The 144,179-nt window shown below is 32.3% G+C and overlaps 5 protein-coding genes and 3 long non-coding RNA genes across 8 annotated transcripts; 3 read left to right on the top strand and 5 right to left on the bottom strand.

The window, feature by feature from the left end:
- Nucleotides 1-19,875: 19,875 nt before the first annotated feature.
- On the bottom strand, nt 19,876-44,105 carry LOC131182265 (uncharacterized). The gene is made up of 6 exons (XM_058151206.1): nt 43,940-44,105; nt 38,577-39,699; nt 22,292-22,824; nt 21,896-22,124; nt 21,055-21,614; nt 19,876-20,825 (listed from the first exon to the last, which is right to left on the bottom strand). Exons 1-6 carry the CDS (start codon nt 43,940-43,942, stop codon nt 20,028-20,030), a joined length of 3,246 nt encoding a protein of 1,081 aa, XP_058007189.1. The 5' UTR covers nt 43,943-44,105; the 3' UTR covers nt 19,876-20,027.
- A 6,332-nt stretch (nt 44,106-50,437) lies between these two features.
- On the bottom strand, nt 50,438-52,870 carry LOC131182267 (mitogen-activated protein kinase kinase kinase 1-like). The gene is made up of 4 exons (XM_058151209.1): nt 52,807-52,870; nt 52,411-52,639; nt 51,570-52,129; nt 50,438-51,340 (listed from the first exon to the last, which is right to left on the bottom strand). Exons 1-4 carry the CDS (start codon nt 52,822-52,824, stop codon nt 50,543-50,545), a joined length of 1,605 nt encoding a protein of 534 aa, XP_058007192.1. The 5' UTR covers nt 52,825-52,870; the 3' UTR covers nt 50,438-50,542.
- LOC131182018 (E3 ubiquitin-protein ligase UPL5-like) lies at nt 52,838-55,004 on the bottom strand. The gene is made up of 3 exons (XM_058150634.1): nt 53,648-55,004; nt 52,929-53,336; nt 52,838-52,848 (listed from the first exon to the last, which is right to left on the bottom strand). The coding sequence occupies exons 1-3, from the start codon at nt 55,002-55,004 to the stop codon at nt 52,838-52,840; spliced, it is 1,776 nt and encodes a 591-aa protein (XP_058006617.1).
- A 2,565-nt stretch (nt 55,005-57,569) lies between these two features.
- LOC131182269 (uncharacterized) lies at nt 57,570-72,838 on the top strand. Its single transcript, XR_009150548.1, has 3 exons — nt 57,570-57,647; nt 72,012-72,068; nt 72,641-72,838. It is a non-coding gene; the product is annotated as an uncharacterized LOC131182269 (long non-coding RNA).
- Nucleotides 58,000-59,213, top strand: LOC131182270 (uncharacterized). Its single transcript, XR_009150549.1, has 2 exons — nt 58,000-58,435; nt 59,012-59,213. It is a non-coding gene; the product is annotated as an uncharacterized LOC131182270 (long non-coding RNA).
- A 16,435-nt stretch (nt 72,839-89,273) lies between the features above and the next one.
- On the bottom strand, nt 89,274-93,421 carry LOC131169204 (E3 ubiquitin-protein ligase UPL5-like). Its single transcript, XM_058151207.1, has 3 exons — nt 91,861-93,421; nt 90,709-91,157; nt 89,274-90,364 (listed from the first exon to the last, which is right to left on the bottom strand). Exons 1-3 carry the CDS (start codon nt 93,338-93,340, stop codon nt 89,510-89,512), a joined length of 2,784 nt encoding a protein of 927 aa, XP_058007190.1. The 5' UTR covers nt 93,341-93,421; the 3' UTR covers nt 89,274-89,509.
- A 15,298-nt stretch (nt 93,422-108,719) lies between these two features.
- Nucleotides 108,720-112,380, bottom strand: LOC131182266 (E3 ubiquitin-protein ligase UPL5-like). Its single transcript, XM_058151208.1, has 3 exons — nt 110,906-112,380; nt 109,902-110,347; nt 108,720-109,551 (listed from the first exon to the last, which is right to left on the bottom strand). Exons 1-3 carry the CDS (start codon nt 112,344-112,346, stop codon nt 108,736-108,738), a joined length of 2,703 nt encoding a protein of 900 aa, XP_058007191.1. The 5' UTR covers nt 112,347-112,380; the 3' UTR covers nt 108,720-108,735.
- A 16,884-nt stretch (nt 112,381-129,264) lies between these two features.
- LOC131182268 (uncharacterized) lies at nt 129,265-130,620 on the top strand. Its single transcript, XR_009150547.1, has 3 exons — nt 129,265-129,286; nt 129,728-129,786; nt 130,357-130,620. It is a non-coding gene; the product is annotated as an uncharacterized LOC131182268 (long non-coding RNA).
- Nucleotides 130,621-144,179: the final 13,559 nt, after the last annotated feature.

The following is a 144,179-nucleotide window of genomic DNA, read 5'->3' on the forward strand; positions in this document are numbered from 1 at the left end:
ATGGTTAAGCAGCAGAAGCTGAACACCAGCCATATAAAATAAACCAATACATATATGAATAATTTTTGCCCACAATTTTCAAACATAAAAAAATTGTCATCCTCATAAGCCCAACTACAAAAAAATTTATCTTATCATAAATTACAATTGTGAAGCATAGACATACGGAAGCTCCAGTTAGACAAGTAGAGCACATTAGGTTAGAGGATAGAAAGAAAAAAAGGAGTAGACCTAAATTGACTTGAAGGAGAATAGTACAACATGACCTAGAAGCATTACATATTTCTAAGGATTTAACCCAAAATCTTTTAGAGTAGAGAAAACGAATCCATATAGCCGACTCCAAATTTTTTGCGATAAAAACTTAGTTGAGTTGAGTTGTATCATAAATTACAATTACAAAAAACTAGTTCAAGAAGTTTCAAGATAATGAAAGCAAGGATATTCAATCAATTCACGTTCTGTAGAGTTAATTTTGAAGACACTCCTCTTGTTTTTGTTCTTGCAACTTGAGCTATCTTTTACTTCTTTGCTAGGTTTTATTCACTTAGCATGTGATGCATAAATTGAGTGAATGGGGAAATCTATTAGCTGGGTCTTAATTTGTGTTGCATGCCAAGTTTCTCCTGATTTCTCATTTTAATTTAATAAGATTGTCTAGCTTATGAAAATTACAAATAAAAAAAGGCTTTATGATTTTCTCCTTCTTCTTTTTCATGGAAAACTCATATTCTCTTAAGAATTCTTTGCTTTAGTACTTTTGGGAAATAGGTAAAGCCAAGTGGTATTGAGTTGTCTTATAAAATCAAATTGCTTGCAAGTTCCAGATTTTATTTTTGAATCATAATCCAAATTTATATACAAAGCATTACGACAGATTAGCGAATTGATTTTGTCAAGATTAAGAAGAAAGAAAGAAACAGTAACAAAAAAATGTCAGTTAAGCAATCAAAAGCAGTGCAAGCGTACCATGATTAGGATAAAACCTATTAGGATCATTTGGGCACGCTAGGAAAAGGGGGGTTTTGTGGATTGGATATAGCTCCACATAACTTGCATAACCAATGCTGCAGTACTCCAGGATCTATAACTTGCTGATTTTTTAATCGCATACACAGATTCTTGTTCAGATATTTAGACCAATCAATGAGCATCTCATACAATTTTGCATCATGCACATTAGGAAATTTCCATTCCTGCATTTAATTAGGAAAGTGAATTAGTAATCATGCTTTAAAACCGATGAGCTCTGATTCAGTGCTATTAAATCATCTTTACGACTATAAAGTTTTAAGCTCAAGCTCCAATCCAAGTCAAATTAAAAATCATGATTAAAAAATTATACACTTCATATTCCAAGTACCTTTGGGAACCAAGACATCAGAGGATTACTTTTATTGTCGAGCTGTAAAGTTGTAGTAATTACATATCTGCACAACAACTCATTAAGGTCTTCAAGCTCCAATCCTTTAACAGACAACAACTCGCCTGTCGCAAGGGTTTTGAGGTCGCCGGACGAATTCTCACCGAAATGGGAAAAATGAGGAGTCGCCACTTTAATTTTGAGGGAAATTAAAGCAAACTATTTTTTTAAAAATTAAAATCCACTTTGAAAACAAAGATTCTAGATTCGGGGTCCGTATACGGGTGGGGAAGGTGTTAGGCACCCCACCTTGTCCCTCAACGAGGGTAAGCATATTTAATGTTGTGCTTTTTATAAATTGATAATTTAGGGGGTAGAATGATGATGTTAATCCTTTGTGCGGATAAAAGGAATATTTGATATTTCACTATTTAGGGCTGCCCAAGAACACGAGTACATGAGATGACCTTTCAGTGAATAGGTGTTGTGTAATGGATTTTTGTTGGGGGTTAATTCGAATATTGTAGTTGTGATATTTTAGTTTGGATTTAAGCTAAGGGAATTCGGGTAAGAACTCTCTCCCGATCTCTTAATATATTCTGTTAAAATTTAAGCGAAAGATTTCGGGTAAGAATTCTCCTCTGATCTCCACATATTTTATTAAGATTTTGACCGAGAATTCGGGTAAGAACTCTCCCCCGATCTCTTAGTGTATTTAAGAATTTAAGTCGAGAACTCGGGTAAGAACTCTCCCCTGATCTCTTAGTATTAAGAATTTAAGTTGAGAACTCGGGTAAGAACTCTCCCCCGATCTCTTAGTGTTAAGAATTTAAGTTAAGAACTCGGGTAAGAACTCAACTCTCCCCCGATCTCTTAGTGTATTAAGAACTTAAATTGAGAACTCGGGTAAGAACTCTCCCCCAATCTCTTAGTATTAAGAATTTAAATTGAGAACTCGGGTAAGAACTCTCCCCCGATCTCTTAGTGTTAAGAATTAAAGTTGAGAACTCGGGTAAGAACTCTTCCCCGATCTCTTAGTGCATTCCGTTAAAGATTAGACTGAGTTCGGGTAAGAACTCTCCCCCGATCTCTTAATGTGTTGCGTTAAAAAAAATTAGACTGAGTTCAGGTAAGAACTTTCCCCCGATCTCTTAATGTGCTGCATTAAAAAAAATTAGACTGAGTTCGGGTAAGAACTCTCCCCCGATCTCTTAATGTGTTGCTTTAAAAATTAAACTGAGTTCGAGTAAGAACTCTCCCCCGATCTCTTAATGTGTTTATTAGAATGGCGTTTTATAAGAACTTTAAACTAAGGATTCTGGTAAAGGGTCCTTCTTGACCCATTTTATATGGGAATGAAGTACCGAAGGCGCAAGAAACCGTGTAAAGCTTTTCCTAGCCTACATGACCTTATAACTAGATAGTGGACGAAAGACCGAACTCCTTGCCGATCTTCCACATGATTGCTTTATCAGAACTCTTTGATTTGCGACATCCGATCTCTTTTTAGTCGCTCGCCCGGGATCCGAACTTACCTTAATTCCTGATCTATTGTCTTATCGACTCGGTTCATTCCAAGGTTCGATCTCATAACTTATTTATTTGACCTAATCTTATTTCCAACCTATCCGACCTTTGCTACCCCTATCTTCCTTTATCATTTTTCATTTATTTAGACCAAAAACTCTCATGTTAAAGTACCCCTGCCTATATTCTTTAGAGTATTTACAAGTCGCCTATGACTTAAAGGTTTACTTTCGAAGGGAATGAAAACTAAGTGACGATAGATGGAATTTGCGAATGAATAGAAAAAGAAGGCACATGAAATAACTTCGGGCCTAGATAACCTATTCTGAGACTTAATGTGACTGGGTATAAAAGAAACTTTAAAAGGAAACTGGAGAGAACAAACCAAGGGTATTCAACAAAATAACAGTTTAGACGCTTACCTGTGGAAAGTTGAGGAGACATTTGAGCTGACTCTGGTATCCACAAATCTTGCAGAAGTGAAAGCTGACGGCCGAAGAACTTGAGCTTACTTGAGGTAATGAGAACAGATCGGGACGAAGTTGAGCTCGGAAAGTAATGCACAGATACTAGGGCGGTGGGAATGGGGCGGAGTGAAGATGGTTTCACAGGGTGATGCATAGGAACTGAAAATGAAAATCTCAGGCTCCTTTGGATGAAATACTTCAGAAAATTGGTTTCTAAAGTTTCTCAACACTTTGAAAGCTCCGAATGACAAGCAGGAAGACTGAATCAAAGTCCAGAGTCTTTCCACGATAATACCACCTTCTTTTTTTCTCCCTTTCTATAGCGTTGCATGTAGGTATTTATAGGGAACGAGTGTCCAAAATGAAGGGTCAGGATCTTATTAGGGGGAGACGGAGGGCTCAGATTCAAAAGGACATAATCTGATGTCTGAGAATTAAAGAGAATCAAAATGGAGGGTCGGGATTCCGTTCAGAATATTTGTTCTTTCTCCCCTTAATCCAACGGTCGAGGGTCTCTCCTTACTAAATGGATCCAAAAGCTAGGAAAAAAAAGCGCCGAATCTGTCATTTGCTTTTTGATCCGAGGGCTCTGGATCCATTCTTACGATTACGATCAACGGTGGAGATCGGGATGTACAGAGCTGCTTTAACTGTTTTGGCGTTTGGCGGCTAGGAGGGCGTCCTTGCAAATGAGATGTGTGGTGAGGATTTGATCATGCCTGCAATGCTTTAATTAACTCGGATCTGACGATGAAGAGAGTTAATTGAAAGTTCTGACCGAAAGTTATTTAAACCCTTGAGTTCTCCGATCTCACGGGTCGTTCCTGGCTTTTTCGATCTTCCCATTGTTACCATTCCCTTTTTAGGGTTATTATTCCGATCTCTACCTCTTGCATCAGGTCCCCTCTCATTTCTCGATCTCTCTCATTCGCCCAACTGATGTAATAAGATCTTTTGAGATCGCCCAAATGATGTGATATGATCTTTTGGAAATGAAATGAATTTTTTACTTGAATGTTTTTGCATCACTGATAGCAAAATAGTATCAACCCTGATGGAGCTCAATTGCAAGCTTACACCTCTTGATGGCACTCCTCTTGATGATCCTACTTTATATTGATAGCTTGTCGGGAGTCTTGTTTATCTCACAGTTACTCGACCTGATATTTCATATGCTGTTCATCTGGTCAGCCAGTTTATGTCTGCTCCTCGCTCAACTCATTTCTCTGCAGTACTTCGAATCCTTCGTTATATCAAAGGCACTCTTTTTCATGGTTTGCACTTTTCTTTTACCTTCTCCCTAGTATTATCTGGCTACTCTGATGCTGATTGGGCTGATGATCTAACAGACAGTCGCTCTACAACTGGTTATTGTTTCTTCTTGGGTGATTCTTGTTGACCCCATGAGCTCAAAGGAGCATAGATTTTGATGATAACAAAACTCAACTAGAATCAAACTAACCTTGTTTTAAGTGTTGTGCTTCTTAAAGAACAAAGACTCAAGGAATTCATGATGGATTTGTGCTTTTAAAGAAAAAATGACATTTTAAGATAACACAGGATGAATCAAAGGAGATAAAGAAAGAAAAGGTTACCTTCCAAAGCTGCATTGAAGATCAAATTTGAAGGTACATGTAGTATAGAAGTTAGTTTTAACTTTTATGATTGCTTGTGAAAAGAATTAATGAGTAGAAGCCAATGATACTTATTTTTAATCCCTCAATTATTTTCTTTTAAATATCATCAATGGCCTAAAAGTATTTGATTATGATTTGGTGTAAAGTTTTAAAGTTTTCAAATTTTCAAATTTATGCAGAAAAGTTTTCCCGATATACTAACTGGTTTGCTACTTGTTTTGGTATGCTAACTGGTTTGCTACTTTTTCTGGTATGCTAACTGTCTCAACTCTTCACAACATCGCAGAAAAAGACAAAATAATAGCTATTTTCTTGAAATTTGAAATTGTAACGTTCAAATGAGTTCTCAAACGGTCAGAAATGATCCAAAGCTATAAATACACTTACTATTGGCCATTTTGCACTGAATGAAAGTCTCTCTACTATTCCTAACCTTTTAAGTTCATTAAAGCTTTCATTCAAAGTGTTCAAATTATTTTTATTGCTCATCATTGGCTTACCTACTCATCTCTTCTTTATAGATTCTATTGTATTGAGTGAGATTGAGTTTTAAACACTTTCTTAGCATTTATGAGAGGTCATTCAAGCACCTATTGAAGCTTGATTGTGAAAAATGTTTGGGATAACACTTGGTAGAAGTGTGAAGCTACTTGTAAAAGCTTTGGTGAGAAGATTTGTAAAGGGTTTTTGTCTCTTGCCTTTAAAAGAGAAGATTAGTGGAGTGAAGACTCAAAGTGGGATCTTTGAGAGAGTGGATGTAGGCTAGTTGAGCCGAACCACTATAAAAATTCAGTGTTCAATTTTCTCAACCCTTACTCTTTACATTTATGCATTCTAATTTTCTGATTGAAGTGTTTTTGCTGAGATGAAAATTGATACTGTTTACTGTTAACTCTGCTGCAAACTGAGATAATTTGTTTACTGTTGAATCTGCTGATATCTGATATAATTTGCTTACTGCTATATCTGCTGTCAACTAATATATTCTGTTTACTGCTCTGTTTGCTGTGTTGTGATTTTATTCAGATTACTGAAATTCTTACTGAATGCCAACATATCCTGTTAGATCAGTATACTGAATGCTTATGAGCCAACTTTGTATCAACTTATCAATTGAGCAGTATTGCACATATTTCACAGTATAAAATTAGGTTGAACCAAGCTATAATTTTTCAAAGGTTTTGAGCAAGAATCGAAAAATTATTTTTAAAGTCCAATTCACCCCCCTTTTGGACATATTTTGGGACATCAATTCTCTTATCTTTTGGCGTAGCAAAAAGCAAACTATTATTGCACGTTCTAGCATAGAAACTGAATATCGTGCTCTTGTTGATGCTACATTTGAATTACTTTGGTTACGATGGTTATTAACTGATTTGGGTGTCATTCATTCTTCTGCCAAGATGCTTCATTGCGATAATAGAAGTGCCATACAGATTTCTCATAATGATGTATTTCATGAGTGTACCAAACACATTGAAATTGATTATTATTTTGTACGTCATTATGTTGCTCATGGCACTATATGTTTGATACCTGTCTCCTCTGTCAGCCAAACCGTTGATATATTCACCAAAACGCATCCTCCCACTCACTTTCAGGATCTCTTAAGCAAACTCAAGTTGGCACCCGTGCTACCACCTTGAGTTTGAGGGGGGGGGGAGGTGTTAGCATAATTATAGGAAAATCTGTCTTTACATGATTATAGGAGATTTGTTTAGTATAATTACAGCAATTAGCATGATTATAGGAGATTAGTTTAGTATAATTATAGTAATTATTATTCTTGTCAAAATTAGCTCATATTCTCATGTATAAATAGATGTAGTATCTCTGTAAATAAGACAGCATACATATACACAATCTTTTCCATCGTCACTTGTATTCTTTCTGCTAATACACCTTTATGTCACTTGTTACAATGGCCACATTTTCTTGGGGTAGAACTTCTCATTGTTAGCCCCGATGTGTTCAATATTGGTGTCAGAGCACGGTTTAGGCATTCCTAGGCATCGATAGATAGAATAAGATTGTGTGCATAACATGCATTGCATTCATAAGAGTCGAGGTGACACTAATACAAATCTATTTTCTCTGGTTATTTTAGGTTAAGGTATGGACCCTGAGTCACAAAAAGCAGTAGAAGAAGAAGTAGAAAATCATCCCCCGACCGAGAGTGATGTTGGAGACAGGAGAGGTCCTACTGTGCCAGTGTTAGAGGGGCTTGCACAACCCCAACAAGTTTGATGGGAGCAGATGACTGAGTACTTTAAACAGATTACTGAGGTAGTTCCGCAACCCCAACCACAACAGAAATCACCTTTGGGAAAAATTAGAAAGTATGGGGCTATAGATTTCAAAGGCAGAAAGGAAGATGATTCTACAGCTGCGAAGTATTGGATAGAAAGGACTGAAATACAACAGCTCCTTTGTACCCTAGAACAGAGTTTGGAGTGTATAGTTTCATTGCTACAAGAAGCTGCATATCGTTAGTGGGATATTGTAACCAAGGTAGTACCGCCAACTAAGGTGACTTGGGATTTCTTTCTGATAGAGTTCAGAAAGAAATATATTACTTGTGTCTATGAAGAGGAACAGAATAGGAGTGGCAATCAACAGAAAAGAGATTTTGCTCAGTCTAGTAATAAGAGGCCTAGAGAACAGTTAAGTAAGACTTTTGATCAAAGTAGGAGACCTAGGCCCAGACCTATATCCAGAAGAGACCAACCAGAGACACGCCAAACGGTAACAAATTAGGGAAAACTTTGTTAGTTTCTCTTATGAATTTAATTTATTTTAAAATATAACGAATTCAAAATTTTTAAAGGGATAAAGTAAGATAAGATAGGGTGCTCCGGCACCGAGTGTGACATGCCTTGCTCGGTTACACTGCAGACGAGTGAAGGGTGTCATATTATAGAGTTCCAGCATATTGTGGTGCAATTTATTTTTTAATAATAGTTGATGATTGTTCTCGTGCTATTTGAATGTACTTGCCGAATGAGAAAGATAAGGTTGCTTATGTTCTTAGAAAATTTATTATGATGATTCAAAGACAATTTGAAAAAAATGTAAAAATTCTTAGAAGTGACAATGGAAGTGAATTTGTCTATTTGAAGAACTATTTTGAGGAACATGGTATATTGCATCAAACAACATGCGTCAATACACCACAACAAAATGGGCGAGTTGAAAGAAAACATCTCCATATTCTTAATGTGGCAAGAACTTTGCGATTCCAAGTAAATTTTCCTATTGAATTTTGGGGTGAGTGTGTGCTTACAGCTAGTTACTTAATTAACCAAACTCCCTCTATGGTATTGGATGGTAAAACACCATATGAAATTCTTTTTGGAGAGCCTCCTTCTTATAAGCATATTAGCACCTTTCGGTCCCTTTGCTATGCGCATAATTTGAATCGAAATAACGATAAGTTTGCAAGTAGAAGCAGGAAGTGTGTTTTCGTAGGATACCCTTTTGAGAAGAAATGATGGAGATTGTATGATTTGGAGAAAAGTGACTATTTTGTTTCTAGGGATGTGGTTTTTGTTGAAATCGAATTTCCTTATGCTGAAAAGAATATTGTAGATATGGAGCTAACTGAAAATAGAAATATAAATTTGGGTTCTGATGTTATTAAGGATCAAGAGGAGCGAAGTGAGGAAGAGGAAGTAATTGCTGTCAGTGAAGAAAATAGAGATAGTGATGGTGATGGCATAGAAGGGGTTGATGGTGTAGAGGAGCACCTTGGTAGGGGACATAGGACAAGGCAGCCTTCGGTTTGTTTGAAGGATTATGTAACTCATATTGTTCAAGTAAGCCCCTCAACGAGTTCGTCGTTCCAATCAAACTCCTCAGGTATTTCTTATCCTATAGCACTTTTTGTGAATTATGATAAATTCTCCTTGCAACATCATTCATTTTTGGCTGGTATCACTGCAAGACATGAGCCTAATACTTATGCAGAGGCAATAAAGAAGGAATGTTGGAGAGAAGCAATGAGAAAAGAGATACAAGCTCTAGAAGGCAATGGTACATGGACGGTAGAAGACTTGCCTCCTGGAAAGAAAACAATTGGAAGCAAGTGGGTCTATAAAATTAAGTATCACTCCGATGGGAGTATAGAACGTTGTAAAGCACGTTTAGTGATACTTCGCAATAAGCAAGTTGAAGGAATCGATTATCATGAAACGTTTGCTTCCACAGCAAAGATGACTACGGTCTGCACTTTTCTTGCTGTTGCAGTCGCAAAAAATTAGGAACTTAATCAGATGGATGTGCAAAATGCATTTTTGCACGGTGACTTAGATGAGGAGGTGTATATGAAAATGCCTCCTGGTTTCATTTCTCAAACTCCAGGAAATGTGGGTAGCCTTTGAATTATTTGAATTATTTAAACTATCAAACTATAATTATTTGAATTATTTAAACTATCAAAAATTGACTAAATAAATAAAAGAGGAATAAAAAGTAAAGCAATTGCAAGGACTAATTAAAACTAATATAATATAGACAATTAATTAAAATACGATTCTAGAATTTTAGTTTTCACGCTTCAATTAATTAGGTTTTATCCAATTTATCTAATAAATGGGTATCTATGACTTTAAAAGAGATTAATCTAAAATTCCTTAGATTCTTTTTCGGGTTTATCAATGGTGTATTTTAATTAAATTAATTTTTACTTTCGTGGCTTTTGATTTAATTAAAATCCATTAGATTCTTTAATTAATTTATAAAAATCCTCTCATAATCTTACTCTATCTTTAGATCTAAAGTTATAAATTTAGTGGGTACCAATACTATGCAAGTATTATAATACCCAACTTTAAAAATAGGAAATTTACTCACTAATGTTCATCCTTACAAAAGTAACTATGAAGAAAATGAAATAAAAATATCAATAAGCAAAGGAGTAAAAGAATCCAGAAGAAAATTTTAGTGATAAATTAATAATATTATTCACTAAAATTAAGATTTTAATAAATGTAAAAGAAAAATTACATTAATTAGAACAATATATATATATATAAACGTGTCACCCTTTCAAGTCATGAAAATTATTTATAAGTCAATTTATAATAATTTTTTTTTCAAAAAAAAAGAAGCCTCCCTCTGTATAAATGTATTAATGTTAAAATATAAATTAGTTAAAACTATCAATGTTAATGTTAATATGTTAGTTTAAAATTGATTAAATAATAAAAAAAAGCAAAATTCATGCTCTTTTCTTAGCCTTACATATTTGAAAAGTTGCCATTTTTTTTTATTATTATTGTTAAAATAATATTTTAATGACATTAATAAATAAAATAAATTAAAGTAATTTTATTATAATAAATTAAAATTAAATGATAGAAAATGAAACAATCCTCTGAAAAAGTCAATAAAAGAATCATTGTCCTTTTTTTTCTTTTTTTTTTTTTCTTTTTTTTCCGACAATGACTTGACTTGCCTACAAAATTCCAATATCAAAACGACTTTGATTGTGTAAAACGAAAATCTTGTGGGGCTCAATTCTCTCTTTTTAATTTCCTTTGTTTATTTATTTTTTCTCTACTCCAAAAAGCAAGTCTGCACAGCTTTTATTCAAAGTTCATCAAATTGCAACTTTATGACCTTTTCCACAAGCATTTTGCTATATCTGCATGATGATGAGTCTCACATGGCCTTTATTATAATTAGTTATTAAATACATTCATGATGTCCAAAACTTACAAGTGTACAGATCGTATAAATAATGTAGGAAGATATTATTTTTATAAGAATCATATTGATTATTAAATTATAATTATTTGAATTATTTAAACTATCAAAAATTGACTAAATAAATAAAAGAGGAATAAAAAGTAAAGCAATTAGAAGGACTAATTAAAACTAATATAATATAGACAATTAATTAAAATACGATTCTAGAATTTTAGTTTTCACACTTCAATTAATCAGGTTTTATCTAATTTATCCAACAAATGGGTATCTATGACTTTAAAAGAGATTAATCTAAAATTTCTTAGATTCTTTTTCGGGTTTATCAATGGTGTGTTTTAATTAAATTAATTTTTACTTTCATGACTTTTGATATAATTAAAATCCATTAGATTCTTTAATTAACCTATAAAAACCCTCTCATAATCTTACTCTATCTCTAGATCTAAAGTTATAAATTTAGTGGGTACCAATACTATGCAAGTATTATAATACCCAACTTTGAAAATAGGAAATTTACTCACTAATGTTCATCCTTACAAGTAACTATGAAGAAAATGAAATAAAAATATCAATAAGCAAAGGAGTAGAAGAACCCAGAAGATAACATTTCAATCTCTAAGAAGTTGATACTTATTCTCAATAAAAAAAAAGTCAATTTTTTACACTTATGGAACTTACAATTACCTAACTCACCTACCCCCAACCAAATAAGGTTTGTTTAGAAAATTAAGTATGATAGATAACTATTATATTTATTTCTAAATAATTATCTCTTAAATATTATTTTGTGGAGTGCTTACCAACTTGTTGCCTTACCCAAAACAAAAACAGATTAGAATCTTGAAATAAAAGGGATTTACAAACTAAAACAACATGATCAAATTTTGATCAATCTTGAGAATCAAATAACATGGTAATAATCTCTCTTTATTGCTCCGCTATCATATATATATATATAAAAGAACGTGTCACCCTTTCAAGTCATGAAAATTATTTATAAGTCAATATTTATAAATTAAAAAATTAATTAAAATAAATTAAAAATTATTAATAAGAGATCTCTTACTTATAATTTATTTACTTATTTCTTAATAATTTTTAAAAATATCAATACTAACTCATTTTAACAATCATAACATTCCGTTTTGAGTCATTTTGGTAAACTAAATTATTTTAAACACCTTTTAACAAAACATTTAAACTATTCAAAAGTAAATTTTAAATAATTTTATTAAATAATTAATTATTTATTTTTAAATTAATTTATAAATTAAAAAATATATTTTAAATTAAAAGTTAAATATAAGTAGCCAATCTAAGTAAAAATTTATAAATATTAATATAATAAATATCCAGTTATTTCAAATATTTATTCATCCGAATAAAACTTTCAAAGAAAGATTAAAATGAAGGGTCCATATTTAACAAAATGGAGTATGTTCAACCAAAGGATACAATCACCTAGTTTAGAGTTTGGAGTTTGGAGTCCGGACCTCAATGTGGTAAAACTCGAAATTATACAACTTAAAACCAACAATCTAACATAAATTTTTAGATTTCAAATCCCCTATCAAGTGCAAACCCAATAGTTACGTATTTGACATTTTTTTATACTTGCATCAAATTTCATTTCGAATCGTTGTTTGAGACGTGAAAGAGAAACTGGATTAGTACAACATTATCCACAAGAGGATTTGTGATTTTGGGTTTGGTTGCTTGTCATTTTGTGAATTAAGGTCATTCTTGTAACAAATATAAATTAAGCAATTGTTATAAATATAAATTAAATTGTTATAGATTACATTATTAGAAAATATGTGTACTTGAAAATACGCTTATGTCCATGATTTTCTATGAACAATCATGAACCAAAGCGAAAGGGAAAGGGTAGGTTCACAACTCTCAATATCCACAACATTCAAATTCGATCAGAATTCTATCTGATATTAAATGGGGTCATATATATATATATATATATATATATATATATATATATATATATATATATATATATATATATAGGATTGAGAGTTGGAGCTTCTTCCTTAATGGGCTTATGGACAGCCTGACCCATTACAAGCTTGCCCAATCACATGACCTAATTCATTTAGATATTGCTAATTACTAAACTTATTATTTGCTATCATTATTTAATCCTAACAATTAATTATTGTTAATCCATATCCAGCAAGTGTGAAGTTAGGAAGAAGCATGATGTTAGGACAAAAATAAATGTAGAAAAATAAAGAACATTTTTATTGAATAGGAAGAAACAATCTATATAACTCTATTAATTCAAAGACTATTAAATGTGCTATTTATATAGCAAAAGTCTAACTAAATAAAATAAATCCCACATAAATCTCAACACTTAGTCAAGATTAGATCATTATTTTAAAAATTGAAATGCAACAACCTTAAAACCTATTATCCCTAAAAATCTTGAAGGATATTATGAAGACTAAATCAATCCTGTTTGAATTAGGTTCTAACATTCTCTCCCTTAATTCAAACATGGACTTAAAACATTTATTTTTTTTTTGAATGGAGCACTTCTCTCCATCTGGCAATTTGAGTCTTAGAGCACTTTCTCCAGTCAACAAATTTGTGTGTTAGAGCACTTCTCTCCAATTGACAATTTTGGTGCACTTCTCACCAATTGTTGATGCACTTCTCACCAACCTTTACTTTTGATCTTCTTGGAGCACTTCTCTCCAAACTTCAAAAAAGAGATTCTTCCTCTTGTGCTAAATTTGCTTCTTTATTTTTAAACCTGCAATCTTTTAACAAATGCCCAAATTTTTTGCAATTAAAACATTGTGGTTTGCCTTTATGCCAACAATTCTTTTCCTCATGGTTAAACCTTTTGCAAATACCACATTGTGGAAATTTTTTCTTTGTGAATGACTTTACTGCTAGAAAGGCTCCCTCAATTGTTCCTCCTTGTCTGATTGCTCTTCTTTGCTCCACAGCCTGCAAAGTATCGATTAATTCTGTAACAGTTGTTTGAGAAAAATTTGCATGAACCTCAAGTGAAGAAATTTTTGGCTCAAACTTCTCAGGGAGGCTAACAAATATTTTTTCTACAATTCTTTTGTCAAGAAATTCTTCACCAAGCAGCAGTCTAATTTTATTGGCTAAGGACACGAGCCTAGTGCAATAGTCTTTGACATTTTCAGACTCTTTCATTTTTTGAATCTCAAATTCTCTTTTGAGATTTAAAATTTGCATGAACCTTGTTTGATCATTGCCTTCATACTCCTCCTTGAGCAAAATTAACAAGTAAAGGAATTTTCTTTTTTTTTTTAAGAAGAATATTAAAATTTAAAAAGAAAAGGGAAAATTTTGTATATGAAAATTCACCTATGATATCTGGAACACCCTTCTTTTCTATTACAGCTCTTGCCAGCTCTTCGACGCTACTATTAGACCTCTAACAATCGCCGGCCATTGAAATTAAACAATTAAAAACCAAAATAATGAAAGAAAGATTAAAAATTGATCAAGAAAATGTAGAATGGGGGGGAATACCACGTCGGCGATGAGGAGCAGGTGGTGGTTGTTATGGTCGGAGGAGAGTTCAGATTGGAGGGAATTGAGCTTATCCTGAGCACGAGAGCAACCGATGATGGTGTGACCTCTCTTGGCTAGTTCTAGAGCTAAGGCTCTGCCTAGTCCTTTGCTCACTCCGGTAATCATTACCGTCTTACCGCCAGAGCTCGCACCTGCAGCTCCAGCCGCGGCTCTGTTTGACCGCCCCAAACTACGCCGTTTTCATCTCATCTGCAGCAGAGGCAAACTGCTAAAGGGAAATGAAATGATTCAGATAGAAGGCTCTGTATTTGAAGTTTCAATGGCAAAGGCTTTTGCCGCTCTCCGGGCCGTTGCCACATTGTGGTTTACATATCCTATGGCAGATTCTAGATGCACCGCCTCGTTCCTTGATATGGCTCACCAGTTAGTCATATTTATTTAGATTAATATTCATTTTAATTTATAAATTAAAAAATTATTTAAAATAAATTAAAAATTAAAAGTAAAGTAAAACTATATATTTATTTTTAAAAAATTTATTAACCAAGTAAAAGGTTATATTATTCTAATAATTTTTAAAAAATATCAATAATATTTTTATTTTAATAATTATAAAACTCAATTATATGTCTTATTTTAGTTATATTTTGACAAATTAAATTTTTTAAGTGTCTTTTAATTAAATACTTAAATTATTTAAAGTTAATTTAAAATAATTTTATTAAATAATTATTTATTTATTTTTAAATTAAACTTATAAGTTGAAAGTAAATAATCAAGTCAAAAAAAATTTTGGCTTGATTTAGCTTATCTATAAATCAGTTAAACTTATTTAAGTAAAAAATCATATATATATTAGTATTTAATTTGACTTATAAGTCAAAAATTATAAGTAAAGTTATTTATAATTTAACGATTTATTTTAAAACTACTTTTAATCAAATGAAAGATTATATTATTTTAATAATTTTTAAAAATATCTATATTATCCTCATTTTAACTGCTACAATACTTAATTATATATATTTTTTGATAATTTTAACTAATTAAATTACTTGTAGTCATCTTCTAACTAAATACTTTAACTATTTAAAAGTTATTTTTAAATAATTTTACTAAATAATTAACTACTTATTTTAATTTGACTCAAAATTTAAAAAAAATATTTTAAATGAAGAATTAAAAGTAAGTAGCCAAACTAAAATACTCTTTAAATGCTAAGACACCAAGCATCTACATAATTTTCATGCTTTTATTTATAATAGTATATTTGAAGCACGTAACATTACATGTGCATCAAATAATTTATGATATATAATTATTTTATTTATATATAATAACTAAACATAGGATTCAATTATTTAAATAAAAATATTAAAATAATTAACATTAACATTTAATTGATGCATGTAATGTAATATATAAGTATTTAAATTTTTTTCATATCTATATTTTAGTATTATAAAATTTTTTCATAAGATAAAATTTCTTAAAATATGCTAATTTTATTATACTTGAAAACTATATTTTGTGTGAGTAATAACTCCAAATTTTCATATATATATATTAATGCAGTTATTGCCAAATGATTTAATTATATGTACCATTAGTAATGATACAGGTCTTTACAAAAGAAAGTCTATACCGGTAAATATTGTAGCTAATATTTTTGGTTCCCTAAAATATAAAAACTATGATAAAAAAATATAATTCAGAGTGAATGTCAAATTACGATAATTAATTTTAGTCTGATTTTGAATTTTAATGATATTATGGATATACTTACTTGAATTTTCTAGATGATCAGAAGCCATAAAAATATGTGGCTTTAATTTCGATTCAGTACTTAATTTTGATTTTAATTTGTTTTGTTTTTTATGCTTAAAATTTTGTTCAATTTGATTAGATTTCATTTTAGATTTCAATTATATAAATAATTTTATGAAATTATTATTATGATATTTATACATTATTATTTAAGTTCTAAATTCTAAAGTTAGTTGTTAATATATAACATATCATATAATATATTTTTTTAATTTTCTTCAATTATATAAATTTTAACTATTGTGGGATATATATATATATATATATATATATATATATATATATATATATATATATATATATATATATATATATATATATATATAATTAATAGAAATTTAAGCAATTAATTGTAAACACATTTAGAAAGGAAATGTTACACTAAAATTCTACATGTTAATATATCATATTTAAAATAAAAATATATTGAGACTTTATAAAATCAAATTAATTATATAAGAAATTACTGTAAAAAAAATAATGTATATTTTTTTAACAACCTCAATTAATTAAATTAAAAAGCTAAATAGAAAAATTAAAATAAACATATACGAATGTTATTTATTACATATATCCAGTTGAATTTTATTTTTTTTTAATTTATTTTCATAAATAAATGAGAAAATAATGGCACTAAATGTAGGATTTTTACTTCATCATAAGTAAATTATAACTAAAATTAAATTTAAATATTTATAATTTTAAACCTTTTGTAAATATATAAATTTAATAATGTATGTTTATTAGTCAAATTGTATATTTACTTAGTATTTATAATATTTATTATTATTATATTCATATTTTTTAAATTTTAATATTTTTTGATTTTGCATAAACTTCTACTTTTAGTAGTCTACCTTAGGTTTTGTTATAATTTAAATTGATAAATAATTAAATAGTAGTAATTTTATAATTATATGAGAGATATTTTTATCTATTAAAAATTTACCCTTTTATATATAAATTATTTTTTGTAAAATAAACGAAGCTTAAATAGAATAATTAAAAAAAATTGAATTTAATTAAACTTTCTAAGTTATTTTGATTTTGATTGCAATTAAAAAAATAACTGAAATTCAATTTAATTGAATTTTTTTTAATCTGAAATAAATCAAATCTTATTCATTCATCTACAAAATTCAAAGTCGTGAACAACAGCAGCAATCATTGAAATCCGAGAAGCAAGCAAATTGCATAAAAAAAAATCCTAAAAATAATTCCTTAATATTTTTGTAAAAAATTTCAGATCATAATATATGAAAATAGAGAATAAAAATAAGACAAACCAAAACGAGTTAAAGATCTAATAAAATATAATTATAATTTAATAGATTCAATATATTTATAATTTTAAATTATTAAAAAAAGTTAAAGAAATATATATATATATATATATAATATTAATTATTTATATTAAAATTGTATAATGTATATAAAAGATATTAATAAATTATATATATAATTGATTTTAATTTTGATTCTTTGAATAGAAGGGTGTTTGTAGAAGGCATGGGTTGGGTTCAAATCTTTCAGACCAAAATCGGGTTTGAGCCCAGAACTTTGGGCCTTTAATATTTTTTTAGTCAAACCGTGCTCATGTCCACCCTAATTTAACTGCATTTTACGTTTATATTATGATTAGAATTCTGCACTCGCATTGGCGTAATTATTATTAATATATTATTTAATTAAATAAAAATATAATTTTATAATTCTTTTGAATATATTTATATTTAATTTATTTAAAATATTTTAAGAACAACTTAATAAATTTGCAAATAGATATAAAAAATAAATGTAAATTAAAAATAAATAATAAGATTATATATAATTAAATTCTGATCAAGATTACCGTAGTGATATTTATTTATATTGTTTTTCATATTCTTTTAATGTCTTAATTACTAAAATATCATTTGACAAGTTTGAGAAAAAAAATCTTGATTAGACATTATATTTTCTATTGCATTAGAAGAAAGACTAATTTAATTTCTAATATGTAATTTTAATTTACATAATTTATAAATATGACTTTTAATTTTTTAATATTAATTAAATTATAACCATTGCTATAATTTTTTTATTAAAAAAAAATTAAATACATGATTATGCGGACAATAAAAAAGTACTTTTAATTTATATAATTTATAACTATGAATTTTAGTTTTCTTAATATTAATTATTTATAACTATTATAGTTTATTATTATTATTATTATTATTATTATTATTATTATTATTATTATTATTATTAGTTTTCCTATTATTAATAAAATTATAACCATTGTTATAAGTTTTTATTATTATTAAATGTCTTATATATAGATTTATCATCTAACAATATTTTAAAAATATTAGGAGAACAAGGGTAAAATGAAAAAAAAAAAAGAAAAAAAATTAATGGAGTGTAATTTGTCACTTTTTGGTGAAATTTATTTTGAGACTTAAAAATGCATAAATATTAATATAAATATTTAATTTAAAATTTATTAATTACGATTATTTTCATTCATATAAAATTTAATTTTTTTTCTCTATGTTCATATTTAATAAAAAGACTACAAAATATGTATTAAAATTATTTTTAAAAAATATATAAATATCCTACGCGTCATTATAAAGTAGATCCTTTTATTTTCCTTTTTCTTTTTGTCAAATTTCATCCTTATCAAATCCTGTCTAAAACGTGTTTATAGACGTGGAAGGGAAAAATTGTTGATAAATAATACTTCTTTTGACATTTTCAATTTCAAAGTATTCTTTAACTTTTCTTCATGTAAATTTACATAATCAATGGGTGCAATTACTTTTCTATTTTTTTATATTAATTTTTTTTTTCATGAAATTAATTTAAAAAATTTAAAAAAATTAAATTGAAAGAGCTCAAATTTAAATTTGAATTCCATTCATTTAAATTTTATTAAGTTTGAGCTTCGATTTAATTTGGCTTTTAATTTATTAGTTTATAAATTTAATTATGAGTTTGTTTTAAATATAATTTATTTTTTAAATTCATAAATTTGAAATTGACTCATTAAACTTAATTAATCAATTTAAAAAAAATATAATGTTATAGCTTCAATAAATCATAATTATTAAATTAATAATTATAAACATACTACTAATTAAATTATGATAACTATAAATTATGTATTTTAATTATATATTTGATTTTATAATAATATTATCACATTTAATTATTAGTTAAAATTATATATATATACATAAAATAAAAATTAACATATTAACATATAAATTAGTTGGCTTATTTTTCAAATTTTTTTCTTAAATAGTTTAGTCAAATTACATTAATTATATTACAAATTACAATTAATTAAAATTCATATATTTAAATAATGATATTTAAAATTAAATTTAACTAAAATAATTAAAAATTTTTAATTAAATTTAAATTAATTAAAATATTAAAATTATTAATAAATTTAAAATTAGGCAAAATTTTTATGAATATTCTATCCATCCATCGCTATGCCTAAAACGCGTTTAAATTAAGATTTATTTAAAAATTTATTTTTAAATAAGACTAGCTTTATTATATTATATTATATTATATTATTATATATACATAGATAGATTAGTTATAAAAATTAAATAAGCAAACTTATAATAATAAACAAAAAATTCTTCAATAACATGATTTGTTTAGTAAATTATGCATGTTGCTCCCTTTGGATTTATGATCCAGCACAAAATATGCAAGTTCGCAAAAGTTTGATAACAAGAGCTGATTTAGAAGAGTCTTGTCTTAATAGTTGAGTCTCAATTGAACAAATGAAACAGAAAAATAGAACTGACCTAGAAATCCAGGATTTCTATATTAATAAAAGAACTTGGAAAAAACAAAAATCCCTCGCAGCTGATCACGTTTCAGCTGCCACAATTTAAGCTGAAATTAATACAAATTTGTCAAGAACGAGAGTTGCTGCAGCTTGCAAGCATTCACCTATTTATTTACAAATGGATGTTCTAAAAGCTCAGCAGTAGTGGGACGATCCTTTGGATTAACTTTTAGGCATCGCTGGATAAAGTCTCGCGAATCATCTGACAGAGAATCAGGAAGAGAAGGTAGGTGGCCTTTTCCAATCCGATAAATTAATTGACCTTTTTCCAAACCCAAATCAGAGTATGGAGGTTTTCCGGTTAACATCTCCAATACAGTGCACCCAACGCTCCATATATCAGCTTGAAACCCATACCCTCCTGCTTTCTTGTTATTAAAAACCTCAGGAGCCATCCAGTATACAGTCCCTTTACAGGACTTAATGATTGCATTTGAGTTGGTTACTTTTGCTAATCCAAAATCTGCGATTTTCACACATCCATTTTCATCCACCAATACATTGGCACATTTGATGTCCCTGTGAACAACATTTCGCTCATGGAGATAATTCAAGCCTTTCAATATCTGTTTCGTGTACACAGACACATGGGAATCCTGCAGCGGAAATTCTTTATAAACCTTTTCAAGGGAGCCCTTACTTACAAGCTCGAGGAAAACATAGAGCTTCGATTCATCCTTACTTGTGCCAAAGTATTTAACTACATTTGGATGGGTGAGCTGACATAATAAATCAACCTCTTTCTCAAGTTGGTCAATAATCCCTCCATCTGGCAATAGAAGTTCCTTCACAGCAAAGAAGAATCCATCAACCGCAAATCCTTCATAGACTGATCCAAATGACCCGCTCCCCAGTCGCACACCCCTCCGCCAATTTGTAATATTGCGACCCTTTCTTCTTACCTGCCAAGTAAAATTGCTTCTATGAGTTAATTTTAGAAAATTCACAGCATGTATGCGTTTTACTAGGAAAGTGAATTAGTAATCATGGTTCAATGCCAATGAGCTTTAGCTTAATAGTTTTAGAGTAATCTCCACAATTGTGAAGTCTAAGTTCAATCACCGATTGAATTCAAATAAACTAAAAGGAAAAATCATGCTTCAGAAATTATGGACTTCCTATTCCACATACCTTTTGGAACCGATGCATCAGGGTATCACTTTTATTGCAGTCATTGTTCAAAAATTTTCTCTTGTTGAGTTGTGAAGTTCCACTAATTTTGCATCCGCATAGTGACTCATTAAAGTCTTTAAGACCCCGTCCGTTAAAAGAGAACAACTGGTCGATTGATGTACCAAAAACATTATCAAATCCTTTTCTGAAAAATAATAGCTGATTAGAAATAGATTTGACAAAGCGATGTTGAATTAGACGATCAACATAAGACTCCCTGCTACTTTTGCTATTCACGTGGCTTAGTTCTGTGCTCCATTGGCGCCCCAATTCAGCTTCAGCGAATTCTAGAACTTCAGAGTCAATGAGCTCAGCATCTATGACCTTCTTGCACCAACGATATAAGTAAGGATCTACCTCTATTACATCTTCCAGTGAAATTTCCTCTTTTCCAGCCAGTTGCAAAAGAAACAAATGGGCAAAGGTAACACCCACTTGTATTTCGTACATCAAAGCTAATGCAACCAACTTCCCAACAAATTCCAAGCAATCGAAGTGGAAGGGTTCGAGCTCAATTGCTGTGTATTTAAATAAAAAATAAATAAATACTACGTACATACGCTATTCTTGATGTCATGAACCGGGATACTAATATATATACATAGTGATCACAGCTCAAACCAACTTTTGAAATCAAATTGCTTGCAAGTTCCAGATTTAATGTTTGAATCATAATCCAAAATTATATAACAAAGCATTACAACAGATTAGTGAAATTGATTATGTCAAGATTGAGAAGGTAGAAACAAACAGTAACAAATAAATGTCAGTTAAGTAATCAAAGGCAGTGCAAGCGTACCATGATTAGGATAAAACCTATTAGGATCATTTGGGCACGCTAGGAAAAGGGGGTTTTTTTGTGGATTGAATATAGCTCCACATAACTTGCATAACCAATGCTGCAGTACTCCGGGATCTGTAACTTGCTGATTTTTGAATTGCATATACAGATTCTTGCTCAGATTTTTAGACCAAACAATGAGCATCTCATATAATTTTGCATCATGTATTTTAGGAAATTGCCATGCCTGCATTTAATTAGGAAAGTGAATTAGTAATCATGCTTCAAAACGGATGAGCTCTAATTCAGTGCTATTAAATCATCTTTACGACTATAAAGTTTTAAGTTCAAGCTCCAATCCTAGTCAAATTAAAAATCATGATTCAAAACTTATGCACTTCGTATTCCAAATACCTTTGGGAACCGAGACATCAGGGGATTACTTTTATTGTCGAGCTGTAAAGTTGTAGTAATTACGTATCCGCACAGCGACTCATTAAGGTCTTCAAGCTCCAGTCCTTTAACAGACAACAACTTGCCGATTGATGTACCAAAAACACTATCAAATCCTTGTATTAAAAATGATACTTGCTCAGAGATAGATGCGAAAAAACGGTGTTGAATTAGACGATCAACATAAGCCTCCCTGCTACTTTTGCTATTCACATAGCTCAGTTCTGTGCTCCATTGGCACCCCAACAAAGCTTCAGGGAATTCTAGAACTTCAGAGTCAATGACCTCACCATCTATGATCTCCTTGCACCAACTATGCAAGGAGGGATCTAGATCCCTTACATCTTCTAGTGAAATTTTCCTCCTTCCGGCCAGTTGCATAAGAAACACATGGGCAAAGGCAACACCAATTTGTATTTCAGACATTAAAGCTATCGCAACCAACTTCCCAACGAATTTAAAGCACTCGAGGTCTAAGGTTTTGGGCTCAATTGCTGCGCATGTAAAAAAAAAAAAAATAAATAAATACTACATACATTCCCAATTTATGGCTATTTAATATATACACACACACTTCTTGATGTTGTGAACCAAGATACTATGAATACACAATGATCATAGCACAAACCAACTTCTAAAATCAAATTGTTTGCAAGTTACAGAATTAATGTTTGAATCATATTCTGAAATTATATACAAAATATTGCAAGAGATTAGTAAATTTATTATGTAAAGACATTGACTTGTTAATGTCAATCAAATAATTTAGGCAGTGAAAGCTTACCAGGATTAGGATAGAATCTCTTAGGATCATTTGGGCACGCCAGAAAAAGGGACTTTTGAGGATTGAATATAGCTCCACATAACTGGCGTAACCAATACTATTGTACTTCACGATTTGTAATTTGCTGATTTTCAGACCAAACAAGCATCTCATATAACTCCACATCATGTATTCTTATCTCAGTCATCATCATCATGGCTAAATGCATCCTAGATTTACTATCCATCACATCCTTTCGCTCGAGTAGCCACAAGTGATCATTGGTTCTATCAGTGCTTTTAGCTATTAGTTCTAACGGTGAACGCCTTTTGTTTCTTAATACATTCCAAAAGCGTTCTTCACTACTCTTGCAAAGTTTAGATATCACATGCAATGCCTTCAGAAAGGTAAGATATTGAGAATATCCACAATAAGCAGATTCCATGTACGAGAAATTTTCAAAATGAGCAAGGTACGCTTCCGTCTTTAAAAGCAAGTCAGAAAATGTACGTTCAAAATGCCGAAAGTATTGTAAAGCGGAATCCACTGGCAAATGAATGGTATTACATAAAACGAGTGAAAATGCCTTAAAGTCACGAACATCAATGATGCCTGAGGATGGAGTGGCCCTGCGATCCAAATCTCTAGACAAGCTTTCTGCCAATTCTCTAAAAAAGAAAAGAATACTTGTTGTTGGGTCTTCAATATTCTCGAAAATGATTTTATAATTACCTTTTTCAAACAGCTCTGTTAGATGAGTGCGGCATAAGAGATACAGGTGGTTACCATCACCATGATACGACCGAAGATCGACGCATAATCGTGTAAGTATAGATGCACATTTATCAAGCCAACCTTTTGCTAACATCATCTTCAATAATGAATCCAAGAAAAATCTGATTACCGCATCACCAATCTCTTCGATATTTTCATAAAGCGTAACAAAAGACCGAGGGAGAGTAACTAGAAGAAACATCGTCCGCTGCCTCAAAATGGAGAAAAGGTCTCTTATTTTGTTGCTTATGCATCCATAATCAAAGGCGACCGATTTGCTCTGGCACATAGCATGTATCTGTGAAACCAAATTTAAACCAAATTCCGTTTCTTTCTTTTACAACTTAAAAATGCCAATACTTCATTTTTTCTTCTGAATGTCCATCTCTCTATGTTTTTTTTTTTTTTTTTAAATAATAAAAAGCAAGTCTACAAGCAACTTTAATTAAATTTTGATAAACATAATTAATATATTTTTATTAATTTTCTTCTGAAAATATATATTAAATTTAAGATAGTACGTAAATTTGGCATAACTATCAATATTAACGTTAATACGTTAGTTTAAAATTGTTAAATTAAAAAAAAATGCATAATTCATTTTTTTCCCTTAGATCTTCTATATTTGAAAATTTGTAATTTAAAAAAAAAAGTAAATGTAAAACAAAATTGATCGAATAATTATTATGTATTCTTAAAATATTTGTTTTTTTTTTTTTATATAAAATCATCAGTTCAATTCTTTATAAACATGAAAAAATAAAAATTGATCTCTATAAAAATATAAAACCATATTCATTAGTTTCAAATGTGCCATGTACGTTGATGCCAAGAATATTATTTAATAAATAAGAAATAGATAGACCGTGCCAATCATCTATTTCTTATTTATTAAATAAAATTCATTAGTATCAAATGTGGTCGTCTTCTACGCTGTGGTTTGAATCGACGATGGGATAAGTAGAAGAAATTGCTTAAAGTTATGTGGTTAAATATAAGATATTTAATTATAAAATTATTTTAAACAAAAATGATTAATAATTATTAAAGTAAAATCTTTTTTTTTTAAGTAAAATTTGACAATTTTAAATATAAGATATTTAATTATAAATTATTTTAAACTAAAATAATTAATAATTATTAAAGTAAAATCTTTTTTTTTTAAATAAAATTTTACAATTCATTAATCAAAATAATAAAATGAGCATAGTATAATACTCTTACAAGAGAAAAAAAAATACAAACATAAATAATTAAAATATTATATTTAGATAGAATATAATACTTCTGAATAGGAAATATCTTTTTTGATTTTGGATTATCAGAAAAATCTTTTATATTGCCCCTTTTGGGAACTTGTTATCTCTGTAACCTACAAAAGACATTAAACTATAAACGTCAGCGGAGTAATATGCTTCACTATCAATAGGGATGGCAACGGATAGGGTTGCCATGAAAATCATCCTACCCGAACCCGAATTCGATTAATATTATCAAAATCCGAACCCGTCCCCGACTCGATTGTTATTATTCGAAAAATACCTGAACCCGTTTAATTTTATATATTTAAGTAATAATTTTTATAAAATATTATTTGTATTAATAATTTATATTTTAAAAATTTAATAATTTCATAAAATTTTTAAATTTATTTTATATAAAATAAAATATATAAAAATTTATAAATATTACTAAAAAAACATATATTTTACATTTAGTTAAATATTTATATAAACAGGTTCGAGTAACGGATACCCAACATATAAAACACGAACCCGACCTGAACCCATCACGGGTATTAAATTTCAAATCCGAATCGGTCCCAAATCCGATTATATACTATCCAAACCTGTTCTATTAGAGTTCAGTTGGATCGAGTACCCACAAAAACTCAACCCGTTGCCATCCCTAATTATCAAGCTCCATTAATAAAAGATTATTATCCATACTTGAGTCTCCAACAAAAAAATAAAAAAATGAATGATTCACGTTGTATTTCAAATTGCCAAATAAAAAAAATCATGCCAAGGAAGGAAAACAAAACTCTAATAATAAGAAGAAAATAAGATCTTAATAATAAGGAGAAATACGACCTTAATATTAGAAAGAGAATATCAGATCTATTATTAAAGGATACAAATTTGAAGAGAGAAAATCAAAACTATAGTTTCTATTGTCATCAGTGTTAATAAAATAAATCATGTTATGAAAATTTAATAATATTCAATAAAATGAATACTTAATACTAATTATACTTCTAGTGTTAAAATATAATGCAAGTTTTTATTCCCTTTCTAATTTTAGGATGAAAACTTAATACTAATTAAAATTAATAATAATTACAAACTAGTATAAGGTAAAAAAAAAAATCTTAAAATTTATTACATTTTCTTATATACTTCGATCATTTCTTTTTAGTGATACTAAAATATATACAAATTTAATTTTAACTTTGATTTTTCAGTTCGATTTAAATTTTGATAAGAAATTAAAATTAAATTAAAATTTTATTTATTTCCTTAAAAATATTTTTTTATATTTTTTAATATTTTAAATATTTTAAAAAATATATTAACAAAAAATAATTCACAAGGGATTTTCAAGATGTTTAAATTGTCAATACCTACGCTATTCCGATGAGTATGACAAATTGAAAGTAGGGGTGAGCATTCGATTTAAATTGAATCGAACTGAATTAAATCACTCTATTTCAGTTCAATTTACTTTAAATTGATCGATTTTGAGTTTTATATATTTTTTAATTTAGACTTAATTTTTAAGTTATTTATTCTGATTTTGACATTAATTTAAACTTAATAGCAGATAATCAATAAAATTAATTAATTTATATATAAAAAATTACATATAATTTATAAATTCTTCAAAAAAATAAATCAATTCAAAAATTAATAAAACTATTTAATTTGGTTTGATTCAATTATTTTTTCTCTCCAAAACCGAACCTAACTTAAATAATTGAAATTCTTAAAATATAAAATCAGATTGAACTGAACTGAACTGAATTACCTTAAAAATTGAATTGAATTATTAAATTAAAACGATTCAATTTAATTTAAAAAGAATAGTGTTGACCTCTGCTCGAGAGGAGAAGACTATCTGGCATTTCACCCAGAAGGGGTTGTACTCAGTCAACTCTGAATATATTTCCCTTTGACTCGGTCATATTCAAACGGAAAAAAGAAAGCGGCGTTGTTTTCCAAGAGCATGTTCAAACGGAAAAATTTATTTGCCAAAAAAAAAAGGAAAAAATTTCTTTTCTAGTCATCTATTTAGACGGCATATTGGAAACTAATGAACATGACTTTATATATTTATGTTTTAAGTTAATAGTGATTCATTTTTGTCATCAATTTATATTTATATATGTGTGTTTTATTTAAAAAAAAAAATATTTATTCATCCAAATAAAACTTTCGAAAGAAAAATTTAAATAAAGTATGTTTGAGTTTGGACCTTAACTTACAAAATTAGTTATAATTAAAATTTATAAATACTTAAAATTTTAAACAGTTATATGTAACTTTTCAGTTAACACACAAACATTTTATATATATATATTAAATGAAGTTCATTAGTCTTATTAATATCACAAATTAATGTATGACTTTTTAGTTTTAATGCTTAATATAAAAATTAAATAAAATTAATATGTATGAATCAGAATTGCAAAAAATTGAATTATGATATAAAATAAGGTCACTGAATTATGATATAAAGATAAATAGGATAATAACAAGTAAAATAAAAAATAATTAATGAATATAATAAGGCATATAAAAAGACAGAGTCATGAGTATACATAATCATGAATGAGTACCAAGTAAAATAGCTATAAAAAAATATAATTCTATTAATTTTAATAGCCAAAAAAATTCTATAAAAATATAAAATCACTACAAACCTCTGTCATTATATCTAAGTTAAAAAAAAAAAAAAAAAGCACCTGGAGACGGTCAATAAGAGTTTCATAAATATTTGCAAGGTAAGATTTTTTTTTTCATATTTTTAATATTTTTTGAATTTAAATTGTAATACCTCTAATTTTTAAATTTATTATTTTTGGGTAAATATTGATTTTTTAATTTTATTTAAATTTTAAGAAATTATTTGAGATTTTTCGGATTTTAGAAATCGGGTTCGATTTTTCGAAAATATAAACTTTGATGATTTTTAAAAATTAATTTAAAGACCACGTGGCAAAACTAAAAATATATTTGGAGTCTAAAAACTTTTTTGAGTTTTCTAGAATTTTTTCGGAATTTTTGGGCTTCTTTTTCAGTCCCAAGGCAGAGTAAAAATTTAAAAAATTTGTATCCTGAATCGAACCGGCCGAATCGAACCGGACCGGATCGGACCGGTCGAATCGGGCCTGCTCCTTTTCTTCTTCTTCTCCTCTCCTGCGCACGTTCTCCTTCCTCTCTCTCTCTCTCTCCCATTTCCTCTCTCCTCCCACCTCCCCTTGCCGGCCAGCCGCCTCCCCAGCCCGCCGGCACGCCTCCCCGGCCACCCCAGCCCACCGGCCGCCGCTTGGAACACCGGCAAGCGTCGCACGAAGCGATGCGACGTGCAAGCACGCTGCTTCGTCTTCCCAGCCAAAATTCAGTCGATCCGGCCACCAATCGGGTCGGGTCTTGAGTCTAAACCCATCTACACCTCGAGAGCTTTCCATAGACACCAAGAACACCAAAATCCATCGAGCGGTTTGTCCAATTTTTGTCCGGAAAATTTTAGCCCATTTTGACTTTTGGGCTGGATTTCTCGCAAACCGTGAACCCCACGAGAAAACAGAGAGTACCAGAGCGCGCCACTCGTCGAGAGCTTCGCGGCAATATAAATTTCAAAATTTTTCAATACCGTTTTTCGGTGGGTCTTGCGGAACTTCGCAGTGTTTTTCCGAGTATTAAATGAGCTTAGAAAATTTCGTAAAAATTTTATACTAACCCTCGTGTTGTGGGCTTCGTGTAGGTATCTTCAATTCGCGGAAATTCGACAGTTATCCAGGTCTGTGAATTTCCGGCCAGACAGACCGGCCACCGAAAAGGTCTCCGAATTGTATCGAGATTTTGGCTATCCTATCATTGTCAGACGTCCCGAGCGCGTACCCGGAGTCGGAATCGGTATAGGTAAACCCAAACCTTACTTTTTCATAAATTTCTAGTGCTTAAATGAGATTAAAAATCCGTAAAATATTCATGATAGCTCAGAAAATTATGATTCTTTTTGCAATAGCCTAGTAATATTGCTAGGGACCGCGGGGCAAAGTTTTAGAATTTTTAAAGCTTATTTGGGCAGTTTTTGCAAAAATGATCAATTATAAGGACTAAACTGTAAATTTACATATTGTGATTGATGACTGTTTGGATGGGCCCAGGAGAGGCTGTGTGATGTGATTGAGTTGTGAGTGTATGATTTGTGAATATAGAAGTGCATTTTGAGCCCTTTTGCAGGTTGGGTAGGTCTTAGCTATAGGGGAGATTCTGCCGGATTTTCGACACGACTTAGGACGTATTTGGTCATTTTCTTAGTTTGTATTGAGTCAAACTTATTAAATGATTTAACAAAATTGTCAGGTGAGCCGGGACAGCCTTCTTCCTCCGCCCAGCAGCCACAGTGACCGCTGTCAAGTCTATGAGTAAAATATTAATTTTAATTGTAATTTCGATATTATTATATGTTTAAGCATACCCATGCATCACTTATATGTATGTATCTATGTAGTTAAACTCTAGGCACGTTTTATGTTGCATTCACAACTGTTAAAGTGCCATGGATGTTGTTGTGGTAATTTGGAGCAGTGTGCGTGCGTGTGATGTGGTGTTGACTATGGATAGAACGGGTAGACACGGCTTGAGATCTTCGTTGGGACCCGGTCCTTCGGGGTAGACACGGCTTGAGTTCTTCGCTGGGACCCCGATTTGGTTTATTAAGCGAAAGTCCGGCTTGAGTTCTTCGCTGACACAGGTTGGATTTAAGAGAGCTGTATAGGGGATCAGCTCCCATATATTATGATTGATATTACTGGGTGTGTGAGTGCTCCAAATTACCTTTTTGATGTTATGATGTGAAATTATTGCTGATGTTGCATTTCACTCTGCAGGGTGCACTAGCTTTAGATAGTTATAGAGATTATAGTTGAAATTGATATTTTACTCTCTGATTCGAACGGTCACTTCTGTTCAATATTTTTCCAGGCCACAGGAGGATATTTTTGAGGTTAACCTGCTTTTCTCCCTCGCAGGTTATTTACTAATGTTTGTATAAACCTGTTAACTCTTAGAATTTCCGCATGTGTTAGAAATATTTATTTGGATTGGGTCTGTAATATAAATTTTTATTTTGGACCTGTAAACTTATTATTTTATGCATGTTTGATGGATTGGATGAGGGAGCTGAGCTCCCATTTATTTTTATGACATTTGAGTATGTGGAGGGTGAGCTGAGCTCCCCAATTGATTATTTATTGTGTTTACAGGTCGGGTGAGTCAAAAACTCCCCGTTGAAAGGTCCACTTTATGGCCGGATTCTATCCGGTTGATTTCTTGAAATTGGGCCCAAATGGGCCTTAGAGTTGGGTTAAGGAATAGTTAGGTTTACTACGGGTCTCGGAGGCTTTAGGCTGGCCCAGGACCTAGTGCCGGTCCGGCCCATAGGTTGGGTCGTGACATAAATATTACATTTTTATTATTTATTCCATTAATAATTTTTAAAAAAATAAAAAATATCTACATCAACGCATGGGTAAGTGTTTAGTTTAAAAAATTCCCACAATTTTCCTTTTTCCTTTTAAAAAAAAAGAAAAAGTAAATGTAAGCAGAATTGGTCAAGGACTGCTTTAAAACTTTCTATCACCCCAAAAGAGTTCATCAAATTGCAACTTTACAACGTACCTACTCCCATAACATGATCTCCTTCCACTGGCATTCTTTGGTAACAAGTAAAGCATCCCCTTCTGTGCATTTTTTAATTTATTAGTTTTCTTTATTAAGAATCACTTCTCACTCTAGAAGAGATCGTGGAGTATTTTACACTGGGTTGCCCTTTACCATCTATTTAGATGGCATATTTGAAACTAAAGAATATGGTTTTATATTTGTGTTTTAAGTAAAAATTTATATTTTTTTAATGTAATATAAATTTATGGACACGGAAATAAACAGAGTAGATACATAAATGGGAGAGAAAACTCAAAAATATATATGCACCAACATACCTGCATATGTGATTCCAAGAAGCCAATCCACGCGCATAAGCTTATCAGCAGTGTTAAGTGTGTCATTATTTTTCAGTAATTTGCCTGATATCAATCACATAAAACACCTACCAACAGTAATATGGACATTACTGATGGTTAAGCAGCAGAAGCTGAACACCAGCCATATAAAATAAACCAATACATCTATGAATAATTTTTGCCCACAATTTTCAATCATAAAAAAATTGTCATCCTCATAAGCCCAACTACAAAAAAATTTATCATATCATAAATTACAATTGTGAAGCGTAGACATACGGAAGCTCCAGTTAGACAAATAGAGCACATTAGGTTAGAGGATAGAAAAAAAAAAAAAAGTAGACCTAAATTGACTTAGAGGAGAGTAGTACAACATGACCTAGAAGCATTACATATTTCTGAAGATTTAACCTAAAATCTTTTAGAGTGGAGAAAGCGAATCCATATAGCCGACCCCAAATTTTTTGAGATAAAGGCTTAGTTGAGTTGAGTTGTATCATAAATTACAATTACAAAAAACTAGTTCAAGAAGTTTCAAGATAATGAAAGCAAGGATATTCAATCAATTCACGTTCTGTAGAGTTAATTTTGAAGACACTCCTCTTGTTTTTGTTCTTGCAACTTGAGCTATCTTTTTACTTCTTTGCTAGGTTTTATTCACTTAGCATGTGATGCATAAATTGAGTGAATGGGGAAATCTGTTAGCTGGGTCTTAATTTGTGTTGCATGCCAAGTTTCTCCTGATTTCTCATTTTAATTTAATAAGATTGTCTAGCTTATGAAAATTAAAAATAAAAAAAGGCTTTATGATTTTCTCCTTTTTCTTTTTCATGGAAAACTCATATTCTCTTAAGAATTCTTCGCTTTAGTAGTTTTGGGAAATAGGTAAAGCTAAGTGGTATTGAGTTGTCTTATAAAATCAAATTGCTTGCAAGTTCCAGATTTTATTTTTGAATCATAATCCAAATTTATATACAAAGCATTACGACATATTAGCGAATTGATTTTGTCAAGATTAAGAAGAAAGAAAGAAACAGAATAAAAAATGTCGCTTAAGCAATCAGCAAAGCGTGCAAGCGTACAATGATTATGATAAAACATATTAGGATAAATTGGGCACTCTATTAAAAGGGGGTTTTGTGGATTGAATATAGCTCCACATAACTTGCATAACCAATGCTGCAGTACTCCGTGATCTCAGAATTTGCTGATTTTTGAATCGCATACACAGATTCTTGTTCAGATATTTAGACCAATCAATGAGCATCTCATACAATTTTGCATCATGCACTTTAGGAAATTTCCATTCCTGCATTTAATTAGGAAAGTGAATTAGTAATCATGCTTTAAAACTGATGAGCTCTGATTCAGTGCTATTAAATCATCTTTACGACTATAAAGTTTTAAGCTCAAGCTCCAATCCAAGTCATATTAAAAATCATGATTAAAAAATTATACACTTCATATTCCAAGTACCTTTGGGAACCGAGACATCAGAGGATTACTTTTATTGTCGAGCTGTAAAGTTGTAGTAATTACATATCTGCACAACGACTCATTAAGGTCTTCAAGCTCCAGTCCTTTAACAGACAACATGTAACGATTGGGCTCAAACCACTAGAGGAATTGTCCGCTTTGGCCATAAGCCTCACTGTTTTGTCCCATAGGTGGAATGGAGAACTTCCCAGGAGGTCACCCATCCTAGGATTTCTCTCAAGCGAGCACGTTTAACCCTGGAGTTCTTTCAACTCTCCAGGCCATTCCACCAAAAGGCACCTCTAGTGATTAGTTCCCCCATCTTATATATCATTACTTTTGAGCCCAAGACCATCTCCGTGCTTTGCCGATGTGGGATTTGCCTAAGGGACCTTTCTCCCCCCCTTTCGGGACTCAGCGTCCTCGCTGAGGTTTGCCCCACCATCGCTCAAGAGGACACGCGAGCGGCTCTGATACCACTAAATGTGACTCCCCTTACCCGTCTACCGTATAGCCGAGCAAGAAGTGCCACATTCGGTGCCAGAGCACCCTATCTTGTTTTATCATATCTATTGTAAACTTTTGATGTCATTTAAAACATGTATTCTATGTGTAGAATTTTTTTTTTTTTATATCTTATTTCTATGGAGACCCGGACAGAGCCTCCCTTATTTTATTAGCATCTGGCGGGTTCCACTAATCACCTGTTAACATGTCCATATTCATTTCACACATTTCCATATCATATTCTCATGTATCATATCATTTACAATTATTTATGAGATCTCAAAATGAAGTATTATCTATTGCATTCATATAGAAATTCATAGATAATAAATTACAAGTTTTCATTTCAATATCAAAGTTTAATTACAAGTCCAAAATGAAATACATCATAAACTAGTAATTACATCATGACTAAACATAATGAACCAAAATACTAGTCTATACATGGGCCCTACCAAAATACAACAGACCGGTGAGGTGACTCTGGACAATGGCGATCCGATCAAAGCTCACGATTGCACTACTGGTGTCACTGCTGTCATGCGGTGATCTCCGACCTACGCGATGGAAAACCAACGCGCTAAGCATAACGCTTAGTGGTGCATAATTTATAATAACAATAATTTAATAATTTGAAACAATATATGCAACTCATAATTTCTGGGTCTTTTATATTTTTATTACTCTTTGAAAATAATTAACATTATTGGGATCTTTTATGATTACTTATTGTATTTTAAGTCTTAATTAAATTTTTTTTATCAGTGCCCAAGAAAACCTATAACAAATTATAAAAGCTGGATGTACGGGTGTATATTGGTTAGACAGCCATATGTCTATCCAATATACGTCTGTCAGGCACGAGGCCAGCTGTCGGGCACGAGACCCGCTGTCAGGCTTGTAAAGCCAGAAATAAAGTAGGCATATAGCCTGTAGAACAATCATACCAGACATATATTGTCAGTTCATGATTTTCTCGGTAGGCAGTACTGCTATCTGTAGTCCCTAATTGATATACCAATTTATCCAACTAAATAAATAAGTCTAGGTATAATATGGGCAATTAAATATTTTTAATTAATTTAGCACTATTCACTATTACTATTTTCTAGTACTATTCATTGGTACCATAAATTTCATATTAATAGGACATTAGTCCTAATTTACATATTCATATCATTTTTAATAATAAATTTTCCTTATGAGTATTTTAATTATCCTATATAGTATTTTTCCTATGAACCTTTCTTTAGATTCATGTTGATGTGTTATATTTATCTAGGAATTTGACTAGGTTGGGATCTTTATTTAGTCACAATTCCTTCATAACAATTGCTCCTCTATGTTTAAATTTGAATTTCAGTTTTTGAATCACTGAGTTTGGGGTTATAGAACTCAAGTTATGGTCAAAATACCAAAGGAATAGTATTTTGGGACATTTTCTGGGTTGGCAGTTTCAATGACCCAACTTGTGCTAACAATTTGAATTGGTTAAAAGCAAAACTGGGTTAAGTGGTCTTCATGAAAAGTGTAGCCATATGTCTAAACTTTCTATGGGTAAAATTTTAGGTCATTTGGACCAGTATAGAGAGAGTTATGACCAAATGAACACGTTCTGTTCATTTGGTCATTTTCTGGGTTGGCAGTTTCAGTGACCCAACTTGTGCTAACAATTTGAATTTGTTAAAGGCAAAACTGGGTTGAGTGGTCTTCATAAAAAGTGTAGCCCTATGTCTAAACTTTCCATGGGTAAAATTTTAGGTCATTTGGACCAGTATAGAGAGAGTTATGACCAAATGAACACGTACTGTTCATTTGGTCATTTTCTGGGTTGGCAGTTTCAGTGACCCAACTTGTGCTAACAATTTGAATTTGTTAAAGGCAAAACTGGGTTGAGTGGTCTTCATGAAAAGTGTAGCCCTATGTCTAAACTTTCCATGGGTAAAATTTTAGGTCATTTGGACCAGTATAGAGAGAGTTATGACCAAATGAACACGTACTATTCATTTGGTCATTTTCTGGGTTGGGTTGCAGGGAAATCCGAATTTGGACAGTATTTGGCTCAAGTTTTGGACAGAATTTGGGCATGGTTTCTTCATGGAAAATGGGCTATTTTGGGTCTAGTTTTACCTCCAATTGGCCTCATACCAATTGGGGTCACACAATTTTATTTATGGCCTAAAATGTACACTGCCCTCAACAAACACAACCTGCAGAAAATTAACACTTCCAAAACTCAATCTCCTCCAACTTCCTTACTTCAATTTGCATGCAATACACTTCTATAAGCAACAATCTCATCCCAATAGGTCAATTTCAACATTTTACACAAAGTCCTCAACATTTACACAAACCTTAGTTTTCAAAGTTTCAAATTTACACAAACACTACACAATTAAACACCCAAACATTTCAACTAATTACACATTCTCATGGAACCATTTTTCATCACTTAAAAGCAATAAACTTCAAGTTCCATGGCTGCAAAAAATTCAAGGGTTCTTTTCTCTAGATTTTCTTTTTGTTTTAATGGTATTTATGCTTAGCTAAACATGCTTTTCATGTTTAATAAAGAGAAGAAGAGGGATTAGTGCACTAACCTCTTGTGACCCACTTCAAACTTTAATCTTTCTTCTTCTTACGGGTATCTAAAGCTTCCTTATGGTGTGGGCTAAATTTTTTGTGAAGTGGTCTATGGGTTTTGGTGAGTGAAAGCTTGGGAAATCAAGCTTTAAGCTTGATAACAATGGTGGGGAGGGAGAGACCAAGGGAGACGGCAAGGAGAGAGAAAGAAGAGGAAGAAGAAGATGGTTGGTGGGGGGGTTTTGTCTCTTGTGGTTATTTATATATATATATATATTTATGTGTACTTTATTGTTTTTAAATTTCATAAATCTATTTCCTTTCTTTTCTTTTCTTTTCTTTCCTTTTCTTTTCTTTTCTTTTCTTCTTCTTTCTCTTCTCATTTTTCAAATTTAAATTCATAAAATTAATTTATGTTAATTATTCTATTTCCAAATTTTAATTTGACATTTAAGTCAAAATTCACCTCTAGGGGTGAAATGACCAAAATACCTTTCATGGTGCTCATCGAATTATTTTTATTTTTTTCTACCAATTAATAAATTCTCTAAATTTTATTTTATTTCTCAAAATTTTTCCTATATATATATATATATTTTTTTATTTATTTCATTAATTTATACCTCCTCACTATAGTTTAGGTGTAGTTCCAGATATTTTGACTGTCCGAACAGATATGAGTCATCGGAACAGTAAATTGTACGGACTACCTATGGTGAGGGCGTTATAATTCTTCCCCTCTAATAGAAATTTCGTTCTCGAAATTTACCTAATGTGAAGAGCTGAGAGAACTGCTGCCTCATCGTCTCCTCGCTCTCCCATGTCGCTTCTTCCGTGTTGTGGTGTCTCCACAAGACTTTCACTAGTGGGATCCTCTTGTTTCTGAGTTCTTTCACTTCCCGTGCCAAGATTCTGACTGGTTCTTCTTCATATGTCAAATCAGGTTGCACAATTATCTTCTCTGCTGAAATGACATGTGAAGGATCTGATCTGTATCTCCTGAGCATCGACACATGGAATACACTATGGATCTTGTCCAGCTCAGGTGGTAAAGCTAGCCTGTAGGCTACTGGACCCACACGCTCAATGACATCGTATGGACCAATAAACCTAGGGCTCAACTTACCCTTTTTACCAAATCTTAGCACTTTCTTCCAAGGTGATACCTTTAGAAACACCTTCTCGCCAACCTCATACTCTATATCCTTTCTCCTCAGGTCGGCATATGACTTCTGTCTGTCCGAGGCGACTTTCAAATTGTCTCTGATGAGTTTCACTTTTTCCTCTGTCTGTCTCACTAAATCTGGGCCCACTACTTTCTCCTCACCCATTTCTGTCCAGCATAAGGGAGTTCTACATCTCCTCCCATACAATGCTTCATATGGAGCCATTTTTATACTGGCTTGGTAGCTGTTGTTGTAAGCAAACTCTACCAAAGGAAGATACTTCTCCCAACTTCCTTCAAAATCAATGATGCAGCTTCTCAACATATCCTCCAATACCTATTATGTGATTCATGTCATTTTTAGTAGTCTTTTAACATTTATAATAATTTACTAGGTTCTAAGGGTTACCTGAATCACCCGCTCGATCGCCCATCCGTCGTGGATGAAAACCGCATCGAAGTGTAGTCGAGTGCCTAAAGACTCCTGTAGCCTCTTCCAAAACCTCGAAGTAAATCTCGGGTCTTGGTCAGATATGATCGATGTTGGCACTCCATGTAGCCGGACTATCTCATCTATGTAAATTTCTGCAAATCTCTCTAATGAGTAGCTGGTTCTAACTGGTAGGAAATGAGCTGACTTGGTCAATCTATCCACAATCACCCATATAGTATCATGCTTCCTCTGTGTCAATGGTAGCCCAGTCACAAAATCCATGGTAATGCGGTCCCATTTCCATTCTGGTATGGATATAGGTTGCAACAACCCTGATGGAGCCTGATGCTCAGCCTTAACCTGCTGGCATGTCAAACATCTAGTCACAAAATCACCAATCTCTTTGAGTTGGAAGAACTCCAGGGTTAAACGTGCTCGCTTGAGAGAAATCCTAGGATGGGTGACCTCCTGGGAAGTTCTCCATTCCACCTATGGGACAAAACCGTGAGGCTTATGGCCAAAGCGGACAATTCCTCTAGTGGTGGGAACCCGATCGTTACACAATAACTCGCCGATTGATGTACCAAAAACACTATCAAGTCCTCGTTTGAAAAATGATACTTGCTTAGAGATAGATTCAACAAAACGATGTTCAATTAGACGATCAACATAAGCCTCCCTGCTACTTTTGCTATTCACATAGCTCAGTTCTGTGCTCCATTGGCACCCCAACAAAGCTTCAGGGAATTCTAGAACTTCAGAGTCAATGAACTCACCATCTATGATCTCCTTGCACCAACTATGTAAGGAAGGATCCACATCCTTTACATCTTCTAGTGAAATTTTCGTTCCCGCCAGTCGCATAAGAAACACATGGGCAAAGGCAACACCAATTTGTACTTCAGACATTAAAGCTAAAGCAACCAACTTCCCAAGGAATTTAAAGTACTCGAGGTCTAAGGGTTTGGGCTCAATTGCTGCATATGTAAAAAATAAATAAATAAATACTACATACATTCACAATTTATGGCTATTTAATATATATATATATATAAATACAATTCTTGATGTTCTGAACCAAGATACTATATATATACACAATGAACATAGCACACACCAACTTTTAAAATCAAATTGTTTGCAAGTTACAGAATTAATGTTTGAACCATATTCTGAAATTATATACAAAGCACTGCAAGAGATTAGTAAATTTATTATGTCAAGACTTGAAAGGGAAGCAACAAACATTGACTTGTAAATGTCAGTCGAATAATTTAGGCAGTGAAAGCTTACCAGGATTAGGATAGAACCTCTTAGGATCATTTGGGCACACCAGAAAATGGGACTTTTGAGGATTGAATATAGCTCCACATAACTGGCGTAACCAAGACTGTTGTACTCCACGATTTGTAATTTGCTGATTTTTGAATGCCATATAAAGATTAGCGTCCAGTTTTTCAGACCAAACGAGCATCTCATGTAACTCCACATCATGTATTCTTATCTCAGTCATCATCATCATGGCTAAATGCATCCTAGATTTACCATCCGTCACATCCTTGCGCTCGAGTAGCCACAAGTGATCATTGCTTCTATCAGTGCCTTCAGCTATTAGTTTTGCCAGTGAACGCCTTTTGTTTCTTAATACATTCAAAAAGCGCTCTTCAGCACTCTTGTGAAATTTAGACATGCCATGTAATGCCTTCAGAATGGTAAGATATTGAGAATATCCACAATAAACAGATTCCATATACAAGAAATCTTCAAAATTAGCAAGGTACGCTTCCATCTTTGAAAGCAAGTCAGAAAATATATGTTTAAAAAACAGATCATCATCATACCACCGAAAATGGTCGCATAATCGTAGAAGTATAGATGCACATTTATCAAGCCAACCTTTTGCTAACACCATCTTCAATAATGAATCCAAGAAAAATCTGATTACAGCATCACCAATCTCTTCGTTATTTTTATAAAGCGTAACAAAAGACCAAGGAAGAGTATCTAGAAGAAACACCGTCTGCTGCCTCAAAATGGAGAAAAGGTCTCTTATTTTGTTGCTTATGCATCCATGATCAAAGGCGACCGATTTCCTTTGGCACATAGCATGTATTTGTGAAACCAAATTTAAAGCCACAAAAGAATTCTGGCGAGTTACACCATCCTTTCGGAGCACTAGCTGGAGATGACCATTGTTTTTAATTGAGCACTCCTTAAGCGTCTGGTGCCACTCTAGCCTCTTCCCAAAGTAATATAGTTTCTGTAGGGTAAGCAGAATTCCAAAAACCTCTCGAATTTGGCAATGGACAGATTTTGTGGTATCATTAGAATTTGCTAGAATCCATCTGCATAGATGACCGTCCATCTTCTTTTCGACGAAGAATTGGATGGAATTGGAATCAGCTTCTGCCATCCGCTGTGGATCGAAGGAATGGAAGATGGAATAACCAAGCAACATAATTTTACATATTTTTGTTTTAAGTTAAGGGGTGTTTTATCTTTAAAGAAAAAAAAATATTTGTTCATCCAAATAAAAATTTCAAAAGAAAGATTTAAATAAAGTATGTTCAACCAAAGGATATTAAAGCTTAATAAATGTATGACATTAATTTATAAAAACTAGCTATAATTAAAGCTTATAAATACTTAAACTTTTGAGCAATTTTTCAGTTCACACACACACATATATATATATATGAAGTTCATTAGACTTATTAATATCACGAATAAATGTATGACAATTTAGTTTTAAATGCTTCATATAAAAATTAATATATATGAATCATAATTGCAAACAATTGAATTACGATGTAAAATAAAGTCACAACATAAAACTGAATTATAATATAAAGATAAATAGGATAATAACAAGTAAAATAAAAAATAATTAATAAATATAATAGGGGCATATAAAAAGCCACAATCATAAGTATATAACCATGAATGAGTACCAAGTAAAATAGCTATAGAAAATATAATTTTATTAATTTTAATAGCAAAAAAAAATCATATAAAAATTTAAAACCATTATAAACCTCTATCATTAGATCTAAGTTATAAAAAAAAAAGCATGTGGAGATGGTCAAGAAGAGTTTCATAAATATTTGCAAGGTAAGATTTTTTTTTAATATTTTTTGAATTTAAATACCATATTTTTATTATTTATTCTATTAATAATTTTTTTTTAAAAAAATCTGCATTAACGCATGGGTAAGTGTTTAGTTTAAAAAATTCCCACAATTATTTTTTTTTAAAAAAAAAAGAAAAGGCAAATGCAAAAATAGAATTGCCCAAGGACTGCTTTAAAACTTTCTTAACACCCCAAAAAAGTTTATCAAATTGCAACTTTACAACATACCTACTCCCATAACATGACCTTTTTCCACTAGCATTCTTTGATAACAAGTAAAGCATCCCCTCCTTTGCATTTTTCATTTTATTAGTTACCTTTATTAAGAATCATTTCATACTCTAGAAGAGATAGTGGAGCATCTTCTATTTTACACTGGATTACCCTTTACAATCTATTTAGATGGCATAAATGGGAGAGAAAACTCAATAATATATATGCACCAACACATCTGCATATCTGATTCAGGAAGTTAATCCACGCATATAAGCCTATCAGCAGTGTTAAGTGTGTCATTATTTTTCAGTACTTTGGCTTATGTCAATCATACAAAACACATACCAACAGCAATATGGACATGACTGATGGTTAAGCAGCAGAAGCTGAACACCAGCCATATAAAATAAACCAAAACATCTATGAATAATTTTTGCCCACAATTTCCAATCATAAAAAATTGTCATCCCCACAAGTCCAACTTCAAAAAATTTATCTTATCACAAATTACAATCACAAAAATCTAGTTCAAGAAGTTTCAAGATGATGAAAGCAGAGATATTCAATCAATTCACGTTCTGCAGAGTTAATTTTGAAGACACTCTTGTTGTTTTTGTTCTTGCAACTTGAGCTATCTTTTACTTCTTTGCCAGGTTTTTTTCCACTTACCATGTGATGCATAAACTGAGTGTATGGGGAAATCTATTAGCTAGGTCTTGATTTGTGTTGCATCCTAAGTTTTTCCAGATTTCTCATTTTAATTTAATAAAGTTGTCTAATTTATAAAAAAAAAAAAAGGCTTTGTGATTTTCTCTTTTTTCTTTTTCATGGAAAACTCAGATTCTCTTAAGAATTCTTTGCTTTAGTAGCTTAGGAAATAGGTAGAACTAAGTAGTATTGACTTAGTCCTATTTTAAGACAAAAATTTAAATTGAAAACTATTTTGACATTCTAATTAAACAGTCATAGTAATAATAAAGGAAACAATAATAATAGTAATATAAATTTATTTTAATTGCTCGAGCAATTCTACAAAATATTGTTATAAAAAATTCAAATCCTAATATATGGAAATAGAATAAAAAAAAACCAAAAATTGAAATAACTTATAATAAAAGATCATTTTAATTTAATTGATTTACTACATTTATGATGACAGATCATTAAGAAAAATTAAAGAGAATAAGAAATAAATTATACATAAATATATGTATAAATTATGTATAATTAATTAATTAATTATATTGAAATTATATAATATATGTAAAAGATATTGAAAAATATATCCGTAAAACTAGTTTTAGTTGTGATTTTTCAATTCAGTACAGATTAAATGTGGTTCTTGATTCAAATATTGATTACGAATGAAAATAGCAAAATAGGTGTGGTTATAGTTTACTGCCTACAGAGTCGATTATATTTTAATTTTGATTATTTTCAATTCAGTTCAGAAAATAGAAACCATACACACTCTTAATTTCAACTTACTAATTGAAAATTCAACTAAATAGATGATAGTTGAAAGTTTTATTTTACAAACAATAAAGAGGTTAAAGATTTAAATTCTAATAATTTTTTATTTAATAAAATGAAAATTGAAGCAAAATATTCAATTAGAACAAAATTAAAGTAGAACATGCAATTAGGACAAAAATTGAAGCAAAACATTCAAAGTATATTGGACAAAGAATAATAATACCAAATCTTTGATCGACTCTTAGAGGAGCACAGAGTCTGCACAGCTTTTCTTCAAAAAGCAAGTCTGCACAGCTTTTCTTCAAAGTTCATCATATTGCAACTATATGATTTTTTTTTTTTTCCAAGCAACTTTATGACCTTTTCCACAAGCATTTTGGCATATGACCTTTATTGTAATTAATCATCAAAATATATTCATTTGTATCAATAATCATTGCATCGGATTGATCTTCTTGGCTTACTAAGTACTAATGAGTAATGACTAGGGCGATGGAAAATCTATTAATTGCAACTTAGCTACATTTCATATGGTGACATAATTGCTCTACCTCTGAGGAGTTTCTGGTTCACGACGAAGAATCTTCAATAAAAGTAACATAATTATATGCACAGACTGTTAAATTCGGAGAGAGTGTTAGTCAAATTATAATTAATTCATTTTAATTTGAGCTTATATAAGTGATTAGATTGCTTTACACATCAAAATGACTAGTCAAGTCAAGGTTGCAATCTAACCACTTATATTTACACTTTCATGTTTATATTTTTTCGATGAGGGATTTATAATCCCAACACTCCCCCCTCAAGTGTAACCATATGGTTGTCACTTGACAATTAGTATATATTTTTAACCCAATACGGACCCAATTATACAGTCTTATGAGCGGCTGAAACCCACAACCCTATCCGGGCTCTGATACCAAGTGAAAACGTAAGAGAAAATAGAAATTGTGAGAAAATGCGGATTAAGATCATTAGTTGCTACATGATGCACCTCCTTTTGCTTCTCAATACTCAAAATCATTGAATATGCCTTATTCACATTAGGAAGGGGATCCATAATCAGTATTTGATTTAAACTATGATTATATCCCTCATTTAACCCCCATTAAAAATTGCATCAGTTTATCTGCCTCATCAATGTCACTCATATTTTTTGTAGTACCACAATTACAAGAGGGTAAAGCTTTCAAACAGTTCAACTCATCCCATAATTTCTTAAGCTTTGTAAAATATGCCACAATAGATAAGTTTGATTGGGTTAGGGTACTTATCTCTCTCTTGAGCTGGTAGAGTAATGGACCATTACTTTCCCCAAACCGCTGCTTGATTTCATCCCACAACTCTTTAGCAGATTTCACATACAAGAAAGCTGCAACAAACTCTTTTGATAATGAATTCAGTAACTAGGACATCACCATGCTATCCACCCTTTGCCATTTTTCAAAATTGGTATATTCAAAATCTGGCATCTCATACTTGCCATTGATAAATCCAAGTTTGTCTTTGGCCCTCAAAGCAATAACCATGGATCTACTCCATGTTAGGTAGTTGGATCCAGTAAATGGCGTACTAACTAACACCATCCCTAGATGATTAGAGTTTTGCAAGCTGAACATTCCTTCTGCCTTATTACTTGCATTGAGAACAGAATCATAAGCAATTTCTTCAGCCATTATAGCGACTTTTGCTAAGAGGCAATCAGGATTAGAGAGGAACTGAGCTAATAGATCTCAGATCTGAACAAAGAAAAAAGCAATTATGGTAACAATTTTTAAAAAAAAATATATAAGAAGCGCATAGACAATCTAATTAAAGGAAAACTAATTACCATGCATCAGGTGCCTGGCAAATTGAAGTTGAAGTGCCAAAGCATGACTGGAGCATTTCAGTGTGTATCACTGCCGGATTAAGTGCAATAACTGCCATCCCGTCAGGCAACTCCTTTGCAACTGATCTGGTCAAACCCACAACAGCCCATTTAGATGCACAAGGAGCAACCTGTTAAAATATAATCAGATGAAAATCCAGAAAGTGAACTTGAAAGGAAGAACCAATATAAAGCAGAGAATAAACTCAACTCAACGAAGCCTTTATCCCAAAAATTTAGGGTCGGTTATATGGATTCGCTTTCTCCACTCTGAACGATTTTGGGTTAAATCCTCAGAAATGTGTAATGCTTCTAGATCATGTTGTACTACTCTCCTCTAAGTTAATTTAGGTCTACCCCTTTTTTTCTTTCTATCCTCTAACCTAATGTGCTCTACTTGTCTAACTGGAGCCTCCGTATGTCTACGCTTCACATGATCAAACCACCTCAATCTCCCTTCTCTCAACTTATCTTCAATTGGCACCACTCCTACCTTTTCTCTAATACTCTCATTATGGACTTTATCTAGTCTAGTATGGCCACTCATCCACCTTAACATTCTCATCTCTGCAACTCTTATCTTAGATGCATACGACTCTTTCAGTGCTCAACACTCACTACCATATAACATAGCCGGTCGTATGGCTGTACGGTAAAATTTTCCTTTCAATTTATTGGGAATCTTACGATCACAAAAAACTCCCGTGGCACGTCTCCACTTCAACCATCCAGCTTTAATCCTATGACTAACATCCTCCTCACATCCCCCATCTACTTGAAGGACTAAGCCTAGATATTTAAAGTGATTACTTTGGGGCAGTATCACTCCATTCAAACTAACTCCTTCCCTATCACCAGTTTGGCCTTCACTGAACTTGCAATGCATGTATTATGTCTTCGTTCTACTTAACTTAAAACCCTTTGACTCTAGAGTACTTATCCAAAGTTCTAGCTTTCTATTGACTCTTTCTCGTGTCTCATCTATCAGAACAATATCATCCGCAAACATCATGCACTAAGGAATACTCTCTTGTATGTGTTTCGTCAGTTCATCTAAAACTAATGTAAAAAGGTAAGGGCTTATGGCTGATCCTTGGTGTAATCCAATTGAGATCGGAAAATCTCTTGTGTCCCCTCCCACTGTGCGCACAATAGTAGTTGCTCCTTCATACATATCTTTCAATACTTGTATGTACCTAATAGATACCCTCTTTTGTTCTAACACATTCCATAAGACCTCTCTTGGAACACTATCATAAGCCTTCTCCAAATCAATAAAAACCATGTGTAGATCTTTTTCACATCTCTATATTTCTCCATCAAGCTTCTAATGAGAAAGATCGCTTCCATAGTTGAACGACCGGGCATGAAACCAAATTGATTGAGAGAGATAGAAGTATCATGACGTAGTCGATGCTCCACAACTCTCTCCCACAACTTCATAGTATGGTTCATGAGTTTAATTCTCCTATAGTTTGAGCAACTCTGTATGTCTTCCTTATTTTTAAAAATAGGTACTAAAATACTCTTTCTCCATTCATCAAGCATTTTCTTTGAGTTTAGAATCTTATTAAATAATTTAGTTAACCATGCCACTCCCATATCTCCCAAATACTTCCACACTTCAATTGGTATTTCATCGGATCCACAGGCTTTACCCACTTCCATTCTCTTAAGTGCTTCCTTTACTTCTAAAGATCTAATCCTTCTAGTATAATTCACATTCTTTTCTATTGTTCTATAATCTATATTCACGCTATTACCATTTTGACTATTATTAAAGAGATCATTAAAATAATTTCTCCATCTTTCTTTAATGTCCTCATTTTTCACCAACACTTTTCCTTCTTTATCCTTAATGCACCTAACTTGATTGAGATCTTGACATTTCCTTTCTCTCCTCTTTGCTAATCTATAAATATCTTTCTCCCCTTCTTTAGTTCCAAGTTTCTCAAATAACTTTTCAAAGGCCTGTGCTCTTGCTTGACTAACTGTCTTTTTTGCCTCTTTCTTTGCTATCTTGTACTGTTTATATGCCTCATTATTATCACATTTAGGTAATTTCTTATACCATTCCCTTTTTCTCTTCACTGCCTTTTGTACTTCCTCATTCCACCACCATCTCTCTTTTGAGGGTGGTCCATGTCCTTTAGACTCTCCAAGTACTTTTCTAGCTACTTCTCTAATCTTTGATGCCATCTGTATCCACATATCATTGGCCTCCATATCCAGCTTCCATACTTCGGACTCGAGAAGCTCATTTTTGAACTTCACTTGCTTTACTTCTTTGAACTCCCACCACTTTGTTCGAGTTACACTATTTCTTCTGACCTTACTTGAATTGTTCCTAAACTTGACATCCAAGACCACCAACTGATGTTGACTTGTTAAAGCCTCTCCTGGAATGACCTTGCAATCCTTGCATAGAGCTCTATTTGTCTTCTTAGTTAAGAGGAAGTCGATTTGGCTTCTATGTTGCCCACTTTTGAAAGTCACTAAATGTGACTCTCTTTTTATAAAGTAGGTATTTGCTAGTATTAGGTCGTATGACATAGCAAAATCCAGGATGCTTTTTCCCTCCTCATTTCGACTGCCAAAACCAAAACCTCCATGAACATTCTCAAAACCTTGTCTACCACTTCCTACATGCCCATTCAAAATCTCCACCAATGAAAACATTCTCTATATTATTTTAATAATTTTTAAAAATATCTATATTATCCTCATTTTAGCCGCTACAACACTTAATTATATATATTTTTTTATAATTTTAACTAATTAAATTACTTGTAGTCATCTTCTAACTAAATACTTAAATTATTTAAAAATTATTTTTAAATAATCTTACTAAATAATTAACTACTTATTTTAATTTGACTCAAAATTAAAAAAAAAATATTTTAAGTAAAGAATTAAAAGTAAAATACTATTTAAATGCTAACACACCAAGCATCTACGTAATTTTCATGCTTTTATTTATACTAGTATATTTGAAGCACGTAACATTACATGTGCATCAAATAATTTATGATATATAATTATTTTATTTATATATAATAACTAAATATAGAATTCAATTATTTAAATAAAAATATTAAAATTTTAAAATAATCAATATTAACATTTAATTAATGCATGTAATATAATTTATAAGAGTTTAAATTTTTTTCATATCTATATTTTACTGTTATAAATTTTTTTCATAAGATAAATTTTCTTGAAATATGCTAATTTCATTATACTTGAAAACTATATTTTGTGTGAGTAATAACTCCAAATTTTCATATATATTAATGTAGTTAGTGCTAAATGATTTAATTATATGTACCATTAGTAACGATATTGGTTCCCTAAAATATAAAAACTATGATAAAAAAATATAATTAAGAGTGAATGTCAAATTAAGACAATTAATTTTAGTCTGATTTTAAATTTTAATAATATTATGTACATGCTTAGTTGAATTTTCTAGGTGATCATAAGCCATAAAAGATTTGTGGCTTTAATTTCGATTTCGTACTTAATAATGGAACCACAATCATATTTTAGTTTGATTCTTTAATATTTAAATTTTAATTTATTCTTTTTTTTTAGGCATAAATTCTTGTTCAATTTAAGTAGTTATTTTCTGTGAAACAAACGAAACTTAAATAGAATAATTGAAAAAAAATTAAATTTAATTCAAACTTTCTAAGTTATTTTGATTTTGATTGCAATTAAAAAAATAACTGAAATTCAATTTAATTGAAATTCAATTTAATTTAATTTTTTTTAATCTGAAATAAATCAAATCTTATTCATTCATCTACAAAATTCAAAGTCGTGAACAACAGCAGCAATCATTGAAATCCGAGAAGCAAGCAAATTGCATAAAAGAAAATCCTAAAAATAATTCCTTAATATTTTTGTAAAAAATTTCAGATCATAATATATGAAAATAGAGGATAAAAATAAGACAAACCGAAACGAGTTAAAGATCTAATAAAATATAATTATAATTTAATAGATTCAATATATTTATAATTTTAAATTATTAAAAAAAGTTAAAGGAAATAATATATATATATATATATATATATATATATATATATATATATATATATATATATATATATATATATATATATATATAATTGATTTTAATTTTGATTCTTTGAATATAAGGGTATTTATAGAAGGCATGGGTTGGGTTCAAATCTTTCAGACCAAAATCGAACTTTGGGCCTTTATTTATTTTTATTTTTATTTTTTTTTTAACAAGCTTGTCAAACCGTGGTCATGTTCACCTAATTTAGCGGCATTTTGCGTTTATATTATGATCAGAATTTTGCCCTCGCATGGGCGTAATTATTATTAATTGAATAAAAATATAATTATATAGTTCTTTTGAAAATATTTATATTTAATTTATTTGAAATATTTTAAGAACAATTTAATAAATTTAAAAATAGATATAAAAAATAAATATAAATTAAAAATAAATAATAAGATTATATATAAATAAATTCTGATCAAGATTACCTTAGTGATATTTGTTTATATTGTTTTTCATCTTCTTTTAATGTCTTAATTACTAAAATACGATTTGACAAGTTTGAGAAAAAAAATCTCGATTAGACATTATATGAAGAAGACTAATTTAATTTTTAATATGTAATTTTAATTTATATAATTTATAAATATGACTTTTAATTTTTTAGTATTAATTAAATTATAATCATTGTTATAATTTTTTTATTAAAAAAAATTAAATACATGATTATGGGACAATAAAAAGGTAGTTTTAATTTATATAATTTATAACTATAAATTTTAGTTTTCCTAATATTAATTATTTATAACTATTATAGTTTATTATTATTATTATTATTATTATTATTATTTTCCTATTATTAATTAAATTATAACTATTATCATAAGTTTTTATTATTATTAAATGTCTTTTATATAGATTTATCATCTAACAATATTTTAAAATTATTATGAGAACAAGGGTAAAATGAAAAAAAAAAAAGAAAAAAAATTAATGGAGTGTAATTTGTCACTTTTTGGTGAAATTTATTTTGAGACTTAAAAATGCATAAATATTAATATAAATATTTAATTTAAAAATTATTAATTATGATTATTTTCATTCATATAAAATTTAATTTTTTTTTCTATGTTCATATTTAATAAAAAGACTACAAAATATGTATTAAAATTATTTTTAAAAAATATATAAATATCCTACGCGTCATTATAAAGTAGATCCTTTTATTTTCCTTTTTCTTTTTGTCAAATCCTGTCTAAAACGCGTTTATAGACGTGGAAGGGAAAAATTGTTGATAAATAATACTTCTTTTGACATTTTCAATTTCAAAGTATTCTTTAACTTTTCTTCATGTAAATTTACATAATCAATGGGGTGCAATTACTTTTCTATTTTTTTATATTAATTTTTTTTTCATGAAATTAATTTAAAAAAATTAAATTGAAAGAGCTCAAATTTAAATTTGAATTCCATTCATTTAAATTTTATTAAGTTTGGGCTCAATTTAATTAGACTTTTAATTTACTAGTTTATAAATTTAATTATGAGTTCGTTTTAAATATAATTTATTTTTTAAATTCATAAATTTGAAATTGACTCATTAAACTTAATTAATCAATTTAAAAAAAATTATAATGTTATAGCTTCAATAAATCATAATTATTAAATTAATAATTATAAACATACTACTAATTAAATTATGATAACCATAAATTATGTATTTTAATTATATATTTGATTTTATAATAATATTATCACATTTAATTATTAGTTAAAATTATATATATATACATAAAATAAAAATTAACATATTAACATATAAATTAGTTGGCTTATTTTTCAAATTTTTTTCTTAAATAGTTTAGTCAAATTACATTAATTATATTACAAATTACAATTAATTAAAATTCATATATTTAAATAATGATATTTAAAATTAAATTTAACTAAAATAATTAAAAATTTTTAATTAAATTTAAATTAATTAAAATATTAAAATTATTAATAAATTTAAAATTAGACAAAATTTTTATGAATATTCTATCCATCCATCGCTATGCCTAAAACGCGTTTAAATTAAGATTTATTTAAAAATTTATTTTTAAATAAGACTAGCTTTATTATATTATATTATATTATATTATTATATATACATAGATAGATTAGTTATAAAAATTAAATAAGCAAACTTATAATAATAAACAAAAAATTCTTCAATAACATGATTTGTTTAGTAAATTATGCATGTTGCTCCCTTTGGATTTATGATCCAGCACAAAATATGCAAGTTCGCAAAAGTTTGATAACAAGAGCTGATTTAGAAGAGTCTTGTCTTAATAGTTGAGTCTCAATTGAACAAATGAAACAGAAAAATAGAACTGACCTAGAAATCCAGGATTTCTATATTAATAAAAGAACTTGGACACAACAAAAATCCCTCGCAGCTGTTCACGTTTCAGCTGCCACAATTTAAGCTGAAATTAATACAAATTTGTCAAGAACGAGAGTTGCTGCAGCTTGCAAGCATTCACCTATTTATTTACAAATGGATGTTCTAAAAGCTCAGCAGTAGTGGGACGATCCTTTGGATTAACTTTTAGGCATCGCTGGATAAAGTCTCGCGAATCATCTGACAGAGAATCAGGAAGAGAAGGTAGGTGGCCTTTTCCAATCCGATAAATTAATTGACCTTTTTCCAAACCCAAATCAGAGTATGGAGGTTTTCCGGTTAACATCTCCAATACAGTGCACCCAACGCTCCATATATCAGCTTGAAACCCATACCCTCCTGCTTTCTTGTTATTAAAAACCTCAGGAGCCATCCAGTATACAGTCCCTTTACAGGACTTAATGATTGCATTTGAGTTGGTTACTTTTGCTAATCCAAAATCTGCGATTTTCACACATCCATTTTCATCCACCAATACATTGGCACATTTGATGTCCCTGTGAACAACATTTCGCTCATGGAGATAATTCAAGCCTTTCAATATCTGTTTCGTGTACACAGACACATGGGAATCCTGCAGCGGAAATTCTTTATAAACCTTTTCAAGGGAGCCCTTACTTACAAGCTCGAGGAAAACATAGAGCTTCGATTCATCCTTACTTGTGCCAAAGTATTTAACTACATTTGGATGGGTGAGCTGACATAATAAATCAACCTCTTTCTCAAGTTGGTCAATAATCCCTCCATCTGGCAATAGAAGTTCCTTCACAGCAAAGAAGAATCCATCAACCGCAAATCCTTCATAGACTGATCCAAATGACCCGCTCCCCAGTCGCACACCCCTCCGCCAATTTGTAATATTGCGACCCTTTCTTCTTACCTGCCAAGTAAAATTGCTTCTATGAGTTAATTTTAGAAAATTCACAGCATGTATGCGTTTTACTAGGAAAGTGAATTAGTAATCATGGTTCAATGCCAATGAGCTTTAGCTTAATAGTTTTAGAGTAATCTCCACAATTGTGAAGTCTAAGTTCAATCACCGATTGAATTCAAATAAACTAAAAGGAAAAATCATGCTTCAGAAATTATGGACTTCCTATTCCACATACCTTTTGGAACCGATGCATCAGGGTATCACTTTTATTGCAGTCATTGTTCAAAAATTTTCTCTTGTTGAGTTGTGAAGTTCCACTAATTTTGCATCCGCATAGTGACTCATTAAAGTCTTTAAGACCCCGTCCGTTAAAAGAGAACAACTGGTCGATTGATGTACCAAAAACATTATCAAATCCTTTTCTGAAAAATAATAGCTGATTAGAAATAGATTTGACAAAGCGATGTTGAATTAGACGATCAACATAAGACTCCCTGCTACTTTTGCTATTCACGTGGCTTAGTTCTGTGCTCCATTGGCGCCCCAATTCAGCTTCAGCGAATTCTAGAACTTCAGAGTCAATGAGCTCAGCATCTATGACCTTCTTGCACCAACGATATAAGTAAGGATCTACCTCTATTACATCTTCCAGTGAAATTTCCTCTTTTCCAGCCAGTTGCAAAAGAAACAAATGGGCAAAGGCAACACCCACTTGTATTTCGTACATCAAAGCTAATGCAACCAACTTCCCAACAAATTCCAAGCAATCGAAGTGGAAGGGTTCGAGCTCAATTGCTGTGTATTTAAATAAAAAATAAATAAATACTACGTACATACACTATTCTTGATGTCATGAACCGAGATACTAATATATATACATAGTGATCACAGCTCAAACCAACTTTTGAAATCAAATTGCTTGCAAGTTCCAGATTTAATGTTTGAATCATAATCCAAAATTATATAACAAAGCATTACAACAGATTAGTGAAATTGATTATGTCAAGATTGAGAAGGTAGAAACAAACAGTAACAAATAAATGTCAGTTAAGTAATCAAAGGCAGTGCAAGCTTACCATGATTAGGATAAAACCTATTAGGATCATTTGGGCACGCTAGGAAAAGGGGGTTTTTTTGTGGATTGAATATAGCTCCACATAACTTGCATAACCAATGCTGCAGTACTCCAGGATCTGTAACTTGCTGATTTTTGAATTGCATATACAGATTCTTGCTCAGATTTTTAGACCAAACAATGAGCATCTCATATAATTTTGCATCATGTATTTTAGGAAATTGCCATGCCTGCATTTAATTAGGAAAGTGAATTAGTAATCATGCTTCAAAACGGATGAGCTCTAATTCAGTGCTATTAAATCATCTTTACGACTATAAAGTTTTAAGTTCAAGCTCCAATCCAAGTCAAATTAAAAATCATGATTCAAAACTTATGCACTTCGTATTCCAAATACCTTTGGGAACCGAGACATCAGGGGATTACTTTTATTGTCGAGCTGTAAAGTTGTAGCAATTTCGTATCCGTACAGCGACTCATTAAGGTCTTCAAGCTCCAGTCCTTTAACAGACAACTTGCCGATTGATGTACCAAAAACACTATCAAATCCTTGTATGAAAAATGATACTTGTTCAGAGATAGATGCGACAAAACGGTGTTGAATTAGATGATCAACATAAGCCTCCCTGCTACTTTTGCTATTCACATAGCTCAGTTCTGTGCTCCATTGGCACCCCAACAAAGCTTCAGGGAATTCTAGAACTTCAGAGTCAATGACCTCACCATCTATGATCTCCTTGCACCAACTATGCAAGGAGGGATCTAGATCCCTTACTTCTTCTAGTGAAATTTTCCTCCTTCCGGCCAGTTGCATAAGAAACACATGGGCAAAGGCAACACCAATTTGTATTTCAGACATTAAAGCTATCGCAACCAACTTCCCAACGAATTTAAAGCACTCGAGGTCTAAGGTTTTGGGCTCAATTGCTGCGTATGTAAAAAAATAAATAAATAAATACTACATACATTCCCAATTTATGGCTATTTAATATATACACACACACACACTTCTTGATGTTGTGAACCAAGATACTATATATACACAATGACCATAGCACAAACCAACTTCTAAAATCAAATTGTTTGCAAGTTACAGAATTAATGTTTGAATCATATTCTGAAATTATATACAAAATATTGCAAGAGATTAGTAAATTTATTATGTCAAGACTTGAGAGGGAAGCAACAAACATTGACTTGTTAATGTCAATCAAATAATTTAGGCAGTGAAAGCTTACCAGGATTAGGATAGAACCTCTTAGGATCATTTGGGCACGCCAGAAAAAGGGACTTCTGAGGATTGAATATAGCTCCACATAACTGGCGTAACCAATAATGTTGTACTTCACGATTTGTAATTTGCTGATTTTTGAATGCCATATACAGATTGGCGTCCAGTTTTTCAGACCAAACGAGCATCTCATATAACTCCACTTCATGTATTCTTATCTCAGTCATCATCATCATGGCTAAATGCATCCTAGATTTACTATCCATCACATCCTTTCGCTCGAGTAGCCACAAGTGATCATTGGTTCTATCAGTGCTTTTAGCTATTAGTTCTAACAGTGAACGCCTTTTGTTTCTTAATACATTCCAAAAGAGTTCTTCACTCATGCAATGTTTAGATATCACATGCAATGCCTTCAGAATGGTAAGATATAGAGAATATCCACAATAAGCAGATTCCATGTACGAGAAATTTTCAAAATGAGCAAGGTACGCTTCCGTCTTTGAAAGCAAGTCAGAAAATTTATGTTTAAAATTGCAAAGGTAATTTGAAGTGGAATCCGCTCGCAAATGAATGTTATTACATAAAACGAGTGAAAATGCCTTAATGTCACGAATGGGCCTGCGATCCAAATCTATGGACAAGCTTTCTACCAAATCACTAAAATAGAAAAGAATACTTGTTATTGGGTGTATAAGATACTCGAGTTTGATTTTATAATTACCTTTTTCAACCAACTCTGTTAGATGAGTGCGGCATAAGCGATACAGGTGGTTACCATCACCATGATACGACCCAAGATAGACGCATAATCGTGCAAGTATAGATGCACATTTATCAAGCCAACCTTTTGCTAACATCATCTTCAATAATGAATCCAAGAAAAATCTGATTACCGCATCACCAATCTCTTCGTTATTTTCATAAAGCGTAACAAAAGACGAAGGGAGATCAACTAGAAGAAACATCGTCTGCTGCCTCAAAATGGAGAAAAGGTCTCTTATTTTGTTGCTTATGCATCCATAATCAAAGGCGACCGATTTCCTCTGGCACATAGCATGTATCTGCGAAACCAAATTTAAAGCCTCAGAAGAATTCTGGCGAGTTACACCATCTTTTCGGAGCACTACCTGGAGACAAGGATAGTCTCCAATTGAGCACTCCTTAAGTGTCTGGCACCACTCTAGCCTCTTCCCAAAGCAATATATTTTCTGTAGGGTAAGCGGAATTCCGAAAACCTCTCGAATTTGGTAATGGACAGATTTTATGGTATCATTAGAATTTGCTGAAATCCACCTGGATGGACCACCGTCCATCATCACGACGACGAAGATGCTGATAGGTTTGGAATCAGCTTCTGCCATCCGCTGTGGATCAAAGGAATGGTGATACCAATTCTTTGATCGGCTTTCAGAGGAGTAGAGAGAATGGCCTTAGCTAGGAAGGAAGCTTTATGTTCTGTATACTGAATCAGTCAAAGTCAATCCCCTTCAATATTCCGTTTCTTTCTTTTACAACTTAAAAATGCCAATACTTCATTGTTTCTTCTGAATGTCCATCTCTCTATGTTTTTTTTTTTTTTAAATAATAAAAAGCAAGTCTACAAGCAACTTTAATTAAATTTTGATAAACATAATTAATATATTTTTATTAATTTTCTTCTGAAAATATATATTAAATTTAAGATGGTAGTAAATTTGGCAGAACCATCAATATTAACGTTAATATGTAAGTTTAAAATTGATAAATTAAAATGAAATGCATAATTCATTTTTTCCCTTAGATCTTCTATATTTGAAAATTTGCAATTCTTTTTTTTTTTTAAAGTAAATGTAAAATAAAATTGATCGAAGAATTATTATGTATTCTTAAAATATATATTCTTTTTATATAAAATCATCAGTTCAATTCTTTATAAACATGAAAAAATAAAAATTTATCTCTATAAAAATAAAAAACCATATTCATTAGTTTCAAATGTGCCATGTACGTTGATGCCAAGAATATTATTTAATAAATAAGAAATAGATAGACCGTGCCAATAATCTATTTCTTATTTATTAAATAAAATTCATTAGTTTCAAATGTGGTCCTCTTCTACGCTGTGGTTTGAATCGACGATGGAATAAGTAGAAGAAATTGGTTAAAGTTATGCGGTTAAATATAAGATATTTAATTATAAAATTATTTTAAACTAAAATAATTAATAATTATTAAAATAAAATCTTTTTTTTTAAATAAAATTTGACAATTCATTAATCAAAATAATAAAATGAGCACAATATAATATTTTTACAAGAGAAAAAAAATACAAACATAAATAATTAAAATATTATATTTAGATAAAATATAATACTTCTGAATAGGAAATATCTTTTTTGATTTTGGATCATCAGAAAAATTTTCTATATTGCCACTTTTGGGAACTTATTACCTCTGTGACCCTACAGAAGATATTAAATAATAAACGGAGTAATATGCTTCATTGTGAATAGAGATGGCAACAGATAGGGTATCCACGAAAATCACCCTACCCGAATCCGAGCTCGATTAATATTCTCAAAATTCAAACCTGTCTCAAACTCGATTGTTATTATTCGAAAAATACCTGAATCCGTTTAATTTTATATATTTAAGTAATAATCTTTATAAAATATTATTTGTATTAATAATTTATATTTTAAAATTTTAATAATTTCATAAAATTTTCAAATTTATTTTATATAAAATAAAATATATTTAAAAATTTAAAAATATTACTAAAAAAATATATATTTTACATTTAATTAAATATTTATATAAACGGATTCGGATAACGGATACCCAACATATAAAACCCGAACCCGTCACGGGTATTAAATTTCAAATCCGAACCCGTCCCAAACCCGATTATATACTATCCAAACCTGTTCTATTAGGGTTCGGTTGGATCGAGTACCCACAAAAACTCGATCTGTTGCCATCCCTAACTATCAAGTTCCATTGATAAAAGATTATTATCCATACTTGAGTCTCTAACAAAAAAATAAAAAAATCAATGATTCACGTTGTATTTCAAATTGCCAAATAAAAAAAATCCTGCTAAGGAAGGAAAACAAAACTCTAATAATAAGAAGAAAATAAAATCTTAATAATAAGGAGAAATACCAACTTAATATTAGAAAGAGAATATCAGATCTATTATTAAAGGATACAAATTTGAAAAGAGAAAATTAAATCTATTCAGAATGGATACAGATCTAAGAGTTTATTAAGAAAAAATAAAATGAAAGAAAAATCTGTAACAACTCTGAAAAAAAAAAAAAAAAAAAGGATGCTGATGGGATTTTTGGCGTGTGGCAGTGGGTTTCCCCACTGTCACAGCCAGCTTTTCTTTTAAAAAAAAAATAAATAAATAAATCAAAATCAAAAACGGGAGGAGGAAGCCCCCCCCCCCCATTTTCTCTTCTCTCCCTTTCCCTCCCTCTCTTCTTCTTCTTCCTTTCTCCGGTGACCAGCCGGCGACGTCCCAAGCAGCTCCCCACCGGCCGGCGACCCTCCGGCGACGTCTAGGACCACCAGAAACGGCGGCAAGAGAGGAAGAGGAGAGAGAAAACGCACGCACAGTGGGCAGCGGCTTTCCGGCGCGATTCCGGCTTCGTCCGACGTCCGATCGAGGCGATTCCGGTGGCGTTGGAAAGCTTGTTCCGAGAGCTTTCTTTTGATACCAATTTTGAAGCAAATGGAGGTCGGATGAGTGAGATATGGAGGAGAGAAGTTTCGGGTTTTTCAAGCTTTTTCGTCAGATCTACGACGATCCGACGGTTGGATCGACGATCCGAGACCACATATGGACTGAGGAAGAGGAGAGGAACATGGTGATATGATCAGATTCGGCAAATGTCGCCGGCGATCGGCCACCACCGTCTTGGCGGTGGTGCGTGATGGCAGTGAGCTATGGAGATGGTTCAACTTCCAAAGGCTTCCTCATAAATTTTTGGAATTTTTGAGACACAGATAAACTTCGGGTAAGACAATTTTTATTATTTCTCTGTCTGTGGAGCATAAATACAGTGTTTCTTAAACAGGAAAAATTGGAGAAAAATTCTAAGAAAAATATATGATGAAAGTAAAATTATTTGGAGATATTCTATGGTGTTAGTTGAATTTTTGGGTGATCGTAGAATATTTTTGAGAAATATGGATGGATTTTAGTTATATTTTTAGCATGTGGGCATATAAGATTAATTGAAATTAAGATAATTAAATTTTATATAATTGGTTGAAGCTTGAGGATGGAGGTTTAAATATGTGAATATTTAATTGGGTTGAATTAGGAATATGTTAGCTGTTGGAAACTTATGGAATCGAGTAAAATATTCATGGGTGATTAGAAAATTACAATTCATTTTTGCAATAGCCTTATAATATTATGAAGGACCGCGGGGCAAAATTTTAGAATTTTTAGAGCTTGTTTGAGTGGATTTTTGAAAAATGTCAATTATAGGGACTAAAACGTAATTTTTAAGATTTTGAGTATTGTCTGATTTGGAGGGCCCAGGAGGGGCCATGTGATATTGATGAGATGTGATTGTGGAAATTGAGAATTTAGAAGTGTTATTTGAGCCTTTTTGCAGGTTGGGTAGGTCCCAGGTATAGGGGAAACTCTGCCGGATTTCCGGCATGAATTAGGCTGTCTATTGCCTCTTTAGAGTTTTATTCTAACTTAGTACTAATAAATTTATAATTTAATTATTAGGTGATCGAGATCAGCTATTTTTCTGCGTCCAGCAGCCACAATAGTCATCGGTGTACTGTGAGTAAAATGTTAATTTTAATTGTAATTTCGATATTATTATATGTTCAGCATGCCCATGCATCACCTATATGCATATATTTATGTAGTTAAACTCTAGGCACGAATTATGATGCATTGATAACTGTTAAAGTGCCATGATGTTGTTGTGGTAATTTGGAGCAGTGTGCGTGCGTTGGCGTGCGTGTGATGTGGTGTGGACTATGGATAGGACGGGTAGTCACGGCTTGAGTTCTTCACGGAACCCGATCCTTGAGAGGGTAGTCACGGCTTGAGTTCTTCACTGGGACCCTCGATTTGGTTTATTAAGCGAAAGTCCGGCTTGAGTTCTTCACTGCACCAAAGTTGGATTTAAGAGAGTCAGATAGGGATCAGCTCCCAATATGTTATGATTGATGCTACAGGGTGCGTGAGTGCTCCAAATTACCTTTTTGATGTTATGATGTGAAAATGTTGTTTATGTTGCATTTCACTCTACAGGGTGCATTAGTTTTAGATAGTTATAGAGATTATGGTTAAAATTGATATTTTACTCTCTGAGTCGAACGCTCACTCCTGTTCACCATATTTTTCCAGGCTACAGGAGGAGACATTTTTCAGAATAACCTGTCCCTTTCCTCTCAGGTTATGAAAAGATTACTTAATTGTATTATTATTCTCTAAATTTGTAAATTTAGGACTCCGCATGTGTTAGTAGTAGCATTAAGCCTGTCAGGGACTGTATGAATTCAGGTTTTCATATTAATAAATGAAAAGAAAAAAATTTATGAGATTTAAACAGATTGTAAATGAGGTAACAGGGTTGAGCGAGGCTCCCCTTATTTCAGTTTTCGATGGCTATCGGATTGGGTTGACCCGAATAAAAATATTTTATTTAATTGTATTTACATGTTGGACCTAAGTTTTTGGGCCTTGGTTATGGATTTGAGAATAGTAACGCTTACTACGGGCCTCGGGGGCTTTATGCCGGCCCAGGTCCTAATGCCGGTCTGGCCCATAGGTTGGGTCGTGACAAAATCAATCTAAAATAGCTACAAAAAAAAAAATGCCGATAATCCTAAAAAAATCTAAAAGAGAAAATAAAAATAGAGAGAAGAGTAGGTACAACCATTGTATTAAAGTCAAATCCCTTTTATATAATGATATTATAAATGAGTCAAATCTTAGCTACCTCTTAATAGGTTTGAAAATTGACTATAGTTTCTACTGTCATCAGTGTTAATAAAATAAATCATGTTCTGAAAATTTAATAATATTCAATAAAATGAATACTTAATACTAATTATACTTCTAGTGTTAAAATATAATGCAAGTTTTTATTCCCTTTCTAATTTTAGGATGAAAACTTAATACTAATTAAAATTAATAATAATTACAAACTAGTATAAGATAAAAAAAAATCTTCAAATTTATTACATTTTCTTATATACTTCGATCATTTCTTTTTAGTGATACTAAAATATATACAAATTTAGTTTTAACTTTGATTTTTCAATTCAATTTAAATTTTGATAAGAAATTAAAATTAAATTAAAATTTTATTTATTTCTTTAAAATTTTTTTATATTTTTTTAATATTTTAAAAAATAAATTAACAAAAAATAATTCACAAGGGTTTTCAAGAGGTTGAAATTGTCAATATCTAAGCTATTCCGATGAGTATGACAAATTGAAAGTAGGGATGAGCATTCGATTCAAATTGAATCGAACTGAATTAAATCACTTTATTTCAGTTCAATTCAGTTTAAATTGATCGGTTTCGAGTTTTATATATTTTTTAATTTAAATTTAATTTCTAAGTTATTTAGTCTGATTTTGACAATAATTTGAACTTAATAGCAGTTAATCAATGAAATTAAACAATTTATATATAAAAAATTACATATAAGTCATAAATTTTTCATAAAAATAAATCAATTCAAAAATTAATAAAATTATTTAATTCGGTTTGATTCAATCATTTTTTCTCTTCAAAACCGAACCTAACTTAAATAAATAAAATTTTTAAAATATAAAATCAAACCGAACTGAACTGAATTATCTTAAAAATCGAATTGAATTACTAAATTAAAATGATTCAATTCGATTTATTCAATTTAAACTGAATAATGCTGACCTCTCCTCGAGAGGAGAAGAGGACTATCTGGCATTTCACCCAGAATGGGTTGTACTCAGTCAACTCTGAATATATTTCCCTTTGACTCGGTCATATTCAAACGGAAAAAAGAAACCGTCGTGGTTTTCCAAGAGCATGTTCAAACGGAAAAATTTATTTGCCAAAAAAAAAAGGAAAAAATTTCTTTTCTAATCATCTATTTAGACGGCATATTGGAAACTGATGAACATGATTTTATATATCTAAGTTAATAGTGACTCATATACATGTGTTTTATTTTTAAAGAAAAAAAATATTTATTCATCCAAATAAAACTTTCCAAAGAAAAATTTAAATAAAGTATGTTTGAGTTTGGACCTTAACTTATAAAATTAGCTATAATTAAAATTTATAAATATTTAAAATTTTAAACAATTATATATACGTATTCAGTTCACACACAAATATATATATATATATATATATATATATATATATTAAATGAAGTTCATTAGTCTTATTAATATCACAAATTAATGTATGACTTTTTAGTTTTAATGCTTACTATAAAAATTAAATAAAATTAATATATATGAATCATAATTGCAAAAAATTGAATTATGATATAAAATAAGGTCACTGAATTATGATATAAAGATAAATAGGATAATAACAAGTAAAATAAAAAATAATTAAAATAGCTATAAAAAAAATATAATTCTATTAATTTTAATAGCCAAAAAAATTCCATAAAAATATAAAATCACTATAAACCTCTATCATTATATCTAAGTTAAAAAAAAAAAAAAAAAGCACCTGGAGATGGTCAATAAGAGTTTCATAAATATTTGCAAGGTGAGATTTTTTTTTTTCATATTTTTAATATTTTTTGAATTTAAATATTACATTTTTATTATTTATTCCATTAATAATTTTTAAAAAAATAAAAAATATCTACATCAACGCATGGGTAAGTGTTTAGTTTAAAAAATTCCCACAATTTTTTAAAAAAAAAAAAAAAGGAAAAAGTAAATGTAAACAAAATTAGTCAAGGACTGCTTTAAAACTTTCTATCAAATTGCAACTTTACAACGTACCTACTCCCATAACATGATCTCCTTCCACTGGCATTCTTTGGTAACAAGTAAAGCATCCCCTTCTGCGCATTTTTTAATTTATTAGTTATCTTTATTAAGAATCATTTCTCATTCTAGAAGAGATAGTGGAGTATTTTACACTGGGTTACCCTTTACCATCTATATATATATATATATATATGGCATATTTGAAACTAAAGAATATGGTTTTATATTTGTGTTTTAAGTAAAAGTTTATATTTTTTAATGTAATATAAATTTACACGTACATAAACAGAGCAGATACATAAATGGGAGAGAAAACTCAAATGTGTCATTATTTTTCATGTAATTTGCCTGATATCAATCACATAAAACACCTACCAGCAGCAATATGGACAGTAATAAATTGAGTGAATGGGGAAATCTGTTAGCTGGGTCTTAATTTGTGTTGCATGCCAAGTTTCTCCTGATTTCTCATTTTAATTTAATAAGGTTGCCTAGCTTATGAAAATTAAAAATAAAAAAAGGCTTTATGATTTTCTCCTTTTTCTTTTTCATGGAAAACTCATATTCTCTTAAGAATTCTTCGCTTTAGTAGTTTTGGGAAATAGGTAAAGCTAAGTAGTATTGAGTTGTCTTATAAAATCAAATTGCTTGCAAGTTCCAGATTTTATTTTTGAATCATAATCCAAATTTATATACAAAGCATTACGACAGATTAGCAAATTGATTTTGTCAAGATTAAGAAGAAAGAAATAAACAGTAACAAAAAAATGTCAGTTAAGCAATCAAAAGCAGTGCAAGCGTACCATGATTAGGATAAAACCTATTAGGATCATTTGGGCACGCTAGGAAAAGGGGGTTTTGTGTATTGAATATAGCTCCACATAACTTGCATAACCAATGCTGCAGTACTCCAGGATCTGTAACTTGCTGATTTTTGAATCGCATACACAGATTCTTGTTCAGATATTTAGACCAATCAATGAGCATCTCATACAATTTTGCATCATGCACTTTAGAAAATTTCCATTCCTGCATTTAATTAGGAAAGTGAATTAGTAATCATGCTTTAAAACCGATGAGCTCTGATTCAGTGCTATTAAATCATCTTTACGACTATAAAGTTTTAAGCTCAAGCTCCAATCCAAGTCAAATTAAAAATCATGATTAAAAAATTATACACTTCATATTCCAAGTACCTTTGGGAACCGAGACATCAGAGGATTACTTTTATTGTCGAGCTGTAAAGTTGTAGTAATTACATATCTGCACAACGACTCATTAAGGTCTTCAAGCTCCAGTCCTTTAACAGACAACAACTCGCCGATTGATGTACCAAAAACACTATCAAATCCTCGTTTGAAAAATGATACTTGCTTAGAGATAGATTCGACAAAACGTTGTTCAATTAGACGATCAACATAAGCCTCCCTGCTACTTTTGCTATTCACATAGCTCAGTTCTGTGCTCCATTGGCACCCCAACAAAGCTTCAGGGAATTCTAGAACTTCAGAGTCAATGAACTCACCATCTATGATCTCCTTGCACCAACTATGTAAGGAAGGATCCACATCCTTTACATCTTCTAGTGAAATTTTCCTTCCCGCCAGTCGCATAAGAAACACATGGGCAAAGGCAACACCAATTTGTACTTCAGACATTAAAGCTAAAGCAACCAACTTCCCAAGGAATTTAAAGCACTCGAGTTCTAAGGGTTTGGGCTCAGTTGCTGCATATGTTAATAACCTGAAAACTTAAAATATGGATTTTGTATTTTTTTTATAGCATTTAAATATTATTTTAATACTATTATGTGATTTTAATATATTTTAAGATTATTATAAAGTTTTAAATTTAATCTTTTGGATTATTGAATTTAGATTATAGTTTTACGTTTTAACATTTTTAAAATTTAGTATAATTACTAATATTATGATCAATAATATTATTATATTTAATTAATTTATTAAGTAAGAGTTTATTTTAAATACTAACAATAATTAAATATTATTTTAAATGGAGATTTAATAAAGTTATTTTAATAAAATATTATATATTTTAAAAATTAAAAATATTATATATATATATATATATATGAAAGAAATGAAAAGTTGATGGAATTGACGTTGGCTTCGGCAGTGTGAAAAAAAAAAAATGAAATTGGAATTTTGAAACAGACCCATGCAACCCCCCCCCCCCCCCTCACCCCCACGCACTCTTTCTCTCCCTTTCACCCTCTCTTTCTCTTCCTTTCTTCATTTTTCCGGCCGGCAAAGGACATCACTGCTGGCGATGAAGACCGGTGAGTCTCCAGCATGCTCCGGCGAGCCTCTACGGCAGCAAGCAAGGCGGCAAAGGGCGGCAATGGAGGCTAGTTTCAATGAGAGAGGGAGGTGGATGCATGTGCGAGGTTGCCACTTTCAAGCTTCGTTCCGACGTCATCTGGTGGTTGTTTCCGACGAGGCTGGGCTCGTTCAACTCCTGGCACAGCAAGCTTCAAGAACCAACAAGCCTCTCCTCCAACGGTGGCCGGAGGGAGAAGATCCGATGAGAGAAAGTTGGAAGAAAAACATATGGGTTTCGAGCTTTCCGGCCACTTTTCCGGCGATCCGACCGTCAGATCGAAAATCCGAGGCCACCGATGGACTTAAGAAGACGAGATCTTCGAGATAGGACTGGTCCCGCTCCGATCAGACACCGTTTGAAAAAGGCAATAATCGGACGGTCCAGATCGCTTGGTAAGATTTTTGAACTTTTTCGATTTCAAAAATTTAAAAATAATTTTATAATAATTATTAATAAAATTTGGACTTAATTTAGGTGCGATTGGATCGAGGATGGCTCACTGGCGCCGGGACCGCATTTTCAGCCAGATCCGGCTGCCTGGCAGCCCGTCTCAGAACGTGGTCAATATTACAGTCAATCCTAGCATTTTTAGACGTTCTGGACGCGTTCCAGGTGTCAGAATTGGCATAGGTAAACCCGAACTCCAAATTTCTCATTTTCGACTAATATCGATTTAGAATAAAATTCATAAAATATTCGTGGATGATCGAAAAATTATAATTCCTTTTGCAATAGTCTTATAATATTATTAAGGACCGCGGGCCGAAATTTTAGAATTTTTAGAACTTGTTTGAGTGGATTTTGGCAAAATATCAATTATAGGGACTAAAACGTAATTTTTAAGATTTTGAGTATTAACCGATTTGGAGGGCCCAGGAGGGGCCATGTGATGTTGATGAGATGTGATTGTGAAAATTGAGAATTTAGAAGTGTTATTTGAATCTTTTACAGGTTTGGTAGGTCCCAGGTATAGGGGAAACTCTGCCGGATTTCCGGCATAAATTAGGCTGTCTATTGCCTCTTTAGAGTTTTATTCTAACTTAGTAATAATAATTTATAATTTAATTATTAGGTGATCGAGGTCAGCTATTTTTCTGTATCCAGCAGCCACAATAGTCATCGGTGTACTGTGAGTAAAATATTAATTTTAATTGTAATTTCACTATTATTATATGTTCAAGCATGCCCATGCATCACTTATATGTATGTATTTATATAGTTAAACTCTAGGCACGTTTTATGTTGCATTCATAACTGTTAAAGTGCCTTGGATGTTGTTGTGGTAATTTGAAGCAGTATGCGTGCGTTGGCGTGCGTGTGATGTGGTGTGGACTATGGATAGGACGGGTAGACACGGCTTGAGATCTTCGCTGGGACTCGGTCCTTCGGGGTAGACACGGCTTGAGTTCTTCGCTGGGACCCCGATTTGGTTATTAAGTGGAAGTCCGAAAGTGAGTTCTTCATTGCACAGTTGGATTTAAGAGAGTCAGATAGGGATCAGCTCCCATATATTATGATTGCTATTATTGGGTGTGTGAGTGCTCCAAATTACCTTTTTGATGTTATGATGTGAAATTATTGCTGGTGTTGCATTTCACTCTACAGGGTGCATTAGTTTTAGATAGTTATAGAGATTATGGTTAAAATTGATATTTTACTCTCTGAGTCGAACGCTCACTCCTGTTCAATATTTTTTCCAGGCCACAGGAGGAGTTATTTTACAGAGCAACCTATTTTCTTCCTCGCAGGTTTAACGTCGATTATTTAATTGTTTTACTATCTTTTCTAAATTTAAAATCTAGAACTCCGCATGTGTTAGTAATAGTGTGGGCCTTGTTAGAAATTGTGTTAATTTAAATTTTTGAGATTAATAAATGAAGATTTGTATGGTATTTAAACAGTTTGTAAATGAGGTAGCAGGGTTGAGTTGGGCTCCCCTAATTTTAGTTTTCTAAAAATTTCTGGGCTAAGTCGGCCTGAAATGAAATTATAACAGTTTGATTTAGATTATTTTATATGCATATTGGGCCTAAATTATGGGCCTGGTTATGGATTTGAGGAATAGTTAGGCTTACTACGGGCCTCGGGGGCTTTAGGCTGGCCCAGGTCCTAGTGCCGGTCCGGCCCATAGGTTGGGTCATGACAAAGTTGGTATCAGAGCTTAGGCTCTAGATTCATGGGAAAGAATATACTTGGGAGTGTAAAAAGGAGTCTTGTTAGGATGTTACATGCGGAGTATAGGATTCTGTTTTGTCTTTTTTCTGTAATTCTTTGTTTCTAGATTCTGCGTTATACCTCGGGAAATATAAGAGTACCTCAGTTATTGTCTTGGTTTTCGTGGAGTACATAGACATGTGAAATAGAGTTAGCAGACATGTTGAGGTTTGTCATGAGGACACGTACTCCAATAAATACTATATTTTTGTGAGTATGGGTTTTAATGGTGTGCCCATTTCGTGCAAGGCACGAGTACATAAAGGTGAGTCTTGAAAGTACAGTTGCCCTAGATAAGGATGAGGATACCATTGCTGGCAGTCGTCAGTGGATGACCCAGTCACAGTAAGCTTATGATAATAGTAGATTCTAGATAGATAAGAGATTAGGAGACCTAGTCTGTCAGAACGTATCGTAGTAACTATACAATGTTCTCGATGTCTGCTCTGTAAGCTGCAGATTACAGTACCGACATGAGATTATTGTGTAGAGCTACGTACTTCCCTATAGTGCTTATGATGAGGATGTTTGCAGGCAGTCTCTGTTTTGGTACAGTTATGCCAGAACAGAGTTCTATGTTTGCAGAGGAGTTGAGAACTCTTGGTTAAGAGTCTAGAGTTGGAATATTGAAAGGTCACAGTTGGCTGATAACTAGAGTCAGTGACTCAGTTACCCTAGCATGAGCTAGAGTTACAATAAGAGTTGCCATCAAATAAGAGGTTTTGGACTAGTTGCAAAGTAAAGGTGACACCTATAGAGTGGGACCATCTAGGCTTCAGAATGGAATTTTGGATGGTTTTGCAGTATGACAAACATTTTGCTCAGAGCTCAGTGAGAATAGTATACCTTGTGTGTATCAGTATGGAATAAAGTACAACCCTACTACCTAGAGAAGGTCGAAACTATGAATTGATGATTTACAGAGCTATGATGTGATAAGAGAGACATTAATTTGACATGGTTTTGGGCAAGGTGGTAAATGTAGTACCTTTGTTGCAGCAAGTTAGGGTATAGTCCTATCTTTTCAGAAGGGATCGAAGGTTATTATTGATAATGATGACTTATGGAATAGTGTCCTAGATGGGACTGTAGAGTGTGGTAGAGAGTAGTTGGCTCGGGTATCCTAGAGAGGATACAAGTTTCATTATAGGAATCATATATAATCAGATCATGATGGATGTAAATCCTTTGAATTGGATGACAGGTTTGGGTGCCTGGAATCTTAAGTTTTGGCGAATTGAGTAAACATAGAAAAAAAAAAAAATAATAATAAAATAAATAAATAATAATAATGATAATAATAATAACAAATAAATAAAATTGCTGCAGAATCAGTTCTCGAGGTAGTAAGGGTATTATGTAAGCTAAAGGATAAGAATAGAAATCATACGATAAAAGTATGACTGCAATTTCCTGAGTTCTTTTCTAACTTCATATTGTTCAAAACAATAGTATAATCTAATTATAACAGTAGTAAGAGTAATAAATTAGCGAAGATAAATCATAGAAGGCCAATGGATACAGAAAGTGCAGAATGAAGGTTTGGACAATTGATTACAGATGCAATATAATCTAAATGCCAGTGGAAGTACTAGCTAGAGTGGTTAAAAGACCAAATCTGAGTAGCACAGATAAGTGATAACGCGGTAGAGACTCTGAAAGATATAGTCAGCAAGTACAGCTGTCATGTTAGGAAGCAGAATGGAACCAGGGATAGAATAGTCAAGTTCTATTTTGGGTAAGACAAAAGAAATAAATGAAAGGACAACCTGAAGGGCGCGTAATAAAAGGAACAAAGTTAAGATATAGGGTAGGCTAAGTGTTATTATTGGCAAGGTGAATGACAAGGATGGAGAACCCGAAATGGGACCATATTAGTGAGAATAGTGATGGAGGTATAGAATCTAGTAATGTGATACTCATAGCATGATGTAGTTGAGATTGTGACAAGGGCTAAAATATAGAGCTTAGAGTTATATAATTGGATCATACTTTATCTATTCCCTATTCCTAAAGTGAAGTGAATAGCAATGGGACAAGATTCTTTTAACTTGTTAACAGTATCAAGAAGATTAGGTGAGGAATACAATAATAATGAGCAAAAGCTAGAAGGTGTGCGATGGTATTGCGGACTATTTAATTAGGCAGAGAAAAAGAAGTTAGTAAGTAGTAAGTTGAATAAAAGTCAATCTAAGGGATCAAATAGGTATGATGAGAGGAAAAGAATGATAGATAATGACACAGAGGTTTTAGGTTAGACTTTTGAGATAGTGAGAAGGTAGTTAGAGGTTCATTATGAATGTCAGGCAAACATTTTTAGTGTGATCAACATAATCACTTTGCAGTAAAGCAATAACGACAGAACAACAGTAGAGGTAGAACGAGAAGTGACAAGTATGGGTGGTTATAAATCACTAGAAAGTTCAAGGATCAAATTAATGATCATAGATAAGGGTGGAATTAGTGTTGGAAGAATTTATTAGTGAGAGAAATCTTTCAGGAATCAACAAAAGTTAAGGGTACAATATAAATGATGATAGATATGAAACAAAGGTCGAGTATAAGTAAAGTTAATAAATTATAAAATATTATGTCAGGAAGGACAATGGTATGGTAAAGGGTACATGCAGATGATACCTTACAGGTAGAGCACAATTGTGCTAGGAGATGATGAAATTTGGAGAGAAAGACCAAGAAACATAGGTGAAACGTTATAATATGACGATCGGGTGTAGTTGAATATAAGAGGATATTTTTCTTTCTTTTCAAGTTTAGCTCGTGCTATTGGTTCTAGAGGGTTATATAAGGAACAGAGACTAAGTCAAGGAGACCTAGTTATTTGAGAGTTTGGTAGGCACCAATTCATACATAATTTCCTGATATGAGAATGGCAATAAGTGCATACCTAGTGTTAAGCATGAAAGGACGATCAGAGTAATGACAGGAGTTAAATTGAGTTAGCTATTAAGGCTTGCAACTGTTTTAAACTATGAGCTGAAGGAAATACTAATTGTGGATGAGTTTCAATAGATGAAATTGTTGCTGATGGGTAATTTGAGGCTAAAGTTTGGAAAGTTGTGGGCAGTATATGTGATTATATTAAGGAGAATAAACACGAGAAGTATTTTTTTTAGAATTAAGGCATGGCACACATTTCCCATAGCCGTGTTAGTTCAGATGGAACTTATAGTTTCTAGGGCTCCTATCCATCCAGGATGAGCAATTTCCTACTAAGGCCGGTAGGGAATGATAATGTTCTGATAGTTAAGTTGGAAAAAGGGGATACAAAAAGAATTTTCTATGATTAATTATAAGTGTTACGTAATGTGAAGAATGTGCTGCTAGGAGTCAATCGTAAAGTTAGAATTCTCGAAGTAATGGAACTAGTAATCAAGATAAGACTAAAAAAGAAAAGAAAGTTAACGATGATAATGGGATGGACATCCTTGAAGGAAAAGGTGTAAGGGTGAGACAGGACTAAGATTAAGGAATAGGTACAGCAGGTTAAAAAGATATCAATAATAGCAAAAATAGGAAAAGGAAGTGGATAAGATCTAAAGGACAGGAAGAAAGCTCGGTAGAGCTAGTTATAATGATGAGGATAAGAAGGAATAGGTATGCTAAAAACACACTAAGAGGTGTTTAAAATAAGTTATTATGAGATGATAGACTAAAGGAGTATTGGAGCCTCGGTCTAAGTACCTTAGTAATGACACAAAAGAGATTAAAAATTTGAAGTATCATGAAAGTGAGAAGATGCACATGTGCTAACCGTTGAGGTCAAAGGACAAGTAAAGATTCTGAATGGGATGCTGATGATAGGTGCTACAGGAAAACATCTCATAGGATACTATCAGGTAAAGGAACATAAGTCATGTCCTTGGAAAGCAGAAATTATTGAAATAGAGGAATGAGGATTGACATCACTAAAAGACAGTTATGACACTATAGTAAAATCAGAGAGCAGAGGAATGCGATCTATAGTACTCAAAGAGTTTGGAGAATGAAGTGTTTTAATCATTTTTGCTTAGTTGGAGGAGTAAATACTCGCACCTATCCCAATAGCGCTCTTTCTTTATTCCTTATTTATTCGAAAATTCGAGGACGAATTTTTCTTCTAGGGGGGAAGATTGTAATAACCTGAAAACTTAAAATATGGGTTTTGTATTTTTTTTATAGCATTTAAATATTATTTTAATACTATTATGTGATTTTAATATATTTTAAGATTATTATAAAGTTTTAGATTTAATCTTTTGGATTATTGAATTTAGATTATAGTTTTATGTTTTAACATTTTTAAAATTTAGTATAATTACTAATATTATGATCAATAATATTATTATATTTAATTAATTTATTAAGTAAGAGTTTATTTTAAATACTAATAATAATTAAATATTATTTTAAATGGAGATTTAATAAAGTTATTTTAATAAAATATTATATATTTTAAAAGTTAAAAATATTATATATATATATATATATATATATATATATATATATATATATATATATATATATATGATATGAAAGAAATGAAAAGTTGATGGAATTGACGTTGGCTTGGGCAGTGTGAAAAAAAAAAAATGAAATTGGAATTTTGAAACAGACCCATGCAACCCCCCCTCACCCCCACGTACTCTTTCTCTCCCTTTCACCCTCTCTTTCTCTTCCTTTCTTCATTTTTCCGGCCGGCAAAGGACATCACTGCTGGCGATGAAGACCGGTGAGTCTCCAGCATGCTCCGGCAAGCCTCTACGGCAGCAAGCAAGGCGGCAAAGGGCGGCAATGGAGGCTAGTTTCAATGAGAGAGGGAGGTGGACGCATGTGCGAGGCTGCCACTTTCAAGCTTCGTTCCGACGTCATCTGGTGGTTGTTTCCGACGAGGCTGGGCTCGTTCAACTCCTGGCACAGCAAGCTTCAAGAACCAACCAGCCTCGCCTCCAACGGTGGCCGGAGGGAGAAGATTCGGTGAGAGAAAATTGAAAGAAAAACATATGGGTTTCGAGCTTTCCGGCCACTTTTCCGGTGATCCGACCGTCGGATCGAAAATCCGAGGCCACCAATGGACTTAAGACAATGAGATCTTCGAGATAGGACTGGTCTCGCTTCGATCAGACACCGTTTGAAAAAGGCAATAATCGGACGGTCCAGATCGCTTGGTGAGATTTTTGAACTTTTTCGATTTCAAAAATTTAAAAATAATTTTATAATAATTATTAACAAAATTTGGACTTAATTTAGGTGCGATCGGATCGAGGATGGCTCACCGGCGTCGGGACTGCATTTTCAGCCAGATCCACGCCGTGGCCGCCTCGTAACGTGGTCAATATTACGATCAATCCTAGCATTTTCGGGCGTTACGGGCCTGCCGTTCAGTGTCGATTGGCATAGGTAAACCTGAACTCCAAATTTCTCATTTTCGACTAATATCGATTTAGAATAAAATTCATAAAATATTCGTGGATGATCGAAAAATTATAATTCCTTTTGCAATAGTCTTATAATATTATTAAGGACCGCGGGGCGAAATTTTAGAATTTTTAGAACTTGTTTGAGTGGATTTTGGCAAAATGTCAATTATAGGGACTAAAACGTAATTTTTAAGATTTTCAGTATTATCCGATTTGGAGGGCCCAGGAGGGGCCATGTGATGTTGATGAGATGTGATTATGGAAATTGAGAATTTAGAAGTGTTATTTGAATCTTTTGCAGGTTGGATAGGTCCCAGGTATAAGGGAAACTCTGCCGGATTTCCGGCATAAATTAAGCTGTCTATTGCCTCTTTAGAATTTTATTCTAACTTAGTACTAATAATTTATAATTTAATTATTAGGTGATCGAGGTCAGCTATTTTTCTGCATCCAGCAGCCACAATAGTCATCGGTGTACTGTGAGTAAAATATTAATTTTAATTGTAATTTCACTATTATTATATGTTCAAGCATGCCCATGCATCACTTATATGTATGTATTTATGTAGTTAAACTCTAGGCACGTTTTATGTTGCATTCATAACTGTTAAAGTGCCTTGGATGTTGTTGTGGTAATTTGAAGCAGTGTGCGTGCGTTGGTGTGCGTGTGATGTGGTGTGGACTATGGATAGGACGGGTAGACACGGCTTGAGATCTTCGCTGGGACCCGGTCCTTCGGGGTAGACACAGCTTGAGTTCTTCGCTGGGACCCCGATTTGGTTATTAAGTGGAAGTCCGAGCTGAGTTCTTCGCTGGCACAGGTTGGATTTAAGAGAGCTGTATAGGGGATCAGCTCTCATATATTATGATTGCTATTATTGGGTGTGTGAGTACTCCAAATTACCTTTTTGATGTTATGATGTGAAATTATTGCTGGTATTGCATTTCACTCTACAGGGTGCATTAGTTTTAGATAGTTATAGAGATTATGGTTAAAATTGATATTTTACTCTCTGAGTCGAACGCTCACTCCTGTTCAATATTTTTTCAGGCCACAGGAGGAGTTATTTTACAGAGCAACCTGTTTTCTTCCTCGCAGGTTTAACGTCGATTATTTAATTGTTTTACTATCTTTTCTAAATTTAAAATCTAGAACTCCGCATGTGTTAGTAATAGTGTGGGCCTTGTTAGAAATTGTGTTAATTTAAATTTTTGAAATTAATAAATGAAGATTTGTATGGTATTTAAACAGTTTGTAAATAAGGTAACAGGGTTGAGCTGGGCTCCCCTAATTTTAGTTTTCTAAAAATTTCTGGGTTAAGTCGGCCTGAAATGAAATTATAACAGTTTGATTTAGATTATTTTATATGCATATTGGGCCTAAATTATGGGCCTGGTTATGGATTTGAGGAATAGTTAGGCTTACTACGGGCCTCGGGGGCTTTAGGCTGGCCCAGGTCCTAGTGCCGGTCCGGCCCATAGGTTGGGTCGTGACATAAAAAATAAATAAATAAATACTACATACATTCACAATTTATGGCTATTTAATATATATATATATATATATATATATATATATATATATATATATACAATTCTTGATGTTCTGAACCAAGATACTATATATATACACAATGAACATAGCACAAACCAACTTTTAAAATCAAATTGTTTGCAAGTTACAGAATTAATGTTTGAACCATATTCTGAAATTATATACAAAGCATTGCAAGAGATTAGTAAATTTATTATGTCAAGACTTGAAAGGGAAGCAACAAACATTGACTTGTAAATGTCAGTCAAATAATTTAGGCAGTGAAAGCTTACCAGGATTAGGATAGAACCTCTTAGGATCATTTGGGCACGCCAGAAAAAGGGACTTTTGAGGATTGAATATAGCTCCACATAACTGGCGTAACCAAGACTGTTGTACTCCACGATTTGTAATTTGCTATTTTTGAATGCCATATAAAGATTAGCGTCCAGTTTTTCAGACCAAACGAGCATCTCATGTAACTCCACATCATGTATTCTTATCTCAGTCATCATCATCATGGCTAAATGCATCCTAGATTTACCATCTGTCACATCCTTGCGCCCGAGTAGCCACAAGTGATCATTGCTTCTATCAGTGCCTTCAGCTATTAGTTTTACCAGTGAACGCCTTTTGTTTCTTAATACATTCCAAAAGCGCTCTTCAGCACTCTTGTGAAATTTAGACATGCCATGTAATGCCTTCAGAATGGTAAGATATTGAGAATATCCACAATAAACAGATTCCATATACAAGAAATCTTCAAAATTAGCAAGGTACGCTTCCATCTTTGAAAGCAAGTCAGAAAATATATGTTTAAAAAACAGATCATCATCATACCACCAAAAATGGTCGCATAATCGTAGAAGTATAGATGCACATTTATCAAGCCAACCTTTTGCTAACACCATCTTCAATAATGAATCCAAGAAAAATCTGATTACAGCATCACCAATCTCTTCGTTATTTTTATAAAGCGTAACAAAAGACCAAGGAAGAGTATCTAGAAGAAACACCGTCTGCTGCCTCAAAATGGAGAAAAGGTCTCTTATTTTGTTGCTTATGCATCCATGATCAAAGGCGACCGATTTCCTTTTGCACATAGCATGTATTTGTGAAACCAAATTTAAAGCCTCAGAAGAATTCTGGGGAGTTACACCATCCTTTCGGAGCACTAGCTGGAGATGACCATTGTTTTTAATTGAGCACTACCTAAGCGTCTGGTGCCACTCTAGCCTCTTCCCAAAGTAATATAGTTTCTGTAGGGTAAGCAGAATTCCAAAAACCTCTCGAATTTGGCAATGGACAGATTTTGTGGTATCATTAGAATTTGCTAGAATCCATCTGCATAGATGACCGTCCATCTTCTCTTAGACGAAGAATTGGATGGAATTGGAATCAGCTTCTGCCATCTGCTGTGGATCAAAGGAATGGAAGATGGAATAACCAAGCCTCATAATTTTACATATTTTTGTTTTAAGTTAAGGGGTGTTTTATCTTTAAAGAAAAAAAAAATTTGTTCATCCAAATAAAACTTTCAAAAGAAAGATTTAAATAAAGTATGTTCAACCAAAGGATATTAAAGTTTAATAAATGTATGACATTAATTTATAAAAATTAGCTATAATTAAAGCTTATAAATACTTAAACTTTTGAGCAATTTTTCAGTTCACACACACACACATATATATATATATTAAATGAAGTTCATTAGACTTATTAATATCACGAATAAATGTATGACATTTTAGTTTTAAATGCTTCATATAAAAATTAATATATATGAATCATAATTGCAAAAAATTGAATTACGATGTAAAATAAAGTCACAACATAAAACTGAATTATAATATAAAGATAAATAGGATAATAACAAGTAAAATAAAAAATAATTAATAAATATAATAGGGGCATATAAAAAGCCACAGTCATAAGTATATAATCATGAATGAGTACCAAGTAAAATAGCTATAGAAAATATAATTTTATTAATTTTAATAGCAAAAAAAAATCATATAAAAATTTAAAACCATTATAAACCTCTATCATTAGATCTAAGTTATACAAAAAAAAGCATGCGGAGATGGTCAAGAAGAGTTTCATAAATATTTGCAAGGTAAGATTTTTTTTTTAATATTTTTTGAATTTAAATACTATATTTTTATTATTTATTCTATTAATAATTTTTTTTTTTTAAATCTGCATTAACGCATGGGTAAGTGTTTAGTTTAAAAAATTCCCAAAATTATTATTTTAAAAAAAAAAAAAAGAAAAGGTAAATGCAAAAATAGAATTGCTCAAGGACTGCTTTAAAACTTTCTTATCACCCCAAAAAAGTTTATCAAATTGCAACTTTACAACATACCTACTCCCATAAGATGACCTTTTTCCACTAGCATTCTTTGATAACAAGTAAAGCGTCCCCTCCTTTGCATTGGAGGGACTGTCCCGCGAATCGAAAACCAAAATGTATTCGATAAATTTGTTGAAGAGTTTGTAGAATTTTATAAAAGGGGAAATAAGCGCTGGGATTTCAAGGAAATGACTCTCTCCCGATCTCCCCTATTTGCGCCAAATGAGTCTTTATAAAACATATAACTGCGGGGATTCTAGGAAAGAAAGATCTTCCGAGCTCCCGTATTTATAAAAAATGAGCTTCATAAGGATATAAAACTATGGGAGTTCAAGAAAAGGACACTCTCCCGAACTCCCATATTTGTAAAGGATGAGTTTTATAACAGATAAAATTGTAGGGTTCGAGGAAAGAACTATCTCCTGAACTCCCGTTAAATGATAGAAACAGTCGAAAAATGATGTAAAGGATAAAACAATTCCATATGTGAAATGTTTAATTGCCGATTATTTCCGATCTCTTATTCTGTGAACTTTTTTCACTCTCTATGTTTTCGATCTCTTATTAGTTATCTGAACTCTCCATTGTCACTTGAACTTATGTCTAACCTTTCCGCTTTTATTGTTTCCTACCTCTCTAATCAAATCCAAACTCTTTATATCGAGCCAGACTTCATTATGTCAGACCTCTTTATTTCCATCATTCTCGACCTATCTCCAATCAAATCTGAACTCTCCATGTCAGCACCCTCATTTTTACCTCGCTCCTCCCATCCGAACTCTTCAATATTCTTCCAAATGTCAAGTAATATTTATACCATCCAAACTCTTATTTTACTAAAAAAAATAAAGAGAAGTATACTTTTGAAATGACATATGCATTACTGTAGCATGCAGAGAGTAATATTTATGCGACAAACTAATTTATTCTAAAAGTTCAGTGTGATTAGATGTTCTAAAAGTTCGAATTCTAGCCTATGTAACAAATACAGCCTAATTACATTCAATCGGAGGTAGGGCTATTGAGGAGTTTACCTGTAAGGATCTATCAAAGATAACGGGTGTGCTGCTGCTAATATCTCACGTTAAAAGGGATCGTAGGAGATGGGCCAACCAAGAGTGCCTTTTGAGATGCTGAAAGCGACAGGAACAAGACCTTGATGACGAACCAAGATTGGACCACTGAGGTATTGCACGAATCTATCGAAGAGAGGGACCAAAGTGTCAGGAGTTCTGGTAGCAAGATCCTTCAGAAAACTAGTTTCTAAAGTCCCTTAAAGACCAAGAACTTTAAAGCAATGGCTAAGAAGCTAAAGCAATACTTAAAATCAGAGATCCCCCCACCAAAGACTAGCAACCAGAGACCCCTTCTACAGTAGCATTTAGATATTTATAGGAAACGGTGTCTTAAAATGGAGGGTTAGGATTCGAGTAGGAAAAGATGAAGAGTCTGGATTTAGAAGGACATAATCCAATGGCTCGGAATTAAAGAGGATCAAGATTGAGAGTTGAGATTTAGTTTAGAATTCTTTTGTCCTTTCTTCTCTAATCCAACGGTTGGCTGTTTTGTCTTACAGAATGGATCCGAAGGCTGGGAATGAAAAGTGCCAAATCTATTATTTACTTTTAATCTAATGGCCTAAAACCCATCCTTACAAGTGAGATCAATGGTGCGGATTAAGGCATACTAGGAGGCTTTAACCTCCTCGGATCCAATGGTTTGGGTTCGTCCTTACCAATGGGATGGATGATGAAGATTAGATCGTACCCCAAATGCTTTAACTAACTCAGATCTGACGATGAGGGAAGTTAATCTTGCAGATCAAGGGTCATAACTGGAGGTAACTTTTGAACTCCTAATTCCCCAAACCTTCCGATCTTTATTGGCCATCTCTCGATCTACCTGATCTCTCATTATGGTTGGCAGCTCTGAGACCTTCTATTCTGATATCTTAAACCAACTCTATCCACATTCGATCTCTTCTCGTTCTCGATCTCTTTCCTATCCCTCCTCTGTATTTGGTCTATGTCGGTGAATCTCGAATAATGGTGAAGCATTAAATCCTCCACTTACCGATGAGCCACTTTGGGTTCTGCAGGCATTAAATGCCTAGGCCTATATATACTAGGGGCATTAGGCTGCCATTCTCACGTTTCCACCTTTCCTTCTCTGGTCAATTTTCAGCCTATTTTTCCCCATGCCTTACCTTTCCGGTACTTTTTTTTTACTATGACAATCGCTTTGATCTTTTTTCGATTACTTCCTTTGCCTGTCACCTGAAAATGGATGATACCAATGGTTAGAGAATTACGAGAATGTCATCCAATGATGACGAGGGAACCGGACTAAACGGCCGACCAGGGTCCAAAATGACTATGGCACCGATATCTGATTGGTCTATCGTCCCGAGTCAAAGACTGATCTTGGACGAGGGGGCTGCTAATTTCAATCTTGATATCGGTGATCGCCTCTTGAAGTTCATATGGCTCCTAACCATCTTAGGGGTCCCGATTGAGGCTTGGTTTTGGTTGATGACATCGACGATGACAACAAGCTTTCCCTAGTCTTTACCATAGTTGACGAGAGCCACCTTCCCGATCTCCACGTATCTCTTGAACAACGTCTTAAGATCGGGAAGTGTCAAACTGCGAAACCAAGGGTAGAATGTAGGGTAGAGTAGGTAGGAATATCTATAATTAATGATCGAGTTGGAGAGATCGCCCAAATGATGTAATATGATCTTTTAGAAATGAAATGGACTTTTTATTTAAGCTTAATTCCATTTTAACTCTTTATTATGTTTTTATCTATTTATTATATTTTATTATTTGCATGGTTCTGATTATCCTTCTAATCGATTTCCTAGTCGATCTCTCTTGTCCAGACTCTCTCACCCGATCTCTAATCACAGTCCTTTCAATCGAACTCTTTCGGCCCCCCTTTATATTCGATCTCTAAACAAAATCCTTTTAGTCGACCTTACATGTCCGATCTCTCCCCCTCTGGAACCTTCTCTAGGCGTACATAGAGAGTTGTGATAACATTTAATTTTTCGCTTACCGATGTGACGCCTAGGGTCTTGCGAGCATTCAATGCTCGAATGAGTATAAATAGGGAGGGGCTAAGTTATTTTCGCACTTTGCTCTCTCTATTTTTTCAAGCCTCTTAAAAGCTCTCTCTCAATTTCCTTGACTTTTCTGGTGCTGATTTGCAACCTGGTATTAGTTTGATCTTTTTTCGGTTAGTTTTAACTTTATTACATGAAAATGAGTGCCACCGACGATTAGAGAGTTACAAGCCCACCCTCTGTTCACTTCTCATGGTCTTCAGAAGAGGGTGATGGGGGTGGACCAAGTGGGCAATCCGATCTTGCTATAACTACCATTTCGACCACTAGTCAGCCTGCCGGGCCAGTGCTAAGACAAGCTCCGATTACGAGGAAGGAGAATATACTTATGGACGAGCTCCCATCAAGCTTCAGGATTTCTGGTCTCGAGTTAATTAGCCTAGAGTTTAATCTTCTTATCGACTTTTTTGAGCTCATTAAGTGCCACAGAGATCTTCAAGCCGATCACTTCTTCGATAAAGTAGATCTGATTATAGTGTACAAAGAGCAATTAAAAGCTGGGCTGCGGTTTGTTTTGGAAAAATTTACAAAGACATTCTAAAGTATCACCGAGTTAGCATAGCTCAAGTACATCCAAACTCCTAGCGGACTCTGGTAGCCTTTAGAGGTCTTTGCCGAGCCAAGGGACTGGAGCCCATAGTGAAGATCTTCATCGAACTTCATAAGCTTGCTAGGCAAAAAGATGATGAATTCTGGTTCTTTCAAGCAAAGCCAAACTGCAGGCTCTTCACCTATCTTGCTTCCTCACTAAAAAATTGGAAAGATCGATTCTTTATCCTTAGGAGTAAAGATCCCAGTGGTTTTGTGGGCATTCCCCGTAGCTGGAATTACCAAGCGACCACTCGCAAATACTCATGTTCAGATGTGATCCTTGCAGAGCTGAAATGGTGGATAATGAGTTTGATCGCCCACGAGAACATCGAGCTGCAACTCTCTGACCTTGGTCTCAGGACGAGTAAAACTCGAATCTTTGATCTCTTAGTCCTAGCGATCTTACTAACTTGCTTTTCTGTGGAGATATGGCAGGAGGTGAAGCTGTGATAGAAGCTCAAAAGCGGAACAAGGAGCTTAGTAGGAAGGTACTAGAAATGAGAGAGCCGAAGCTCGGAAGAGGGCCTTAACTGAAGAGATAAGCTTCAAGGTTCAAATCCAAGAGCAATCGATCCCAGAGGTGCAAATCCTCATCGTGGAGCCTCCCACTCGATCTGAGCCTCTTTCCTAACTTCCGGTCTCCTTAGCTATAGAGGGCAGATCCTCAGGGCAGGGAGCTTCGTTTGGGCAACCTCTCTTGCAAGGTGCCAGAATACTACTCTAATCACTGGAGAAGAACAAGTCGGTACGGGGCAACCTTGACTTGGGAAAAGTATTGAGCACTACGATCTGCCTTCCTGAGGACCGGACCAGAATGGGCCCTGAAAGTATTAATGATCTTCTCAGTCTTTTAATGAGTTTGAGCTCGGAAGCGATGGCGACCCAGCACGTGGTCAGAGAGAAGTTTTATCTTATGAAGAGGGAGATGTCAAAGATGTCCCAAGATTTGGTGACAGTGCAGAACTAACTCTCTACTGCAAATGCTCAGATCGTCAAACTGGAACAATAGGCGAAGTCTCATGAAGAGAGGGTAGCTCTACTAGAGAAGAAACTTAACGATGTCTGAGTTAAGTTTTATGAGAAGATCCATGTGAAGGAGGAGGACGCTCTGATGAAGGAAGCTAGGGCTTATGTGAAAGGCCATGGTGATCTCCTTGCCGAGCTCACCAAGCACTATCCCAACGAGGACTTTGCCTGGCTCAAGGAACTTGCTCCGGGTGCTAATGTAGAGAGTAAGGGCGATCAAGAGGGGGAGGAGGGAGTGACTGTTGAGAATGTACTTGAGGAGCGGGCTGAGGAAGACCCTCTCACTGAATGACTTTGTACTTTCTTACCCTTTGAAATGAATGAACTCTTTTTATGATTAATTTTCTTGATGAGATCGGAAAAACATTGGATCAAGTTACATGCGCAAGTACTGAAATTAACTCCCAATCAATTGAATGAAGTTGAACATAGAATTAGACGATCCTGAGATCGGTTAAAACATAAGATCACCTTAAAGAGATCGGAAAACCATTGCACATGAACACAAGATCATATAGCCCTGAGACTGAACATCGATTGAAACTTTTAAAACATCAAAAGAGTGATTTGGAATATTATCAAATCGAAAAGGTAACCTGAGATCGGATCATGATTGAAGTACTTAAGGTTGGAATAATTATTAGAGATCAAATTAAACATTAACTTCATTAAAGTTGTGAGCTATTCAAGCCAGATAACTGATCACAAAACTATCCGCAATTTGGAATTTTGGGGTATTTTGAACACAATGAGATCAAAAAACAATAGAATATAAGATCGGATGATCCAAAGATCAGATATTGATCAGAACAGGTCGAATAAAGATGAAGAGATCAGAAAAATGACTTTAAGGTGTAAAACATTTTTTGAAACTTAAAAACCTAAACACATAATGAAAAGATTGGGGAATGACCTAACTGTGTGAGATTGAATTATTCTGAAGACGAACCATTGCTGAGTTCAAATAAGTGACCTATGATCGGATCATAATTTAGGTAGCTTACTGAGATCAGATGATGTTCAGATAGGAAGTTCATTTACTTAAAATTGCATCATAACTTTTAAAGAGAAAATTTATATTTTTAAACAAGTTGTATATTTAAAGGCCGGTTAAAATATGGTGTCTACAAACACTATCAAATCCTTGTATGAAAAATGATACTTGCTCAAAGATGGATGCGACAAAACGATGTTCAATTAGACGATCAACATAAGCCTCCTTGCTACTTTTGCTATTCACATAGCTCAGTTCTGTGCTCCATTAGCACCCCAACAAAGCTTCAAGGAATTTTAGAACTTTAGAGTCAATGACCTCACCATCTATGATCTCTTTGCACTAACTATGTAAGAAGGGATCTAGATCCCTTACATCTTCTAGTGAAATTTTCCTTCTTTCGGCCAGTTGCATAAGAAACACATGGGCAAAGGCAACACCAATTTGTATTTCAGACATTAAAGCTAACACAACCAACTTCCTAATGAAATTAAAGCACTCGTGGTCAATGGTTTTGGGCTCAATTGCTGTGTATGTAAAATAAATAAATAAATAAATACTACATACATTCACAATTTATAGCTATTTAATACACACACACACACACACACACACAATTCTTGATGTTGTGAACCAAGATACTATATATGCATAATGATCACAGCACAAACCAACTTCTAAAATCAAATTGTTTGCAAGTTATAGAATTAATGTTTGAATCATATTCTAAAAATACATACAAAATATTGCAAGAGATTAGTAAATTTATTATGTCAAGACTTGAGAGGGAACCAACAAACATTGACTTGTAAATGTCAGTCGAATAATTTAAGCAGTGAAAGCTTACTAGGATTAGGATATAACCTCTTAGGATCATTTGGGCATGCCAGAAAAAGGGACTTTTGAGGATTGAATATAGTTCCACATAACTGGCGTAACCAATACTGTTGTACTTCATGATTTGTAATTTGCTGATTTTTGAATGCCATATAAAGATTCACGTCCAGTTTTTCAGACCAAACGAGCATCTCATGTAACTCCACATCATGTATTCTTATCTCAGTAAACATCATTATGGCTAAATGCATCCTGGATTTACTATCCGTCACATCCTTGTGCTCGAGTAGCCTCAAGTGATCATTGGTTCTATCGGTGCTTTTAGCTGTTAGTTCTAACAGTGAATGCCTTTTGTTTCTTAATATATTCCAAAAGCGTTCTTCACCACTCTTGCAAAGTTTAGATATCCCATGCAAAGTCACATCCGTCCCTAACCTATAGAGACGGATGTAACCGAAAAAACTGGCAGAGCTTTCCCTAAATCTATAGCTAAAAGAAATCTAGAAACTTGTGAAAATACATCTAATGTATAAAATATGGCATTTGTGCCCATCAACATATTTAGATACACTAATATTCATATGCCCTCTCTGTGAGGATCAAAATAAAACATTTACAATTCAGAGTTTCTAGCCATTTTTATAGATGTATAGTAAACTAAAACAAAATAATTATCCAAAAGAAAGATATTGGCCCGACCTCCACTAGACTGTATAGCTGTTGAAATGGAAGAGAGGACAATACTGAAGAGAGGCTGCTATTGGTGGAGTCAACAAAAAGAATTTGAAATTTTGAAAATTAATAGGGTGAGTACAACTACTTAGTGAGCAAATAAATAAATAACAAAGGGGAACAAATAAGGTTTGGATACTTAATAGTATCAATTTTGCTATGTTAGAACAGGTCAACTGAATAAATATCATTTAATCTAAATCATATAGCTAAGCTAAAATAAAATTCATGCTGTAACAATATCGCTAAAATAAATATATCAAAATCATAAAGCTTGCAATATCCACATACACTCGCAATATGCTTCCTGTAGATAATGCTGGCATCTTAGGCGCAATAATAAACTCTGGCAATCTGAGAGCAATGCTGGCATCTTAGGCTCTATAATGACACTACAATAACCCAAGAGCAATAAAAATACTGGTCATACACATGTGCAGAGCTACCCTCAAAGGGCGACCACCTGATATGCGCCCCAAAGGCTATGTGTATATCAAGCACTGTCCCAAAGACAGTATAAGTATAAGTTGAGCTGAAAATAAATCACCCGTCATCAAGGTGTTATCTGTTTAGTGCATATATTGAGTGTATTCGGCCATTTATTCAGCCGTAATTATAAATCTCATTTTATTTAATAATAAAACATAAAATTACCATTCTCTGTCCCATTTTCATGCTTAGAAATAATAATATAAATAATTTACATTTAATAAAATACCAGTGTTATATATTTATCTACTCACCTATATTGAAGACAGATTAAAGCCTAGACAGCTGGAGCACCCTTAGTATCTATTACAGGAGTTGAATCCTCTTCTAAAGTTAAAGAAAATAAAGAGGCATCAATAAAGGAATTTAAATCCTAAGCTGAAATTGTGAGATATAAAATGCATGATTTATGTACGAAAATTTTAAGAGGAAGCTAGCAGCACTTCGGCATAACCCGAACTTTTCCCAAAATTTCAACAGTTTAACTAATTCTCAACAAGGTACAACACATCACAAATAAATTTAAAGTGTCTATCTGTGGCCTACACTAAATAATATAATAAATTCCATATTTTTTGCATTTATTTCTCCTTCTCCATTTGATATATATTTCTTTCTCCTTTAGCATTTCATGCTAAAATTCCTTCCCTTTACTACATCAAAATTCTTGCTAATTTAATTACTATTAATCTCTATTAATAGATCCACAATAATCACATCATACTTTAAAGATTTCATTATCCACCTAGCAATTAAGATATAAAACTTAAATCCATCCCTCTTTCTAACAACATTAGAAATTTTCCACTAGCTTATAACTTCTAATAAAACTAGAGATATAATATTTAACTCTATTTTTTTATGTACACAACATGCTAAATTTCTTGCATGTTTCTAGTTAAGATTTAATATACTCAACAATTATCAAACCATTAGTAGCTTGACCATCCATCCCAAATTTGTTCATTCATGGGTTATATTCTCTAATTAAAATTAAATTTAATCCTTACTACACCAACTTAAATCCATCTCTTCCTATAGAAACACCATTTTTTTTTAAATTCAACCTATTAAAGAGCACCCACCTAATAGTTAGAAATTTCACCTCTCTATTAACCCACATACACTTATTATTCCAAAATAAAATTCATCTCCCTATTAGTCTTATGCCATAAAAATTATCATAGAACAATAGAATGTCAAATTAAACTTAGAAAATGGAAAGGAAGAAAATAAGAATTTGCTCACTTGAAAGAAATTAGTGGCTCTTGTGAGTGGAAGATGATTTTGAGTTAAAGTTTTTGTTAAAAATAGGTGTTTAATTAAAGTTTGAGTGGGTTTATGGGTTTGATTTGAGATATAGATGTGAATAAAAGCGATGAGGGGAGAAGTGCTTGGGTAGAGGCCCCTGCTTCTGCTCAAGGAAAGCAAAAAGAAGGGGAAGTTTTTTTTTTTTCCTGCTCTTAAGGCCAACGGGAAATAATTCCCAAAGAATTCTGCTCCCTCTTTATATTATTATTATTATTATTATCATTATCATCATCTAGAGATTTTTCAAAGCTATAAGACATGGGCCTTATCACTTGTGTTATGAGCTCTCATAAAGTGGGTTAATGGGCTGAGCATTACATTCTTCAGAATGGTAAGATATTAAGAACATCCACAATAAACAGATTCCACATAAAAGAAATTTTCAAAATTAGCAATGTGCACTTCCATCTTTGAAAGCTTAAAATTCGGATCCTTTTTTAAAGCAGAATCCACTTGCAAAGGAATAGCATTAGATAAAACGAGTGAAAATGCCTTAAAAGTCACGAACATTAATGGTGCCCGAGGATGGACTGCCGCCACAATCCAAATCTCTAGACAAGCTTTCTGCCAAATCTCTGAAAATGGGAAGAATATTTGTTATTGGGTATTCAAGATACTCGAAATTGATTTCATACTTAAAACTTTTTCAAACAACCCGTTAGATGAGTGCGGCAAAAGAGATACAGGTGGTTACCACCGCCATGATTCCGCCGAAGATAGCTGCATAATTGTAAAAGTATAGATGCAGATTTATCAAGCCAACCTTTACTAACACCATCTTCAATAAAGAATCCAAGAAAAATCTGATTACCAGTCTCTTTGTTATTTTTATAAAGCGCAGCAAAAGACCAAGGGAGACCAACTAGAAGAAACATGTCTGCTGCCTCCCTCAAAATAGAGAAAAGGTCTCTTATTTTGTTGTTTATGCATCTTTAATCTCCATAATATATAAATGTAGGAAGCAGGAAAATTGAGATGTTTTAAAATATTCTTCTTATTTTTATTATTTATAATTATATTATTTTTTTATTATTTAATTAATTTTAGATTTTATATAAATTTAAAATTTTTTTATCTTATTTGTATTTAAATTCTATTAAATTAAGTGTTTTTATAATTTAAAATATTTATTTATAATTACAAAATTATTTTTATTATTTACAGCTATATTATATTTTTAATTATCTAATTTACTTTAGAGTTTATATAAATTTAAAATTCTTAATCCTATTTGTATTTAAAATCTATTAAATTAAGTGTTTTTATAATTTAAAATATTTATTTATAATTTTAAAATTATTTTTATTATTTACAACTATATTATTTTTTTATTATCTAATTAATTTTAGAGTTTATATAAATTTAAAACTATTAATCCTATTTGTATTTAAATTTTATTACATTACATGTTTTTATAATTTAAAATATTTATTTATAATTACAAAATTAAGTGCTTGACATGATATATAAAAGTGGGAAGGCTAGGATATCTAAAAATGTCTTTCATTATTTTTATTATTTACAAAAATGCCAAACACGTATTTCTCGCGACAAAGAATTAATTTGTCGCCAATACATAGAAAACTCAAATCCCTTCATCGCTAATTCCTTTAGCGACACAAATGTCGTCGCTAATACTTCACAAATGAAGTTTATTCATATAACATCGTCTTTTAGCGACACAAAATTTATTGCTAGTACTTTGTCACTAATAATGTTTAGTGACAAAATATCCCTCACTAAATTCCTAAAAATTTCAATTTCTAATATTACAATAGTTAACATAAATTAAATTTTTAATATTATTTTAATAATAATTATACTCAGTGATAATATATTAGAATTATTTCAATAGGAACTAAAATGCACAAATTATAAAAATAATTAATTTTAAATATTTTTTTCATAATTTTTATTAATTTTTTTTCTATGATCACTATTTTTTTTTAAATAGTAAAATATTTTATTATGTTAATTTGTTTTAGTAATTTTTCTTAAGCATGGTCTATATATTTTTTTATTATAAACACTACTACTTTAGAACAATAAATGATTTTAATTGACATATTATTATTTCATCATAGTTATTACTATTATCATCATCCAAATAAAACATGTATTTTTCAAAATTACAAAATATATATTTTTAACATTATTTTAAACTATTATAGAATAATATCCATAAATCTTTTCATAATATTTATTTAGAGTTAGTAGTGCATTAAATATATAAATAAAAAATTTCAAATGTTATAATATAATATAAATGAATTTATTATATTAAAAAAGAATTTTTTACAAATTTTTTATTATTTATATTCTAAAATAAAAAAAATGTTGAAAATTAATATATTATATTAATATTATATTATAACAAAAATTAACAGAAAATTACGTATAAAAAAAATTAAATCACAAATATGTATAATGAGTATAACAATATGCGTAGCACGTTACTAAAAAAACTAGCAATATATAAATATTAATTTAATTATTTAAATTTAAATATTAAATCTTTAATAACTAATATTAAAATTTAATTAATGCAATATAACATATACATATATAAATATTTGAAATGTTTTTGTATCTATTATTTTATCATTGTTAGAAGTATTTTCCATATATAGTGTAAAATTTTAAAATAAAATTTTTGAAATATGATAATTTTATTTTTCTTTTAACAATTATGTATTGTGTGAGTATTAATTTACATATAATTTCCATTCATATTAATATATTTAGTATAAATAATTTAACTATATACACATTTTTGTTGTAATTTTGTTGAAATATATGTTCATATAGTGATTGACATATAATAAAAATAGTGAAACAATGTTGTTAATACTATAAAAAATTGATAATCAAAATGAGATAATCAAATTTGAGTTTCACATATATTATATATTAATGTGATGCATTCACAATTTGTGTTATTTCACTTGTATTAGGAATTAAATGAATTTATAATCTTTTGTGTAAATTTCATTTATTGTACTACAATTTTAGCCCTTATAATGACATTGTCAATTGTTTTTTTTTGTTCTTAATTAATATAAACATATTTTATGGACAATAAAATATTTTTTAATTTATTTTTGTTAAATTTTTTATTAACATGTTGACCTATCATTTCTATAAAAAATGAAAATAGTATAAATATCATATCTCTCTATTCTTTATCTATCTTTCACTCTTCCTTCTATGTCTCTCTCACCCCTCTCTTCTCTCACACTATCTTCCTCTTTTTCTCTTTCTTTCTCTTTTGTCTCTCTCTATGGCTCTATATTTTCATTGAAATAATTTCTTATCAATAATGAAATTTGTATTAAATTAAAAATTATAATTATAATTTAAAATTCTTATAAAAAATATGAAAATTAAATTTCTTCTTTTATTTGGATATTTTAAGGTATTAATTTTATTTAAGTTAATAAAATATAAATTTCATGAATTAACTAAAAAAATGTGGCATTTACGTTTTCCTCTCCTATTAAATTCCTTAATGAAAATTTTTCAATAATTTTATTAATATTTTCAAAATTTAATAATTTCACTGTTTATAATATTTTGACACAATTTTAAAATTCAGAAAAGGTCATGCAATATTCTAATTAGACTATTAGTTGTTAATATATAAAATAATTAAAACTTGCCGTAACTTGTGTATAGACTTTTGTGGATAATTAGACATTTTTTTTTCTAAATTAAATAAACGGAACCATAGTTTTTATTGTTTGTAATTAAATTATATTTATATAATCTTAGTTATGTTAAAATTCTAATTACAACATCCATCTTCCGAGTTATAATAAAATTAGAATTAAAATTTATAATAAAATTTTAATTTATATTAATTAATTTTTATAAATAATAAATTTATGAGGCTATTTTAATCAGTTTAGGAGTTTGCCTCTCATTCATACATTTATATATATTATAGAATTATAGATAGATAGATATTATAGATGTTGATTATAAATAATTATTTTATAGTCATGATTAATCTAAAAATTGCTTTTTCAGAGTTATAATTATATATTAATCAATTAGAAGGATATCCACACTTATTATATTTATTAATACTTTTCATATTTTTATTTTCTGTAATATTGAAAGTCTGGGTGTACACAGTTCTAATTTTTTTTTTTTTTAAGCCGAACTAAAAAAAGGTAAATTAATAAGAATTAAAATTTCAAAAAATTGACATTGTAAGAATCAAATCACATTGTCCGTCCAAACTTACTTTATTATTTTAATACCATAATGACATTTTATAGATAATTGAATAAAAAAATTATATCAGATAATACCAAATAACCTCAGGAAGCTAACCCTTGAAGTTGATGGATGCGGTAGTGTAAAAAAAATTAGTTTTCCAAAATAACAGCAGAACTTAGTCTGCTTCATTATAAAAGTGCTAAAGAAGATAATCCAGGGGAAAAGCCATTGTCCAAATACAGTCCAGAACAATAATTTTTTTTTTCTAAAGCAAAAAATTTATTAAGAGGAAGAAATAGGTAAGGGAAAAACCACCTGTGGCTAGAACCCAAGAGCTAGCAGGCCCTAAACCCCAACACCCACCTAGAACCATAGCCAACAGTTGATAAAAAAACCCCATACAATTACAAACACGGCAAAGAACGACCAACAGTCCTTTACAAACACAGCGTATAACAACCAACAGTTGCAACCCGAAACACAGCATACACCAACCTAAACGCATGATGTTACAAAATGATTTGATTCACTGCAAGTTCATATAGCCAAGCTCTGCTAGCCTTTTTTTTTTTTTTTTTTAATTTTTGCTTTATTTTAAGGAAGCAACATGAAGAAATGCTCATAAAAAAACACTAGACGTTTGTTCACACAATTCAAGCTGAAGAAGAAATTTTAGGGGAGTTGATTGGAATCTGAAAAATACTAACAGCCAGAATCCTTCACAAACTTATCCTTCACAAACTTATGCTCCAAAAGCGTATCAGCAGTTGGACGCTCATTTGGATTACGTTTCAGGCACCGCTCGATAAAATCTAGTGCCAGAGGATAATCACGAAGACTATACTCGGGAAGATATTCTACAATGGACCCTTCTTCAACCTTCAATTCTAGATCTTCTTTAAAATCTTTCAAAGGTTCAGTGGACTTTGCACGCAACTCTTTACGCAACTCTTTTAAATGAGAGTACGGAAAATCCCTAATTAACATCTCCACGACGGTGCAGCCAAGGCTCCAAATATCAGCTTCAAATCCATACTCTTTGTCCTGTTTCATAACCTCCGGAGCTGTCCAGTCTATTTTCCCATACACTTTTGTCAATCCAAAATCTGTAATTTTCACGTGTCCTTTCTCATCCACCAGTATATTTGCACATTTGATGTCTCCATGGACTACCTTTCGCTCATGGAGATACTTCAAACCTTCCAGTATCTGTTTGGTGTAGTGGGACACTTGGGATTCTTCCAATTCAAAACTTCTATATACTTTTCGGAGGGAGCCTGTACTTACAAGCTCAAGAAAAATATTGACCTTCGACTCATCCTCCTCAGTGCCATAATATTTGACTATATTTGGATGACTAAATTGACACAATAAGTTAACCTCTTGATTAATTTTGTCAATTTCTCCTTTATTTTTAATTTGTATTTCCTTTACGGCGAAAAAGAAACCGCCATCAGCATATCCCTTGTACACTTGTCCGAAAATTCCTCCTCCTAGAGGCTTCTTACGATCCTTTAGCCACTTTGACTTTGTAATATTGAGTCTTTGTCTATTAATCTGGCAAGTATTTAACATAGTATCTATGTTAAAATTTAATAGAAATTGCAGTAATGCTAATGAAACTAGATATCCCAAAACTCACAGGATTTCTTCTAAAACATTCGCAACACTTACAGTAAAACAATGAAATTGCTAAAAGGTTTTAAAGAGAAGTCCAGAAGCCTATAATTGTTTTAGAAAGATGAAAAAACACCATTTATTTCCAAAGAAGATTCCACTAATAAAGCAACTCATGTAATAATATTTTGAAATCAATCTTCAGAGCTTTGATAAGTATTGAAAACGTATGGGAAACAATAGCTATGCTATATTAACCCAATGGAAATTCTGTAAGCACATACCTTCAAGAACTGGGACATTAGAGGATCACTTTCATTGTTGTCATGATTCACATGTGTTCTCTCACCAGAATTAAATCCAAGATTTAAGTCTCCTTTTAGCACCAGGTTAAGATCTTCAACATCTATTCCCCTATACTTTAGCAGTTCGTCGATTGATTTTCCAAAAACACTATCGAAGCCTTTTCTGAAAAAGGATATCTGTTCAGACATAGAGTTGATGAAGTCATCCAGAATTTCATCATCATCATGAAAACGATGCTTGGCCTTGTTATTGTAAAAAGATGGATTTGCATCTCTTAAATCTTTTACAGAAATTTCCTCTCCAGCCAATGGCAAAAGAAACAAACGATGAAAGGCAACACCTACTTGTACTTCATGCATCAATGCCAATGCAATCACTTTACCAGAAAATTCGAAACAGTCGAAGTGTAATGGTTCTAACTTCAATTCTGCATATATGATAAATGATAAAGAAAAAACTATACTTAAATGGAATTGATATTTAATAAATTTAAGATCAAAAAATGATTTTGTTGTGATGTGTCTCATATTTAGATATATTTTTATTGGTTTGAATTATGACCTTGTTTAAAAAATTTGCAATGTAATCTTAATTCGATATTATGATTTGATCAAATGAGCATGATAGAATCCAAGGGTAATTTTGAATTAAACCCAAAATCACATTTCGACACAACTCAATTATGAAATTTTTATTATCCTATGCAAAACTTCAATATGACCTGATGGTCTAACTCTTCATACAGATTAACAGACCCATATCTTACTACTTTAAGACTTCACTTGGACACACCTCATCTTATTGTCTCTCCCGTACACACCTTAGCATAAATATTTCCTTACTCCAATGAGGGCCAAGTTCTATTATTATACTCATGAATCAGTAATCAAAGTATATATTGCAATACTTGACATTATGAATATCCAACAATGAGCTACTGTCTTAGCGCTGTGAGGTTTTGAATTTTATATTTAATAATGGTATCTCATAAATTAAATATATGATAAAGTTGTGGCAAAAAGCTTATATCAATCATTTCTCAAGAAAAAAAGCAGGACAAGTAATAATTGTGGATGCTATTCATAGCAAGGATCAATATTCATTGCAAGGATCAAAAGATACGATCTTACCAGGATTAGGATAGAACTTCATAGGATCATTTGAGCACGCCAGAAAGAGGAGATTTTGCGGTTTGAATATAGCTTGGCATAACTTGTATAACCAATCCTGCAATTTTTTAGGACTGGTAATATTGTTATTTTTCAATGACTCATACAACTCTTCGTCTAGAAATCTAGACCAGTGAATGAGTGGCTTGTAGAACTCAGCATCGAGTAATTTTTCCTCAGGGATCATCATCATCGTAACTAAATGCATCCTGGATTTCGAATCAATCACATCATTGTGCTCAAGAAGCCAATGATAATCATCTTTCCGCGTAGTTTTTTCAAGTATCAGCTGTAGTGAAATCTGCTGGTTCATTAATACATGCTGAAATTGCTTTTGTTCATTCTCCCAAAGTTGAGAAATGCTGTTTAGCTCTTTCAAAATGTCCAGATACACAATCGAAACAGAATGCAACCAACCACTTGTTTCGAATATTCTTGCTGTCTCTGGTATAAGTCTAAGATTATTCTCCATTTTATTCAACAGGTAACTAAATACACCTTTAATACCTGTTGACAATAAATCAACTATAGACTTATCCTTCTCTTTGGCATTATCTATACCACAAATTGCATTACGTAATACGCATGAAAATACCTGGAATTCACAAAAATGAAATTTCAATGACTCAATTAGTTTGATTGGATATGAGTTTCGATTTGATTCCTGCATCTTACTCAATAGGATGCTTAAGGTATTTGCCATCTCAAAAAAGGAGGTTCTAATTTGGAAAATTGTGCGCAGCTCGCTAAGGTTACCTCTTTCCAACAACTGCTTTAGAGTAGTCCGCCATGGCTGATACAGAGGATCACCATATACCGTACTAAGCGAAGCACAAAATTCTGATGCTAAATGTATACATCTATCAACAGAAACATTTGGACAATTCGATATTTTTTCCATGGAAAACCTTATCAAAGCAGAAGCATAGGCTTTGTGTTGTGGAATTGCTGACCTGTAAAGCATAACCAAAGTCGCAGGGACAGAATACGAACTCATAAGATTCTCCGATTCCTCTTCTGTTAGAAGTGCCAACAGTGCGACAATCGTCTTCGGGTCATCCTGAAGAGTTTCTTTGGGGAGAGATTGCCCTTGGCACATGCGACAAATCTTTGAACTCATTTGGTGAATCTTTTGCAAAAGTACCGATTTGTCATCAAATCCACGCTGCAATTCGAGGCAATCGTCGTTTTGAATTGAGCAGTCTTCAAGTGTCTGCCACCGCTGTAGCTGCTTTCCCTTACAATATAATTTCTGTTCCGTAACTGGAATTTTACATGCCAGTAGAATTCCCTCGTGGACATCCTTCACTGTACTACCAGGATACACAAGGAATTCTTCAGTCGTCCCATCCGGTATTTTGATGGATAATCGAATGCAATTGGATTCACCATTCGCCATCTGCTCTGGATCAACACGCCGCAACACAAAATGTTTGTTCATTTTTAAATAAAACAGATAAATTAGAGATTATATTATTTATAAAGCTGTTTTTCTTCCATTTTTCCTTATTATTTAGTAAATAAAAAAGTGTTTACAGTCTCACATCTAATAAATATAACAAATTTAAAAAATTTATAAGATAATTTAATTAATTCTTTTTTAAAAAATAATTGATCTAAATTTAAGTATATTCATTCAACTCATTATGAAACTCTTACCTCCATCTATTTATTCGCATTCTTGTTCAGATTAATTTAATAATAAGAAGAAATAAAATTATTTTGTCTCCTCACTTTTTTTTTTTAATTTTTTTCTCTCTCTAAAAAATTAAGTTTTTCTAAATCTCATTGGTTGCCGTTGTAATCATTTCACCGACTATCGTTTGTTTTTACGTGCATTTTTAATTTACTAGTGGACACAGAGAAAAGATAATGATTCCATCATTCACGCCGGGGCTTTGCGTTTAAAACACTAGTTTTCTTTCACAGTGGACGACCTTTAAACAAAATGTCTAAAAAAGTGGCTATGAGTTATGACAGCAAGCTGAATTAAGTAAAATAAAATTAGCAATTAGGTAAAGAGGGAACTAGTTTAATAAGGTGGTTTCGCAGTTAATTGTCAAAAAAATCTTAAATTTTATCAATTATTATAATTAAATTCTAAAATTTATATAATTATTAAATAAACTATCATATTTGATTGATTGTCCAAATTGATCCGATTGTTAATAAATTTTTAACATACTTAACAGGAATTTCATATCAACTACCATATCATCAATGAAACAGTCACATAAGAAACTCTAAATTAGAGTTAATTGTAAAAAAAAATCATAAAGTTTACTAATTCTTACAATTAAACCCTAAAATTTACATGATTACTAATCATATCCCCATGTTTCATTGATATCTCAAATATAAACCGTTAGTAACTTAGTATGTGGTACTGAAGGGTAATTGTAATTGCTTTTATTTTGACTATTTTGGTTGGAAGTTACACCTTATAAGTTTGTTGATACTAATATTAATAGATAATTGATTCAGGAAAATGATTGTTATTTCTTTCAGTAATTTGATCCACCTTGCAGTGGTCAATAGAAGGAGCTACTGACACATTTACTTAGGAAAGAAATGCTTTTATGATATACTAATTAATGATTTGTAGAGAAAAGTTGATGTGTTAAAAAATACCACAAAAAATTTAAAGAATGAAATAGTTTATTTGAAAAAAGAGTTGAATGTGCAGAGCAGGAAAATTTTGATTTTGGTCTATTCTAGGATCGTATTATATTGTTTTACATATGTATAGTAATAATGAATAAACTTTATTAATGTTGGCTTGAATATATAGATTAATTAGAATTAGATAAGGTATTTGTATCTGCAGAACAAAATTTAGCTTGTAATTTCTTGTTTATTGAAGTATACTAATGGTTTATTGACGGACAAGTCAATTTGAGACATCATTATAACGTAGAGGTTTATTAGCAATTATATAAATTTCAAGCTTTAATTGCAAAAATTAGTAAATTTCATGAATTTTTTTTGTATTTAAACCTAATTTGAGATTTTTTATGTGACTTCTCCAGTAATGATATGGCAGCTGACGTAGAACTCCCCTCGTATACTAACAGTTTTTTAACGATTGGGTTAATTTGAGACATAATCAAATGTGAGAGATTAATTGATAATTATGTAAACTTTGGGATTTAATTGTAATAATTACTAAACTTAAGAATTTTTTAATAGTTAACCCATATATATTCATTAACTTGTAAATTTGTGTTGTTTGTTTGGAGTTTACATTAAATTTCTTCTTTTTAAGGTTGTTTCTCGCTTGCCAAGAATAAGGGTGTTTTGTTTTGGTTTGAGTTTCATTTTATTTAAAAATTAAAATTCAAATCAAATTAAATCTCTAATTCTTTAATTTTGAGGAATTAAAATTAAAATCAAACTTTGAATTTAGTTTTTATTTATTCTTAATTACTTTTGGTATGATTATAATTTTAATTTTAATTTCAATTTTAACTTTTTTTTTAATATTATTAAATCAAAAGTCATTTTGATATTATGACTAATAGATTGTAACTATATTGTTGCGGTCCATGGAAATTTCTTATGGATACGGACCTGCAAAACAGAAAATAGATGAGTCAAAGGCTTACCGGGTATGGACTCGGTGAGGACCCTCCGATGCTCAAGTTAGAACTGATATGAGATAATAGTGTATTAGATTGAGTATGGACAAAAAACATACCTCCATAGATAATCTGTTCTCTTTATATAGGATATAAATAATGGTCGATTATGGTAAGTAAACTATATAATTATATGGATATTATTAGCTAGTATTATAAAATTATATTTTTATTTATAGTGCATAATTATAGGCATTGCTATATTTGACAATCCTATTAAGATTGCTTATCTTTAATTAAGATTCTTTTCTATTATTGAGTGGGTCTTACAGTAGTTAAACTATTTGAACGAATCTCATGATTGAACCATTAAATATCATTAGGCTCATGGGCTATCCAAAAACCCAAGTTACTTGATTAATTATATATATTTTGAGGAGCTATATCATTAGTTCCTCCCTCGAGTATGAATCTTTAGGTTCGTTTACATGTCAAAGCTTTGGTCATTGCCCTAATTTTTTTTTTTCAAGTGCAAACTATCATCTTGATAATCGCCTTTAGGTGAATTTGCACCTTTGATTTGCTTAGTTTGAACTATTCCTTAGGTGGACTTGCACCTTTAATTTGCTTACTTGGTGGGCTATCATTTTAGATGGGGTAAATACCTTTATTTTATCCTGACAGACTATCATTGTAGATAGGCTAAGAATCTTTATTTTAGCTTTGTAGACTGTCATCGTAGATTGGTTAAGCACCTTTGTTTTAACCTGGTGAACTATCACCGTTGATAGGCTAAGTACCCTTAGATTTTTTAGCCTAGCGAACTATCGCTGTGGATGGGCTAAGCACCCTTTATTTTAGCTTGGTAGACTTTTACCATGAATGGGCTAAGCACCCTTGTTTTATTTAGCCTGGCAGACTATCGTCATGAATAGGCTAAGTACCCTTAGATTTTTTAGCATGGTGGACTATCGCTGTGGATGGGCTAAGTGTCCTTTATTTTAGCCTGTTGGATTATTACTGTGGATGGGCTAGGCACCCTTATTTTATTTAGCCTGGCGGACTTCGCCGTGGATGAGCTAAACACCCTTGGTTTTAGCTTGTTGTACTAGTGTAACACTCTAAATTTTTAAATAATTATTTTATATGTAAATTATAATATTTTATTGTATTAAATATTATGGAAATTAAATTACAATTTTCTGGATTTTTAAAATTGGGTTTGAATTTCTTGAGATAATAAATTTTATCGATTTTTAAAAATTAATTTAAAGACTACGTAGTAAATTTAAAAATATATTTGAACTCCACAAATTTTTCTAAATTTTCTATAACTTTTTTAGAATTTTCGAACCTCGTTTTGGGGTCCCAGGGCAAAGTAAAAATCGAATTTTGAGTATCTTGAATCAGACCGGCTGAATCGAATCGGTCCATTTCTTTTTCTTTTCCCCCCTCCCTTGGGCGTCTACCCATTTCCCTTTCCCTTCCATTTTCTCTCTCCTCTCCCCTTCCTACTGCCGGATGGCCATCCCCCTCCCTCCCCCACATGCCGGTGCCTCACCAGAACCCCTCACCGCTGCCGGTCGCTGCCCCAAACACTGAACAAACGTGTTTGAAGCTCCGCCATTACGCGCACATCCCTTGAGCTTCTCAGCCTAATTTCGACCAATCAGGCCACTAATTGGACTGGGTCCAGTCCCAAAAGTGTTCTACTCCTCGAGAGCTTTCCAAAGACATCAAAAATACAAATTTTTATTAAGAGGTTTGTCCGAATCAAGCCCAAGAAGTTTTAGCCTATTTTAACTTTTGGGCTAAATTTCTCCCAAATCGGGAACCCTACGGAGTCAGAGGTTCAGGTCGAGCTATGATTCTAGTGGTGGACAGAGTTTGGGTTGTAGTAGTTCTGGATCTGGTTCAGGGTCTTCCTTGGCCCCTTGTACGTAGTGTGGGAGAGTATACTCAGAGCCTTGCTTGATGAGCTCTGGTGGATGTTTTTGATGTGGCCAACAGGGTCACTTTGCTAGGGAATGCCCCATGTTTAGTGAGCATTATATGGGGTCTCAAGGTTCTTTTGCTTCACACCTTAGTACTTCCAGCATGGCAGGTAGCCAGTTTAGTGGCCAACAGGGCTATGGTCAGGGAGGATGCAGCTTTGGGGATAGATTTAGTGGTAAAAGCCTATTTCAGAGGTTTGCATCCCATGGCAGAGGCCAAGCTTAGGTTTTCACCCTGACACACTAAGATGCCCAGGCTTCGAAAGCTGTGGTAGCAGGTATTCTCTCAGTTTGCTCATTTGAGGCTCATTTTTTAATTAACTCGGGTGTTAAGCACTCATTTATTTCCTCTGTATTTGCCCTGAGATTGGGTAGAAACCCTACTACTTTAGAGTGTCCCCTGTTTAGTGACAATATGAATGTGGGTATGGTTTTTCTGAGTAGCCCAGGGGTAGTTGATGGAAAAATCCTCCCGGCAAATTTGGTTCTTTTACCAGTGATGGATTTTGATATGATCTTGAGTATGGATTGGCTGTCAACCCACTATGCTACTTAAATTGTAGAAATAAAAAGGTGTATTTTCATATACCTAGGGTAGAAGAGTTTAGTTTTGATGGTGACATAAGTGTGGCTCCATACAACTTAGTGTCAGCCATTAGCTCCAAAAACATGTTGAGGAGTGGATATCAGGGTTATTTGACACTAGTGAGGGACACATCTATTCAAGGTATTGATATGGAGAAGGTACCTGTTGTCAGGGAATTCATGGATGTATTTTTTAAGGAGCTTCCTAGGTTGCCACCGAATAGGGAGATAGAGTTTTGTATAGATATTATGCCAGCTATGAATCCTAATTCTATGCCACCTTCCAGGATGAGACCAGCAAAGCTAAAGGAACTGAAGGAGCAATTGCAAGAGCTTTTGGACAAGGGTTTCATTCGGCCAAGTACTTCACCTTAGGGTGCTTTCATTTTATTGGTGAGGAAGAAGGATGGGTCTTTAAGGTTGTGTATTGATTATAGACAGCTGAATAAAGTGACAATTAAGAATAAATATCTACTCCCTCGGATTGATGATTTAGTTGATCAGCTGCAAGAGATCAGATATTTTCAAAAATAGACCAACAGTTAGGGTATCACCAGCTGAGGATCAAAAGCGAAGATGTACCAAAAACAGCGTTCAGGATGAGGTATGGTCATTATGAGTTCTTGGTGATGTCTTTTGGACTCACTAATGCATTAGCAGCCTTTATAGATTTAATGAACAAGGTGTTTAGGCTATTCTTGGATCGCATTGTCATTGTGTTCATAGATGATATTTTGGTGTATTCTCGAACCAAGGAAGAACATGTTTGGCAAATAAGAATGGTGTTGCAGACTAAGGGAGTATCAACTGTATGCTAAATTTTCAAAATGTGAGATTTGGTTAGAGAGCATCTCATTCTTGGGATATGTGGTATCTAGTGAAGGTATTCAGGTTGATCCCAAGAAAATTAAAGCAGTAACTGATTGGCTTAGGCCTACTACAGTCACTGAGGTGTGGAGTTTTCTGGGTCTAGTAGATTACCATAGGCGTTTTGTGTAAAATTTTTCTAAAATAGCAGCTCCTCTGACATTGTTGACTCTAAAGAATGTCCCATTCTTTTGGTCAAACGAGTGGGAGAAAAGCTTCTAGAAGCTTAAGGAATGCTTAACTATAGCTCTAGTGCTGACATTGCCTGCGAGTGAAGAAGGATATACAGTGTATTATGATGCTTCCAGAGTCATCTTGGGGTGTGTTTTGATGCCTCATGGTAAAGTAGTGACTTATGCTTTAAGGCAGTTAAAAAGGCACGAGCAAAACTATCTTACTCATGATTTAGAGATGGCGGCTGTAGTTTTTGCATTAAAGATCTAGAGGCACTATTTATATAGTGAGGTGTATGAGATATACACTAACCATAAAAAGCTTAAAGTACATCTTCCAACAGAGAGATCTTAATCTAAGGCAGAGGAGATGGATGGACCTTCTAAAGGATTATGACTGTACCATTCAATATCACCCAGGTAAGGTGAATATGATGGCAGATGATTTGAGAAGAAAATCTTTTGGCAGCTTGGCAAATATATTAGTGGAAAGGAGACTGTTGATTCGGGAGATATATGAGTTGATGAATTAAGGTCTGATCTTAGATGTAAAAAAATGTATTTTTCATAATAAATAAATATTTTATATTTTATGTTATTAATAAAAAAATATTTTAACAATGTTGTAATGCTCAAATTAAGATATTAAAATTATAAATGAAAAAGATAAAAGCATTAATAATATTAATTTTCGAGTTAAATGAAAAAGGATAATATGGTCTAAATAAAAAATAAAATCAAATCAGCTACCAGTTGATGAGAAATAACTTTAAAAATAGAGCTAATACAAATTGCAGCTGATGGGTATCATATCAATTACCCATAAGCCATCAGCTCTATTTTTTTAAATTTGCCAAATACTCTAGTTCACCTGTTTGGGGAATAAATTTTAACAACTATCCATGAATTTATATAGTTGTAACATTATAGTCCTTCAACTTTAAAATGTAACATAAAACCCCTCCAACTTTTAAATTTTGCACAATAAAATCCTTCTAACTTCTAATTACTAATTTTTCAGTTAAATACTGATATGAATAGATCCAGCGTGGTGCTTAGTTAGTATTTTTCTTTTATTTCTTATGTAAAGTGTAAAATTATTCTCTCTACACATGAAAAATTATTTTCTCTATAGAGAGTAGAAGGATTCAATTTATACATGGCTTGAGAGAGGAAAGAGAAATGATGACTAAGCATTACGCTGGAACTGATCAGGTCAACGTTTAACTGGAAAACCAGTGATTGGAAGTTGGAGGGATTTCACTGTGCAAAATTTGGAAGTTGAGGGGGTTTTATGTTATATTTTTAAATTGAAGGATTGTAATGTTACAGCAATATAAGTTTAAGGACGGTTGTTAAAATTTAACCCCTATTTGAGTGTTTATCAGCTATCAGCTATACCCAACAGGTAAAGCAAACATCCCTTAAGAAGACTTGGTGCAATAGTTAAATCATGGTGTAGAACGCTAATGTAATGAGTAATTCTTGATGCAGTAGGTTTGTCACCAAGCACATTTGATCCAATAGACTTAGCAACCCAACATGCCAACTCTATGAATAGAGGTGCAAGACTTTATTTTGAACACACAACATCAGCCAAATCAACTCAATAGACATAATGACTTAGCTTAATTTATTTTAGTTTAGCATTTTCCTTTACAATTTTAGCAATCTCTTTATTTTTTGGTCTAGCATCTGTGACACACTCATTTTATATAGGTGTTTTAGGTTATTGTTTAGCTTTGTAGCGTTCAATAGTTCCATCAGAATGGGTATTGATTTTGTAAATCCATTTGCAACCAATAGGGGTCTTATTTAGTGGAAGATCAACTAAATCCCAAGTATGAGTTTTCTCTAAAGCCTGAAGTTCGTCAGTCATAGCTTGCTGCCAAAGAGGGTCAGTACTTGCCTCACGATAAGAACGAGGCTTATGAAGGGTTACAAGAGTAGAGTAACAGTGAAAATCAGAAAGATAACGAGGAGTTTCTCTTACACGGGTAGAACGACGAAGAGTAGTGCTAGGAGGAGATGCAGGCGCAGGTGCTGGATCAACAACTGGTGCAGATTCAACAGGGGAAGGCGTAGTTGGGCTAATATTGAGTACATCGCAATTACCTGGATCAGGACTTGGAAACAGCTCTTTGGAGGAGTCAGTGAAAAATAGAGAGTCAGTATTAACAGAGTGATGAAATTTGGAAAGATAAGAGAACATAGTATTGTCCCAAAAGGTAACATGATGAGAGATACGTAACTTATTAGAAACAGGATCCCAACAACGATACCCTTTGTGTTCAATGCCATAACCAAGAAAACAACATAGACGAGCACGGGGTTCTAATTTGGTATGTTCATGAGGTTGTAAAAGAACAAAAGAAACACATCCAAAAGGTTTAAGGATGGAATAGTCAGGAGATTGTCCAAACAACTTTTCAAAAGGAGATAAATTATAAAGAACCAAGGTAGAAGACGGTTAATAATATAAACAGCATGAAGAGCTGCTTCTCCCTAAAATTTTTCTGGACATGAGGCAGAAAGAAGAAGAGTACGTACAGAATCAAGAATATGACGATGCTTGCGTTCGGCTCACCCATTCTGTTGAGAGGTGTGAGGACAAGAACGTTAAACAACGGTGCCTTGTTGACTAAGAAACTGAAGTAAAGAAGAATCCCGATATTCCATGGCATTGTCTGTTCGGAAAATTTTAATGTCACAAGAGAACTGAGTTTTAATCATTTTTGCAAATGTGATGTAAATTTGTGATAACTCAGATCGATGTTTCAAAAAATATATCCAAGTAAACTGAGAATAATCATCAATAAATATCACAAAATAATGAAAACCATCTATTGAAGAAATAGGAGAAGGACCCCAAATGTCAGAATGAATTAAACCAAAAGGAGTGTCTGAAGTAGTATTATTATGAGAAAAAGATAATGCAGGTTGTTTTGCAAGCTGACAATTTAAACAATTAAATGACTAAAACTTAGTAGATCCTAATAATCTACAAGAAATTAAAGGTTGAATTTTACTGGCAGAAGCATGACCAAGACGAAGATGCCATTGGTGAATGAAGGAATTAGGGATTGTAGCTGCAGACACAAATCTCTGAGGAAGATGTAAAGATGCAAGCTCAAATAATTGACCTACTCTGCAACCCTCCCCAAGAATCTATCCCATTTGTGGATCCTGTACCTGGACACCATGGGGAGAAAAAAATGACATTTAGTCCTTTTTTCACACAACTGACCAATAGAAATAAGATTGAGTGCCAAATTAGGGATATAATAGGTGTCAGGGAGATGAAGATTTGAGGTAGACACATAACCAGTATGTGTGATGTTCATTTTAGTACCATTTGCAGTATGGATTGGTGGTAAGGAAGATACAGGTTTTGCAGAAGACGAGAATTTAAGATTAGTGGTCATATGATTACAACATGCAGAGTCAAAAAGCCAATAAGAATTACCCCGAGTGGCAGACATGGCAGCAGGAGAATTAGAAGAGATAACCTGTTTGAATAGTGCCTCAAGATCACTCATGGTATTGGTGATCACAGTAGAACCCTCAGTAGTAGCAACAGCGGTGACAGAGGAAGATCCAGGCATTGAGACATTCTTGAATTTAGAATGCCCTCCTTTTGGTCTTGGAGGGCGTGTGGGACAATGTTCAAGAATATGACCGTAACCATGACAATATCTGTATTCTATAGTAGGACAAAATGCAAAAGCATGACCAATTTGATTACAATTCTTACAAAGTTGATTGCCAGATTTCTGATGTGAGGATTGAGTAGTTGCAAGAGCAGTTTCAAATTAAGGAGTTTTATCCAAACTGAGACGAGTCTCTTCAAAAATAATCTCTTGAATAGCAGTATCCAATGATGGGAGTGGATTTCGATGTAACAGGGATGCTCGAACGGCCTCATATTCTGATCGAAGAGCCATTAGAACTTGAATGAGATGAAGATGATCTTCATTGATTTTGGCCTGAGATATTTGATTCCATATGGGTTGGACCTAGGCAAGAAAATCATTCACAGATTGACCTGCTTCTTGTTTCAGATTATGAAGAGTAGTCCACAACTGATAATAGTGGGCAAGTCCAGTGATCTGATATCGATTAGCCAAAAAATCCCAGATTTCTTTTGCAGAGTTATAATTAGCAAATTGGATGTGGATAGACGAGACAGAGGTATTGCGAAACCAGGTAATGATCTGATGATTTTTACTATCCCAATTCTCAAGACGGTCAGCAAATTTTGCATCAGTTTTATCGTTCTCTCTTGTCAGCGTAGTGATATCTCCGGTAACAATACGCCAAAGCTTACGACCTATCAAAAAACTTTTCATTTCTTGAACCCAAAGATTATAGTTGGAACCAGTCAGAACTGTTGCAATAGGTTTTGAAATATCAGATTTCTCCATTGATAACAAGATAAGGAGAAAAAAAAATGGTATGATAATAGGAATGAAAGAATGAACCAAAACAAGTTGTAGAGAGAGGAGAGAGACCCCAGAAACTATAAATAAAAGCTTTACGGCTCTGATATCATGTTAGAAGAAAGAATACAAGTAATGAAGGAAAGAATTGTGTATTTGTCTGTTTCTTATTTACAGAGATATTACATCTATTTATACATGAGAATATGAGCTAATTTAGATAAGAATAATAATTGCTGTAATTATGCTACACAAATCTCCTATAATCATGCTAATTGCTGTAATTATGCTAACAACCTCCAAGTTTCCTTAGAGCATGACGACTTTTACTATTGACCAAAATCAGAATTTATACCTATGTAATATATATTTGGCCTATTATATTGTTTATTGAGAAATGTTGAATAAATTCACAATATGTATCATATGAGATTATCTTCACAAACATTTTTGTGCAAGCATTATTTTTGCAGATGACTATCAAAGACAAAGGATGCATAAAGGGAGACGATACAGTCCAAGGCCTTTACACTCTAAGCAAGCAACACAATAAGCGGTCCATGCATCAGCCATTGAGCCACGAGCTCAAAGGCTAAAGTGCCCACCAAAATGGAGACGATGCACTCCTTGACCTTTACGCATGACGCAGTAAGAGGTCCATTCATCAGCCACCGAGCCACGAGCTCTAAGGCAAAAGTGCCCAACAAAATGGAGGCAATGCACTCCTAGATCCTTGCGCATAACACAGTAAGAAGTCCATGTATCAGCCACTAAGACACGAGTTCCAAGGACATAGTGACCACTACAAGGGAGACGATGCACTCCTGGGCCCTTGCACACAACGTAGTAAGAGGTCCATGCATCAGCCATTGAGCCACGAGTTCCAAGACCAGAGTGCCCACCAAAAAGGGAGACGATAACGCTCCAAGCGAGCAACACAATAAGAGGTCCATGCATTAGCCGTCGGGAGCCACGAGCTCCAAGGCCCTTGCATGCCATTGAGCAACAGAATAAGAGGCCCATGTATCATATCATCAAAGCTCTTCAGCTTCAGGCCCCATGGCCCCACACCTAGAGCTCTTCGGCTCCAGGCCTCATGGCCCCACATCCAAAGCTCTTCAACTCTAGGCTTTAAGACCCCGGTTCAGAGCTTCGAGCCCCTAAAACTAAAGGGAAGGAAAGCTACATTTTCATTAAAGCTGTTCTAAATTTCTTATCTCTTTAATATGAAAAGCTGACATTCTTCTTCATGGCATATTTTCATTAGAAGAGTATAAACTGCTTAACTAGATGATGTCTAGACGATCTTCAAAACAACCATGAGCTCCTAAAGCCTCAGTACTCATATGCAGAGCCATGAGCTCTTAAAATTAAAGAGACAAGATCTCTACAAATAGAAAAATGTCATGAAGACCAAAGTGCTTGAGAAATTTTGTTAGGCTACTCAAACCTAGAAGATTATGAGCTTCCCAAAATTATGAAGGTCCTTAAACAGGACCTAAAGTCTTAAAGGCATAAAAACAACAAAAATTAAAATGTTAAAGTAAAAGAAAAAACAAAAAATGTAATTAACTACTCTAAGCCACAAGCCATAAATAGCTCATACTTGGAATATTGGCATTCCTTAATGGTGCATAAAGAAGCTCTTGAAAAAGCTAAAAAGCTCCCTTTAAGAGCTTAAGAGTTCTAAAATCCAAAATTTAAGAGTTGAAAGCTCTTAAAAAGAATAAGGTCTACAGCTTTAAAATTTAAAATCTATGGATCTCAAAATAAGACTTACGAGTTTAAAATCTTAAGACCTATGGGTTTAAGAAAATAAGATCTAAGGTCTAAGAATTTAATTAAGACCTATGGTTGAGTCCTAAATCTAGGGTCTCAAAATTTATGACATATGGGTCTAAGAAAATAAGACCTAGGGTCTAAGAATTTAAGACCTATGGGTCCCAAAATAAGACCTATGAGTCCCAAAATAGGACCTATGGGTCCTAAAATAAGATCTTAAGAGTTCAAGACTACAATCTAAGAGTTAAAGGCCTATAGATCTAAGAGATAGACTTATATTCCAAAATTTAAAAGTACAAAACTTACAAGAGGAAGAAATTAAGATGTCCTTATCATATTAAATGCTAAAAAAGCTCTAGGTTTTAATAATTAAGAAAGTCCCAAAATTTAAATAAGAAAAGGAAAAAAAAAATTGCTCTTCAAAGAGCAAAAACACTCTTCCAAGAGCAAAAGTACCCTCCTAAGAGTAAATGTGCTCTTATGAGAGCAAAATTGCTCTTCCAAGAACAAAAGTGCACTTTCAAAAGCAAAGGTGCTCCTCTAAAAGCTCAAGAGCTCCAAATTAAGGGCTAAAGAACTCCAATGGTCAAAGTGCCACACTTAAAAAATTATAAGCTTCAAGTGCCCAAACTTCAAAGCCAATAGATCCTAAGACCAAAGCTAAAAGCTTCAAATGCGAGGGCTATGAGCTCTAAAGGCCACAATGCATCGAAATATAAAAGGAAGACCTATGAAGACTCCTTAAAGAGTCATGACGACTTCTCCAATGCAATAAAGAAAATGAGAGCTCTTAATTAAACTCGAAATTCCTTACTATTAACCTTTACATTGCTCAGAATTCTCTGTATGTATCTTGAGCTCCCAAGATTGATTAGTCTCTTATGTCAATCATGTTCAATTATAATAATTGCCACATTAAATGGGTTGTTATTTATCACTTTATATTTTACATACACAAATTGAAAATCACATCCTCTTCACCACAACAATACAACCTCGTTCATATGTCCATCAACCTTAATAGGCTTGTATCATTCCCAAAGAACATAATCGTACGAGTTCAATTTAGTTTAACGGATGGCATCCGAGTGGGCTACATCTAGCTTGGTTCAAGACAAAGAGGTTTACCCATGCACAAGTCATGAATAACTTGCGTTGGGGCAAAGGGCAACTGATACAATAAAAGGATGTCCACTTCCTATTTGGTAATAAAGAAATAAATAGCTAAAAGAATATGCCCCCTCATTAAAGAATATGCTTCCACCTAGAGGAACATGCCAAAGAATATGCAACACTCTCTACTTTCCCTATAAGTAGATCGAGTTAAGAAAGTAAAGGATTCTCTATCTCTCTCTCTCTCTCTCTATATATATATATATATATTCACTAAAACAAATGTAATTATATCAATAATACCAAAAATAATAAAAGAATTATAACTGTCAATAATGTTTATAACACATTTTTGATCTTTTATATTTTTCATTTCTTTATTTATATATAACTTACATACACATTTTTTTTAATAATGATCATTTATGTTATTATAAATTAATTTTCAACATGTTCATTTCTCTAATTTCTCAATTTTTTTTTTTATTTTTCAATTTTCCTTTATAAATTCTTAATTGAAATTTCTATTCATTATTAAAAGCAATATCATGTTGAAAGAAAAGATTATTTAATTGTAATTGTATAGATAATTTTATGATATATATATATATATATATAGTTATAGTTATAAGCGTAATTGTATAAGAAAAGATTACAATTTAATTAGGGGTGTGCACATTATCATTATAAGCGAAAAATCAAACCAACGCATTTTAATTCGGTTTTTTGGTTGATTAGTTTGGTTTTGGTTTTCTTTTATTTTTTATTTTTTATTTTCTCTCTCTCTCACTCTTTATGATTAAAAGGAGAAAATGTTGAATATATATGTATCCAAAGATCTGCTCTAGAATAAACTAAAAGAGAATAAAGACAACATATATAAAAGTATTGAGGTATAAAAAAAAAAAAAAAATTAATCCAACTTAGTACATGCTCCTGTGCCATTCAACATGCCCTGTACTGAATTCATTATTTCTTGGCATGCCCCATGTTGAATTCGGAAGAAGAGTTTCCCTATAAAGCTAATGCGGTACGCCCTACGAGCATGGGACATGCCATGAGCTTCTTTGTTGTGCGTGCCCTGCAGCATGGGGATGGTGCAGGGTATGCAAATCTCTATTTGTGATTCTTAAGCAAATTTTTTTCAATTTTTTCACAACTTAGACTTTCAAATCACTTTAAATTATCTCCACTTGCACTATTAATTTTCAAAATACCTTTTAACCTATTAAAAATATGAAAATTTTATAAATTAATTATAAAAAAAAAACTAAAATTAATGCATAACTAAAATAAAAATTAAAAATAAAATAAACATAAAATTATTCTAAAATATGTATATGAAATACATGTATCAATATACAACTGGTAAAAATCGGTGTTCGATGACATATAATTTACTATTTGCATATATTAATATTGATATTTGTTGGCCAAAACTCTTAAACAACATGTTAAATTTGTTTTAGGATGATTTTTTTTTGTAAACATTTGTTATTTTTTTTTATATAATTATATAAGAAAACATAAATAACAATATTGCATTCATATAAAGATCTAAAATTATAAAATTCTATTTTAATTGTAAATTTTTCATAATAAATCTCACTTTTCTCATACTCATTCACAACTTTTTAATTTCTTATTTAATTGTTATATTCTCACTTTTGTTAACATAAATTTATAAGGCTAAATGATTAAAAAAAAATACAAACCTTTATAAGTTTTTCAATTTTAACAAAATATTTTAATTTTATCAATTTAGTTTCAAATTTTTGCATTAATTTTAATTTTAACAATTAACTTAATTATAATATTTAATTAATAAAAATAATGAAAATATTTTGCCAACTACATTATAAAATTGCTAAAGAAGATAATCCCGGGGAAAAGCCAATGCCCAAATACAGTTCAGAACCTTTTTTTTTTAATTATTTTTTATATGCAAAAGATTTACTCAGAAGGAAGAAATAGGTAAGGGGAAAACAGAGCCACCAGGCCCTAACCCCTTGCAGCCACCTAGAACTATAACCACCAGTTAATGAAAAACCCCTTACAATTACAAACACAACAAAGAATGACCAACAGTTCTATACAAACACAGCATACACCAACCTATAAACATGATGTTACAAAATGATTTGATTCTCTGCAAGTTCATAACCAAGCTCTGCTAGCATTTTTTTCGAAAAAAAAAAACAAAAAGGGAAGCAACATGAAGAAATGCTCATAAACACTCAAACGTTTGTTTAAAAAATTCAATCTGAAGAAGAAATTTTAGCGAGTTGATTGTAATTTGACAAAACTAAAAGCCAGAATCGTTCACAAACGGATGCTTCAAAAGCTCATCAGCAGTTTGACGCTTATTTGGATTGCGTTTCAGACACTGCTTGATAAAATCTAGTGCATTCTCTGACAAAGAATAATTAGGAAGATGATCTATAATTGACCCTTTTTGAACTTCCAATTCTAGATTTGCATTCAAATTTTTCAAATGAGAGTATGGAATATTCCTGATTAACATCTCCAAGACGGTGCAGCCAAAGCTCCAAATATCAGCTTTAAATCCATACTCTTTGTCCTGTTTTATAACCTCCTGGGCCATCCAATTTATTGTCCCATGCCGAGACTTCATAAGACTATTTAATTCAGCCACTCTTGCCAATCCAAAATCCGTAATTTTCACACATCCTTTCTCATCCACCAATATATTTGCACAGTTAATGTCTCTGTGGACTACCTTTCGCTCATGAAGATACTTCAAACCTTCCAGTATCTGTTTGCTGTAGTGGGACACTTGGGAATCTTTCAGTTTAAAACATTTATATACTTGTCGGAGGGAGCCTGTACTTATAAGCTCAAGAAAAATATTGACCGTTGACTCCTCCTCTTCAGTGCCATAATATTTAACAATATTTGGATGACTGAATTGACACAATAAATTAACCTCTTGGTTAATTTTGTCAATTTCTCCTTTATTTTTAATTTTTATTACCTTTACGGCAAAAAAGAAACCACCAGCAGCATAACCCTTGTACACATCTCCGAAACCCCCTCTTCCCAGCTTCTTACCATCCTTTTGCCACTTTGACTTCGTAATCTTCAGTCTTTGTCTATTAATCTGCCAAATTTCAACAAACTATCTCTATTAAAATTTGATAGAAATTGCAGTAATAATCATGGTTATGCTAATGAAACTTGATATCCCGGAACATTTCTTTTAAAACATTTGCAACATTTATAATAAAACCATGAAATTGCTGAAAGGTCCTAAAGAAAAGTCCAAAAGCCTATAATTGCTGTAGAAAGATGAGAAAACAAGTTCTTTATTTCCAAAGAAGATTCCCCTACTAAAGCAACTCATGTAATAAAATTTTGAAATCAATTTTCAGAGCTTTGATAAGTATTGAAAACGTATAGGAAAAAATAGTTATGCTTTAGTAACACAATGGAAATTCTGTAAGCACATACCTTCAGGAACTGGGACATCAGAGGTTCACTTTCATTGTTGCCATGATTCACATGCGTTCTCTCACAAGAATTAAATCCAAGATTTAAGTCTCCTTTTAGCACCAGGTTAATATCATCAAGATCTATTCCCCAATAAGTTAACAGTTCGATGATTGATTTTCCAAAAACACTGTCAAAGCCTTTTCGGAAAAAATATATTTGTTCAGAGATATACTTGATGAAGTCATCTCGAATTTGATGATCAGCAAAACGTTCCTTAGCCTTGTTATTGTAAAAAGATGGATATGCATCTTTTACATCATCTCCAGAAATATTCTTTCCAGCCAGTTGCAAAAGAAACACACGATGAAAGGCAACACCTACTTGTACTTCATGCATCAATGCCAATGCAATCACCTTACCAGAAAATTCAAAACAGTCGAAGTGTAATGGTTCTAACTTCAATTCTGCATATATATCAAAGTGAAAAAAGAATCTATCCTTAACAGCAGGGCAAGGTAGTTTTACGAAATGATAGTAAATTATCACAAACTTAAATAGTAAATTATCACAAACTTAATTATGATTTGATCATATGAACAGGATAGAATCCAACGGTAATTTTAAATTAAACCCAGAAACACATTTCGACACAACTCAACTGTGAAATTTTAATTACCCTATGCAAAACTTCAATACTTAGGACCTCACTCGGACACACCTAATGTACACACCCTAGCATAAATATTTCCTTACACTACACTAAGGGCCTAATTCTTCATTACACTAATGAATCAGTAATCAAAGTATATATTGCAATATTTAATAATATGAATATCCACCAATGAGCTGCTGTCTTAGCACTATGGGGTTTTGAATTGTATATTTAATAATAGTATCTCATAAATTAAATATATGATAAATTTGTTACAAAAGCTTACATCAATCATTTCTCAAGGAAAAAAGCAGGACAAGTAACAATTGTGGATGCTATTCATAGCAAGGATCAAAAGATATGATCTTACCGGGATTAGGATAGAACTTCATAGGATCATTTGAGCACGCCAGAAAGAGGAGATTTTGCGGTTTGAATATAGCTTGGCATAACTTGTATAACCAATCCTGCAATTTTTTAGGACTGGTAATATTGTTATTTTTCAATGACTCATACAACTCTTCGTCTAGAAATCTAGACCAGTGAATGAGTGGCTTGTAGAACTCAGCATCGAGTAATTTTTCCTCAGGGATCATCATCATCGTAACTAAATGCATCCTGGATTTCGAATCAATCACATCATTGTGCTTAAGAAGCCAATGATAATCATCTTTCCTCGTAGTTTTTTCAAGTATCAGCTGTAGTGAAATCTGCTGGTTCATTAATACATGCTGAAATTGCTTTTGTTCATTCTCCCAAAGTTGAGAAATGCTGTTTAGCTCTTTCAAAATGTCCAGATACACAATCGAAACAGAATGCAACCAACCACTTGTTTCGAATATTCTTGCTGTCTCTGGTATAAGTCTAAGATTATTCTCCATTTTATTCAACAGGTAACTAAATACACCTTTAATACCTGTTGACAATAAATCAACTATAGACTTATCCTTCTCTTTGGCATTATCTATACCACAAATTGCATTACGTAATACGCATGAAAATACCTGGAATTCACGAAAACAAAATTTCAATGACTCAATGAGTGGGATTGGATATGAGTTTGGATTTGATTCCTGCATCTTACTCAATAGGAGGCTTAAGGTATTTGCCATCTCAATAAACCAGTGTCTAATTTGGAAAATTGAGCGTAGGTCACTAAGGTTACCTCTTTCCAACAACTGCTTTAGAGTAGCCCGCCATGGCTGATACAGAGGATCACCATGTACCGTACTAAGCCAAGCACAAAATTCTAATGCTAAATGTATACATCTATCAACAGAAACATTTGGACAATTCGATATTTTTTCCATGGAAAACACTATCAAAGCATAAGCATAGGCTTTGTGTTCTGGAATTGCTGACCTGTAAAGCATAACCAAAGTCGCAGGGACAGAATACGAACTCATAAGATTCTCCGATTCCTCCTTTGTTTCAATTGCCAACAATTCTTCAATCGTTATCCAGTCATCCTGAAGAGTATCTTCGGAGAGAAATTCCCCTCGGCACATGCGAAAAATGTTTGAACTCATTTGGTGAATCCTTTGGATAAATACCGATGTGTCATCAAATCCAAGCTTCAATTCGAGGCGATCGTCGTTTTGAATTGAGTAGTCTTCAAGTGTCTTCCACCGCTGTAGCTGCTCCCCCTTATAATATAATTTCTGTATCGTAACTGGAATATTACAGTCCCATAGAATTGCCTCGTGGATAGCCTTCACTAGAGTTTTAGATTTAAAACAGCGCGGTGGAAGATCTTTCCCGTTCGGCATTCGGACAGAAAATCGAATGGAATCGGATTTTCTGTTTTCCATCTGCTCTGGATCAGTAGTGGCACAAAACAAAGTTTGAAAATATTTGTTCCTTAAATAGAGATTATATTGTTTATAAAATTATTTTTCTTTTATTTTTTTCCTTTTATTTAAACAGTGAAAAGAGAATAAAATTATTTTTTCTCCTCACTTTAACTTTTTTTTTTTTTACCCTTTTGACTCTAAAATTAAGAGATAGCGTAAACCTCACGACCGACTGTCGGTTGCTTTTATGTGCATTTTTAATTTACTAATGGAACACAAAGAAAAGAACAACGATTCCATTGTTTTCTTTCACATTGGAAGACTTTTGAACTAAAATGTCTCTGGTCCGCAAGCTGCCTTAAATAAAATAACTTTAGTTGACCTAATAACAGCTTTTATTTTTGTACTGTTGCTCACCTACTCTGCCAAATAAAATATAACAAATCACATTTATTCAAATATTTGAGTCTGATTTAATTTTAATTTTTTTATTAAAATTTATTAAAAAAATTAAAAATTTTAATATTTTCATAATTATAGTCAAAACTTTAAATTATATGTATTATAGTTCAATTTTAATTAGTTGTAACAACTATAATCAAAGTAACTAAATTGTTATTTACCAAATGATTCAAGAAACTTCTTTACAGAAAATATGCCAAGATGATGAACTCATAGAAAAACTTTTTGAATCATTTGAAAAAGATCAACATATCAACCTGCTCAAAGACGTAGTAAATATTCACTGAGATGTTACAAATCAGATACACAGTATTAATGATGAAGACACTGTGTACTAAAAGATTTTTGTGCACGATCTTGACTAGATTTTTAATAGAGGCAAATTATAGTTTACTATTTTTTTTGCCTATTTTTAAAAGTTAAAAAGATTTATTTATTATTCAAATAGTAAATTGACTTATTTGATCTATTTTTAAAATTTAAAGGATTTCTACGACTATTAACTCATTCTTTAAAGGCCAAAAATAAGCCTTTTGCAATATATGATTTCAACTATGAAAAGTAAATTATCATTTAAATTTTATAGTTAATTGTCATTTAAGTTATATCAAGACTATATACTTTTCTTCCATATATATATATAGACACAAATCAGACTAACACCCTAACAACTGAAATTTTTTAAAATATAAATATTTTTAATTTTAATATTATTAATTTATTTAAATATTTTTTTTCATGCAATTATTTTAAAATTTTAAATTTTCATTTTGATTATCGAATTTGATTGTATTAAAACTTATATATATTATTATTTTTTTTAATTTTAATTTTGTGTTATTGTTGACTTCTTCTTCCTCCTCCTCTCCCATTACCTCCCCTTCCCCTGCCATTCTTGCGCTGGCTGGCAAGACTCCATACGGCACCAACAACATCCGATGGTGCTGCTTAGGTGAAGCACAGCAGCTAGTAGCGAGGAGAAAGAAATGCAAAGGCCAAAACTTCTCTCTCCCATTTCTTGCAATCTAGACCTCCATTCCGCTACCCCACCACTGCCAATCAACCCACCGTCAATCCAGAAGTATTTTCTGACTAGCCTTACCGCTAATAGCCATCGGAAACGCATGAAACAGAGAGAGAAAGATGGTTTTTCACCACTTTGCCGCTAAATTCCGGCCGATCCAGCCGTTGAATTAGCGATCCGAGACCACTCCAGGTAGCTGCATACTCCCCCTCCCCCTACATTTGTAATAAAGAAAAAGGTAAATTTTGGATGAAAATTTTTAGTGATAAATTAATAATATTAGTCACTAAAACTAAGATTTTAATAAATATAAAAGAATTATTAATTAGAACAATAAATGTATATCATAAAGACAAAAAGTATTTTACTACTTGTTTGGTTCAAATGAACCATTTCCTGAAAACTCTATTTTCAAGAAATAAGTTATCGAATTCTGATAAGTTATCTAAGTAAAAGAAAAGAATTATCTTTTACTTTTTAGAAAGTGGGCTTTTTAGAAAGTGGACGCTTACTCTTAATTAAAGAAATCATTTTTTTACACTTCAAGAACTTACAATTCCCTAACTTATTTACTCCCAACCAAATAAGGTCTGTCTAAAAAATTAAGTATGATAGATAATTATTATATTGATTTCTATATATTTATCTCTAAAATATTATTGCCTTACCCAGAATAAAAACAAATTAGAATCCTGAAATAAAAGGGATTTACAATCTAAAACATCATGATCAAATTTTGATCAATCTTGGGAAGTAATCTATCTTTATTACTCCATTGTCACATGCAACATCTAAAAAAAATAAAAAAGAATATGTCACATGAGCATGCCAGATATATAATTAATATTTATATTAATTAGTTATGTACATAATTAAATATTTATAAAATATATGAGCATACCAGATATATAATTAATATTGAAATTACAAAAATAATCAATATCCAACTCACAGAGGCAGTACAACATACTCTGACTAATCAAGCGGAAGGAGAAGATGGCTGCATCGATCACCTAAATATACACACTGACCTCTATCAAAAGACTGACAAAATTAAATAATTAATTTAAGCCATAGAATCAAAATAAATCCTAAAGTTTTGCTAAAATTTTGACAGAATTTTTCCTATAACTGGACCTAACTCTCCTGTAAAAAAATGAACCAACAATAATACACTGGGCCTCAGGCCCACAACAACAATTATAATACCCATGCGGGGCCTACAATGTTGACCCCGTGTAGCTCAAAATGAGCATTGATTTTGATGATAACAAAACTCAAAGAGAATCTATCTAACCTAACCTTAAAGTGATGTGTAGATTCTTTGTCTTATGCATAAAGAACCTTTGAAGTTGCATCGAAGAAGAAAAGATACTCAAAGGCATTCCAAGACAAATCCAAAATGAGAAAAAGACTATGGAAGCCAAGACTCAAAGAAAAGGTATGAAAAGTATAGCGTTAGAGTCTTAGGCCTTTTTGTGAAAAAGAATGGATGAGAATTTAGTCATATGGAGCTCAAAAATGAAAATTTATTTTCTGATTACTTTTTCTTATCATGACCTTGAACACAACCATTGAAACATTTTTCAAAGGTCTAAATCATTTTACATTGCAAGTTGAGACATGCAGCTGTTGACTTAGTTTCCTAACTGGTTTGCTAAAATTTTCGGTTTGCTAATATGTTTGCTAAAAACATTAGTTTGCTAACCAGTTTGCTGACTGCTCCTAAAATTTTATTAGTTTGCTAACTGTCCAGAGCTGCTCAACTTCGCACAAAAGGACAAAATAACGGCCATTTTGTCTTGGGCAGTGTGTATAACGTTCCAAAAGGGTTTCAAACGGTCTAAAATAATTTGGGACTATAAATACACCTTCTTTACTTCATTTACAATTTAATGAAAGCTTACATTTGATCTCCAACATTGAATTTTCATTTATTGCTTTCATTCAAGAGCATTTAAAGATTTTGAGCTACCATTGGCAAATCAACTCATCTCTTCTTTATAGTTTGATTTGTATTGAGTAAGAGTGAGTGTTGAAATATTGAATTGCATTCAAGAGAGGTTGTACAAGCACCTATTGAAGCTTGGAAGTGTAAGTGCTTGTGATAGCACTTGTGGAGGTTTCAAGCTACCTTGGTGTAAAAGCTTGGTGTTGAGAAATTGTAAAGGGCTTTTGGTCTCTTGCCTTCAAAAGAGCAAATAGTGGAGAAAAGACTCAAAGAGGGTTCTTTGAGAGAGTGGATGTAGGCTAGCTAAGCCGAACCACTATAAAATCCTTGTGTTTGATTTCTCTAACCTTTACCTCTTTACTTTTATGCAATTTAAATTTCTTTTCTCATATACATGATAGTGAATGTTGGTTAAATAGATTGAGTTGTTAAATTTGTGGACATATTGAGAGACTTGAGAAAATTAGTTGATAAATGCTTTATTAGAGATTGCCATATACATTGATTGAGAATTGAATTACAACATAGAAACACATTGTTGAAGCACATATTACTTTCTCGTTATATAGAAGAATCACATATTTGAACAAAGCCACAATTTTTCATTAGGCTATAAGCAAGGGCCGAAAAATTGTTAAAGTCCAATTCACCCCCCCCTCTTGGACTATTTTGGGACAACAAATTGGTATCAGAGCTTGACTCTCTTGCTTAGGGTATTACAACCTTAGAGTGATCCATAATGGCTAGTTCATCTAGTAATACTGCCGGTATACCTGCACCTTTAGTTGAAGGCTACTCAATCACTAGACCACCGCTTTTCAATGGCACTAATTATTCATTTTGGAAAGTAAGAATGAGAAATTTCATACAATCTGTAGATATTGATGCATGGAGAATTATTAAAAATGGTCCACATGTTCCTCAAAAGAATGGTACTGGAACTACAAAAGTTCCAAAACATGAAGATGAATATGATGACAATGATTGGAAGAAAATCTCTATAAATGCTAAAGCTATTAATATTTTGCATTGCTCACTTGACCTTAATGAATACAATCGTGTTTTGGGATGTCAATCTGCTAAGCAAATTTGGGATAAGCTTGAAGTGACTTATGAAGGAACGATGTTGTTAAAGAGTCGAGCAAACCTTCTGATTCGAGATTATGAGTTGTTTGATATGAGGCCAGGAGAATCAATTGCAGATATGAGTACAAGGTTTACCGATCTTGTAAATCTTCTCAAAGCACTTGGTAAAAAATTTGAGGAAGCTGAACTTGTGAAGAAAATTCTTAGATCACTTCCAAAGTCTTGGGAAGCAAAAACAACAGTTATCCAAGATACCAAAGATTTCAAAACGTTCACCTATGATGAACTCATTGGTTCTCTCATTGCACATGAGATGGTATACAAGAAGGATGAAGTTGAATATGAGCAAAAGAAGAAGAAAAGCATTGCTCTCAAATCAAACAAAGATGAAGATAAGAAGAAAGGAGTTGCATTCAAAGCTGACTCAAGTGACAACTCAAGTGTTTCAAGTGATGATGAAGATGAAATGGTGTGCTTGCAAGAAAATTTAAAAGAGCTTTCAAGAAAGGAGGAAGCAAATACAAGAAATTCTTGAAAAAGCATACTCCTAAGGACAAGTACTTTAAAGATTCAAAAGAAGAAATTGTATGTTATGAGTGTCACAAACCTGGACATATCAAGCCCAAATGTCCATTGCTCAAAAAGAAGAAAGGAAAAGAAGATAGGAGCAAGAAAGCTATGAAAGTAGTATGGAGCAACAGTGAAGAGTCTTCAAATGATGAATCAAGTGACAAAGAGGCTGCTCTTCTTTGTTTGATGGCATGTGAGGAGAAAGTTGAGAGCTCACAAAAGATGAAGAAAGCGACAATGAGGTAAATTCTTATGAATCTCCTAATGTAGAAGAACTTGAACTTGCATTTGCTAGAGTATATGATGAGTATAGAAATTACAAGAAAAAGTGCACTAAAATGAATTTAGAGATTGAATCATTGAGATCACAAAATATTGCCATGTCCAATGTGTATAAAGAAAATGAATTTTACAAAGGACAAATTGCTTTGTTTAAAGAATTAGACTTAGAGTTGAAAATATCAAAAGAAACATGTGAGATGCTCATTGAGAAAAATAAAGTTCTTGAAACTAAGGTAGAGTCTTTGACAAATGATTTAGCAAAATTCACAAAAGGAAAAGAAACTCTAGATGTACTTCTTGGAAACCAAAGAATTCCGAGTGAAAAATATGGAATTGGTTTTGATGGTTTCATGAACTATGACAAATATAAGAATCATTTCATTAAAGCATCTACATCTTCCTTGCCTAATGTTACATGTTATTACTGCAATAAAAGAGGTCATATGATTAGCTCTTGTGCATTTAGGAAAGGTCATCTTAAGACAAAGAAGGTATGGGTACCAAAGGGAACCTTACCTAAGGTCACTAACCCCCAAGGACCCAAAGTTGCTTGGGTACCTAAAGCTAAATGATTAAATTTCAGGTTTGTTGCAAAGGAATGAAGGAAAGTGATAAATGGTATATAGATAGTGGTTGTTCAAAGCACATGGTAGTGAAAAAGACAAGTTTTCAAAAATTGCAATGAAAGATGGAGGATATGTAAAATTTGGAGACAAAGGGAAAGGAAAAATAATTGGAAATGGCACAATTGGCACCAAACCTTGTATTGAAGATGTATCGCTTGTTGAAGGTTTGAAATACAACTTGCTAAGTGTAAGCCAACTGTGTGATAAAGGCTTTGAGGTAAAATTTACTTCGTCTCTATGTACAATCAATAGTTTAGATAATGACACATTGTTCATTGCCAATAGATCAAATAATGTTTACTTGCTTGACATGAATAATTTTGAAACTAATCATGGTACATGTCTAGTATCTCTTGATAACTCTAGTTATTTATGGCATAGAAGACTGGGTCATGCAAGCATGCATACACTCTCAAAACTGTCTAAGAAAGAACTTGTTAATGGTCTTCCTAAGATTAAGTATGAAAATGAATTTCAATGTAGAGCATGTGCACTAGGAAAGCATACTAGAGCATCTTTTAAGTCTAAGAATATTGTGTCTACCACTAGGCCATTAGAATTGCTTCATCTTGATTTATTCGGACCCGTAACTCCTACTAGTCTTGGTGGGAAGTCATATGCTTTAGTTATTGTTGATGACTATTCAAGATATACATGGACATTTTTCCTTGCTCACAAAGATGAAACTTTTGAAAAATTCACCTCTTTTGGTAAAATGGTTCAAAATGAAAAGGCTTTTGCATCTCATCTATAAGAAGTGACCATGGAACTGAATTTGAAAATCATTTGTTTGAGAAATATTGTGATAAATATGGAATCAATCATAATTTTTCAGCTCCTAGAACACCACAACAAAATGGGGTAGTAGAAAGGAAAAATAGGACTTTGCAAGAAATGACTAGAACTATGTTGAGTGAAAATAATTTGCCAAAGTACTTTTGGGCTGAAATTTGTTAATACATCTTGTTATGTGTTGAATAGAGTTTTGATTAGATCAATTTTGAAAAGACCCCTATGAGCTATGGAAAGGAAGGAAACCAAATATCTCTTATTTTAAAGCATTTGGTTGTAAGTGCTATGTGTTAAATAACAAGAAGGATAACCTAAAGAAATTTGATGCTAAATCAGATGAAGGAATCTTTCTTGGGTATTCAACAAAGAGTAAAGCCTATAGAGTGTTCAATAGAAGAACTTTGGTTATTGAGGAAACTATTCATGTTTTGTTTGATGAGACTAACCCTTCTATTAGAAGAAAAAATGCTTGTGATGAAAATGAGCAGGGTTTTGGAAAAGAGAATATAATATCAAATGAACAAGTTGATGACAAAGATGAGGAAACTCAAGGAGAAACTACAATAGATGTCCATGATGCCAATGAAGATCAAACTAATGAAGAAATGCCAAATTTGGAAGATTTACAAGTAAATGAGCCCCAACATGAAGATTTACCTAAAGATTGGAGATTCCATAGAAACCATCCTCAAGAAGACATTATTGATGATCCATCTCAGAGGATGATGACTAGAGCACAATTGAGAAGATATTTTGGTAATGTTGCTTTTGTTTCACAAATTGAACCTAAATGTTTTGAAGATGCTCAAAATGATGAAAGTTGGATTCTTGCTATGCAAGAAGAACTAAATCAATTTGAGAGAAATAAAGTTTGGAATTTAGTACCTAGACCAAAAGACCATTCAATTATTGGTACTAAATGGGTTTTTAGAAACAAAATGGATGAAAAAGGCAATGTTGTTAGAAACAAAGCTAGACTAGTGGCTCAAGGCTACAACCAAGAGGAAGGGATTGATTTTGATGAAACCTTTGCTCCGGTTGCTAGAATTGAAGCTATTAGGATGTTGTGTGCTTTTGCATGTTTCAAGGATTTTATGCTTTATCAAATGGATGTCAAGAGTGCATTTTTAAATGGTTATATTGATGAGGAAGTGTATGTTGCACAACCTCCAGGCTTTGAAAATCATGAGCATCCAAATCATGTTTATAAACTTACTAAAGCCTTATATGGTTTAAAGCAGGCTCCTAGAGCATGGTATGAAAGGCTTAGTAAATTTCTTTTACAAAATGATTTTCAAAGAGGCAAAGTGGATACAACACTTTTTGTTAAAAAGCATCATAATGATATGCTCATTGTGCAAATTTATGTTGATGATATAATTTTTGGTGCTACTAACGAATCTCTTTGCAAGAAATTTTCTAAGATTATGCAGAATGAATTTGAAATGAGCATGATGGGTGAGCTCACATTCTTCCTTGGACTTCAAATTAAACAAATGAAAGATGGCATCTTCATAAATCAATCAAAGTACATCAAGGATATGCTAAAGAAATTTAAGATGGAAAATTTGAAGAGCATGGGCACTCCTATGAGTTCAACAATTAAAATGGACAGTGATGAAAAAGGTAAAGAAGTAGATACCAAGCTTTATAGAGGTATGATTGGCTCTCTTTTGTATCTTACTGCATCTAGGCCAGATATACACTTTAGTGTTTGCTTGTGTGCAAGATTTCAATCATGTCCAAAAGAATCCCATCTAAGTGCGATCAAAGGATTTTTAGATATCTCATAGGCTCACAATCAATTGGTTTATGGTATCCAAAGTGCGAATCATTTAATCTTGTTGGCTATAGTGACTCTGATTTTCTTTGGAAGTAGATCGACGAAAAAGTACCTCAGGTACTTGTCAATTTCTTGGTCATGCACTAGTTTCTTGGCACAGTAAGAAACAAACTTCAGTAGCTTTATCTACAGCTGAGGCAGAATATATAGCTGCTGGTAGTTGTGTTGCTCAAATCTTATGGATGAAACAACAATTGGAAGATTTTGGTTTAAAATATAATCTTGTTCCAATTAAGTGTGACAACACAAGTGCCATAAACTTGGTCAAAAATCCAGTCCAACATTCAAGAACTAAACATATTGAGATTAGACATCATTTTATTAGAGATCATGTTCAAAATGGAAATATCAAAATAGAGTTTGTTGCCTCTGAAAATCAACTTGCTGACATTTTTACAAAGCCTCTTAATGAAGAAACCTTTTGTAGAATTAGAAGGGAAATTGGTATGTGTGAATTACTGGCTTGAAATCTAAGTCATCTACATTTTATTGAAAGTGTAACTGATTTGCTGAGATATTAGTTTGTTGAAAAATCTTTAAAGAATATTAGCTAACCTGTTTGTGTACTCGTGAAATTAGTTTACTAAGTTGTATACTAATATTGCGTGGCTAAAATTAGTTTGCTATATTAAGCACTGTTCAAATTTCAAACCAAAAAGGTGATTGTTCTTGAAGTTTTCTACGTGTTCACCGATGCATTTATCTTTCCACATTTGATATCATATTATCAGTAATGTGTCAGACATGTAGAAATTTTTTTTTGTGTATATAGGTATAGGTAGACTTGTTTGAAATGCAAAATAAAATATAAAAAAAAGGGGGGAAAGAAAAGGGAAAAACTGGTTCAGTTGAAAGTACAGTGACAGCGCAAGCGGACTCAAGAGGACTTAAATCCTCGCCACACGAAACCTCACATTTTCTCTCTCTCTCTGTTTCAATTTCCGACATCCCCAAACACCATACCCGATTCTTTCTTGGTGAAACAAACTCTAACTCACCAAAAATTTGAGTTTTCCTTTCCTCTTCCACACTTACCTCACGAACTCCCATTACTCGATTTTATTTTGTCTCGATGGCTCGCACCAAGCGAAAACAAAAATCCCTGTTGTTGCATTGCTTCATCTTCCTCGTCGACCTCGACGATGTCCACTGATGCGGCATTGCGGAAGAAAGCGAAAGGACAAAAGCGTGTCGAAATCAAAGTCGATTAGTGAGTCTTCTCACTCGTCAAAGTGTCGAATCCTCTAAATCGGCGCTTGAGAAAAGAAGAAGGCGATCTGAGAAACAAGGGACGGGTGCTCAAAAGAAAATGGGTATCGCAAAGCTTTGGGTTCGATGGATAAAGCACTGTTGGATTGCAAATTCATCAAATGGGAGAACTTTAATCAGGTAAACTTTCACTTTAAAGAGCTTTTTGAATTTCAAGGTTGGTTGGGTGTCTGTGAATGCGCAAATGAATATTACCCTAGGCTTGTACAAGAATTTTATAGAACCTTGCGCACTGTTGATGATGAGGATCGATTTGAAGTAATTTTGAACACAAATACATATAGTGTCTCTGTTGAATTGATAGCCACGGCTTTAAATTTGCCCAATGATGGAAATAGAATTTCCACTCATAAGGATGTTGCTAGAGTAGCAGGTTTTAATCTGGTTGAGTTTGAGAATGAAGTATTTCACCTAGCACTGCCAAAAATGAGAAATCCACCAGTACCAAAGCCCTCCAGCATATCAAAATTATTCACAGTATGGTAAACTATGTGTTCTGTCCGAAATCTGGCAGTTATGGCTATCTGAGTCACTTGGATATGTGTATTATGTGGCACATTGTGAGTAAAGTTAGGTTAAATTTAGCCTACTTAATTTTCAAAAACATGTGCAAGGCCTATGGAATTGGTAAACTGCCCTATGCACACTTGTTGACTGCTGTGTTTAAAGAGCTAGAGGTGAATGTCACTAAGGAAAGCTCTAGGGCTGACTTGATAGTGCTTAGAGAAATACATTCAGACACTGATGGGAGAAAGACCAGATTTGAAAAGGGTAGTTCCTTCACTGCTAAAGTTGATTCTGGTTCTGGTAATGAAGTTTTGAATGAAATTCAAGGGCTAAGAGCTGCTGTTAATGACCATTTTAGTTCAACAACTCAATCTCTTGATATTCTCAGAAAATTTGTAGATGTTGTTGACTATAAAGTGAGTCACCTACTCACTCAAAATGAGGAGTTAAAGAAGTTGATAATGGACCTTCAGCAGGCCAAGGAAATTGCAGCTCCAACTAAAGTTGAGGTTGGCACTCAGGTTTCTACTGATAAGGGAGAAAGCACCAAGGTTGAAGAGCCTCCTGAAAGTGGTCAAGTTGCTGAAGCTGAACTTGAACCTATGGTAGATGCCCATGATGAGCATGCTCCTGACCATGATGCACCTGAGATTGATCCTACAGCTGATATACCCACTGCACTTGATGATCCCAAGGTTGTAGAAGCTGAAAGTGAGTTACCCAAGGAAGGTGAAAAGGTTCCAGAATCTGAACCCATTGTTGAACCTCCTCCTGCTCCACTAGTTGAGCCTGATGCTGTTCCTACACAGCACCAGGAACCTTCCCTTAAAGACCACCAAGCTAGCGCTCAAACTCAGCTATCTGCAGCTGCTGCCCCTGCAGCCAAGAAGGGTAGAAAAAGAACAAAGTCCACTGTGTCAAATCCCTACCAAACCGTAGCTGCTGCTCTTGAACGACCTTGTGTAGAGGATGAGGCCGAGCAGGATGATCAAGTGGTGACCAACCACCTCCATTTGTTATTAAAGCGCCTAGGAAGAAAATGGTGCCTACAAAATCCACTCGCGAGAGTAAACGACTTAAATAGCATCTCATCTGGATTTTTAGCTTCTTGATTGCATATTTAGTTTACTAGTGCATTTCTTTGATATTGATTTTTAGTTTGCTCTTGACTACCTTGCATTGACATTGTGGCTAACATGATTCTTTTTGGGGAGTTTCTCCTGTTTCCTTTTTGATTGATGACAAAAAGGGGGAGAATGGATATGGATATGTGAATATGGATATGGATATGTGAATATGTGTTTATACTTGTGTTGATGAACATGGAAACTTGTGTTGTGGAAATATGGAAATGTGTTGATATACTTGAGAAGTGTAGTGATACTTGTGGATATATGTTTATACTTGTGTTAATACTTGTAAATTGTGAATATGCTTTATAGCATAAATTCAGGGGGCGCTTATGTACAGAAAATGAATTTCTTGGAAATTATGTGCATGTATTTAGGGGGAGCATTTTTGGTATACTATACTTGGATTTACATACTCACATAAATTCTCACACACTTTTATTTTTGACTGATTGATTCAGTTGAGTTTTGTCATCATCAAAAAGGGGGAGATTGTTGACCTCGTGTAGCTCAAAATGAGTATTAATTTTGATGATAACAAAACTCAAAGAGAATCTATCTAACCTAACCTTAAAGTGATGTGTAGATTCTTTGTCTTATGCATAAAGAACCTTTGAAGTTGCATCGAAGAAGAAAAGATACTCAAAGGCATTCCAAGACAAATCCAAAATGAGAAAAAGACTATGGAAGCCAAGACTCAAAGAAAAGGTATGAAAAGTATAGCGTTAGAGTCTTAGGCCTTTTTGTGAAAAAGAATGGATGAGAATTTAGTCATATGGAGCTCAAAAATGAAAATTTATTTTCTGATTACTTTTTCTTATCATGACCTTGAACACAACCATTGAAACATTTTTCAAAGGTCTAAATCATTTTACATTGCAAGTTGAGACATGCAGCTGTTGACTTAGTTTCCTAACTGGTTTGCTAAAATTTCGGTTTGCTAATATGTTTGCTAAAAACATTAGTTTGCTAACAGTTTCTTGTACTCCTAAAATTTTATTAGTTTGCTAAGCTGTCGGAGTGCTCAACTTCGCACAAAAGGACAAAATAACGGCCATTTTGTCTTGGGCAGTGTGTATAACGTTCCAAAAGGGTTTCAAACGGTCTAAAATAATTTGGGACTATAAATACACCTTCTTTACTTCATTTACAATTTAATGAAAGCTTACATTTGATCTCCAACATTGAATTTTCATTTATTGCTTTCATTCAAGAGCATTTAAAGATTTTGAGCTACCATTGGCAAATCAACTCATCTCTTCTTTATAGTTTGATTTGTATTGAGTAAGAGTGAGTGTTGAAATATTGAATTGCATTCAAGAGAGGTTGTACAAGCACCTATTGAAGCTTGGAAGTGTAAGTGCTTGTGATAGCACTTGTGGAGGTTTCAAGCTACCTTGGTGTAAAAGCTTGGTGTTGAGAAATTGTAAAGGGCTTTTGGTCTCTTGCCTTCAAAAGAGCAAATAGTGGAGAAAAGACTCAAAGAGGGTTCTTTGAGAGAGTGGATGTAGGCTAGCTAAGCCGAACCACTATAAAATCCTTGTGTTTGATTTCTCTAACCTTTACCTCTTTACTTTTATGCAATTTAAATTTCTTTTCTCATATACATGATAGTGAATGTTGGTTAAATAGATTGAGTTGTTAAATTTGTGGACATATTGAGAGACTTGAAAAAATTAGTTGATAAATGCTTTATTAGAGATTGCCATATACATTGATTGAGAATTGAATTACAACATAGAAACACATTGTTGAAGCACATATTACTTTCTCGTTATATAGAAGAATCACATATTTGAACAAAGCCACAATTTTTCATTAGGCTATAAGCAAGGGCCGAAAAATTGTTAAAGTCAATTCACCCCCTCTTGGACTATTTTGGGACAACATACAAGAATACTAATATAAGTCCAATCCTTCAAATTTTAGCTCGGATCCCTAACCTCTCTATAGTCTAAATATTTATTTTTAGCACTTTAAAAATTATAAAAATATTCTTGGAGGTCCTCTACATCGTCCTTATATTAATTAAAATTATTTTACTTAATTTTACTAAGTCAGAAATATTTTCTGATTTATCATTAAGCTTAACCAAGGTAAAAATTACACAACTTAAGTTCGGGACTACCTTTACAAATTCTGCTACTTTGAATGCATCTAGGACGTCTGAAAATGCTAAGATCGATTGTAATATTAACTATGTTACGAGGCAGGCCCTTTGGGCAGTGGATCAAGCGAGAAAACTCAATGCCAAGTCTTGATGAGCTAATATCGATCCGATTGCACCTAAACAAAGCCCACAAATTGTTAAAAATTATCACATAATTATTTTTAATTTATAGAAATCAAAAGGCACGAAAATCTCACAAAGTGATTTGGACCATCGATAATTGCCTTTTTCAAATGGTGTCCGATCAAAGCGGGTCGATCCATCTCGAAGGTCTCAATGCCCTGAGTCCATTGGTGGTCTCGGATCGTTAGAAATCTGATTAGAAAGCTAGAAAAAATCCATTTTCTCTCTCCTCGATTTGTGCAAATCCGACGACCATAGGAGCTACCATGGGCTGAAGGGCATCGATCTAGACTGGTTGGGTGGCCGAAGGATGGCCAGAACGGCCAAAAAAGGGCCTTGAAAATTCGATTCTCTTTCCTCTCTCTCTCTGATTCCTCACCGGTGAGCTGCTGCTCTTCATCGTTCGACCTTGTGCTGCCATCGTCTGCCCAGGGACGAGCTGTCGAAAGTCTCGCCATCAGTTACAGTTGGTGGGCTACCAGAAAAATGGAGAAGAGAGGTGGGGAGGGACGTGAACGGGAGAGATGAGAAGGATGGGGGGCGTGGGGGGCATCTTTTTCTCTCTCTTTTTTTTTAACTTTTAATTACTTACTAAATCCCTAAAGTTTTGTAAGTTTTTCAATTAAGTCCAAACATGTTTTTCAATAGAAATCAACATTGCATTAATTAATTAAAATTAGATTTTTAAGTCAGATACAACAACAATAAATAATAATAATAATAATTAAATTAAATAACAATTTAGTCAAATCTTAGAACCAAGATTGACAATAATGAAATAATATATTTTGATAATTGATTTGATATTAATTTTTAAAACTAATCATTTCAATTAAATTAGACTATTAAATAATTTATAAAATTTGTTTAAAAATAACATTAAAAATGTATAAGTGAAAGTTTTATAAAAATTATAAATTAGCTAGATAATATTAAAATAAGATTAAAATACTATATAAAAATATAAAATTTATGTTTTAAAAATTCAGGTTATTACATGTCAAATCTTTGATCAATAAAATTTGTAGACAAACGGAAGAAGCATTAATTGCTCCAAATTTTCTTTAAAAAAATTTCGACTCAACGATTGTGAAGAATGAAGATAATATTCCTTTTTGAACATAATCACGCTGTAATTTTTGTCAAAGAGAACTTTTATTTCGAAAAGAATTTATTTCATCTATTTTAATTCCCGTGAAGGATAAATTCCTAAAACTAAAAGGATATGGATTGCGTGTTACATATATCAATATTAAAAAATAAAATAAAATAAAATGAGTGGGCTCCATCCATGTTGAAGAATTTGGTGAGTGGGGTCAATTATGAACCCTTTATCCCCAAAACTTGCGCTCAATTGAAGGATTGAATTTTCAATACATATATGATTTTTTTTTAAAATATTTGAGAGGGGGTTGAACATGGCTCTGCCCTTTGGTGGTGGCAATAGTATTGAAGGAGATGATGCGGGAATTTTAGAGAGGACGATGATATTTTTATTTTGATATGAGAGAATTTACTCTATTTTAGTACTCTTTTGGTATTTTTTATAGGGTGGTATTTTTTTATAGGGGGATTAGGAGAATAGAGACCCTAACTTAGCACCTGTTAGGTGAGTGATGTGTCTATAGTTATTGGACTAAGCCACATTAGATAGGGATGGGCACTCATTAGTTTTAATCAAAAAATCAAACCGAACCAATTTAATTTAGTTTTTCGGTTTGGTTTTTTGATTAATTGGTTCTATTTCGGTTTTGATTTAAAAAAAATTCAATTCTTTTATTTGAGTTGGTTAGTTCAGATTTGTGCAAGGATTTGATTTGTTGGGATTTGTTATTTACTTCTTTAAGATTTTGTACTGTTGATCTGAGATTGTAAGATTGTAGAATGTTTATTTTGTTTAGCGTTGTTCTGTTATGTTGATTTTTGAGTAATCAACAAATTGCATCAAACCTATTATTTTGATTCAATTCAATTTAGTTGATTCTATTAATCAGTTTGGTTTAATTCCTCAAAAAATATATTTCACTTTTTTTATTTTCTAGTTTAGTTTGATTCGAAATTGAATCGACCAAACACACAGGCAATATAATTATATATGGATAAAAGTATAAAAAAAATTACGTTGTAAACAAGGCTAGTTTTAAATAGTATCTCATAATTTTTATTTTAATCAATTAATATTTTTTATTAAGTTCTGTAACACCCCAAATTTTATTAATTATGAGTATTTTTGATATTTAAATTTTATTTAAATTTTAGGAAATTTTTTGAGATTTTTCGGATTTTAAAAATCGGGTTCGATTTTCCGAAAATATAAACTTTGATGATTTTTAAAAAATTTATTTAAAGACCACGTGGCAAAACTAAAAATATATTTGGAGTCTACGTATTTTTCTGAGTTTTATGGAATTTTTTCGGAATTTTTGGACCTCGTTTTGGTCCGTGATAAAAATTCAAAATTTTGTAGTTCGAATCGAACCGGCCGAATCGAATCGGACCGAATCGGACCGATCGAATCGAACCGGCCCCCTTTCCTTTTTCTTCTCCCGCGCGCGTCTCTCTCTTTTCTCTTTCTTTTCTCTCTCCTCCTCTCCCTGCCGCGTCGCTCCGATTTCTCGGCCAAATCCGCCGATCCGCCACCGATTGGACGGGTCTTGTGTCCAAAATCATCTACTCGTGAGCTTTCCATAGACACCAAGACGCCGAAATCCATCGAGCGGATTGTCCGATTTTTGCTCGGGAAGATTTTCGCCCATTTCGACTTTTGGGCTAGATTTCTCGAACCGTGAATCCACGAGAAAACCGAGGCTACCAGCACGCTCCACTCGGCGAGGGCTTCGGGATATTAATTTCAAAATTGTCCGACAACGTTTTTCGGTGGGTCCCACGGAAATTCGCAGTGTATTTTCGAGCATTAAATGAGCTTAGAAAATTCTGAAAAATTTATGTGCTAACCCCCGTGTTATGGGCTTCGTGTAGGTATTCTCATTTCGCGGAAATTCGACGATTGGCCAAGTCTGCGAAATTAGGCGAACAGACAGTTCTGGAAAAGTCTCGAATTGGGCGAGATTTTGCCTACCCCATTGTCGACGTCGGCGCGTCCCGAAGTCGGAATCGGCAAAGGTAAACCGAACCTTGTTTTTCGTAATTTTCTAGTGCTTAAATAGGATTAAAAATCCATAAAATATTCGTGGTAGCTTAGAAAATTACGATTCTTTTCAATAGCTTAGTAATATTGCTAAGGACATGGGGCAAAGTTTTAGAATTTTTAGAGTTGATTTGGGCAGATTTTGCAAAAATCGTCAATTATATGGAAAAAATTGAAATTTTACATATTGTGATGAATGATTGGTTTGGTGGGCGGGAGGGGCTGTGTGATATGACTGAGTTGTGGATATATGGATTGTGAGTATAGAAGTGTGTTTTGAACCCTTTTGCAGGTTGGGTAGGTCCTAGGTATATGGGAGACTCTGCCGGATTTTCAGCACGACTTAGGACGTATTTGGGTCTTTTCTTGATTTGTATTGAGTCATTTGTATTAAATGATTGTAATATGATTGTCAGGTGAGCCGGGACAGCCTTCTTCCTCCGCCCAGCCACCACAGTGAATTGTCGTCAAGTCTGTGAGTAAAATATTAATTTTAATTATAATTTCGATATTATTATATGTTCAGCATGCCCATGCATCACTTATATGCATATATTTATGTAGTTAAACTCTAGGCACGATTTATGTTGCATTCATAACTGTTAAAGTGCCATGAATGGTGTTGCGGTAATTTGGAGCAGTGTGCGTGCGTTGGCGTGCGTGTGATGTGGTGTGGACTATGGATAGGACGGGTAGACACGGCTTGAGTTTCGCTGGGACCCGGTCCTTGGGGTAGACACGGCTTGAGTTCTTCATTTGGGACCCGATTTGGTATTTAAGTGGAAGTCAGAAATTTGAGTTCTTCACGGCACAGTTGGATTTAAGAGAGGCAGTATAGGGGATCAGCTCCCATATACTATGAATGATGTTACAGGGTGTGTGAGTGCTCCAAATTACCTTTTTGATGCTATGATGTGAATATGGTGTTGATGTTGCATTTCACTCTACAGGTTGCATTAGTTTCAGATAGTTATAGAGATTATAGTTAAGATTGATATTTTACTCTCTGAGTCGAACGCTCACTCCTGTTCAAAAATTTTTACAGGCCACAGGAGGATATTTTGTTCTGGGTTAACCTGCTTTTCTACCTCGCAGGTTGTTTATCAATATTGTGTAATTTTAATTACTCCTAGAATTTCCGCATGTGTTAGCAGTAATTATTTGAATTTGGTCTGTAATATTATTATTATGTTGGACCTGTAAACTTAAATATGTTATGCATGTTGATGGATTGGATGAGGGAGCTGAGCTCCCATTTATTTTATGTTGATGAGTATGTGGAGGGTGAGCTGAGCTCCCCAATTGAGTATTTATTGTGTTTACAGGTCGGGTGAGTCAAAAACTCCCCGTTGGAAAGTCCATTTTATGGCCGGACTCTGTCCGTTTGTTTTCTTGAAATTGGGCCCAAATGGGCCTTAGAGTTGGGTTAATGAATAGTTAAGGCTTACTACGGGCCTCGGGGGCTTTAGGCTGGCCCAGGTCCTAGTGCCGGTCCGGCCCATAGGTTGGGTCATGACAAGTTCGTTAATAGAAAAGATTAAATATATTAACACCGTAATGTATAGATTTTTGGTCTTTTTAAAATAGATGTAAATTTTGGTAGATAAAAGAGTTAATAAATGGTAAAAGAAAATAAAAACATCACCATAAATTCTCACCACCCCCCCCCCCCTTCTCTCTCTTTCTCTCTCTTTATTTATATATATATATATATATATATATATATATATATATATATATAATTGATGTAATTACATCATATAGATATTTAAAAATTATATCGATTGCATTTTATTCATATTTAGTTATTTATTATTTTATTTTTATATGTTTTTAGTTATCTTTTAGATTTGCTTAAATTGGGTATGATCCCATATTTTTAGACTTTATTAGGTATACTTTGATAGTCTGGGAAGGAATGAAAGGGATTAGAGAGGAGTTGGAGCATTAAAATGCAATTTTGGAATTCATAGAAGATTACAGAGTGTGTAATAAATTACACAGTATAAATCAGTTATTAAAGATTGTAAGTTACATGGCCCGTGTAACTAGACTTATGTAATTTCCCTTGGCCCTTGTAATCCTCTGTGTAGAAGAAACTTCGAAAATTTAAGGGACATGAAGTTGCACAAGGCAAACCTGTGTTAACTAAAACAATTACATGGGTCATGCAGTGACTCAGAGTCAGAATTTTAGACCAAACTTCTAACATTTTCTTTCCTTTTTTGGAAGTTTTCTAAAGCTTTTAGGACTTTGAAATAAGAGATTTTTTTTTTATTAGATATAAATACATGGAGTCAAAGTTTCATTGGGGGATCAACCATCTTAGGTTCCAAGAAATTCATATGGGAGATCAAACTTGAGAAGATTCACTTTTTTTGCATGAGGGGAGATTCAAGCTGATCTTCCACACGATCAAGGCTACAAATCTCTTTTGGGTTCTTTAATTCTATTTCTTCTTATGTCTTGTTTTTTTTTTTTTTTTTTTTTGATGAACTTGGTTGTTAATTTCAACCATGAATAATTAGTTTTCTTCATTTTAGGGTTAGGGATGTAGTTATTTAACTCTAACTATGGTTTTAATTTAATTTTACTTAAAAAATAGATTGATATTTGTTTTTTACTCAATTCTGGTGTGCTAATACTTGCATTATTTTTGAATTCCATAATTGTATGATTTTAGATATTGAATGAAAAATTGGAAGATGAAGTTTGATATTGGATCTCTAGAATATGAACTTAGAAATTTATGACTTAGAGATAAGTTTAAATCTTTCGAGGACAAAGTGAATCAAAGAACCTTATGGGTTTCAGTTAACTTGATACCATGAAAATTGGTATGATTTTAATTCTAACACGTCTTTTGTGCATTAAGAGAAGACATTAGATATTTTAGGATATTTAAGTTAAATCTTAGGTCATAGTGAGTTAATACAGTGAAACCCTAATCCTAGAATCTTTTATCTATTAGTTTGTACTTTTGTTTAATTCTTATTATTTGATAAATTAGATTTTAATAATTGCTTTTAAATTTAATCTTGGCTCAAATTTGATTACCTAAATAATTAAAATCATTATAGTTTAGTAATCAATATAATTCTTGTGATAACGATACTCTACTCATCACTTTATTACTTGTTAATGATTTATATATTTGCGAGATTTTATACAATAAAAATCTGCACTAAAAAATATGAACAAAAAAATCTGGCATAGGCTTTCCCAATTTCACTGTAATTCTCAATAATTATATATTAGCCTATTTATAAACAATTTTGAATTTTGCCATTGAATATTAGAGTGCATGTCTTGTTTAATGCAAGAGATTCTTAATGGTTCATGTCCTTTAAAATTTCTAAAGTACATAAAATAAAATGCATTTTTTTATGAGAAAAAAAAATATATGCAAACCTTGTATAATTATATCAATTAGTTTTAACACTTTGGCACTCTCATAAAGTCAAGGGTGTTTGATATCTCTCATATGAATACGAACCTTGAATTGCTATGATCGCAAATAATGGATATGGCATGATAAAAAGACACTTGCTTTTGACCAGTAAATTTCACTTCAATGACATCAAATTGTCTCTAAAATTATAAAATATTAAGTTTGAGTTCATAGAGCATATATGTAAACAATTGCTTTTGGCTTTAAGGCGAGATCAGGACCATTTCTGATGAAAATCTTGTAGTGAATTGTTAGCTTAGATTGGGTTTCAAAAGTTCAGATTATATTAAGATGGGTAATGTTATATGACTCAATTATATTTGTCTCACCTATCCCACCTTTTTCTCTCTCTATAACTCAACTCAACTCAATTCAATTAAGTCTTTATCCTAAAAATTTAGAGTCGACTATATGAATTCGCTTTCTCCACTCTAAACGATTTTTCTCTCTTTATATATAATTTAATTTTAAAAATTTAAATTCTAAATTATAAAACTTTAAACCCTAAAAATCTAAATGAATTTTAAAAATCTAAACCCTAAATCTTAATATTCTAAACTCAAATATTTTAAATCTAAAAATTCTAAATTCTAAACCCTAAACCTTAAGTTTTAAGCTCTAAAATTCTAAATTTTAAATTTTAAACTCTAAATTCTAAATCTTAAATTTTAAACTTTAATTTTAAAATCCTAAACCTAAATAGTTAAATTTAAACCTAAATTAAAAAAAAAAAAGGAAAATTAGGTGAAACAAAGTTGGAACACGTATATTTAAGTCATTTAACATTAGGTAAATGTATAAATGTGGACCGAATTCGTCAAGGGATGCTTTAAGACTTTCTACCACTAAAAAAAAGTTGACTCCCATTGACTACGCTTAATAGAGAATATTGTGCCTTATTCATACCCACACACATTTTATAGGACCTAATCATATCTATATTAAGACCAAAATTTAAGATATTTTATAAATAAATTAATTAAACATAAAAATGCCACTACACTAGGATCAATAAAGAGTTGGGGCGCATCTCCAGCGGATAACTCCTTACATGTGACGCTGCAACCAAGGAACAAAATCCGGAGGAGGATCAAGCCGATCTTAACTCGGTGGATAACACATAGATTCTTTCAAGAAGATTTCGCTTTCGTAGTTTTGGGAAGTAGGTAAAACTACGTAGTATTGAGTGGGTCTTATTTTATGACAAAAATTTAAATTTAAAACTATTTTGGCATTCTAATTAAACAGTAATAGTATAATAAAGGATATAAATGCTAATAGAAATAAAAAAAATACTAGGATAAATTTATTTTAATTGCTCAAGCAATTCTACACAATATTTTTGTAAGAAAATTAAAACCATAATATATGAAAATAGATAAAGACAAATGGAAATAACATAAGATTAAATAAAAGATCATTTTAATTTAATTGATTTAATATAATTATTAATCATTAAGAAAAATTAAAAGAAATTATATATATATATATATATATATATATATATATATATATATATAATGTCAATTCATTGGAAAATATGAAGATGACAGGAAAAGGACCAGAAATAGAGTCATGTACCTAGACAGGGAAGGATTTAAAATTCTTCTTATCTCTTTTCTTTGTTTTTTTTTAATTATTATTACAATAATATTGAAAATGATATTTAATTAAAATATCTTAACTATTAACCATTAAATAAAATAATTTTATATATTTTATTTAATAATAATAATTAATAAATAATATATACTTAATAATAATATTAATAAATAAAATAAATTAAAATAATTTTATTATAATAAATTAAAATTAAATGACAGAAATACAACCCCTAGAAAGTCGAAAAAGAAGCACTGCCATTCGTTGTCACTTTTTTTTTCTTTTTTTCAGACAATGACTTGCCCACAAAATTCCAATATCAAAACGACTTTGATTGTGTAAAACGAAAATCTTGTGGCGTCTCAAAAATTTTATTGAAAATGGGGCCATCTTCCATTCAGGCCACCTAGAAGACCACGCTCACCCCGATTGACGCGCGCTATTTCTTATTTATTAAACAATATAGGAGTTCTCTGTAATTATAATTTTGGATGGAATACTTCCAAACCGATGAATATGGTTTGAAATCAGCTTATGAGTTCTCCCTAGTTATTTAATAATATTTTTTATTAAATAATATATGAGTTCTCTTTGGTTAGGAAAATAACAACTAAAATAAAAAATAATTAATAAATATAATGAAAGTATATAAAAAGCCTCAGTCATAAATATATAATCATGAATGAATATTAAGTAAAATAGCTATAGAAAATATAATTTTATTAATTTTAATAAAAAAAGTTTTTATAAAAATTTAAAATCATTATAAACCTCTATCATTAGATCTAAGTAATAGAAAAAAAAAAGCACGTGGAGATTGTCAATAAGAGTTTCATAAATATTTGCAAGGTAAAATTTTTTTTACTGTTTTAATATTTTTTGAATTTAAATATTATATTTTTATTATTTATTTTATTAATAATTTTTTAAAAAAACAAAAAATATCTGCATTAACGCATGGGTTAAGTGTTTAGTTTAAATAATTCCCACAAATTTTTTTTAAAAGAAAAGGTAAATATAAACAGAATTGGTCAATGACTGCTATAAAACTTTCTATCACCCCAAAAATGTTCATCAAATTACAACTTTGCAACATACATTTTTCCACTAGCATTCTTTGGTAACAAGTAAAGCATCCCCTTCTGTGCATTTTTTTAATTTATTAGTTATCTTTATTAAGAATCATTTCTTACTCTAGAAGAGATAGTGGAGCATCTTCTATTTTATACCGTGTGGAAACCTCATATTTTATTTATTTATTTTAATTAGTTAACAATAATTTAATATATTTATCTAAAAAAAAAAGAAATATTTTATTGGATGACCTGCTTATTTATATATATATATATTATTTTTAAAATTAAATATATATCTGTAATCTGAACAATCCAGTTCAATAATAACTCTTATCCCATTGTATACCTAATAGAGCTCTTGAAATATATATACCATAATCATCTCTTTCTGTTAAACTTTGCTCTCAAAGTCTATTTATCACCTCATTTTCCTACCAAATATTCTCAACAGGTATTTTCATCATCTTTCATTATTGTTATATGTGTGTGTGTGTGTGTGTATATATATATATATATATATATATATATATATATATATAAATTTACGATTTATAATTTGATGTGCACAGAGAATCCATAAATTCTTACTTCTCTATTCATCACCTTGGATTCTATTTTCAAGGAGATTCGAATATTCAATCTGTCAGCTAAAATTGTCTCTCTTTCATTGAATATAACTATTATATTTGAGGTTTCAGGTAAGTGGTAATTATAGTACATGACACATTTTTAGTCCCTTTTAAAATTTCTTAGCATTAAATTTGTTATTAAATGAAATTTTAAATCAGTATTTTAACAATTATTTTACATGTGAGTTTCTATAGTTTTATTTTATTATTGAATTTTATACCGATTTTGATTAAATAATTGATTTTATCAATTATTTTTGCATTAGAGCCATTAGGATTCTGGGAATAGGCTCTTAGTGTCTTTATATTGATTGAAATCTTACTATAAAATTTACTGATGTGTTACACTGAATTTATTTGAGATTGATTTGATCTTATTGACTCTCTAAAATTATTGAAATAAACTATTAGAATTGCACTATCAGTTATTATTTGCTATCCGAAATTTTTTATTGATTTTGATTGATTTGTACAAATTGATTTTATTTTAAATTGGTACCTGTGCCTAGTATTTGTATCTGTTATCTGACCCCACCGTGTGGACTATCACGGTATTAGGTTGCATTGTTGAGTCATGCATCATTGCAGTTTATGGTTTGCATTAGTATCATATGCATTGATATCTGTGAAGAAGGAGAAAGGTATCTAATATTTGGTAGCGCGCTTACCATTTGGCCTTTAGTGATGTGGGGTATCATCAACCTGGTGCACTGTACCATAAAATTTTTATTGAATGAATTTCTTTTATATATATCTTTTATGAAATTATTTTATTAATGATTTTGACAGCATGAGCATGATTTTATTGAATAGAAAATTTATTGTGAAATTAATCAAGCGTTTGCCTGTTCTTATTCCGTTATGTGCTATAATTATCATTCACTGAGCATTTAGCTCAAACTACGTTTTCTCTGTCTGTTATCTATTTCAGATCAGTAGAATTCTTCAGCTGATCCAAATATTCAGCATTTTCTGGAGAGGGACAATCTTTGATTTGTTCTCATGGTATGCCCGAATTCATGTTTCCTTGGGCTAATAATTAGTTTAGTTTATTGAACAGTTTAAGTTTTTATTTAAAATTTATAGAGACTTTGCAATTTATTTATGGGATATTTATGATGTTTATTCAGTATTTTATTTATTTAGATTTTGTCTATTTTTTGGGATTAATAAGTGACAATATATTCATTCAAGATACTCTGATAAAGCTTGCATGATTTAAGAATACTTAAATTATACGCCGGTCACGATTTAGAATTTTGGGTCGTGACACACTGGGTTACCCTTTACCATCTATTTAGATGGCATATTTGAAACTAAAGAATATGGTTTTATATTTGTGTTTTAAGTAAAAATTTATATTTTTTTAATGTAATATAAATTTATGGACACGGAAATAAACAGAGTAGATACATAAATAGGAGAGAAAACTCAATAATATATACGCATCAACATACCCGCATATATGTTTCAGGAAGCCAATCCACGCATAGAAGCTTATCAGCAGTGTTAAGTGTGTCATTATTTTTCAATAATTTGCCTGATATCAATTAACATAAAACACCTACCAACAGCAATATGGATATTACTGATGATTAAGCAGCAGAAGCTGAACACCAGCCATGTAAAAATAAACCAATACATCTATGAATAATTATTATATTTTTTTTACATATATTTTTTTTAAGTATGTGATTTTTCCATGCTCAAACTAGAAATAATATTCAAATAAAAAACTCTCCCAACAATGACGATTCTAGTATTGGTCATTTCTTTTTAGTGATACTCTGCCAGTAATGAAATTCTTAGATTCATCATTTCTTTTTAGTTTTTAGTGATACTAAAAGTATATATAAATTTAGTTTTAATTTTGGTTTTTTAATTTAATTTAAATATTGATAAAAAATTAAAATCAAATTAAAACAGTATCATAAATTTAATTTGATTAAATTTAAGTTTTATAATATCGATTCTTGCAACAAGTAAAGCATCTTCTAATCTTCTAATCTTACTCTATAAAAGATGGTGGACCATCTTGCATTCAAACCACCGTGAAGACCATCCCGATTGACTCGGCCTATTTCGTCTTTAGCATCGATTTAGATGGGTTAGTGGAAAATAATGGATGAAGTTTGAAACTATAGTATGCGTCTTATTTCTATTGTTTCCATATTATTTAAGTTATTTATAACTCCTCACTCTAGTTTAAATATAGTTCCAGATATTCTGCCTGTCTGGACAAACATTGGTCATCGGAACAGTAGAACATACGGACTATCTAAAGTGATAATGTTACAATTCTTTCCCTCTAACAAAAATTTTGTCCTCGAAATTTACCTGATGTACATAGTCGAAGATCTACTACCTCTTTGCTTCTTCATTTCCCTATATTGCCTCTTCATTGTCTGGACCTGACTCCTCTCGAGCCTCCATAGCATATAGCTTATAACAAGCTCCAGTCAACTCTCTACATTCACCTTGTTAGCATGATTATAGGAAAATCTGTCTTTGCATGATTATAGGAGATTTGTTTAGCATAATTACAGCAATTAGCATGATTATAGGAGATTAGTTTAGCAAAATTACAGTAATTATTATTCTTGTCAAAATTAGCTCATATTCTCATGTATAAATAGATGTAGTATCTCTGTAAATAAGACAGAATATATATACACAATCTTTTCCATCATCACTTGTATTCTTTTTGCTAATTTGGTATCAGAGCCTTAAGGCTTTTATTCATAGTTTCTGGGGTCTCTTTTCTCTCTCTATAACCTATTCTGGTTCATTCTTTCATTCCTGTTATTATAACACTTTTTCTCCTCATCTTGTTATCAATCTACACTCTGCTACAGACTAGAAAACCAATGGAAAAATCCGATATTTCAAAACCTATTGCAACGGCTCTGACTGGTTCCAACTATAATCTTTGGGTTCAAGGAATGAAAAGTTTTTTGATAGGTCGCAAGCTTTGGCGTATTGTTATCGGAGATATCACTACGCCGATAAAAGAGAACGATGAAACTGATGCAAAATTTGCTAACCGTCTTGAGGATTGAGATAGTAAAAATGATCAGATCATCACATGGTTTCGCAATACCTCTGTCTCATCCATTCACATCCAATTTGCTGATTATGACTCTGCAAAAGAAATATGGGATTTTTTGGTTAATCGATATCAAACCACTAGACTTGCCCACTATTATCAGTTGTGGACTACTCTTCATAATCTGAAACAAGAAGCAGGTCAATCTGTGAATGATTTTCTTGCTCAGGTCCAACCTATTTGGAATCAAATATCTCAGGCCAAAATCAGTGAAGATCATCTTCATCTCATTCAAGTTTTAATGGCTCTTCGACCAGAATATGAGGTTGTTCGACCGTCCATGCTACATCAAAATCCACTCCCATCATTGGATACTGCTATTCAAGAGATTATTTTTGAAGAGACTCATCTTAGTTTGGATAAAACTCCTCAATTTGAAATAGCTCTTGCAACTACTTGGTCCTCACATCATAGATCTAGCAATTAACTCTGTAAGAATTGTAATCAAATTGGTCATACTTTTGCTTATTGTCCTACTATAGAATGCAAATATTGTCATGGTTATGGTCATATTCTTGAACATTTTCCTACACGCCCTCCAAGACCAAAAGGAGGGCATTCTAAATTCAAGAATGTCTCAAAGCCTGCATCTTCCTCTGTCACTGCTATTGCTGCTACTGAGGGTTCTACTGCCATCACCATGAGTGATCTTGAGGTACTATTCAAATAGGTTATCTCTTCTAATTCCCCTGCTGCCATGTCTGCCACTCCGAGTAATTCTTATTGGCTTTTTGACTCAGCATGTTGTAATCATATGACCACTAATCTTAAATTCTTGTTTTCTGCAAAACCTATATCTTCCTTACCACCAATCCATATTGCAAATGGTACTAAAATACACATCACACATACTGGTCATGTGTCTACCTCAAATCTTCATCTCCCTGACATCTATTATGTCCCTAATTTGGCACTCAATCTTATTTCTGTTGGTCAGTTGTGTGAAAAAGGACTAAATGTTATTTTTTTTCTCCCCATGGTGTCCAGGTACAGGATCCACAAACGGGACAGGTTCTTGGGATGGGTCGCATAGTGGGTCGATTATTTGAGCTTGCATCTTTACATCTTCTATGACGCCCCTTACCCGTCTATTGTATAGCCGAGCAAGAAGTGCCACATTCGGTGCCGGAGCACCCTATCTTATTTTATCATATCTATTGTAAACTTTTGATATCATTTAAAACATGTATTCTATGTGTAGAATATATATATATATATATATATATATATATATATATATATATATATATATATATATATATATATATATTTATATCTTATACTGTGGAGACCCGGACAGAGCCTCCCTTGTTTTATTAGCATCTGGCGAGTTTCCACTAATCACCTGTTAACATGTCCATATTCATTTCACACATTTCCATATCATATTCTCTTGTATCATATCATTTACAATTATTTATGAGATCTAAAAATGAAGTATCATCTATTGCATTCATATAGAAATTCATAGCTAATAAATTATAAGTTTTCATTTCAATCTCAAAGTTTAATTACAAGTCCAAAATGAAATACATAATGACTAGACATAATGAACCAAAATACTAGTCTATACATGAGCCCTACCAAAATACAAAAGACCGGTGAGGTGACTCTGGACAATAGCAGATATGGTCAGAGCTCTGTTAGTGCACTACTGGTGCTGCTGCTGGGACTGATCTCCAGTACCTACGCGATGGAAAATCAATGCGCTAAACATAACGCTTAGTGGTGCATAATTTATAATAACAATAATTTAACAATTTAAATAATAATGATAAATTTATAATTTCTGTGTCTTTTACATTTTTATTGCACTTTGGGAACGATTTAATTTATCAGGATCTTTTCTATTTACTTATTGTATATTCAATCTTATTTAATCATTTTCAATGCCCAAGAAACCTATAACAAATTATAAAAGCTGGATGCACGGGTGTATACTGGTTAGACAACCATATGTTTGTCCAGTATACATCTGTCAGCACGAGGCCAGTTGTCGGGCACGAGACCCGCTGTCAGGCTTGTAACGCCAGAAATAAAGTAGGCATAATGGCCAGTAAGTAGGCATATAGCCTGTAGAACAATCATACTAGACATATATTGTCAGTTCATGATTTTCTCAGTAGGCAGTACTGCTATCTATAGTCCCTAATTGGTATACTACTTTATCCAAACTAAATAAATAAGTCTAGGTATACTATGGGCAATTAAACATTTTTAATTATTTTAGCACTATTCACTGTTACTATTTTCTGGTACTGTTCATTGGTACCATTAATTTCATATTAATAGGACATTAGTCCCAATTTACATATTCATATCATTTTTAATATTTAATTATCCTTATGAGTATTTTAATTATCATATATAGCATTTTTCCCATAAACCTTTCTTTAGGTTCATTTTGATGTGTTATCTTTATCTATGAATTTGACTAGGTTAGGATGTCTATTTGGTCACACTTCCTTCATAATAAATGCTCCTCTATGTTTAAACTTGAATTTCAGTTTTCGAATCACTGAATTTGGGGTTATAGAACTTAAGTTATGGTTAAAATACCATAACTGGTCCCTTTGCCTCTAAGCTGTCCAAAATTTACAATTTCTGGTCAATAAACTTTGACCAGTCATTTTTAGACTTAGGTTCCTTCACAAGATATGTTCCTCTATGTCTTAGGGACTCCCACGTACAATTTCATAATTTTCTAAGCTTGGTATAGTGAGTTATAGTCAATATATTAACCTGGACTCTCAGTCCTATAAGGGCAATAACCAACTTCAGGGCAGTATGTTTGACTCTCTTTTTAGAGTCTTTACACTTAGAATTTGGCAAAGGTGTCTAAATCAATGTTGTAGCCCTAAGTATCATGTTTCCATATCATATTGACACATCTCAAATGGAATTTCCTAGTGGGAGTTATGGCCAAATGAACACACAGGTGTCAAATGGCATTCTGGGTTCAACTTAACATTTTCCAGATTTCAATTCCTAAATTTGGCTAATATTTTCCCTAGGATGCAATGGTTTCTAGAGCTTGGTCAAAACATAAAAATTGTTGTGATATGTCTTATAAAACTTTTGACACTAGTTTCACTCAATTTAAAGCTTTGGAGACCAAGTTATGGCATTTTTTCCAAAACTGGTCAAGCATACCAAAGGAACAGTATTTTGGACAATTTCTGGGTTGGCAGTTTTAGTGATCCTAATTGTGCTAACAATTTGAATTGGTTAAAGGCAAAATTGGATCAAGTGGTCTTCATGAAAAGTGTAGCCCTATGTATAAGCTTTCTATTGATGTAAATTTTAGGTCATTTGGACCAGTATAGAGAGAGTTATGACCAAATGAACACGTACTATTCATTTGGTCATTTTCTGGGTTGGCAGTTTTAGTGACTCAACTTGTGCTAATAATTTGAATTGGTTAAAGGCAAAACTGGGTCAAGTGGCCTTCATGAAAAGTGTAGCCCTATGTCTAAGCTTTCCATTGATATAAATTTTAGGTCATTTGGACCAGTATAGAGAGAGTTATGACCAAATGAACACGTACTATTCATTTAGTCATTTTCTGGGTTGGCAGTTTTAGTGACCCAAATTGTTCTAACAATTTGAATTGGTTAAAGGCAAATCTGGATCAAGTGGTCTTCATGAAAAGTGTAGCCTTATGTCTAAGCTTTCCATTAATGTAAATTTTAGGTCATTTGGACCAGTATAGAGAGAGTTATGACCAAATGAACACGTACTGTTTATTTGGTCATTTTCTGGGTTGGCAGTGTTTGGTCATCCGGGTTTGGGCAGAGAATTGGTCATGATTTTGGCAAAATTTGGGCATGGTGTCTACATGAAAAATGGGCTATTTTGAGTCTATTTTCACCTCCAATTGGCCTCATACCAATTGGAGTCACACATTTTTAGTTATGGGGTAATAAACCCACTGGACTCATTGAATCCAAACTTGCAGAAAATTAAAAACTCCCAATATCTCAATTCCTTCAACTTCCTTACTTCAATTTGCATGCAATACACTTCTATAAGCAACAATCTCAACTCAGTAGGTCAATTTCAACATTTGCACCAAGTCCTCAAGCATTTACACAAACCCTAGTTTTCAAAGTTTTAAATTTTCACAAACACTACACAATTAAACACCCAGACATTTCAACTCATCACACATTCTCATGGAACCATTTTTCATCACTTAAAAGCAACAAACTTCAAGTTCTATGGCTGCCAAAAATTCAAGGGTTCTTTCCTCAAGATTTTCTTTTTGTTTTAATGATATTTATGCTTGGTTAAACATGCTTTTAATGTTTAATAAAGAGAAGAAGAGGGATTAGTGCACTAACCTTACTTGAGCTTCCCTAACTTCAATTTTCTTGCTTCCAATGGGTGTCTATAGCTTCCTTAGGGTGTGGGGAGTATTTTTTGTGAAGTGGGCTATGGGTTTTGGTGTGTGGAAGCTTGGGAAATCAAGCTTGGAAGCTTGATAACAATGGAGGAAATGGGGAGACAATGGTGCTAGCCATGTAGAGGAAGAGAGAGAGAGAGAAAGAGTGGAGAAGAAGATAGAGTTGGTGGCTTTTGTCTTCTAATGGGTATATATATATATATATATTCTATTATGTACTTAAAATTTTAAAATTTCCATAAGCTTTTTTTTTCTTTTCTTTTCCTTTCTTTTCTTTTCTTTTCTCTTCTCAATTTCCAAATTCAAATTCATAAATTTAATTTATGTTAATTATTTTATTTCTTAATTTTAATTTGACATTTAGGTCAAAATTTACCTCTAGGGTGAAATGACTAAAATGCCCTTCATAGTGCTCATTAGGTTATTTTTATTATTTTATACCAATTAATAAATTCTCTAAATTTTATTTTATTTTCTCTAATTTTTTTTTAAACATCTTTAATGTCATTTTTACCTAAATAAACCTTAAATTTGGTCCCAAAATTATTTCCTATATTTATTAAATTTTCTTAACATTTATTCCATCAATTTATGCCTCT

The sequence above is a fragment of the Hevea brasiliensis genome, chromosome 8 (assembly GCF_030052815.1).
Source record: "Hevea brasiliensis isolate MT/VB/25A 57/8 chromosome 8, ASM3005281v1, whole genome shotgun sequence".
Lineage (NCBI taxonomy): Eukaryota > Viridiplantae > Streptophyta > Magnoliopsida > Malpighiales > Euphorbiaceae > Hevea > Hevea brasiliensis.

Bases quoted from the DNA above. Each gene is read 5' to 3' on its own strand.
- LOC131182265 (XM_058151206.1), bottom strand. The intron at 22,825-38,576 runs GTAAGCTTTCAC...TTACATGCGCAG, and splicing joins GAGGTTCTATCCTAATCCTG to CAATTGAGCCCAAAACCTTA. The intron at 21,615-21,895 runs GTACGCTTGCAC...TTAAATACACAG, and splicing joins TAGGTTTTATCCTAATCATG to CAATTGAGCTCGAACCCTTC.
- LOC131182267 (XM_058151209.1), bottom strand. The intron at 52,130-52,410 runs GTAAGCTTGCAC...TTAAATACACAG, and splicing joins TAGGTTTTATCCTAATCATG to CAATTGAGCTCGAACCCTTC. The intron at 51,341-51,569 runs GTATGTGGAATA...TTTACTTGGCAG, and splicing joins TGATGCATCGGTTCCAAAAG to GTAAGAAGAAAGGGTCGCAA.
- LOC131182018 (XM_058150634.1), bottom strand. From the start codon at position 55,004: ATGGCAGAAGCTGATTCCAAACCTATCAGCATCTTCGTCGTCGTGATG. The intron at 53,337-53,647 runs GTAAGCTTTCAC...TTACATACGCAG, and splicing joins GAGGTTCTATCCTAATCCTG to CAATTGAGCCCAAAACCTTA.
- LOC131169204 (XM_058151207.1), bottom strand. From the start codon at position 93,340: ATGAACAAACATTTTGTGTTGCGGCGTGTTGATCCAGAGCAGATGGCG. The intron at 91,158-91,860 runs GTAAGATCGTAT...TCATATATGCAG, and splicing joins GAAGTTCTATCCTAATCCTG to AATTGAAGTTAGAACCATTA. The intron at 90,365-90,708 runs GTATGTGCTTAC...AATACTTGCCAG, and splicing joins TAATGTCCCAGTTCTTGAAG to ATTAATAGACAAAGACTCAA.
- LOC131182266 (XM_058151208.1), bottom strand. From the start codon at position 112,346: ATGGAAAACAGAAAATCCGATTCCATTCGATTTTCTGTCCGAATGCCG. The intron at 110,348-110,905 runs GTAAGATCATAT...ATATATATGCAG, and splicing joins GAAGTTCTATCCTAATCCCG to AATTGAAGTTAGAACCATTA. The intron at 109,552-109,901 runs GTATGTGCTTAC...GAAATTTGGCAG, and splicing joins TGATGTCCCAGTTCCTGAAG to ATTAATAGACAAAGACTGAA.